The sequence below is a fragment of the Saccoglossus kowalevskii genome, chromosome 9 (assembly GCF_978046115.1).
Source record: "Saccoglossus kowalevskii chromosome 9, keSacKowa6.1, whole genome shotgun sequence".
Lineage (NCBI taxonomy): Eukaryota > Metazoa > Hemichordata > Enteropneusta > Harrimaniidae > Saccoglossus > Saccoglossus kowalevskii.
In genome coordinates this window covers 26,578,696-26,697,621 of record NC_140649.1, presented here as the reverse complement: position 1 = coordinate 26,697,621, position 118,926 = coordinate 26,578,696, and the positions used below count along the sequence as shown (strand labels likewise).

Sequence of the window (118,926 nt, the reverse complement as noted above, 5' to 3'; positions counted from 1 at the left end):
CTGTACCCTCTTACTTTTTTCAATCAATCAATCACTTTATAATCAGTATTGAGTCTGTGAGCGTGTTGTGATTTCATCATCGGAGATTGCGTTTTATGTTCAATATTATTAAAGGGCGGCGACTCATAGCGACGTATACAACGCGTGTAAAATACATTGTATATTTACATAAAATTCGAACACGCGCTGCGCGACGACCATCGCGCTTTAAGTAGCGGGACGAGTGTGCCTTGTCACAAAATCATCACCGCCGAAATGGTATCACTTCCACCACGGTTACTAAAAAAAAACACGGTTTTAGAAGTATCCGTACTTCCACGTTTCATATTGTGTTTACATGTCCCGGGGTACATTTATGTTTATTCTGGAATGCCGAGTAGCTGAATTTACTCAGTAACATAAGTATTTCAGAATTAACAGTAATATAACTCATTAAACTTTATGTCTCATTGTCGACGCATGATAAACCAAATACTTTCAGGTCAAGTGTTCTTTATGGCTCCTCGATGTGGCATTTAAAGATTGATAACAATGGTAAACAATGGTCTCTGATGTCACTTATTTTCGGTACCCCCCCAAAAAAAAAACCTTCCTCCATCCAATTTCATGATGCACAAATACCGTGAATGAATATTTATAAAATACAATACATTTTGTTGTGCTTATGTCTTAAAGACGTTGTCTTTAGGATAATAACTAATTGTAAATCAAATACATAAAAATTCTGTACATTCCACAACCCGTAGCAGCCTTGGGCAATAATTGACTAACATCCACTCAGACCTTAGGGACCTGGACGTTAATTATCCGTTTGATTTGGGAACCAAATTGTATTAGCTCGCACCTTGTATTTGTACCAGATAACGATAGATATCATGTGGGATAATTAAATTATGTTGACGGTTAACCGTCATAGGCAATACCTGCGTGAGTTGATGACATTGTTTGGTGTATGCGCTGTCATAAGATTGCGTTCAAGAAGATTCAAGCTGAATTCAAGGTTATATGCTATGTTCATTATACATTATACTATCATTATTATGAGTTTATACCATCAGATTACCGAAAAAATGGGGTCACCAGACAAAAGTCCCCAATGTCATGAAAATTGTCATTGAAAGTTTATATCCCAATAACACGTTCATATATCATTTAGAATGACAAACCCCCCAAAGGTGCCGTCATATGCTATTAATAATGTCTAATGTTTGAATATGATAAGTCATTGCCGTTTGATTGGCTAGTGTAACTTTAGAGGGCGGAGTTTATGTCAGAGTCACCTGGAAGGTATAAGGTATGAAGTTATATGTTTTTGCTGAGTAGTTGAATAAAAGAGGAAGTTTACGACGGGCGTTGCTGAGAGCTCGACTCGGAGCAGACATTGAACTGATTGTTTACCGTGTTGCATGTACAAATATATATTTATTGGAATGAATGAGACTTATCCCCGAGATATGCCCCCCCCCCGTATGATCTAAATGACGATATTCCATTTTTAGGGCGAGCGCAGTAGTATCCGCCGCTATCGCCATGGTGACTGGAATATTTTCACGTGATAATATCGTCACCACCTTCATATCCCATTGTCGACGCCATAATAAACAAACTACATTGACAGGTCAAGCGTTACTTATGTCTCCTCGATCGACGTGACATTTGAGATAAAAAAATAGATGTAAACGCAATATATGGGAATTCCGCATATTACTTTAGCACGTCAATTGGGTAACATCGACTCGGTCCTTAGAAACCTGGACGTTAGTTATCCATGTGAATTGTTCGTGACCTAAATTGTATTAGCTCTCCATTACAACCACTAAAATGTGTACCAGGTAATGACGGATTCATGATTCTGTTACGTGACGTCATAATATCGTCAACGCCCAATGAGATCTGCACTAATTATCTCTCGGGTTGATTTCGTGATAATCGGTTAAAGGGCGGTAGTCGTCGCGCCACGCATGCGCGAGATTAGCGGTTCTCATATACTAGTAAACAAACTTAGACGTTACCAAGCCCTACAGATGCAGGTTCGTGGGCACTAAGAGTTTTTTTTTTTTTTTTTTTTGCTTTTTCTTACCCAGACAGTCTTGGCTAGATGATGTTAAAATTTTGGAGCATTGTCATTGCTGGAACATACTCAAAAATCGATTTTAAAATATAGGGAACCGAGGCACGCGTATGTGATTAAAAGCCCCGAAATTTTGTTTACGTTGCTCTTTGATTGACAAGTCACTGTTGACGTTATATGTAAATGAGTTGCTGGCCTTAGTTACGGTGCGGCGATGTGTTACTTCATGTCTGCGACCCTGTTTAACTTACCTCAAGCGCTATCAACTAGTCTCGCAAACTACAAAAAACAGACAAGACGTAGACGCTTCCAGCATGCAAGCGGAATACAAAAAACATACATGTAAATGATAGGTAAACCTGTTCACGCATATCTCGCATCATGTCGACAACTTCTAGCCTGGCAACGTCCAGTGGTGTATTGTTAACTATTTTTTTTTCACGCATATTTTATTCTCCGAAGGCATTATAAAACTGACTAATTATACATTTTTCGTTTCGCTGTATTTTTAGGTGATTGGAAGGTATCGAAGGAGTCACCGGCGGTAATTAGTGCAAGTCGCCCCCAGGTCAAACCTCATACTTGTGATTCCCATTAGGAAAAGCGCATTGGATTGTGGGAAAATCAATGTTTATCAACACAAATGTCGCACATGCGCAGCGCGACGACCACCACCCTTCAAATTGTTTCTAGTAGTGCAATAGTGCAATCGTTTGTGTGTTTGGTATTTACCTGTACCATTCTACCTTTGCTAAAACGAAGAGACGCAGTACATATTTTAAAACAAAAATAATGAACGTATTGTGATAGATATTTTTGATGATAGTATCATGTTCATAGCCAGGTTGATGAACTTGACAAACGTAATTTTATTTGATACACCACGGCTTAGTTAAAACCTCGTTGTCACTGACTGTCGTATTGTTTGTGAAATCACATTCCCTCTGGCGGAACTATGTCAAACTAAAGTGTTCCCACTCAACGAACTCTGTCATGGCTATGCTTTACAAATATTGGACACTACGAAGACTCTTTTTGACGCCATTGTAAGGAATATTTATGTATACCCATTACTTTATTGAAAACCGTAATAAAAATGTTAAAGCGGGGGAGTCGTCACCTGCGCATGCGTCAGATGGCCTCGGCGTGTCATGATGAGCGTCTTCTCATGATGAGCCTTTGATTTTTAGCGTGTGTTTTTATAGTCGCTTGGGACTCAATTTCCGCGCGTGCGTAGGTGACGACCCTTCCGCTTTTAAGGCTCGGCCCACTGCACTTTAATGGATGCAAAGAGAATGTAAACCAAAAAGAAAATCTTACAATTCTTTTTTGGTGAGAAAAATTAATCAAACACAAATACAAACAAACAAAAGACATGGAATAGCTGATTCAGTTTTGAACTGTATGCTGTTTACTACAGCTGATTAAATAGTGTTTAAGTGCTAATAATATTATGATATTGCATGTTTCAATACATAGACTATCATGCTTGACTACTGACCACTCAACAATATTTGAGGAGATGTTTATATTCACACAGTTATATTAAACAGGGAACGATTTCAAACGGTTTAGTATACACAACTACTCGAAATATTATCAAAGTTCTTGGCCATAATAAAACAAATTCAATGATAATAAACGTTATCTAGTATTTTTGGCCGCTATACATTGTCTTGAAATACGCATCCGCCGAAAAAAATAGTGTTTTTTGTTTGTTTTGTTTTTGGAATAGCTCAGTAGTCACCCACATTATTGACAACTTTGGATTTGTTAGACAACAGGCGTTTTGATTAATCTACTTCCCGATTAAAACGACAGTTACCCGTGCCCCAACGACTCCCAAAGAGTATTTGGACTCCCCAGCTAATGCCTTCGAAATAATCGTCATTTGGTGGCATATGAGGGCGCTCCAGACAAGAGTCGCAATGTCTATGGATGTAGAAAAAGTTGGTACTTACGATGAACGAAACAGCAACGAGAAACCATTATTATTAATAATAATAATAATAATAATAATAATAATTTCATGTATAGCGCATTACATAAAATAGTCTGAATGTGCTTGACATCAGTACACATTCTACAAATTATAGTTACAAATCGAGCAGATATATTACATTTATAATGTCACCATTGTAATAATTTTACAATTGTGTGTAAACTTGTATAAATTGATAAAATTCGGTTTAGAATGTTTTGAAAACTTACGGCAATTCGCTTTACGGATTCGTCACAAAAACTTAACGGTAGTGCATGCATTGGAACTGAAACCACAAACACCCGCTATCCATATAGCTCCAGTTTATAACGAGGTTCAACTAAATTGTTAAAAAAAAAAAAAAAAAGTTGCTTCAACAGGCACATCAATAGTGACGTCAGACAAAAAGGCTGGTGCTTCGCCATGCAAGATATTACACGTGGACAATAATACTTTAAAAACAATACGCTGAGAGAACGGTAACCAAATGCAGATATTTAAACAGTAGTTCGTTCATTCGGAAATATTCGACTATTTTGTTGTATGCCGGACCTGTCAGTTTGCAAATTGTTTGCTTGTTGTGGTTGTGAGGCGTAGTTTTGTCCTGTAATACGGGTGTAATTCGCCAGTTGTGTAAGTTTCCGTCTGTACATTAATACACACCTTTTATCGCATTCATTGGTTCCATATGTAGTTTAGTGCAAGCGCAGTTTTGCCATTAGTTATTTATTCGCGTAAAGTGTCAGGTGCGAAAGATTTTGTTTGCACAACAAGTATTTACTTTCATCACACCCGTCGGTCGTAGTGTTGTAATAATATGCGGTTTTGTTTGTTTATTGAATCATTAATCCATTATTAGCGTATCAGGTGTTAATGTTCATACGTGTACAACAGATATTTAGGCTCACCACACTCGTGGGTTGTTGTTTAATCAACCAGGCCCATTGTATCAAGTGTGTCAAGTACAGGGAACACGCATCTCGCCTTGGTTTTTTTGTTATATATACCCCCTCGAAAAAACATCGGCATTGCATCAGCATTTATATATGAAGGATACGATATTGGGTCGTATGATGATAGTGCTCAAAATATGGACTGGCTGAGAAATAGAGCGCATTATTTCACAATGTTATAGCCTTTTTTTAGAAGTGACGCATAATCATGTTAACCAAACAGACCACCAATTGGGCGAGTTTATGCCAGGTTCGCTTGTTGGTAATGCATGCAATGTCTTCAGATAGGCAGGATATAGCCACTGCGCATGCCTTAAGCATTTAATGACTGGGGCTGTGGATTACATGGTATCCAAGGTAGGAAGACTTTGATAGGCTAGATCCAACATGTTTGCCCTCGTAATTGAATCCCGGGCGGGCAGTTGATACGTAGCTGGGTAGGGAGGTGCCCCTGAGTGCTCAAAAGTGTGACCATTTTTATACCTGGATAGTAGCAAAATCTATACCCATATTTATACCAAAGTACCATTTCTGTCATCACTGTTTATTCCAAATAAAACAGTTACCGTATTTGCTCTATTAGAAGAGCATCTCCAATAGAAGCACATGTAAGCCAACAGTTGCATTGTATATTGATTTATTAAAATATGTATTTTGACCATAGAAATACCTCTGTCACTTACATAAGAGCATATTATTAACACAATGTTCAGGTTATTTAGGTTGTTAAATGAGAAACAATAGTAAAAATCGGAAAAAAACGATATTTATACTTATCTTGACCAGAAATAAGACCGATACCTAAATTCAAAAAAAACGAGACCCATTTCGGGGGCACGTCGCCATTAGGCAAGTTATATGCATTCAATTGTCTGGCCGGATCGGTTTAGATTTAACCAGTGGGTATCTGTCCCGGGTATCTGTTTGCACCACATCGCCCTCGGACGAAAAACAACAGAATCAGTTACCGTCCCAGATTGTGCACGCAGATGGTAGAGAAACACCATACAGTTGCATGGGTGAGTGTGCAGTCGGCCCGGGCAGTCGGTCGGTGTTTGAGAAGTCGGGAATAAAAAACATATTTTATCTGCTCACTTTGCATGCATTGTTTTCTTCTCCCTGTGTCTAGCTTGCATTTTTCAAAACAACCCCCCCCATGACTTCAAACGGTCGACCCGTAACGACAATATAAATATTTCCTTTTATTTTCATTTTTTTATTATTACATGTTTTTGACTTTATTGTACTTTTTGTCAAGATCTCAAATGGGATACGATAGCAATAAAGAATTACTTACTTACTTACTTACTTATAAATCATGCGCTCCACCTCATGACCGTTTGACCTCCAACAACATTGCAAATAACATTATGGGGACGTGCCGCCCTTTCGTCTGGAATGGGGTATGGTTTTTGAGGTGAAAATGTTCTATGATGGGGTCTGGGGTTTTACTTCCCGGCCGCACACCCCTACCAAACTGAAAGGCCAGTGACCCCCGGGCATATCAGGCAGTTATTCGTAGTAACACACTTCGGTCACGACCCCGTGTATGTAGTTCTATATAGTACTTTATTTACAGTCACACTTTTCGATGCCACGTTATTCACTCTGCAGCGTAAATGCCGATCATTGGGACACGTTTTAGCGGGATTAACTTCCAGTACATGGGTAGGAAACATGTTTATCTGTAAATATTAGTATCACCGTCGCCGTATGGAAACTAAATAAACTTAAAACTTACTGGGCACAGGACTATAGCTTTGCTGTCGGTTGAACGAGAACGCACTATTCAATGAGAACGCGAATGTACCGCATCCGCTGTTGTCAAAATCCTAATAATGGTAGCTGGAATAAGATTGGTAGTTTGACATTCCAGTTTTGACAAAGAACTAGTTCAACATCCAATTTTCAGTGCAAAAGTGGTTGTTTGACAGTTCATTGTCAAAAGGTTCACGCTGCACCATGAATGATATACATGGTTAATGCTCGTAATTTTTATAGAATAGAATATTTTTTTTTATTTGACTCGAAATAATGTAAGAAATTACATAACTTATGGCCAAAAACCAACACAGTAACGCACAAATACAACAAATACAACAATAATAAAAATAAAAAATTAAAAAGATGTTTAACAATTAGCATACATTTCTAAGATTTTATGTATATAGACTCCTGGACTGCTGGCAATGAAACTATTGGTAGTTTATGTGCAGAAATTCTGAATTTAGTGATGGCAACTCTGTGTTTGACATTATTTACATATTTCAAATATGGTTCCAAAGAGTATTCAGATTTGAAATTGTTATATGTACGTAGCTTGTTATTTTCTTTTTTGTGTAAGGTAGGAGACCACAAATCTTTTATAAATGTTTGCTTTAATTTATTTTCAAAACTGTCAGCATCATGGCCAATCTCATTGGTTTTAGTATTTTCTTGTAGTTATTACGTACAAAATTAGTCCATGTGTTGCCTGTACTTTTGCTTTCATTGTTGTAGGCAGAATGCACTAACACATTACATTCATCTTTTACAATTCTGTCATGATACCTAATCATCTGTCTGCAAATATCAATGATAATGGGGTAGCTTCCAAGTTCAGCTCTTGTCGCAATGTTGCTAGATTTTTTGTGAACTCCAAGTATGGTTTTACAAAATTTAATGTGTAGTTGTTCAAAACAAGTTTTATCATCAAATAATTTTTGAATGAATTTTTCGCTTGTAATTTCAACATTGGCTCTGTGCAATTTGAATGTGAAAGCTCCCCAGATTTCAGATCCATACATTAACATAGGCAGAACAGATCTCTTAAACATGTGTATAGCATTACTCACTGATAAATAATGGTTATGTAAATTAAGTGTTTGTTTAAGGACCCCTATTGCTCGTTGTGCCTTCATCACTAAATTTTCAATTGCCAGTTTGAAATTGCCACTACATGAAAGACAATTCCAAGGTAATTGTATGAATTAACAATTTGTATTTGGTTGTTCCCCAAATAAAAATCACCGTCAATAAATTTTCCCTGCTTATTAAATATAATGACCTGTGTCTTTTTTGTATTTACTTGTAACTTCCACTTGTTACAGTAATTATTAAGACTATCTAGACTATTTTGAAGCCCATTATTAGAATTTGACACTATCACAATATCGTCAGCAAATAATAAACAGTTAAATAAATTATTCTCTAAGCTAACTGGATTAGAAACGATACTATCAGAAAGATCATTGATAAAAATGTTGAATAAAAGAGGACTTAAATTGCACCCTTGTTTCACTCCACAAGATGATGAGAATGAATTGGTGCAACCATGAGCAGTTTTGATAGCATATTTGGTTACTGAATACATGGATTTTATCAAGTTGAACACTTTTCCTGTAACTCCAGCCTTTAGTAATTTGTATAGCATGCCTTCTCGCCAGACACTATCAAAAGCTTTGCGCAGATCTACAAAGCAAGCATATAGATGAGATTTACCTGCGTTGTTGACATATTTATTTATCAGTGATTTTAAAATGAAAATACTATCTGTGGTACGATGATGTTTTTGAAAACCAAATTGTGTATTTTTCATATAATTTTGATTATCCAAAAATAGTTGTAATCTGTTATTAATTATAATATTCAGAACTTTTGATATAGAGTTTGAAAGTGCAATGCCTCTATAATTGTTGACATCTGTGATGTTTCCACTTTTATGTAATGGAACAAGGTAGCTGGTATTCCATTCAGTTGGAAACACGCCATTTGATAAAATTTGGTTGAAAAGTCTCTTCAAGCAGGTTATTAATAAAGGGTTTGAAAACTTAAGCATCTCATTGATGATGGCATCAGGACCTGGTGATTTCCCAGTTTTGATTTTCTTAAGAGCACTATTTATTTCTTGCTCACTGATGTCCTTATCAAGATCAGGATTAATAATTGAAGTATTATCATGCTTCTTGATTGTTTCTTTTACCTCTTGATTAGTAGTTGAATTGTGATTAATAGCATCTGAATTTATATTGAAAAGGGCAGAGAAATGTTTAATCCATTCTGTTGAGGAGACTGATGGTGTTTGTTGTTTATTGGAATTATTAAATTCTTTAATTTCATTAATTGCATTCCAGAAACATGTTGGATTATTGCCTTTTAAATTCATTAAATTGTTCAATAGTTTTTCTTTAAAAGAATTTTTCTTTTGCTTAATAACCATTCTGTATTGTTTATTTATCCTTTGGCGCTGCATTCTAAGAATGGGGTCAAATGGAAATTTGCTTACTTTCTTTGAAGTTTCCTTTAGGTATCTTCTAATGAACCCCAAATCATTATCAAACCATTTTTGTTTTGATTTTGTTTTGATTTTTTTAGTTGTATTTGATTTTCTATATTTGATTGTAATGGATTTTAGCGCCCTATCAGCTGCAAAATATATTATGTTATTAAATGATTTCACCATGTTCTGAATGTCATTGTTCTCCACACAATTTATCGCCAAAAAGTTTTTCATTTTTCTGTTTAACTCAGCAGAACTTAGTTTGTGACATAAAATTAGATTTTGATGAGCTATCCCAAATATATTTTTTGTATGGGATCATTGAGATGTCTGAACTCTGATCATAATTATAATTAACATTAATGGCTAAAGACAAAGCACAATGATCTGATAAATGGGTTAAATTATTAACTTTAAAATATTTAACTTGAGAATAAAATTCTTTTTGTACAATCAAATAATCAACCTGGCTGACACCATTATATTGATAACATGTCACTTTTCCATTCAGATCACCTACTACTCTACCATTAGCAATTACCATGTCTGTAGTAAGACACAGATTACATAAATATTGACCGTATTTATTACTCATGATATCCATTGATTGTCTTTTAACACTATTCAGCAGAATGTATGGAACTTGAATCTCTGATGTTCCTTTCTCATCTCCTAGAGTATCAACTTGTCCTGCAGTTCTAGAATTTAAGTCTCCAAGGATGAATATGTTTCCTTGATTTGCAAAATGCAGAGATTCTTCAGTGATAATATCAAACATATCTTCACCTGAGATGTCATTGTTTTTATAATAGGTTGACCCAACTGGTGGGACATATTGACTACATAAAAAGAGATTCCTGTTTAAACCAAAGAAATCTTTATCCATTTTCACCCATATGGCTTCTTTACATTTACTTTTAATTTTTGTTAGGCCTTTACTTAATATAGACTTGAACATAACAATTATACCACCAGAGGATTTTCTAGCATTAACACATTTTTTTTTCTGTCTAATCTAAAGTACAAATAGCCCTCTGGCACACTAACTCTCTGACTACTATCTAACCAGGTCTCTAAAAAACAAACTATATCATGTTTTTTAACAAACTCAATGAAATCACTATCATCTATACTAGAATTTAAGCCATGAATATTCCAAGAAGCAATTTTTAGTTGCTGCTTGAATCTGTTCATCGTTTAACCCCATGGAAAGTAAGGTCGGGCAGGAAGATAATTAGGTACAGCAGGCATCCAAGGCATAGGTGTGGGCACTGCTGAGAATGGTGGTGGTGAATGCATTCTCTGTTGATACCAGTTTGGCGTTGTCATATGATACATTGATGAATTCTCAGCCATGACATGGTTGTTGTTGCTGCTATCCCTGTTGTCATTTATGTTTTCAGTAGATGCATTTTCATTAATATTATTTCCTAGGATTTCTTGTGTTTTGTAATCATGTTTGTTTTTATAACCATTTAAATCATTATCATTTTTGCTCCTTAATTGTGATCTTGGTCTTTCTCGTAGATTGTTGTTTCTAATTCTTGGTTTGTTCTTAATAGCACTAATTATGTTAGCTGCCAAGACCTTGGTACCAATGTCATTGAGATGGATATTGTCACTATGATAATATTTCTTTGTGCCATACAACTTGTTATGGTCAACAAAGATCATACCATCTTGATATAATAATACATTCTAATTTCCCTCTATATGTTACATTTACATACAATCGTAACAACCTTACCTATGACCTCGTAGCGGTATTCACTTCTGTATATGTGAGTACAACAGCTGTGACCTATTTTAAATTCTATCCAAAGATTTATCAACACTGCATGGTATCTCATTCACTCGCAGCTCGTCACGGCTCTGTTGAAGTCAGTGCAAATTAAGCCACTCACAAGAGCGTGCCTTATTGGCTACCCAACATTTAACAGTCATGACCAATCAGAATATAGCTTGTTTGTTGACAGATTCTTTCAGCGTATCAAATTCGGCGTTGCACATATGCTTCGACTCAATTGCTCTGTTGCGACATATGTGAAACAGTAAGACATTTTTTTTTCTGATGCAGGGGTTTTTAATTGAAGCATAAATATAAATATGATTTGGATTTTTTTTATTTTAGTGTTCAGCAGTTTATGAATTATTTGACAATCTTCAAATATCTACAACCATTCTTTATACAGTGAACAGATATACTAATAGAAAATCACCGTCACTATTTACACTGCCAATTAGTTCGCATTTTGGGTCGAAATTTATAAATATTTATTTCGTATATTGATAACAGAACTGTGGAATTCGAAGACAAACACACACTGGTATACAAGGGAAGGTTGCCGTGGTGACGGGCTCAAGTGATAAAGGTGGCATAGGATTGGCAATTGTCAGAAATCTTGCACAGCGTGGATGTAGTATAGTGATACATGGCAGCAGAGAGGCCGACAACGTTGAAGATATAGAGAGGACTTACAGAGGTATGCTTCAGTGCTTTCTCAATGCTATGGTGTATGTAACTGAACGTTTCATTCAATCAAGGTGTGTGCAACTCAACGTTTCGTTCAATCAAGGTGTGTGCAACTGAGCGTCTCACTCAATCAAGGTGTGTGCAGCTGAACGTTTCACTCAATCAAGGTGTGTTCAGCTAAACGTTTCGTTCAATTAAGGTGTGTGCAACTGAACGTTTTGGTCAATCAAGTTGTGTGCAGCTGAACGTTTTGTTCAATCAAGGTGTGTGCAACTGAACGTTTCGTTCAATCAAGGTGTGTGCAGCTGAACGTTTTGTTCAATCAAGGTGTGTGCAGCTGAACGTTTCGCTCAATCAAATTGTGTGCAGCTGAACGTTTTTGCTCAATCAAGGTGTGTGCAGCTGAACGTTTCGTTCAATCAAGGTGTGTGCAGCTGAACGTTTCGTTCAATCAAGGTGTGTGCAGCTGAACGTTTCGTTCAATCAAGGTGTGTGCAGCTGAATGTTTCGTTCAATCAAGGTGTGTGCAGCTGAACGTTTCGTTCAATCAAGGTGTGTGCAGCTGAACGTTTTGCTCAATCAAGGTGTGTGCAGCTGAACGTTTCGTTCAATCAAGGTGTGTGCAACTGAACGTTTTGCTCAATCAAAATATAGCATTTGATCATTACGAATGATGTTTTTTTCGGTCAAGTGTATAGGTTTATAGGTTTTGAGTACAGAAGACATTAACAAAGTTGTACAAATTTTCTAAATACACAAATGGTTAGAAACTGTGGGTCATTTTGCGATTGTGGAACGTCACATGTGTGGTTTATACTCTTAAAAAAAGAATAAAATAATACTATTGTGGTATTATTGAAATCAATAATTAAACGCAAATCTGCACAAATTATTTTTCTAAAATCTTTATGGCTTCATGAAAAACAAAGTATAACCTGTGATAGCAATTTGATTTAAGGGAAACAGTAAATTGATAAAACTAATTAGCGGTTGCCAAAGTAAACGGCACCATTTCACACCTATGAATGACAATATGCTGCTTGCTGAATAATATTAGTATCTTTTTTTCCAGTCAATACGAAGTTCCTGTTCATTATTTCCGTGCTGACTTTGATAAAATGAATGAAGTAGAAGGACTCTATAATAAAATTAAAGACATTTACTCTGATGGTATTGATATCCTTGTTCACAACGTTGGTAAGTGCAAACAAAATACAGTGTGTATGTAATTAAATTAAATCTAATTGAAGTTTAATTAAACTCAATCATAGGGCCAAGGCAAGGAATAAATAGCTATGAAATTTACCAACCTAAATCATAAATCTAAAGATACGTATTTATCAATTTATGTCTTCAATTCAGAAATTCAGTTTTAATGGAGGGGTTCACTTTTATAGTATGTCTTCATTTCAAGAATTTATATTTATAGAACGGGTTCACTTTTACAGTACAGATTTACTTTTATAGTACGGATGGAATAACTTTACGGTAAAGATTCACATTCATATTTAAGGATGTAGTCTATGATTCACAGGAAGTGCTCCAGGTGGAATAACGGAAAATATTGGAATTGTGATATGGGAGAAGATGTTGCGTATTAATTTGACATCAGCATTTTACTTGACGAGTTTATCATTGCCAGGAATGAAAATAAAAGGTGATGTACTGACATGTGACAAGACTAATGCGATATGATTTGATTCTAGCTGCTAAGGACATGCCCATCTAATTTCATCAATAAAATACTTGTTCATGTCATGCACAAATATGAGGTCAAATATGTGGTCTGACATGCACCCTTCGTTTGCACTTATGTACACATTTTAGCTACTAAAAATATAGATTTAAATATATCAACACTGGGATAAGCCAAGTTAAGGGACGCTTCAATCCCAACTGACACTCTACTGTATCATTCTATTAATATGTTATGGTAGAGGTAATCTATTAGTCTATATTTAATTGTAATTTGACATTAAATACCTAGTGCTTATTAAATATATACGTTATGTGTCGGCTGTAGTAAGTAATTGGTTACTAAGTTCATTTCAAGTGTTATAAAATCAATAAAATCAATCATACGAATGAAGTTCATTATTCCTAAATCGATTTCGTTGAAGAATTATAGTCCCCGATTTTAAATAAACTTTATAGTAACTAAGTATCAATATTTATCTTAGTAATATAATAGTAATAGTAATCTTATCTTAGTAATATAAACCAATATGTTGAAATTAGTTATTCATATATTTGAATTCTGTTTCAAATTACTGGCATATTCCAATGTGTTTGATCAGCTCACAGGGGTATGGGATGTTTAAAAGGCACTGAAGAATTCGTGCATATATATATATAGTGTAGATACAATAGTCGATTATTCCAAAACAAAAGTGCTCAATACAAAGTATATGTAGAGCGGGTGAATACGGTGATAGAGGACAATTACATGAATATTGAAACTCGACAGCACTGTTTCGTAAGTTACAAGTACCTCATCAGGAGCTTTATGTTTAATCATTCACTGCACCAAAGAGCATACATTATAAGCTTCGCAAATTAACATATTAATTAAAATTAAATAGAAAGTTTGATTGTTACATATTAGAGCTTTTGATCTGTGTCGGCATGATGTGACACGAGTTCATTTCTTTTGTTTAGTGTGGAGTGGTGGGGTCTAAAAATTATGATAAATTTTTCTTTCAAACATAAAATACATCGTTTGCTGGAGCTATTATACGGGCTACCGCGAGCAAGAATTTTCCATTGTATTTTATATTCAATATCTTTTTCTTTGAGTGACCAGACGTGTTTACTTAGTTCTGTCGCATTTCTGGAGGCCTGATTGCGAAATGAGGCCGTGTGGTTTCTGTATCTTGTTTTGAACTCATTACCAGTAAGTCCGACGTACGTTTCACTGGTGTGCTTGTCTAAACGCGTAACTTCCGCTTGGTATACGACGCCGGACTGCCGGACTGCAAACACTTCCCGTCTAGTGGACATGTTGTTTTTTTCTGGCAATTACACAACTTGTTGGCTTTCGTTTCGTCAGTGGTAGTGTTATTATCGTTCGCGAGTTGGTGTTTGTTTTTCTTGTTGATGGTATCTTTGATGTTGTTCATACAGCTATATCTGACTTTGATTGTATTTCTGTTAAATATTTTCTTGAGGTTGTTGCCGGTAGGAAAGCACTTGTCGATTAGATCCAGGAATCGCTTTCCTATACTGTTGCGGACGTTGCAGCTATATGGTGGGTTGAACCAAAGGACGTTGCTACGCGGCCGTTTTTTTTACCCTTCTTTGTGGGGGGGGGGGGGCTCAAACTTTAGTTGGTGTTTGTAGCCGCTTTCGCGTAGAGCTCTTTGGTAGGGTGGTGCCGTGATGTCAAACATCTTCTTATCTGACGATATTGCGGAAAGACGCTTGTTAATCTCGGCCGGGATATTCTTTGTGATGGCGGGTGGGTGATTAATCTCCTTGTGTACATATACCAAGTTGGCATTAGGCTTTATGAAGGGACTGTACGAACTTTCAATGAGATTCAGCGTGACATCAAGGAAGTTTATGATTTTCTTGTTTGCTTCGATCGTGATCTTTAGGTGGTTGTTTTTAAACACGCGACAGATAGCTTTTTTGATTTTTTCAGACTCTGTGGGTGAGGCGTCTAAGGGGACTAAGCCATCATCTCGGTATAGACCGATGTGAACTTTCTTTTTTAACTGTGCTTTGAGCTGTGAAAGCAGGAAGCAGCCCACAAGTTCACACGTCTCTGCGCCGTCGAAACTTCCCATTGTAACATCAAACGTGTTGGAGCCCCTCTTTTGCCACGGCGATTGATTGTGGATCAACAATGTTTGTTTGGCGTGAGTGATTATGTTTATTTCTTCATCCGGGATATTATCATAAGCCGAGGCAAAACGTAACGCTTTGCTTAATAGATCCTCGTTTATGGATGGGTAGAATTCCACAACGTCAAAACAAATAAAGTTATAGCGTGCCTTATTGTCGATGTTGTCGAACCATTTTAGCACGGAGGACGTATTTTTCCACTGGTGGATATCAGTAGCTTTGATGATTTTCTTGTTAATTCTATCCAGGATTTGTTTGCTTATCTTCCCTATTTCAGATTTGCTTGGGTTGATTAGTCTGCACGATGGGTTATTTGCGAAGTTCGGTTTGTGGTCTTTTAGGGTTATGTAAGCCTCTTTCTTCGCGCTGACGTCTATTCGGTCGTCAATACTACTCAAGGGTTCAAACAATTTTGTAATTGAGTTGCATATTGACCATTAAATAGAATTATGGTATTGTTGTAGATGTTGCATGACAATATTAACATTTGAAATTGACCGAAAATAACTATGTATAAACTATACTTGGCTAAATATCGATTAACACATTCATTAAAGATGTTTAGACCTACGCAACAATCTGGCCCGAGTGTACTTTTAAATATGTTAGTCAAGAAGTACAACTCCAAGAGCGGCGGCGCCCTTTAATGAACGTATACAGACAAAGAAGGTATCACAATTCGAAACAGTTTTCAACCATGAATCTTAAAAAGTTTAATATACACTGTTCCAAATACGCTTGTTCGTCATTTGTGGAATGCCGTTTACATATACACTACCAAATACATTTTGAATCTGCTATTATATTATACTGGGTAGCCATTAGGTCAGGACATGGAAGGTACTAACGTTAGTACCTTCCAAGGTCAGCTCAAAGCTGGCATGTCTGAAATAATTAAATGTTGTTAAATGTTAAAACCCAACAAATTGTAAATACTGAAAATGAATATTTGGTCAAAAACGAGCATACAAGAATATTTCAGTCACATTCACACGCGACGATCTAGTTTAGCCGCCATTTACCAAGGATTGTACTTGATGTTGTGTTATTATTATTATCGCGGATAATTGTAATATTATTTTTATTATTATTAGAACATGGTCACAAGAAGCCTAAATCCTTCTGGAAAAGCACTGGACGTCAATAAGGTAAATTAAATATAACTGTTATTTCAATATTGTTGGGTACGAAAGACAGCTGATGACACAAGACATAAACAGTGCTTGTAAGTTTATTCATATATAATAATTGAAGATATAGAATTCCTCCATATGACATGTTTGTAATTCTATTAAATTATTAGGCCTTGTAGTCATGTATGTATATCTACTTTCTTTTCAGATAGGCGAAGTTGCAGCTTTTCTGTGTTCTTCTTCTGCTGACGAGATAACAGGAGTTATGTTACCAGTAGACTGGGCTTCAACGGCGAGATAACACAACTACTGTCGTTATAATCTGAGCACTTTTCAGAGTACAGAAGCAGAACATGCTATACAAATAATGTACTTGATAATTAAAACGTTTTTAAAAAACTTTATTAAGACAAATATGGTAATTATATTACTAAGGAGGGGATTATGTTACGCACGCACGCACGTCATGAGTTGATATGAGACATTATTCGAATGAATTAACTTATTCCAAACACTTTATTTGATCATGTATTGTACTTATTGACAATTGTCCCTGTTTTGTAATTCCTCTATATTAATTTGTATATCCATGGGTATGACTATATTTTATAAAATATGGTGGATGTTATGGTATTGTATGAAATGTTTTGATTTGAAATACCCTAATACCCTACCCTAATACAATACTTCATATCACTAAATATATTAAGTTCTTATAAATCAATCAATGGTGAAATTAGATGTCAATGTACTTACACATGTATCAAAATACTTTGGCTATGTGTTTTTTTTTTTTTTTACAAAAAATGCGAATTGACGTTGCTACCAAATCTTATCATGTATTAACAAAATGCGACTGTTAGATTTAACAAAGACGTCGAAAATGATGATTATTATAACGACACAAAATGATTAAATCAAATCGATTCTCGTCCAACTCAATAATGGTTATGTATAGCAAAATGGTTTGGGTTAGCTATTTCAAGAACAAGCCAGAACAAAAATGAGAATTGGAGTTGCCTCAAAATGATTAAATTATACGAGGTATTTAAAAATATAACCTGCTGTTCTCACGAAGAAGTAAAAAATAGCATTTGACAAAAATAGGAAATAGGAACTGATTAGAATGTTTCACTTGCTTTCCCAAACAGTACCACAATATAATTGTTAAAAATGGATTTTTTTATTTATAAATCTGAGACAACATTTTAACAATAATATTGAAACATTTCCCAGAGTTCTTCAAATATATGAGAACTATGCCAAATGGTTTCACCTTGAATAAATATTATTACCAAGGTTAATAGTACAAACAAACAAAAAACACTATGGGTTCAAACCAGTACCAACAGAATATCAGCTATTTCCTTTCAAACTATTTTATGTTCAGCAGTAGATGATGAAGTGATCGTTATGCAGATTTGAATAAATCACCCACCATTAATGTTTTCAATATGCATTTCGAAACTTTCATTAACCGTACACACGCGTTCAACATGATACAATACCCAGGGCTTATATACCGTATTCCATGTGACACAGGTTATAGCTATTTTCGCGGAATCAATTTTGCTCAAGGATGTTGACGGGACTCTCTTTGTCTTATAGTTAAACCCAGATATAACACTTACCACGTTTTATTAAGCTACATACTAGTATGATTGGGCTCGGACACACAATAGTCAAACTGACTTTATAGCATATGTTTGTTTTTCTGAAAATAGGGGCATGCTTTCCCTTCAGCATTCTATAGCCTTCGATTCTTCCATATATAGCATGGCCATTTGGCATCCAAAAGCCGCGCGACATAAGACTTACACATAGACTATAACTAACTCACCTTGTTCACTGCTAAATACAGTACGAGTTTATACAACGAATATCGACCATGCGCGGAAAGCATGCAATTTGGCACGATAGCGAGATTTACTTCTGGTACACTGGTGTGTAACATATGCCAAACGATAAGGAAACCATAACAACGCCATATTGGTCAATGGCAAGATAATGTTGGAGGCGTCTAGACCATTCATGACCATTATGACGCTCATTATTCATTATTGTTGTTATAACTCGCCACCATCTGAATTAAATAAATTTAGTTAAACATGAAAGCTTCGGTTGAAAAACAATTGACTTGCCAACAGAGGTTTGCATTATAATGTAAAGATATTACGTCATAAAATCTCTGATAGTGGTGATTTAAAATATTGTATTTAAAGTAACATGTTGCAGCAGTTATGTAATGACATGAATACAGCAATCGAATCACCAATCTTCATGATTTATGCAACTGGTATTTCCATCTATTTGCTTAGTGGTCTGAAATAGAATGTTGTCAAGTTCGAGAGTATGTTTTACGTACAGGAAGTCCATCATCGAGAGATTACAGGAGATGTTCAGTAACTTAAGTATTGTTATGTATATCAAAATCCTTTATTGGAACAGAACATGTTATATATTCACCAAAAAAACAACGTTACCATATTTCTAGGCATACAACGAATTGGAAACAAAATGAATCGTCCGATCTTTTGCCTTTCGAGCGAAAAAAGATCGAGGGCAGTAGGACAGATTATTTTTTAGAGACGCCCGGGAAACCAAAATTTGGGATGTGAATCACTCTGGCGACGAAAAATCAGTTATACCTGTAATAACCACAGTCTCTCTGTAATATGGGTTCGGCCTGGGGTGTGTCGGTGGATCAGTAGAGAGGGATTTTGCGAATAGGCGAGGTCACCCAGTTTTTGATATCATGAATGGGAGTCACCATGTTTTTGATATCATTCCAATCAAATATTCCAATCAAAACACATCTGAAATTGTTTGATGCTATGGTTAAACCAATTTTACTCTACTGTAGTGAAATCTGCACTCAACAGACTTGTTTAAACAATCCTTGCCTATGGAAAAAAATACAAAATGTGTAAGTACCTACTACAAGTAAACTGTAAAGCTACAAACTTTGCATGTTCACTTGAACTGGGAAGATATCCACTTATCATCTCAAGCATCAAACGTATGATTAACTACTGGGTAAAAATAAAACACATACACGAAAACACTCTGATTGAAGTCTATAAACTTGGCACCAATTTGGACAAAGAAAACATCAGTAATTGGACCACAGGCATCAAAAATTACAGAACCTTTTAGAAATTGGCGATGTTTGCGAAAAAAACAGTATTATCTCATTAGCTACAAAACAACTAAAAATATGTTTGAATAACACTGCACAGAAACAATGCATAACGACAATAAAGGCACTAATCACAAACGTAAACCTCGTACCTAAAGACAGCTGAAAACTGACTTTACACTTGAAAAATACCTTGAATTTATTAAAAACCCCATCCACAGATCATCTATGACTAAACTGAGGATAAGTGCCCACATACTTCAGATTGAATTTGGGCGCTATCACAGCATAATTATCTCAAATAGAACATGCCCTGTCTGTGACTCCAATGAAACTGAAGATGAAGAACACTTCCTCTTCAATTGTAACCTGTACAAATTTGAAAGAGATGCTTTGTTTGAAAACTTAAACCTATCCGGTAATCTGAAAGCATTTCTCAATAACAAAAATTCTGAAACTGTCCAAGCAATTTCCAAGTGTATCAGTGACTGTTTTACTTAAAGAGAGAACTTCATGAAAAGCAATTTACCAGCTGCCGCAAAAAACACCAAAAAAACTATTTATATAATAATATTTTCACAGTATTACTATTTATTTTACTATTTTTTTTAATTATTAGTATTTCTTATATATTTTATTGTTCCTTATATCCTTATTGTATTCTAATCTAGATCCCAGAAGGGATAAGATATCGATAAAGGTTATTATCATCATGAATAGCGTGGGGTCACCATGTTTTCCAGAATTCACACACGCATATGCATACACTTTTAAAAAAATATTTCAGAACAAAAATAATAAAGTTAATCGTACAAATGTGTTCTCAATAATAACTATTACCTATAAATTTGTTGATGAAAAAAAAGTTATAGGCTAAATATTTTGAGGTTAAAGTTGCCAAATAACTAACAGATTATGCAATGTGGCTTGAGCTCCAATTATACTGTTAAGTTTTAAACACATCCCAAGTCCATGTGCTGCTGATATCAGATTATTAAGATTATCAGATTAAGTCACCATTGTATAAGATATTTACTTGATTTATCCAATTATAACAGGAGACGGAATGACAACACGGCATTTAGTACTAAGAGCTGTGACAGTTTTTGTTCAACAAATCAAAAAAGTTAAATTTGTGAAAATGCTGATATATACCGGTAAATTGAAATAAATGATGAACAAATAAATAAATAAATAAATAAATAGTGTTTTTTTAACTTTTAAATACGCATGTTTTGCTCTGTAAAATATCAATAACAAAAATCAAAGTTTCCTTTGTTTTCATAAGCACAGACTGTGCATCGGGTGTAAATCATTCCTGGTCAATAAGATATGAAAGATATTTTAAATCCAAATTAGTTTTCAAAGTGATCAAACCACCTAGATTCAAATCTTCTTTTCTTATTTTATAAGGGCGTTTATCAAGTGAGTATTCCACATTTGTTTTTATTTACAATCTCCAGCAGCATAAATTGCCCTCCTTCCTGCAGCCTTTTTCTGAAGTCGTTAAGGTCTATTAAATGCAAACACTAAAAATTATCCCAAAATTATGGCAAACCATGATATTTTCACAGCACATATAATACATTTTGTAATCATATCAGAGCCAAAACTGTTAATGTAGTTTCTTTATTTTTAAGGGGGGGGGGTCAGCATGTTTTAATATATAATGATGTGGTGGGTCGCCCACTTTTTTTCATTGGATAGGGTGGGTCAACTGGGATTTAAAGCTGGCAAAATGGAATCTGCCGACCCCCCCCCCCCGGCTGAAGTAGCTGACCAATCCCTAACTAGGGGGTGAGAGACTATTTACCTACAGTAATTGCGATCCAATCTATATTTGCAAGATTCCTGGGAAACATGGTGACCAGCGATGACCAAAACGACCCAATGTTGTGTTGGTGTGTTATATTTGTTATTTTTAAAGCTAGTTAGGGAGTTTTAAGATTACGGGTCAAAGGCTACATGCAGTCTAATATATAACCTCGTTGACCTGTGCCGGGCTATACCCCGGGGTTATATATTGACTGGTCTCAAAATAACACTTTTGCTACCCGAACAAGAATGTCACGCTTCCCTGTTTAAAATCGCTGCACAAAACTAGGTAACGTTGACATGGCGTCGACGCATAATTGCCACTCTCTAGCAAGACTTGCGAGACGATTTATATCCAGTTCAATTGTAAGTACACGTGACTTCCTACAGCGAACACGGGCACATACACTGAATGTCCTCTATGTAGTTAAAGAGTTTGATGTAAATATTGACCGTTTCGTGTCGATAACTAAAATTAAATCAACTTTCTGTTGCCATAGTATGACATACATATACAACAGAGGTACAGAAAAACACTGGTGGTAAATAGGTCAATCGAAATACTTGCTGCACACCAAGTCAGATATAGAACAGTATGGCAGTATGCAGTTTTTAATCTATTCGTGCAAACTAGTTCTCTTTATGCTTGAATTTGAGCATTGCATTACAGTGCATGACATTGCCCTCTTTGAATGTGTCACATAATTTGCGAACAAGTATTTTTTGGAATTTAAATAACTGAAAACCAAAGCTATGTTTACTAATATACGTATAAACTGCATAAAAACATGACAGCATTATATTCCATTCTAGACCATTATTTACTGTTGCTGATCAAATTCAAGATTAATGCGTAAACACCATAGTGTATACATCTTTTTTTTAGCCTTCTGGGTAACCCGTGTTGTCATGGTTGTGTTGCTAGGGATAGCAAATGTAAAATGAATCTTCTAATGATAAGCGAGACATGAATAAGAAAACTTCATTTATTTATATTTATATTGAAAATTCCAAAAATGAGAGACAGAGAAGAGTGCACACTGGCATACAAGGAAAGGTTGCCTTGGTAACTGGATCGAGTGATAAAGAAGGCATAGGTATATCTATTGCCAGAAGTCTTGCACAGCGTGGATGCAGTATAGTGTTACATGGCAGCAGAAGCGGTGACAAAGTTGAAGATATACGGGAGGACTTACAAAGGTAATTTTAGTTGTATTGCCAGATAAAACTCTAGTTAATAATATAGTGAGTTGACATGACAACAAAAGCTACGTTTACTAATGTGAATATAAACTGCATAAAAGTATGACATCCTAATTTAAACTAAATTAGGTTTAAATGTTGAATTTGACTATAGTGTCAACACCACGGATTGTGACTTCCATCTTGAATTTCACTAATTATATGTACAGCGCCAGAATGTTTCACTGTGTGTTGTAGAATATACATTTATGTACACATGAAAAAAATGATTTTGTTACTAATTCAAATGTTTATTCCAGTCAATACGAAGTACCTGTTCATTATTTTCGTGCTGACTTTGGTAACCTAAAAGAAGTGTTGGTTCTTTTCCACAACATTAAACATCTGTACTCTGGTGGCATTGACATCCTTGTAAATAACGCCGGTAAGTTATTACAGCCACACCAAGTAACCCCACGGTTGAATTATAATTATGTGACGTTGTATCGCATAATCTTTTAATGTCTCTCTACGACAGCCGAGTTCAACGTCCTATCCTAATTAATATATGTAATTTATTGATATAAAAACCATCGATTTGTTTGTTTAGCAATCTTAGTCACTGCACCAGTGGAAAATTATGGAATTGACAGATGGGAGAAACAATTACGTGTTAATTTGACATCAGCTTTTTATTTGACAAGTTTAACATTGGCAAACATGAAACAGAAAGGTAAGACACAGCAAGTTATTATTAATAAGATATATGTTGAGAATTTGATGAAATCTGTTTCATTTTTGTTTGTCCCAGGAGAGGTCGCTAAACTGAATTCGTACTATGTAGAATATAATTTTACAATGAATCAAATAAGCTCGTAGCGTGATTTATCCGGTGTGGTGTTCCTACTACTCAATTTATACAGCTCGCTTCTTTTCGTTATTTTCCATTCATTTACATTTTATTAAGGGAAATGAAGTAATAATTAACCGAGCGTTAGTATATTGTTCTTAGTTCAATAGCCTCTCCCTCAGCAAGTTTGTGTGGAGTGTGTAGTTCATTGCTATTTTCAGAATCAAAAAATGAAAGTATTTTCATTCGATTATGCATGGCGCGGACTGTCGATTTTGGTGACATTAGAAATATTATGTAAGTTATCAAGAGATTCACTTTGTTGTTTTATCTATAATTTAATACACCTGTTATAATGCATAATCCTTCTTGTTTTCAATACATATAAGTGTTATCTTTATCTTACAGGATGGGGAAGAATTATCAATAACAGTTCTATTTGGGGTGAAAGAGGATGCCCTAATGTGAGTGGTATGATTGCATACAAGCATGGCATTAACGGTTTAACCAAGGTACGATTAGGTGATGTGAAACAAACATTACTAAATGCACGTACATTATCGTGAAAATATATTCACAAGTGTATTGCATTGATATTACAATAGTTACAATAATTTTAACGATCCATAACAGTGTTACGCCATCGGTCACTTTAAGATTACCAAATTGGAATAATCTAAGACAAACATGATTTTGTGGAGAACTGTTTTAGATTATTGCAAATGGCGTTGATTACTGAGTGATTTCTAATAGTTAGTCGTTCGATAGGACGTGGTATAAAATACGACGTGTTGTACAATATTGTTTTGGTGTGTCTGTCACCTTAACGTGCTCTCTGGATATGTTCACGTGTCAGGATAATAGTTACAAACAAAACTTGTTTTTTTGCATTTCAAACAGTGTTCATTTCCTCCGCCACGAGGATAACTGTTTCTCTAACTCGTGACACTATAATATTTGGAGCAGTTGTTCCGAAGATGGGAGAGAATAGAATATTAGTTGTGAAGCAAAAACAAGTAGCTTGTTACTGATCTGACCGTTAAACGGAGACCATTAACGTTTTAAGATCTGTAGTCAGATATGAAAAGTTTTGACTTTGTGAAACCAGTTGAGATTGCATATTGTAGACTGGAATTTATCATAATAAACTTCATATACATATGAACAATGGATTACTGATTCAAATATTAAATGCGTAATTGCCATATTACCAAATGCCAAGTTCGCATGTGTTCAAATTAGGTATATATTTTTAAATATTATTAAAATACACCATATAACGCATATTTCATATAATTGTGTTGTTTGAACCGCATAACTACCCATCAAACAGACTATGGTAGTATAGTAAATGATGATTGAAACCATGTCTTTTCAAATGTTAACAGTGAGTGTGACTTTTTAAAAATTGGTTTTACAGACAGTGGCCTTAGAAACATCTGGCACAGGGGTTACATGCAACGCCATCTGCCCTGCTATAGTGAAGACCGCAAGTAGGTAAACGCATAATAAATCACTGAGCAATTTTAACTGCAGTAATTCACTCCATAATGCTGGACCACCATCCACCATATTTCACCTAATTTTAAAGATTAGGTTTTTTACATGTTTTCAGGTTTGGAGAGATTTGTCAAAGCCGCATCAGATGAAACAGGAATACCATTAAAAAAAATAAAGGTATAACATCATCTCAGATACAAACACAATGTAACTCAGCCAGACTTTATCTCTCAAAGTGATCTGGTACCAACGCTATCCATGTCATACTAGTGTATATACACTTGTAGCCTTTATTATTAACATTTTTTATTAATTACTAGAGAAATTTCGTGAACCAAAATAATCCATCTGGTGAACTATTGGACCCTGATAAGGTACAGTGTTTTATCATTTTTTTTATAACAACTGACCTGTTAAAAATAAGGGAAAAATCGCTTATTCCACCATATTGAATAAACTGTACATTTTAAGTACAATCGCCGAATATGTCCGAGTAATGGCTAATTTGTATAATATTTTGTGAAACCTTGGTGACACAGCTCAAAATTAGTTCTATGTTTTAAAATACACTGTCGTGAGTAATTATATGAATATATACAAAACTGATGATACAGAAAAGTACATGTTACTTTACAATTGTTGGCCCCTTACAAGTCGTACATGGATCGCCAAATAATACATTGTAACACCCTCAGTGCAATATTAGTTATGATTATTAATTATCAATCGACGTTTAACCTGTATATAAATATATTTTACGTTATATTTTTCAGATTGGCGAGGTCGCCGCATTTCTCTGTTCCACCTCTGCTGATGAAATAACGGGCGCCCTCATTCATGTGGACTGGGGAGCATCAGCACAATAGAAACGTTTAGATGATCACACTATTTAATAAAGCGTGTTAATTGACCAGTGATTTTGGTGGAAATCAGGGAATTGTGCCAGAGACGCTTTCCAAATTACTAAAGATCACAAGCAGTTTCTTCTTATTTGAAGAAAATTCCGCAGAAATTGCTATAATTGTTCTCGGTATATTTAAATAAGTTTTTACTTTGACATCATTGCCCTGCTATATGTGTTATGTAAGTAGACAAGCTTAAAAATACATCATTGTGTGCGCATTGTTCGCAAAGTAACATTTTTAAAACAATAATGTACTCCATATATGGTGGCTCATAATGAACGAAAGCACATTCTGCACGACATAATGTGCAAGGCGTAGTCGAGCATTATGAGCCACCGGGGAGTACATTATTGTTATTATGTTGTTGCATTGGCAATGTCAGTGAATTTTCATACGTTAAAACTAAGATAATTTGGAAGAAACATTCAACAGAATCCCGTCTACATGATATTGGCCTTGGAATTCCCATTCACACACACAAGCACAATACAGTGTGCAGCGGCCAACACAACACGTATACAAAAAATAGACAAACTTTGAACTCCCTATCCTACGTGATGTTAATTTAGCGATGATCGGGAGGACCAGTGATGTGTCGATGGATTGAAGCTCGTAAACCAGACAGCGACGGCTTGCTGTACTGTACCCGCAGCAAGTCGGCGAGCTCAACGACAGGAAGGTCTTCAAAATATTGGTGGCGCATGCCCCCTGTATTCAAGCCTTGATGCTCAATAATGCAATACAGTATCGCGAATAATCTGTGGTAATGACGTCATAAAATTCGCTGGTATTGGCAATGCTATAATATAATATAATACTGAATAATGTATGGTACGTATGGATATACACACTTATAACAATGAAGTAAATGATTTTCACTGTGGAATTTACACGCGTATTTTAGGCGTTCATATGCATTTGATTGGTACTAATTTTTAAATTGAATCACTTTTAATCTCAATAAAAACAGGTTGTCAATTATCAACCATATTGTAATATATGTTGTGTTTTGTGTGACAAGCATGTGCCCATACACATAGTGCCAGTCTGATCTAACATTAAACACAAATATGCATACGATGTATCTGTTCTCTGCCATCTTTATGAATGGTGCTATCAGCGGGAATGTTTTTACCATGATATAATTCGAAATTACACCAATTGTGTAGAACACACAAGGTATGATTCTTATACTTTTCAATAGTCTGTTTGCAATTTCAATATCTGCATCCATAATTACATGCATTTCTTTAGTGTATGGGTCGAATTGGAATGCCTCCTTATACTGCCTATGAAACTTGCCCTCTATGTCCTTTGCAACGCACCGACAACGTTCCGGGGTGAATGTGACGTTCTGAAAATTCAATATTTTCTCAAGTCCTGCATCGGGTGTTGCGTCAGTTCTTTGTAGTATAATAATAGATTTTCCCCCGGAACTTAAGTAAAACTTAAGAGAAATTAAATCAATGAATAACGGTGTGAATGACAATGAAACGTGGACGAAATTGTGAAATTAATTTGAGTGTTATTAAACCTTCACGTCAGAGGTACCAAGTTCGGGGAATTCTCCACCTTTCTATCGAACAAAGACACACAGAGAATCTAATCGTGTCACATTTGGTCTCAGCCACGTTGTAACTCTGCCACGGCCGCCTCAAGACTCGGCCTTGTCGAGAGCTTGCCACAACTAACTGAGATCAGCTTTATTCACATTCCAACTGTTAGCCAATCATTACAGAGAAGTTTAAGAGCTCGAGGCGTGGCCTCCACACATATAACCAATCACGCAAAGTATTCAACACGCCATAATTAATTGACCCCGATGTCGGGACATAACTCTCATACTTATAGGCGTCTCGTTGACTTAACCAACTTCCATAGTCGACCATTATATCAGCCAGTTGTTCCAATCACTAATTCCCTAACATACGAATGAACCTGATCATGACAAGCTACGAGCAGGTGTGGATTATCCAGGGGTCATCAGTGAATGTCGCTATGACTACAAAAAGCGGCCTCACCGAAATACATGAAAATATAAATCATGACAAAATAATAAACTTAAAACACTTACTGTTATTAAAGCCCTCGGCATTTTGTTTTGCCATTATGCACTTTGTTTTGAATGTAAAAAACGATATGAGTGAGTCGTATGGATTTCCGATTAGTATTACTCCACTATCAAATGTTAGAGCGAACCCGTGACATTTATAAATTCGGGGTCGTCGTATTCGCCAATAAATTCTATAAAATATAATAATAAATATAGCTTCAAGTAGCGATTACCGGCTTTCGATGCAATGCCTGCATTAGCACAGAATTGCATTTATGCAACATAGTTATGACATTACACTTTCTAGGGTAATGGAGACATGTACTGTGATCAGTTTACTATATACTGTAGGCAAATTGATCACAATATATGTTGATCTAATCACAGCTTGGTGAACTGATCACACTATATGGCAAACAGGTCACAATTTTGCTAACAGGTGAGGAAAGGTACTGATATGGTAAACCATGACCAGTTCACACTATATTGGGACCAGTCTAACCGGCTTTCAAGTAAAGGGCCATAATACCATTGAATTTGAAAAAAAAAGTTTGAAAGATTTCATGTGTGCAATCTATATACATGTAGGTAACACGATGGTCTTATCCAATGCCTTCACTATAGCGTTATTTCCATGTCTCTAACTTCAATGGTGCTGTAGATATCATAGATATGCATATTTAATGAGTTGTATGACCAAAAATGGTCACTAAACATTTTAGCAATTTCTCTTGTCCAATGTCTTCAATATAGCATTGGTTTCCTGTTTGTATGTGCAATAGTGCTTGAGATATTCGAGACATGCATATTTAATCAGTTCATTGACCATATATGGTCATTGAACATGTTTGTAATTTCTTTTGTCCAATGCCTTCAATATAGCGTTGGTTCCATGTTTGTACATGCAATAGTGCTTGGATATTAGAGACATGCATATTTAATGAGTTCTATGACCATATATGGTCAACTCTAGCAATCAGTACATTTTTGTAGGCAGTCATGAAACTGTTACTCTCTACATGTATACTAAGTTTCATGTCATTCGGGCAGTAATTTTATGGCATATCTATTTTAGTGATTTTTTGACCATATGAGGATATGAGGAAAAAAATATGGCGGCAGAGGTCACATGTTCACTCAAGTTTTTTTTCATGAATATTGGTAAGCACATACCACAGGTGCTACATAAACAAATTTAGAGATCCTAGACCCTCAGAAAGTGGTGCAATCGAGCACTTCCGGGTTTTACTAAACCCAAGATGGCGGCCGAATGACGTCACATATCAAAATCGAAAAACTTTGACGTTTTAGAAAATTGCATATAGATTGTGTCTGTAAAGTTTCAGGTCAAGAGTTTTGAAAATTGTGAAAAACGGCAGAATAAGAATAATAATAAACATTACAATAACAAAAGGCTTTCGATGTTGACATAATGCTAAATATAATACAATTAACTTACAATAGCGACAAATACAAGTAAAATTATGTTATATGTGTAAGTTTTACATAATTGATTGAAACATTGCCATGTTTATTTGTGACAATTTAAAACATGTCAATGGCATTTATTGAATGTGATGATTTGTCATTTTATTTCCTGTGTGCTCTGATATAATAGCCCCACATGCATGATATAGAAAAGTTGGAACTCACCAGCTCTGTACAAACCAATAGCATTATAAAGAGATCCAGTATATATTGTTGTGACAAGTTCCAATAAATTACGGACCCATGTCTTCCCGGACCTGCCAATTGACAGTATAGTTTAGTGTACCTGTCTTGTATATTCAATTTCCTTCACTTGGCTAACGCTATTAAAAGGTTAGTGGTACCAATAAGTAACCACTGCGAACTCAAAGTTGCTACAGGATATACGTAAAATAAGACATCAGCTATTGGCTTTCAAACTATATTATGTTCAGCGGTAGATCATGAATATTCATTAAGTGATCGTTATGCAGCTTTGAATAAATCACCCACCATTCATGTTTTCAATATGCATTTCGGAACGTTCATTACTCGTACACACGCGTTCAGAATAATAAAATATCCAAGGCTGTTATAACATATTCCATGAGGGAAAAGAGTACATAGTTCTTTCCTCAGAATAACATTTGCTCAATGATATTGAAAGGACTCGTGTCTATGAAATCACCTTCGCGGTAACAACGACATAACCCCAGAAGCGACCGCGTACTCGGCCTGTATCTAATATTTGAACCCAGATGTAACACTGAACAAGTTGTATTGTGGTAACAAGAAGCCTCAATGGTTGGACTCGAACGCACAGTAGTCGAACTGACACACACGTTACCCATTCTTGAAATTATTCGTGCATTGCGTAGCAAAAGTTCGAATATTTTTATAGCATATTTCTTTTGATAAATGGAGGCATGGTTCCCTTCAGCCTTCTATAGCCTTCTATTGTTCTATATATAGCATGATTATTTGACCTCTAAAAGTCGCTGACTCACAGACAAAAACTAACTCTGGTATCACCTTGTCTACTGCTGTATACAGTACGTGTTTATGCAACCAATACCAACCATGGCGCTTCAACTTAGATACCGTGGAATTTGGCACGTTTTAGCGAGATTTACTTCTAGTACACTGGTACGTAACATATGCCAAACGATAAGGAAACCACAATAACGCCAATTGGTCAAGGGCAATATAATGTGTGAGGCGTCTAGACCATAATCGTAACCATTGTGACGCTCAGGGGATTCATTATTGTTGTTATAACCCGCCACCATCTGAATTGAATAACTTTATTTAAACTTTTGTTGAAATCAATTGACATTCCAACAGAGGTATACATTATAATGTAAAGATATGCCGTCATGAAACCTTCAGTTGTGATAGTGGTGATTTATAATATTGTATTTAAAAATACGATCAATTACAAGCGACGTCTGTTTTACACACATGGCTATTTATGCACTGTGTATGACGTCATGTATACCAATTTACAACAAAATCGGTTGTTGCGACAGCTATTTACAGGAAGTACAGAGTAGCTTGTTGCAGCAGCTATGTAATGACATGAATACTGATTTGTATTTACTGACAACAGAGTAGCTTGTTGCAGCAGCTATGTAATGACATGAATACTGATTTGTGTTTTCTGACAACAGAGTAGCTTGTTGCAGCAGCTATGTAATGGCATGAATACTGATGTGAGTTTTCTGACAACAGAGTGGCTTGTTGCAGCAGCTATGTAATGACATGAATACGGACTTGTGTATTTTGACAACAGAGTAGCTTGTTGCAGCAGCTATGTAATGACATGAATACTGATTTGTGTTTTCTGACAACAGAGTAGGTTGTTGCAGCAGCTATGTAATGACATAAATACAGATTTGTGTTTTTTGACAACAGAGTAGCTTGTTGCAGCAGCTATGTAATGACATGAATACTGATTTGTGTTTTCTGACAACAGAGTAGCTTGTTGCAGCAGCTATGTAATGACATGAATACTGATTTGTGTTTTCTGACAACAGAGTAGCTTGTTGCAGCAGCTATGTAATGACATGAATACTGATTTGTGTTTTCTGACAACAGAGTAGCTTGTTGCAGCAGCTATGTACTGACATGAATACTGATTTGTGTTTTCTGACAACAGAGTAGCTTGTTGCAGCAGCTATGTAATGACATGAATACTGATTTGTATTTACTGACAACAGAGTGGCTTGTTGCAGCAGCTATGTAATGACATGAATACGGATTTGTGTATTTTTACAACAGAGTAGCTTGTTGCAGCAGCTATGTAATGACATGAATACTGATTTGTGTTTTCTGACATCAGAGTAGCTTGTTGCAGCAGCTATGTACTGGCATGAATACTGATTTGTGTTTTCTGACAACAGAGTAGCCTGTTGCAGCAGCTATGTAATGACATGAATACTGATTTGTATTTACTGACAACAGAGTGGCTTGTTGCAGCAGCTATGTAATGACATGAATACGGATTTGTGTATTTTTACAACAGAGTAGCTTGTTGCAGCAGCTATGTAATGACATGAATACTGATTTGTGTTTTCTGACATCAGAGTAGCTTGTTGCAGCAGCTATGTAATGACATGAATACTGTATTGTGTTTTCTGTCAACATAGTAGCTTGTTGCAGCAGCTATGTGATGACATGAATACTTACTAGTGTTTACTGATAACAGAGTAACTTATTGCAGCAGGTATTTATTCACATGATTATTGATTTGTATTTGCTGGCAACAGAGTAGTATCTTGCAACAGCTATGTAATGACATGAATACAGCTTTGTATTTACTAACAACAGAGTAGCTTGTTGCGGCAGCTATGTAATGACATGAATACTGATTTGTATTTACTAACAACAGAATAGCTTGTTGCAGCAGCTATGTAATGACATGAATACTGATTTGTATTTACTAACAACAGAATAGCTTGTTGCAGCAGCTATGTAATGACATGAATACTGATTTGTGTTTTCTGACAACAGAGTAGCTTGTTGCAGCAGCTATGTAATGACATGAATACTGATTTGTGTTTTCTGACAACAGAGTAGCTTGTTGCAGCAGCTATGTAATGACATGAACACTGATTTGTGTTTTCTGACAACAGAGTAGCTTGTTGCAGCAGCTATGTAATGACATGAACACTGATTTGTATTTACTGACAACACAGTAGCTTGTTACAGCTGCTCTGTAATGACATGAATACTGATTTATATTTACTGACCACAGAATAACTTATTGCAGCAGCTATGTAATAACATGAACACTGATTTGTATTTAATGACAAGAGAGTAACTTATTGCAGCATCTATGTAATGACATGAACACTGATTTGTATTTACTGACAAGAGAGTAGCTTGTTGCAGCATCTATCTAATAACATGAACAGTGATTTATATTTACTGACAACAGAGTAACTTATTGCAGCAGCTATGTAATGACATGAATACTGATTTGTGTTTTCTGACAACAGAGTAACTTATTGCAGCAGGTATTTATTCACATGATTATTGATTTGTATATGCTGGCAACAGACTAGTATGTTGCAACAGCTATGTAATGTCATGAATACAGATTTGTGTTTACTAACAACAGAGTATATTGTTGCAGCAGCTATGTAATGACATGAATTCCGATTTGTATTTACTAACAGCAGAATAGCTTGTTACAGCAGCTATGTAATGACATGAATACTGATTTGTGTATTTTGACAACAGAGTAGCTTGTTGCAGCAGCTATGTAATTACATGAACACTGATTTGTATTTACTGACAACACAGTAGCTTGTTGCAGCATCTATGTAATAACATGAACACTGATTTATATTTACTGACAACAGAGTAACTTATTGCAGAAGCTATGTAATAACATGAACACTGATTTGTATTTACTGACAAGAGAGTAACTTATTGCAGGATCTATGTAATAACATGAACACTGATTTGTATTTACTGACAACAGAGTAACTCATTGCAGCAGCTATGTAATGACATGAATACTGATTTGTGTTTTCTGACAACAGAGTAACTTATTGCAGCAGCTATGTAATGACATGAATACTGATTTGTGTTTTTAGTATGATTATGAATATAATTTATAATCTGTGGTAATGCTCAATTATGACATGCATAGACCAAGCTGGCATCCCCCTTTCATATTTTGACACCTCCCATGCCACATTGTACTTCATGCAATATTTGCTCACATTTCGTCCTTCAGTCGGATTTACATTAAGTAACACCAGACTGTTCATTTGCTTATCTGTGCTCGCATCCTCTTCAAGCATCAGTTTGTTTTACCGCACCGTACGATACACATCGTCTCAGCAGACCTCCCACCCACCCATTCATGCAAAGGTCTCTCTATAACCACTTTCTATACCATTACCGATCTCACTCAAGTGTAACTCATGTTTATCTGCTCATGAACAACCTTAGCAATAAACAAGTAAGGGGGTTTCCACCACAGACCAAGCAGACTTTACACGGGTACCAACGCTGGCCATCCCCCTGGGGTTGTGAGTGTATCTGCAGGCTCCCGCCAGGGGGACGCCAGCCATGACGCCCGCCTGTACAGTCTCTGGTTGCAACCAGGTACCACGCGCTCAGCGTCATGATGCAATTCACAGGCGAGTCGCATCATGGAGCTGTTCGCTGCGACGCCTGCATCCGCAATTCGCTCCCCCTTCCACGTTTGCCAAAACCTTGTGTCTTGTGTCATTTATTGAATCATTAACTGACAACAGAGTAGATTGTTGCAGCAGCTATGTAATGACATGAATACTGATTTGTGTTTTCTGACAACAGAGTGGCTTGTTGCAGCAGCTATGTAATGACATGAACACTGATTTGTATTTACTGACAACAGAGTAGTATGTTGCAACAGCTATGTAATGACATGAACACTGAATTGTATTTACTGACAACAGAGTAGTATGTTGCAACAGCTATGTAATGGCATGAATACTGATTTGTGTTTTCTGACAACAGAGTAGCTTGTTGCATCAGCTATGTAATAACATGAATACTGATTTGTGTTTTCTGACAACAGAGTGGCTTGTTGCAGCAGCTATGTAATGTCATGAATACGGATTTGTGTTTTTTGACAACAGAGTAGCTTGTTGCAGCAGCTATGTAATGACATGAATACTGATTTGTGTTTTCTGACAACAGAGTACCTTGTTGCAGCAGCTATGTAATGACATGAATACTGATTTGTGTTTTCTGACAACAGAGTAGCTTGCTGCAGCTGCTATGTAATGACATGAATACTGATTTGTGTTTTCTGACAACACAGTAGCTTGTTACAGCTGCTCTGTAATGACATGAATACTGATTTATATTTACTGACCACAGAATAACTTATTGCAGCAGCTATGCAATGATTTGTATTTACTGACAACAGAGTAGCTTATTGCAGCAGCTATGTAATAACATGAACACTGATTTGTATTTACTGACAAGAGAGTAACTTATTGCAGCATCTATGTAATAACATGAACACTGATTTGTATTTACTGACAACAGAGTAACTTATTGCAGCAGCTATGTAATAACATGAACACTGATTTGTGTTTACTGACAACAGAGTAACTTATTGCAGCAGCTATGTAATGACATGAACACTGATTTGTATTTACTGACAACAGAGTAACTTATTGCAGCAGCTATGTAATGACATGAACACTGATTTGTATTTACTGACAACACAGTAGCTTGTTACAGCTGCTCTGTAATGACATGAATACTGATTTATATTTACTGACCACAGAATAACTTATTGCAGCAGCTATGCAATGATTTGTATTTACTGAAAACAGAGTAACTTATTGCAGCAGCTATGTAATAACATGAACACTGATTTGTGTTTACTGACAACAGAGTAACTTATTGCAGCAGCTATGTAATGACATGAACACTGATTTGTATTTACTGACAACAGAGTAACTTATTGCAGCAGCTATGTAATGACATGAATACTGATTTGTATTTACTGACATGAGAGTAGCTTGTTGCAGCATCTATCTAATAACATGAACATTGATTTGTATTTACTGACAACAGAGTAACTTATTGCAGCAGCTATGTAATGACATGAATACTGATTTGTGTTTTCTGACAACAGAGTAACTTATTGCAGCAGCTATGTAATGACATGAATACTGATTTGTGTTTTCTGACAACATGGTAGCTTGTTGCAGCAGCTATGTAATGACATGAACACTGATTTGTATTTACTGACAACACAGTAGTTTGTTACAGCTGCTCTGTAATGACATGAATACTGATTTATATTTACTGACCACAGAATAACTTATTGCAGCAGCTATGCAATGACATGAATACTGATTTGTGTTTTCCGACAACAGAGTACATTGTTGCAGCAGCTATGTAATGACATGAATACTGATTTGTGTTTTCTGACAACAGAGTGGATTGTTGCAGCAGCTATGTAATGACATGAATATTGATTTGTGTTTTCTGACAACAGAGTGGCTTGTTGCAGCAGCTATGTAATGGCATAAATACGGATATGTGTTTTCTGACAACAGAGTACCTTGTTGCAGCAGCTATGTAATGACATGAATACTGATTTGTGTTTTCTGACAACAGAGTAGCTTGCTGCAGCTGCTATGTAATGACATGAATACTGATTTGTGTTTTCTGACAACAGAGTAGCTTGTTGCAGCTGCTATGTAATGACATGAATACTGATTTGTGTTTTCTGTCAACATAGTAGCTTGTTGCAGCAGCTATGTGATGACATGAATACTTACTAGTGTTTACTGATAACAGAGTAACTTATTGCAGCAGGTATTTATTCACATGATTATTGATTTGTATTTGCTGGCAACAGAGTAGTATCTTGCAACAGCTATGTAATGACATGAATACAGCTTTGTATTTACTAACAACAGAGTAGCTTGTTGCGGCAGCTATGTAATGACATGAATACTGATTTGTATTTACTAACAACAGAATAGCTTGTTGCAGCAGCTATGTAATGACATGAATACTGATTTGTATTTACTAACAACAGAATAGCTTGTTGCAGCAGCTATGTAATGACATGAATACTGATTTGTGTTTTCTGACAACAGAGTAGCTTGTTGCAGCAGCTATGTAATGACATGAATACTGATTTGTGTTTTCTGACAACAGAGTAGCTTGTTGCAGCAGCTATGTAATGACATGAACACTGATTTGTGTTTTCTGACAACAGAGTAGCTTGTTGCAGCAGCTATGTAATGACATGAACACTGATTTGTATTTACTGACAACACAGTAGCTTGTTACAGCTGCTCTGTAATGACATGAATACTGATTTATATTTACTGACCACAGAATAACTTATTGCAGCAGCTATGTAATAACATGAACACTGATTTGTATTTAATGACAAGAGAGTAACTTATTGCAGCATCTATGTAATGACATGAACACTGATTTGTATTTACTGACAAGAGAGTAGCTTGTTGCAGCATCTATCTAATAACATGAACAGTGATTTATATTTACTGACAACAGAGTAACTTATTGCAGCAGCTATGTAATGACATGAATACTGATTTGTGTTTTCTGACAACAGAGTAACTTATTGCAGCAGGTATTTATTCACATGATTATTGATTTGTATATGCTGGCAACAGACTAGTATGTTGCAACAGCTATGTAATGTCATGAATACAGATTTGTGTTTACTAACAACAGAGTATATTGTTGCAGCAGCTATGTAATGACATGAATTCCGATTTGTATTTACTAACAGCAGAATAGCTTGTTACAGCAGCTATGTAATGACATGAATACTGATTTGTGTATTTTGACAACAGAGTAGCTTGTTGCAGCAGCTATGTAATTACATGAACACTGATTTGTATTTACTGACAACACAGTAGCTTGTTGCAGCATCTATGTAATAACATGAACACTGATTTATATTTACTGACAACAGAGTAACTTATTGCAGAAGCTATGTAATAACATGAACACTGATTTGTATTTACTGACAAGAGAGTAACTTATTGCAGGATCTATGTAATAACATGAACACTGATTTGTATTTACTGACAACAGAGTAACTCATTGCAGCAGCTATGTAATGACATGAATACTGATTTGTGTTTTCTGACAACAGAGTAACTTATTGCAGCAGCTATGTAATGACATGAATACTGATTTGTGTTTTTAGTATGATTATGAATATAATTTATAATCTGTGGTAATGCTCAATTATGACATGCATAGACCAAGCTGGCATCCCCCTTTCATATTTTGACACCTCCCATGCCACATTGTACTTCATGCAATATTTGCTCACATTTCGTCCTTCAGTCGGATTTACATTAAGTAACACCAGACTGTTCATTTGCTTATCTGTGCTCGCATCCTCTTCAAGCATCAGTTTGTTTTACCGCACCGTACGATACACATCGTCTCAGCAGACCTCCCACCCACCCATTCATGCAAAGGTCTCTCTATAACCACTTTCTATACCATTACCGATCTCACTCAAGTGTAACTCATGTTTATCTGCTCATGAACAACCTTAGCAATAAACAAGTAAGGGGGTTTCCACCACAGACCAAGCAGACTTTACACGGGTACCAACGCTGGCCATCCCCCTGGGGTTGTGAGTATATCTGCAGGCTCCCGCCAGGCGGACGCCAGCCATGACGCCCGCCTGTACAGTCTCTGGTTGCAACCAGGTACCACGCGCTCAGCGTCATGATGCAATTCACAGGCGAGTCGCATCATGGAGCTGTTCGCTGCGACGCCTGCATCCGCAATTCGCTCCCCCTTCCACGTTTGCCAAAACCTTGTGTCTTGTGTCATTTATTGAATCATTAACTGACAACAGAGTAGATTGTTGCAGCAGCTATGTAATGACATGAATACTGATTTGTGTTTTCTGACAACAGAGTGGCTTGTTGCAGCAGCTATGTAATGACATGAACACTGATTTGTATTTACTGACAACAGAGTAGTATGTTGCAACAGCTATGTAATGACATGAACACTGAATTGTATTTACTGACAACAGAGTAGTATGTTGCAACAGCTATGTAATGGCATGAATACTGATTTGTGTTTTCTGACAACAGAGTAGCTTGTTGCATCAGCTATGTAATAACATGAATACTGATTTGTGTTTTCTGACAACAGAGTGGCTTGTTGCAGCAGCTATGTAATGTCATGAATACGGATTTGTGTTTTTTGACAACAGAGTAGCTTGTTGCAGCAGCTATGTAATGACATGAATACTGATTTGTGTTTTCTGACAACAGAGTACCTTGTTGCAGCAGCTATGTAATGACATGAATACTGATTTGTGTTTTCTGACAACAGAGTAGCTTGCTGCAGCTGCTATGTAATGACATGAATACTGATTTGTGTTTTCTGACAACACAGTAGCTTGTTACAGCTGCTCTGTAATGACATGAATACTGATTTATATTTACTGACCACAGAATAACTTATTGCAGCAGCTATGCAATGATTTGTATTTACTGACAACAGAGTAGCTTATTGCAGCAGCTATGTAATAACATGAACACAGATTTGTATTTACTGACAAGAGAGTAACTTATTGCAGCATCTATGTAATAACATGAACACTGATTTGTATTTACTGACAACAGAGTAACTTATTGCAGCAGCTATGTAATAACATGAACACTGATTTGTGTTTACTGACAACAGAGTAACTTATTGCAGCAGCTATGTAATGACATGAACACTGATTTGTATTTACTGACAACAGAGTAACTTATTGCAGCAGCTATGTAATGACATGAACACTGATTTGTATTTACTGACAACACAGTAGCTTGTTACAGCTGCTCTGTAATGACATGAATACTGATTTATATTTACTGACCACAGAATAACTTATTGCAGCAGCTATGCAATGATTTGTATTTACTGAAAACAGAGTAACTTATTGCAGCAGCTATGTAATAACATGAACACTGATTTGTGTTTACTGACAACAGAGTAACTTATTGCAGCAGCTATGTAATGACATGAACACTGATTTGTATTTACTGACAACAGAGTAACTTATTGCAGCAGCTATGTAATGACATGAATACTGATTTGTATTTACTGACATGAGAGTAGCTTGTTGCAGCATCTATCTAATAACATGAACATTGATTTGTATTTACTGACAACAGAGTAACTTATTGCAGCAGCTATGTAATGACATGAATACTGATTTGTGTTTTCTGACAACAGAGTAACTTATTGCAGCAGCTATGTAATGACATGAATACTGATTTGTGTTTTCTGACAACAGGGTAGCTTGTTGCAGCAGCTATGTAATGACATGAACACTGATTTGTATTTACTGACAACACAGTAGTTTGTTACAGCTGCTCTGTAATGACATGAATACTGATTTATATTTACTGACCACAGAATAACTTATTGCAGCAGCTATGCAATGACATGAATACTGATTTGTGTTTTCCGACAACAGAGTACATTGTTGCAGCAGCTATGTAATGACATGAATACTGATTTGTGTTTTCTGACAACAGAGTGGATTGTTGCAGCAGCTATGTAATGACATGAATATTGATTTGTGTTTTCTGACAACAGAGTGGCTTGTTGCAGCAGCTATGTAATGGCATAAATACGGATATGTGTTTTCTGACAACAGAGTACCTTGTTGCAGCAGCTATGTAATGACATGAATACTGATTTGTGTTTTCTGACAACAGAGTAGCTTGCTGCAGCTGCTATGTAATGACATGAATACTGATTTGTGTTTTCTGACAACAGAGTAGCTTGTTGCAGCAGCTATGTAATGACATGAACACTGATTTGTGTTTTCTGACAACAGAGTAGCTGTTGCAGCAGCTATGTAATGACATGAACACTGATTTGTATTTACTGACAACACAGTAGCTTGTTACAGCTGCTCTGTAATGACATGAATACTGATTTATATTTACTGACCACAGAATAACTTATTGCAGCAGCTATGCAATGACATGAATACTGATTTGTGTTTTCCGACAACAGAGTACCTTGTTGCAGCAGCTATGTAATGACATGATTACTGATTTGTGTTTTCTGACAACAGAGTAGCTTTTTGCAGCAGCTATGTAATGACATGAATACTGATTTGTGTTTTCTGACAACAGAGTGGCTTGTTGCAGCAGCTATGTAATGACATGAATACTGATTTGTATTTTCTGACAACAGAGTGGCTTGTTGCAGCAGCTATGTAATGGCATAAATACGGATTTGTGTTTTCTGACAACAGAGTACCTTATTGCAGCAGCTATGTAATAACATGAACACTGATTTGTATTTACTGACAAGAGAGTAACTTATTGCAGCATCTATGTAATAACATGAACACTGATTTGTATTTACTGACAACAGAGTAACTTATTGCAGCAGCTATGTAATGACATGAATACGTATATGTGTTTACTGACAACAGATTAGCCTGTTCCAGCAGCTATGTAATGACATGAATACTGATTTGTGTTTTCCGACAACAGAGTAGCTTGTTGCAGCAGCTATGTAATGACATGAATACGGATTTGTGTTTTCTGACAACAGAGTACCTTGTTGCAGCAGCTATGTAATGACATGAATACTGATTTGTGTTTTCTGACAACAGAGTAGCTTGTTGCAGCAGCTATGTAATGACAGGAATACTGATTTGTGTTTTCTGACAACAGAGTAGCTTGTTGCAGCAGCTATGTAATGACATGAATACTGATTTGTGTTTTCTGACAACAGAGTAGCTTGTTGCAGCAGCTATGTAATGACATGAACACTGATTTGTATTTACTGACAACAGAGTAACTTATTTCAGCAGCTATGAAATAACATGAACACTGATTTGTATTTACTGACAAGAGAGTAACTTATTGCAGCATCTATGTAATAACATGAACACTGATTTGTATTTACTGACAACAGAGTAACTTATTGCAGCAGCTATGTAATGACATGAATACTGATTTGTGTTTTCTGACAACAGAGTAACTTCTTGCAGCAGCTATGTAATAACATGAACACTGATTTCTGTTTTCTGACAACAGAGTAGCTTTTTGCAGCATCTATGTAATAACATGAACACTGATTTGTATTTACTGACAACAGAGTAACTTATTGCAGCAGCTATGTAATAACATGAACACTGATTTGTATTTACTGACAATAGAGTAACTTATTGCAGCATCTATGTAATAACATGAACACTGATTTGTATTTACTGACAACAGAGTAACTTATTGCAGCAGCTATGTAATGACATGGATACTGATTTGTGTTTTCTGACAACAGAGTAACTTGTTGCAACAGCTATGTAATGACATGAACACTGATTTGTGTTTTCTGACAACAGAGTAGCTTGTTGCAGCAGCTATGTAATGACATGAATACGGATTTGTGTATTTTGACAACAGAGTAGCTTGTTGCAGCAGCTATGTAATGACATGAATACTGATTTGTGTTTTCTGACAACAGAGTAGCTTGTTGCAGCAGCTATGTAATGACATGAACACTGATTTGTGATTTCTGACAACAGAGTAGCTTGTTGCAGCAGCTATGTGATGACATGAATACTTATTAGTGTTTACTGATAACAGAGTAACTTATTGCAGCAGGTATTTATTCACATGATTATTGATTTGTATTTGCTGGCAACAGAGTATCATGTTGCAACAGCTATGTAATGACTTGAATACGGATTTGTGTTTTCTGACAACAGAGTAGCTTGTTGCAGGAGCTATGTAATTACGTGAATACTGATTTGTATTTACTGACAGCAGAGTAGAATGTTGCAGCATCTATGTAATGACATGAATACGGATATATGTTTACTGACAACAGAATAGCTTGTTGCAGCAGCTATGTAATGACATAAATACTGATTTGTGTTTTCTGACAACAGAGTACCTTGTTGCAGCAGCTATGTAATGACATGAATACTGATTTATGTTTTCTGACAACAGAGTAGCTTGTTGCAGCAGCTATGTAATGACATGAATACTGATTTGTGTTTTCTGACAACAGAGTACCTTGTTGCAGCAGCTATGTAATGACATGAATACGGATTTGTGTTTTCTGACAACAGAGTAGCTTGTAGCAGCAGCTATGTGATGACATGAACACTGATTTGTGTTTTCTGACAACAGAGTAACTTATTGCAGCAGCTATGTAATGACATGAATACTGATTAGTGTTTTCTGACAACAGATTAACTTATCGCAGCAGGTATGTAATGACATGAATACTGATTTGTGTTTTCTGACAACAGTGTAGCTTGTTGCAGCAGCTATGTAATGACCTGAATACGGATTTGTGTTTTCTGACAACAGAGTAGCTTGTTGCAGCAGCTATGTAATGACATGAATACTGATTTGTGTTTTCTGACAACAGAGTAGCTTGTTGCAGGAGCTATGTGATTACGTGAATACTGATTTGTATTAACTGACAACAGAGTAGAATGTTGCAGCTTATAATGACATGAATACGGATATGTGTTTACTGACCACAGAATAGCTTGTTGCAGCAGCTATGTAATGACATGAATACTGATTTGTGTTTTCTGACAACAGAGTAGCTTGTTGCAGCAGCTATGTAATGACATGAATACTGATTTGTGTTTTCTGACAACAGAGTAGCTTGTTGCAGCAGCTATGTAATGACATGAACACTGATTTGTATTTACTGACAACAGAGTAACTTATTGCAGCAGCTATGAAATAACATGAACACTGATTTGTATTTACTGACAAGAGAGTAACTTATTGCAGCATCTATGTAATAACATGAACACTAATTTGTATTTACTGACAACAGAGTAACTTATTGCAGCAGCTATGTAATGACATGAATACTGATTTGTGTTTTCTGACAACAGAGTAACTTCTTGCAGCAGCTATGTAATAACATGAACACTGATTTCTGTTTTCTGACAACAGAGTAGCTTTTTGCAGCATCTATGTAATAACATGAACACTGATTTGTATTTACTGACAACAGAGTAACTTATTGCAGCAGCTATGTAATAACATGAACACTGATTTGTATTTACTGACAATAGAGTAACTTATTGCAGCATCTATGTAATAACATGAACACTGATTTGTATTTACTGACAACAGAGTAACTTATTGCAGCAGCTATGTAATGACATGGATACTGATTTGTGTTTTCTGACAACAGAGTAACTTGTTGCAGCAACTATGTAATGACATGAACACTGATTTGTGTTTTCTGACAACAGAGTAGCTTGTTGCAGCAGCTATGTAACGACATGAATACGGATTTGTGTATTTTGACAACAGAGTAGCTTGTTGCAGCAGCTATGCAATGACATGAATACTGATTTGTGTTTTCCGACAACAGAGTAGCTTGTTGCAGCAGCTATGTAATGACATGAACACTGATTTGTGTTTTCTGACAACAGAGTAGCTTGTTGCAGCAGCTATGTGATGACATGAATACTTATTAGTGTTTACTGATAACAGAGTAACTTATTGCAGCAGGTATTTATTCACATGATTATTGATTTGTATTTGCTGGCAACAGAGTATTATGTTGCAACAACTATGTAATGACATGAATACGGATTTGTGTTTTCTGACAACAGAGGAGCTTGTTGCAGGAGCTATGTAATTACGTGAATACTGATTTGTATTTACTGACAACAGAGTAGAATGTTGCAGCAGCTATGTAATGACATGAATACGGATATATGTTTACTGACAACAGAATAGCTTGTTGCAGCAGCTATGTAATGACATGAATACTGATTTGCGTTTTCTTACAACAGAGTACCTTGTTGCAGCAGCTATGTAATGACATGAATACTGTTTTGTGTTTTCTGACAACAGAGTAGCTTGTTGCAGCAGCTATGTAATGACATGAATACTGATTTGTGTTTTCTGACAACAGAGTACCTTGTTGCAGCAGCTATGTAATGACATGAATACGGATTTGTGTTTTCTGACAACAGAGTAGCTTGTAGTAGCAGCTATGTAATGACATGAACACTGATTTGTGTTTTCTGACAACAGAGTAGCTTGTTGCAGCAGCTATGTGATGACATGAATACTTATTAGTGTTTACTGATAACAGAGTAACTTATTGCAGCAGGTATTTATTCACATGATTATTGATTTGTATTTGCTGGCAACAGAGTATTATGTTGCAACAGCTATGTAATGACATGAATACGGATTTGTGTTTTCTGACAACAGAGTAGCTTGTTGCAGGAGCTATGTAATTACGTGAATACTGATTTGTATTTACTGACAACAGAGTAGAATGTTGCAGCATATAATGACATGAATACGGATATATGTTTACTGACAACGGAATAGCTTGTTGCAGCAGCTATGTAATGACATGAACACTGATTTGTATTTACTGACTACAGAGTAGTATGTTGCAACAGCTATGTAATGACATGAATACTGATTTGTGTTTTCTGACAACAGAGTAGCTTATTGCAGGAGCTATGTGATTACGTGAATACTGATTTGTATTAACTGACAACAGAGTAGAATGTTGCAGCTTATAATGACATGAATATGGATATGTGTTTACTGACCACAGAATAGCTTGTTGCAGCAGCTATGTAATGACATGAATACTGATTTGTGTTTTCTGACAACAGAGTAGCTTGTTGCAGCATCTATGTAATAACATGAACACTGATTTGTATTTACTGACAAGAGAGTAACTTATTGCAGCATCTATGTAATAACATGAACACTGATTTGTATTTACTGACAACAGAGTAACTTATTGCAGCAGTTATGTAATGACATGCATACTGATTTGTGTTTTCTGACAACAGAGTAACTTATTGCAGCAGTTATGTAATGACATGCATACTGATTTGTATTTACTGACAACATAGTAACTTGTTGCAGCATCTATGTAATAACATGGACACTGATTTGTCTTTTCTGACAACAGAATAGCTTGTTGCAGCATCTATGTAATAACATGAACACTGATTTGTATTTACTGACAAGAGAGTAACTTATTGCAGCATCTATGTAATAACATGAACACTGATTTGTGTTTTCTGACAACAGAGTAACTTATTGCAGCAGCCATATAATGACATGAATACTGATTTGTGTTTTCTGACAACAGAGTAACTTATTGCAGCAGCTATCTAATGACATGAATACTGATTTGTGTTTTCTGACAACAGAGTAACTTATTGCAGCAGCCATGTAATGACATGAATACTGATTTGTGTTTTCTGACAACAGAGTAGCTTGTTGCAGCAGCTATGTAATGACATGAGCACTGATTTGTATTTACTGACAACAGAGTAGTATGTTGCAACAGCTATGTAATGACATGAACGCTGAATTGTATTTACTGACAACAGAGTATTATGTTGCAACAGCTATGTAATGACATGAATACGGATTTGTGTTTTCTGACAACAGAGGAGCTTGTTGCAGGAGCTATGTAATTACGTGAATACTGATTTGTATTTACTGACAACAGAGTAAAATGTTGCAGCAGCTATGTAATGACATGAATACGGATATATGTTTACTGACAACAGAATAGCTTGTTGCAGCAGCTATGTAATGACATGAATACTGATTTGCGTTTTCTGACAACAGAGTACCTTGTTGCAGCAGCTATGTAATGACATGAATACTGTTTTGTGTTTTCTGACAACAGAGTAGCTTGTTGCAGCAGCTATGTAATGACATGAATACTGATTTGTGTTTTCTGACAACAGAGTACCTTGTTGCAGCAGCTATGTAATGACATGAATACGGATTTGTGTTTTCTGACAACAGAGTAGCTTGTTGCAGCAGCTATGTGATGACATGAATACTTATTAGTGTTTACTGATAACAGAGTAACTTATTGCAGCAGGTATTTATTCACATGATTATTGATTTGTATTTGCTGGCAACAGAGTATTATGTTGCAACAGCTATGTAATGACATGAATACGGATTTGTGTTTTCTGACAACAGAGTAGCTTGTTGCAGGAGCTATGTAATTACGTGAATACTGATTTGTATTTACTGACAACAGAGTAGAATGTTGCAGCATATAATGACATGAATACGGATATATGTTTACTGACAACGGAATAGCTTGTTGCAGCAGCTATGTAATGACATGAACACTGATTTGTATTTACTGACTACAGAGTAGTATGTTGCAACAGCTATGTAATGACATGAATACTGATTTGTGTTTTCTGACAACAGAGTAGCTTATTGCAGCAGCTATGTAATAACATGGACACTGATTTGTATTTACTGACAAGAGAGTAATTTATTGCAGCATCTATGTAATAACATGAACACTGATTTGTATTTACTGACAACAGAGTAATTTATTGCAGCAGCTATGTAATGACATGGATACTGATTTGTCTTTTCTGACAACAGAGTAGCTTGTTGCAGCATCTATGTAATAACATGAACACTGATTTGTATTTACTGACAAGAGAGTAACTTATTGCAGCATCTATGTAATAACATGAACACTGATTTGTATTTACTGACAAGAGAGTAACTTATTGCAGCAGTTATGTAATGACATGCATACTGATTTGTGTTTTCTGACAACAGAGTAACTTATTGCAGCAGTTATGTAATGACATGCATACTGATTTGTATTTACTGACAACATAGTAACTTGTTGCAGCATCTATGTAATAACATGAACACTGATTTGTCTTTTCTGACAACAGAATAGCTTGTTGCAGCATCTATGTAATAACATGAACACTGATTTGTATTTACTGACAAGAGAGTAACTTGTTGCAGCAGCTATGTAATGACATGAACACTGATTTGTATTTACTGACAACAGAGTAGTATGTTGCAACAGCTATGTAATGACATGAACGCTGAATTGTATTTACTGACAACAGAGTAGTATGTTGCAACAGCTATGTAATGACATGAATACTGATTTGTGTTTTCTGACAACAGAGTAGCTTGTTGCAGCAGCTATGTAATGACATGAACACTGATTTGTATTTACTGACTACAGAGTAGTATGTTGCAACAGATATGTCATTACATAAATACTGATTTGTGTTTTCTGACAACAGAGTAGCTTGTTGCAGCAGCTATGTAATGACATGAATACGGATTTGTGTATTTTGACAACAGAGTAACTTATTGCAGCAGCTATGTAATGACATGAATACTGATTTGTGTTTTTTGACAACAGAGTAGAATGTTGCAGCATATAATGACATGAATACGGATATGTGTTTTCTGACAACAGAGTAGCTTATTGCAGCAGCTATGTAATAACATGGACACTGATTTGTATTTACTGACAAGAGAGTAACTTATTGCAGCATCTATGTAATAACATGAACACTGATTTGTATTTACTGACAAGAGAGTAACTTATTGCAGCATCTATGTAATAACATGAACACTGATTTGTATTTACTGACAACAGAGTAACTTATTGCAGCAGTTATGTAATGACATGCATACTGATTTGTGTTTTCTGACAACAGAGTAACTTATTGCAGCAGCTATCTAATGACATGAATACTGATTTGTGTTTTCTGACAACAGAGTAACTTATTGCAGCAGCCATGTAATGACATGAATACTGATTTGTGTTTTCTGACAACAGAGTAGCTTGTTGCAGCAGCTATGTAATGACATGAACACTGATTTGTATTTACTGACAACAGAGTAGTATGTTGCAACAGCTATGTAATGACATGAACGCTGAATTGTATTTACTGACAACAGAGTAGTATGTTGCAACAGCTATGTAATGACATGAATACTGATTTGTGTTTTCTGACAACAGAGTAGCTTGTTGCAGCAGCTATGTAATGACATGAACACTGATTTGTATTTACTGACTACAGAGTAGTATGTTGCAACATATATGTCATTACATAAATACTGATTTGTGTTTTCTGACAACAGAGTAGCTTGTTGCAGCAGCTATGTAATGACATGAATACGGATTTGTGTATTTTGACAACAGAGTAACTTATTGCAGCAGCTATGTAATGACATGAATACTGATTTGTGTTTTCTGACAACAGAGTAGAATGTTGCAGCATATAATGACATGAATACGGATATGTGTTTTCTGACAACAGAGTAGCTTATTGCAGCAGCTATGTAATAACATGGACACTGATTTGTATTTACTGACAAGAGAGTAACTTATTGCAGCATCTATGTAATAACATGAACACTGATTTGTATTTACTGTCAACAGAGTAACTTATTGCAGCAGCTATGTAATGACATGAATACTGATTAGTGTTTTCTGACAACAGAGTAACCTGTTGCAGCAGCTATGTAATGACCTGAATACGGATTTGTGTTTTCTGACAACAGAGTAGCTTGTTGCAGCAGCTATGTAATGACATGAATACTGATTTGTGTTTTCTGACAACAGAGTAGCTTGTTGCAGGAGCTATGTTATTACGTGAATACTGATTTGTATTAACTGACAACAGAGTAGAATGTTGCAGCTTATAATGACATGAATACGGATATGTGTTTACTGACAACAGAATAGCTTGTTGCAGCAGCTATGTAATGACATGAACACTGATTTGTATTTACTGACAACAGAGTAACTTATTGCAGCAGCTATGTAATAACATGAACACTGATTTGTATTTACTGACAACAGAGTAACTTATTGCAGCAGTTATGTAATGACATGCATACTGATTTGTGTTTTCTGACAACAGAGTAACTTATTGCAGCAGCTATCTAATGACATGAATACTGATTTGTGTTTTCTGACAACAGAGTAACTTATTGCAGCAGCCATGTAATGACATGAATACTGATTTGTGTTTTCTGACAACAGAGTAGCTTGCTGCAGCAGCTATGTAATGATATGAACACTGATTTGTATTTACTGACAACAGAGTAGTATGTTGCAACAGCTATGTAATGACATGAACACTGAATTGTATTTACTGACAACAGAGTAGCATGTTGCAACAGCTATGTAATGATATGAATACTGATTTGTGTTTTCTGACAACAGAGTAGCTTGTTGCAGCAGCTATGTAATGACATGAACACTGATTTGTATTTACTGACTACAGAGTAGTATGTTGCAACAGCTATGTCATTACATAAATACTGATTTGTGTTTTCTGACAACAGAGTAGCTTGTTGCAGCAGCTATGTAATGACATGAATACGGATTTGTGTATTTTGACAACAGAGTAACTTATTGTAGCAGCTATGTAATGACATGAATACTGATTTGTATTTACTGACAACATAGTAACTTGTTGCAGCATCTATGTAATAACATGAACACTGATTTGTCTTTTCTGACAACAGAGTACCTTGTTGCAGCAGCTATGTAATGACATGAATACTGATTTGTGTTTTCTGACAACAGAGTAGCTTGTTGCAGCAGCTATGTAATGACATGAATACTGATTTGTGTTTTCTGACAACAGAGTACCTTGTTGCAGCAGCTATGCAATGACATGAATACGGATTTGTGTTTTCTGACAACAGAGTAACTTGTTGCAGCAGCTATGTAATGACATGAATACGGATTTGTGTATTTTGACAACAGAGTAGCTTGTTGCAGCAGCTATGTAATGACATGAATATTGATTTGTGTTTTCTGACAAAAGAGTAGCTTGTTGCAGCAGCTATGTAATGACATGAACACTGATTTGTGTTTTCTGACAACAGAGTAGCTTGTTGAAGCAGCTATGTGATGACATGAATACTTATTAGTGTTTACTGATAACAGAGTAACTTATTGCAGCAGGTATTTATTCACATGATTATTGATTTGTATTTGCTGACAACAGAGTAGTATGTTGCAACAGCTGTGTAATGACATGAATACGGATTTGTGTTTTCTGACAACAGAGTAGCTTGTTGCAGCAGCTATGTAATGACATGAACACTGATTTGTATTTACTGACTACAGAGTAGTATGTTGCAACAGCTATGTAATGACATGAATACTGATTTGTGTTTTCTGACAACAGAGTAGCTTATTGCAGCAGCTATGTAATAACATGGCCACTGATTTGTATTTACTGACAAGAGAGTAACTTATTGCAGCATCTATGTAATAACATGAACACTGATTTGTATTTACTGACAACAGAGTAACTTATTGCAGCAGTAATGTAATGACATGCATACTGATTTGTATTTACTGACAACATAGTAACTTGTTGCAGCATCTATGTAATAACATGAACACTGATTTGTCTTTTCTGACAACAGAGTAGCTTGTTGCAGCATCTATGTAATAACATGAACACTGATTTGTATTTACTGACAAGAGTGTAACTTATTGCAGCATCTATGTAATAACATGAACACTGATTTGTATTTACTGACAACAGAGTAACTTATTGCAGCAGTTATGTAATGACATGCATACTGATTTGTATTTACTAACAATATAGTAACTTGTTGCAGCATCTATGTTATAACATGAACACTGATTTGTCTTTTCTGACAACAGAGTAGCTTGTTGCAGCATCTATGTAATAACATGAACACTGATTTGTATTTACTGACAAGAGAGTAACTTATTGCAGCATCTATGTAATAACATGAACACTGATTTGTATTTACTGACAACAGAGTAACTTATTGCAGCAGTTATGTAATGACATGCATACTGATTTGTGTTTTCTGACAACAGAGTAACTTATTGCAGCAGCTATCTAATGACATGAATACTGATTTGTGTTTTCTGACAACAGAGTAACTTATTGCAGCAGCCATGTAATGACATGAATACTGATTTGTGTTTTCTGTCAACAGAGGAGCTTGTTGCAGCAGCTATGTAATGACATGAATACGGATTTGTGTATTTTTACAACAGAGTAACTTATTGCAGCAGCTATGTAATGACATGAATACTAATTTGTATTTACTGACAAGAGAGTAACTTGTTGCAGCATCTATGTAATAACATGAACACTGATTTGTATTTACTGACAATAGAGTAACTTATTGTAGCAGCTATGTAATAACATGAACACTGATTTGTATTTACTGACAACAGAGTAACTTATTGCAGCAGCTATGTAATGACATGAGTACTGATTTGTGTTTTCTGACAACAGAGTAACTTATTGCAGCAGCTATGTAATGACATGAATACTGATTTGTGTTTTCTGACAACAGAGTAGAATGTTGCAGCATATAATGACATGAATACGGATATGTGTTTACTGACAACAGAATAGCTTGTTGCAGCAGCTATGTAATGACATGAATACTGATTCGTTTATTCTGACAACAGAGTAGCTTGTTGCAGCAGCTATGTAATGACATGAATACTGATTTGTATTTACTGACAAGAGAGTAGCTTGTTGCAGCATCTATGTAATAACATGAACACTGATTTGTATTTACTGACAACATAGTAACTTATTGCAGCAGCTATGTAATAACATGAACACTGATTTGTATTTACTGACAAGAGAGTAACTTATTGCAGCATCTATGTAATAACATGAACACTGATTTGTATTTACTGACAACAGAGTAACTTATTGCAGCAGCTATGTAATGACATGAATACTGATTTGTGTTTTCTAACAACAGAGTAACTTATTGCAGCAGCTATGTAATGACATGAATACTGATTTGTATTTACTGACAAGAGAGTAACTTGTTGCAGCATCTATGTAATAACATGAACACTGATTTGTGTTTTCTGACAACAGAGTAACTTATTGCAGCAGCCATGTAATGACATGAATACTGATTTGTGTTTTCTGACAACAGAGTAGCTTGTTGCAGCAGCTATGTAATGACATGAACACTGATTTGTCTTTACTGACAACAGAGTAGTATGTTGCAACAGCTATGTAATGACATGAACACTGAATTGTATTTACTGACGACAGAGTAGTATGTTGCAACAGCTATGTAATGACATGAATACTGATTTGTGTTTTCTGACAACAGAGTAGCTTGTTGCAGCAGCTATGTAATGACATGAACACTGATTTGTCTTTACTGACTACAGAGTAGTATGTTGCAACAGCTATGTCATTACATAAATACTGATTTGTGTTTTCTGACAACAGAGTAGCTTGTTGCAGCAGCTATGTAATGACATGAATACGGATTTGTGTATTTTGACAACAGAGTAACTTATTGCAGCAGCTATGTAATGACATGAATACTAATTTGTATTTACTGACAAGAGAGTAACTTGTTGAGGCAACTATGTAATAACATGAACACTGATTTGTATTTACTGACAATTGAGTAACTTATTGTAGCAGCTATGTAATAACATGAACACTGATTTGTATTTACTGACAACAGAGTAACTTATTGCAGCAGCTATGTAATGACATGAATACTGATTTGTGTTTTCTGACAACAGAGTAGAATGTTGCAGCATATAATGACATGAATACGGATATATGTTTACTGACAACAGAATAGCTTGTTGCAGCAGCTATGTAATGACATGAATACTGATTTGTGTTTTCTGACAACAGAGTAGCTTGATGCAGCAGCTATGTAATGACATGAATACTGATTTATGTTTTCTAACAACAGAGTAGCTTGTTGCAGCAGCTATGTAATGACATGAATACGGATTTGTGTACTTTGACAACAGAGTAGCTTGTTGCAGCAGCTATGTAATGACATGAAAACTGATTTGCGTTTTCTGACAACAGAGTAGCTTGTTGCAGCAGCTATGTGATGACATGAATACTTATTAGTGTTTACTGATAACAGAGTAACTTATTGCAGCAGCTATGTAATAACATGAACACTGATTTGTATTTACTGACAACAGAGTAACTTATTGTAGCAGCTATGTAATAACATGAACACTGATTTGTATTTACTGACAAGAAAGTAACTTATTGCAGCATCTGTGTAATGACATGCATACTGATTTGTATTTACTGACAACATAGTAACTTGTTGCAGCATCTATGTAATAACATGAACACTGATTTGTCTTTTCTGACAACAGAGTAGCTTGTTGCAGCATCTATGTAATAACATGAACACTGATTTGTATTTACTGACAAGAGAGTAACTTATTGCAGCATCTATGTAATAACATGAACACTGATTTGTATTTACTGACAACAGAGTAACTTATTGCAGCAGTTATGTAATGACATGCATACTGATTTGTATTTACTGACAACATAGTAACTTGTTGCAGCATCTATGTTATAACATGAACACTGATTGGTCTTTTCTGACAACAGAGTAGCTTGTTGCAGCATCTATGTAATAACATGAACACTGATTTGTATTTACTGACAAGAGAGTAACTTATTGCAGCATCTATGTAATAACATGAACACTGATTTGTATTTACTGACAACAGAGTAACTTATTGCAGCAGTTATGTAATGACATGCATACTGATTTGTGTTTTCTGACAACAGAGTAACTTATTGCAGCAGCTATCTAATGACATGAATACTGATTTGTGTTTTCTGACAACAGAGTAACTTATTGCAGCAGCCATGTAATGACATGAATACTGATTTGTGTTTTCTGTCAACAGAGGAGCTTGTTGCAGCAGCTATGTAATGACATGAACACTGATTTGTATTTACTGACAACAGAGTAGTATGTTGCAACAGCTATGTAATGACATGAACACTGAATTGTATTTACTGACTACAGAGTAGTATGTTGCAACAGCTATGTCATTACATAAATACTGATTTGTGTTTTCTGACAACAGAGTAGCTTGTTGCAGCAGCTATGTAATGACCTGAATACGGATTTGTGTATTTTTACAACAGAGTAACTTATTGCAGCAGCTATGTAATGACATGAATACTAATTTGTATTTACTGACAAGAGAGTAACTTGTTGCAGCATCTATGTAATAACATGAACACTGATTTGTATTTACTGACAATAGAGTAACTTATTGTAGCAGCTATGTAATAACATGAACACTGATTTGTATTTACTGACAACAGAGTAACTTATTGCAGCAGCTATGTAATGACATGAGTACTGATTTGTGTTTTCTGACAACAGAGTAACTTATTGCAGCAGCTATGTAATGACATGAATACTGATTTGTGTTTTCTGACAACAGTATAGAATGTTGCAGCATATAATGACATGAATACGGATATGTGTTTACTGACAACAGAATAGCTTGTTGCAGCAGCTATGTAATGACATGAATACTGATTCGTTTATTCTGACAACAGAGTAGCTTGTTGCAGCAGCTATGTAATGACATGAATACTGATTTGTATTTACTGACAAGAGAGTAGCTTGTTGCAGCATCTATGTAATAACATGAACACTGATTTGTATTTACTGACAACATAGTAACTTATTGCAGCAGCTATGTAATAACATGAACACTGATTTGTATTTACTGACAAGAGAGTAACTTATTGCAGCATCTATGTAATAACATGAACACTGATTTGTATTTACTGACAACAGAGTAACTTATTGCAGCAGTTATGTAATGACATGCATACTGATTTGTATTTACTGACAACATAGTAACTTGTTGCAGCATCTATGTTATAACATGAACACTGATTTGTCTTTTCTGACAACAGAGTAGCTTGTTGCAGCATCTATGTAATAACATGAACACTGATTTGTATTTACTGACAAGAGAGTAACTTATTGCAGCATCTATGTAATAACATGAACACTGATTTGTATTTACTGACAACAGAGTAACTTATTGCAGCAGTTATGTAATGACATGCATACTGATTTGTGTTTTCTGACAACAGAGTAACTTATTGCAGCAGCTATCTAATGACATGAATACTGATTTGTGTTTTCTGACAACAGAGTAACTTATTGCAGCAGCCATGTAATGACATGAATACTGATTTGTGTTTTCTGTCAACAGAGGAGCTTGTTGCAGCAGCTATGTAATGACATGAACACTGATTTGTATTTACTGACAACAGAGTAGTATGTTGCAACAGCTATGTAATGACATGAACACTGAATTGTATTTACTGACTACAGAGTAGTATGTTGCAACAGCTATGTCATTACATAAATACTGATTTGTGTTTTCTGACAACAGAGTAGCTTGTTGCAGCAGCTATGTAATGACATGAATACGGATTTGTGTATTTTTACAACAGAGTAACTTATTGCAGCAGCTATGTAATGACATGAATACTAATTTGTATTTACTGACAAGAGAGTAACTTGTTGCAGCATCTATGTAATAACATGAACACTGATTTTTATTTACTGACAATAGAGTAACTTATTGTAGCAGCTATGTAATAACATGAACACTGATTTGTATTTACTGACAACAGAGTAACTTATTGCAGCAGCTATGTAATGACATGAGTACTGATTTGTGTTTTCTGACAACAGAGTAACTTATTGCAGCAGCTATGTAATGACATGAATACTGATTTGTGTTTTCTGACAACAGTATAGAATGTTGCAGCATATAATGACATGAATACGGATATGTGTTTACTGACAACAGAATAGCTTGTTGCAGCAGCTATGTAATGACATGAATACTGATTTGTATTTACTGACAAGAGAGTAGCTTGTTGCAGCATCTATGTAATAACATGAACACTGATTTGTATTTACTGACAACATAGTAACTTATTGCAGCAGCTATGTAATAACATGAACACTGATTTGTATTTACTGACAAGAGAGTAACTTATTGCAGCATCTATGTAATAACATGAACACTGATTTGTATTTACTGACAAGAGAGTAGCTTGTTGCAGCATCTATGTAATAACATGAACACTGATTTGTATTTACTGACAACATAGTAACTTATTGCAGCAGCTATGTAATAACATGAACACTGATTTGTATTTACTGACAAGAGAGTAACTTATTGCAGCATCTATGTAATAACATGAACACTGATTTGTATTTACTGACAACAGAGTAACTTATTGCAGCAGCTATGTAATGACATGAATACTGATTTGTGTTTTCTAACAACAGAGTAACTTATTGCAGCAGCTATGTAATGACATGAATACTGATTTGTATTTACTGACAAGAGAGTAACTTGTTGCAGCATCTATGTAATAACATGAACACTGATTTGTGTTTTCTGACAACAGAGTAACTTATTGCAGCAGCCATGTAATGACATGAATACTGATTTGTGTTTTCTGACAACAGAGTAGCTTGTTGCAGCAGCTATGTAATGACATGAACACTGATTTGTCTTTACTGACAACAGAGTAGTATGTTGCAACAGCTATGTAATGACATGAACACTGAATTGTATTTACTGACGACAGAGTAGTATGTTGCAACAGCTATGTAATGACATGAATACTGATTTGTGTTTTCTGACAACAGAGTAGCTTGTTGCAGCAGCTATGTAATGACATGAACACTGATTTGTCTTTACTGACTACAGAGTAGTATGTTGCAACAGCTATGTCATTACATAAATACTGATTTGTGTTTTCTGACAACAGAGTAGCTTGTTGCAGCAGCTATGTAATGACATGAATACGGATTTGTGTATTTTGACAACAGAGTAACTTATTGCAGCAGCTATGTAATGACATGAATACTAATTTGTATTTACTGACAAGAGAGTAACTTGTTGAGGCAACTATGTAATAACATGAACACTGATTTGTATTTACTGACAATTGAGTAACTTATTGTAGCAGCTATGTAATAACATGAACACTGATTTGTATTTACTGACAACAGAGTAACTTATTGCAGCAGCTATGTAATGACATGAATACTGATTTGTGTTTTCTGACAACAGAGTAGAATGTTGCAGCATATAATGACATGAATACGGATATATGTTTACTGACAACAGAATAGCTTGTTGCAGCAGCTATGTAATGACATGAATACTGATTTGTGTTTTCTGACAACAGAGTACCTTGTTGCAGCAGCTATGTAATGACATGAATACTGATTTGTGTTTTCTGACAACAGAGTAGCTTGTTGCAGCAGCTATGTAATGACATGAATACTGATTTATGTTTTCTAACAACAGAGTAGCTTGTTGCAGCAGCTATGTAATGACATGAATACGGATTTGTGTACTTTGACAACAGAGTAGCTTGTTGCAGCAGCTATGTAATGACATGAAAACTGATTTGCGTTTTCTGACAACAGAGTAGCTTGTTGCAGCAGCTATGTGATGACATGAATACTTATTAGTGTTTACTGATAACAGAGTAACTTATTGCAGCAGCTATGTAATAACATGAACACTGATTTGTATTTACTGACAACAGAGTAACTTATTGTAGCAGCTATGTAATAACATGAACACTGATTTGTATTTACTGACAAGAAAGTAACTTATTGCAGCATCTATGTAATGACATGCATACTGATTTGTATTTACTGACAACATAGTAACTTGTTGCAGCATCTATGTAATAACATGAACACTGATTTGTCTTTTCTGACAACAGAGTAGCTTGTTGCAGCATCTATGTAATAACATGAACACTGATTTGTATTTACTGACAAGAGAGTAACTTATTGCAGCATCTATGTAATAACATGAACACTGATTTGTATTTACTGACAACAGAGTAACTTATTGCAGCAGTTATGTAATGACATGCATACTGATTTGTATTTACTGACAACATAGTAACTTGTTGCAGCATCTATGTTATAACATGAACACTGATTTGTCTTTTCTGACAACAGAGTAGCTTGTTGCAGCATCTATGTAATAACATGAACACTGATTTGTATTTACTGACAAGAGAGTAACTTATTGCAGCATCTATGTAATAACATGAACACTGATTTGTATTTACTGACAACAGAGTAACTTATTGCAGCAGTTATGTAATGACATGCATACTGATTTGTGTTTTCTGACAACAGAGTAACTTATTGCAGCAGCTATCTAATGACATGAATACTGATTTGTGTTTTCTGACAACAGAGTAACTTATTGCAGCAGCCATGTAATGACATGAATACTGATTTGTGTTTTCTGTCAACAGAGGAGCTTGTTGCAGCAGCTATGTAATGACATGAACACTGATTTGTATTTACTGACAACAGAGTAGTATGTTGCAACAGCTATGTAATGACATGAACACTGAATTGTATTTACTGACTACAGAGTAGTATGTTGCAACAGCTATGTCATTACATAAATACTGATTTGTGTTTTCTGACAACAGAGTAGCTTGTTGCAGCAGCTATGTAATGACATGAATACGGATTTGTGTATTTTTACAACAGAGTAACTTATTGCAGCAGCTATGTAATGACATGAATACTAATTTGTATTTACTGACAAGAGAGTAACTTGTTGCAGCATCTATGTAATAACATGAACACTGATTTGTATTTACTGACAATAGAGTAACTTATTGTAGCAGCTATGTAATAACATGAACACTGATTTGTATTTACTGACAACAGAGTAACTTATTGCAGCAGCTATGTAATGACATGAGTACTGATTTGTGTTTTCTGACAACAGAGTAACTTATTGCAGCAGCTATGTAATGACATGAATACTGATTTGTGTTTTCTGACAACAGTATAGAATGTTGCAGCATATAATGACATGAATACGGATATGTGTTTACTGACAACAGAATAGCTTGTTGCAGCAGCTATGTAATGACATGAATACTGATTCGTTTATTCTGGCAACAGAGTAGCTTGTTGCAGCAGCTATGTAATGACATGAATACTGATTTGTATTTACTGACAAGAGAGTAGCTTGTTGCAGCATCTATGTAATAACATGAACACTGATTTGTATTTACTGACAACATAGTAACTTATTGCAGCAGCTATGTAATAACATGAACACTGATTTGTATTTACTGACAAGAGAGTAACTTATTGCAGCATCTATGTAATAACATGAACACTGATTTGTATTTACTGACAACAGAGTAACTTATTGCAGCAGTTATGTAATGACATGCATACTGATTTGTATTTACTGACAACATAGTAACTTGTTGCAGCATCTATGTTATAACATGAACACTGATTTGTCTTTTCTGACAACAGAGTAGCTTGTTGCAGCATCTATGTAATAACATGAACACTGATTTGTATTTACTGACAAGAGAGTAACTTATTGCAGCATCTATGTAATAACATGAACACTGATTTGTATTTACTGACAACAGAGTAACTTATTGCAGCAGTTATGTAATGACATGCATACTGATTTGTGTTTTCTGACAACAGAGTAACTTATTGCAGCAGCTATCTAATGACATGAATACTGATTTGTGTTTTCTGACAACAGAGTAACTTATTGCAGCAGCCATGTAATGACATGAATACTGATTTGTGTTTTCTGTCAACAGAGGAGCTTGTTGCAGCAGCTATGTAATGACATGAACACTGATTTGTATTTACTGACAACAGAGTAGTATGTTGCAACAGCTATGTAATGACATGAACACTGAATTGTATTTACTGACTACAGAGTAGTATGTTGCAACAGCTATGTCATTACATAAATACTGATTTGTGTTTTCTGACAACAGAGTAGCTTGTTGCAGCAGCTATGTAATGACATGAATACGGATTTGTGTATTTTTACAACAGAGTAACTTATTGCAGCAGCTATGTAATGACATGAATACTAATTTGTATTTACTGACAAGAGAGTAACTTGTTGCAGCATCTATGTAATAACATGAACACTGATTTTTATTTACTGACAATAGAGTAACTTATTGTAGCAGCTATGTAATAACATGAACACTGATTTGTATTTACTGACAACAGAGTAACTTATTGCAGCAGCTATGTAATGACATGAGTACTGATTTGTGTTTTCTGACAACAGAGTAACTTATTGCAGCAGCTATGTAATGACATGAATACTGATTTGTGTTTTCTGACAACAGTATAGAATGTTGCAGCATATAATGACATGAATACGGATATGTGTTTACTGACAACAGAATAGCTTGTTGCAGCAGCTATGTAATGACATGAATACTGATTTGTATTTACTGACAAGAGAGTAGCTTGTTGCAGCATCTATGTAATAACATGAACACTGATTTGTATTTACTGACAACATAGTAACTTATTGCAGCAGCTATGTAATAACATGAACACTGATTTGTATTTACTGACAAGAGAGTAACTTATTGCAGCATCTATGTAATAACATGAACACTGCTTTGTATTTACTGACAAGAGAGTAGCTTGTTGCAGCATCTATGTAATAACATGAACACTGATTTGTATTTACTGACAACATAGTAACTTATTGCAGCAGCTATGTAATAACATGAACACTGATTTGTATTTACTGACAAGAGAGTAACTTATTGCAGCATCTATGTAATAACATGAACACTGATTTGTATTTACTGACAACAGAGTAACTTATTGCAGCAGCTATGTAATGACATGAATACTGATTTGTGTTTTCTAACAACAGAGTAACTTATTGCAGCAGCTATGTAATGACATGAATACTGATTTGTATTTACTGACAAGAGAGTAACTTGTTGCAGCATCTATGTAATAACATGAACACTGATTTGTGTTTTCTGACAACAGAGTAACTTATTGCAGCAGCCATGTAATGACATGAATACTGATTTGTGTTTTCTGACAACAGAGTAGCTTGTTGCAGCAGCTATGTAATGACATGAACACTGATTTGTCTTTACTGACAACAGAGTAGTATGTTGCAACAGCTATGTAATGACATGAACACTGAATTGTATTTACTGACGACAGAGTAGTATGTTGCAACAGCTATGTAATGACATGAATACTGATTTGTGTTTTCTGACAACAGAGTAGCTTGTTGCAGCAGCTATGTAATGACATGAACACTGATTTGTCTTTACTGACTACAGAGTAGTATGTTGCAACAGCTATGTCATTACATAAATACTGATTTGTGTTTTCTGACAACAGAGTAGCTTGTTGCAGCAGCTATGTAATGACATGAATACGGATTTGTGTATTTTGACAACAGAGTAACTTATTGCAGCAGCTATGTAATGACATGAATACTAATTTGTATTTACTGACAAGAGAGTAACTTGTTGAGGCAACTATGTAATAACATGAACACTGATTTGTATTTACTGACAATTGAGTAACTTATTGTAGCAGCTATGTAATAACATGAACACTGATTTGTATTTACTGACAACAGAGTAACTTATTGCAGCAGCTATGTAATGACATGAATACTGATTTGTGTTTTCTGACAACAGAGTAGAATGTTGCAGCATATAATGACATGAATACGGATATATGTTTACTGACAACAGAATAGCTTGTTGCAGCAGCTATGTAATGACATGAATACTGATTTGTGTTTTCTGACAACAGAGTACCTTGTTGCAGCAGCTATGTAATGACATGAATACTGATTTGTGTTTTCTGACAACAGAGTAGCTTGTTGCAGCAGCTATGTAATGACATGAATACTGATTTATGTTTTCTAACAACAGAGTAGCTTGTTGCAGCAGCTATGTAATGACATGAATACGGATTTGTGTACTTTGACAACAGAGTAGCTTGTTGCAGCAGCTATGTAATGACATGAAAACTGATTTGCGTTTTCTGACAACAGAGTAGCTTGTTGCAGCAGCTATGTGATGACATGAATACTTATTAGTGTTTACTGATAACAGAGTAACTTATTGCAGCAGCTATGTAATAACATGAACACTGATTTGTATTTACTGACAACAGAGTAACTTATTGTAGCAGCTATGTAATAACATGAACACTGATTTGTATTTACTGACAAGAAAGTAACTTATTGCAGCATCTATGTAATGACATGCATACTGATTTGTATTTACTGACAACATAGTAACTTGTTGCAGCATCTATGTAATAACATGAACACTGATTTGTCTTTTCTGACAACAGAGTAGCTTGTTGCAGCATCTATGTAATAACATGAACACTGATTTGTATTTACTGACAAGAGAGTAACTTATTGCAGCATCTATGTAATAACATGAACACTGATTTGTATTTACTGACAACAGAGTAACTTATTGCAGCAGTTATGTAATGACATGCATACTGATTTGTATTTACTGACAACATAGTAACTTGTTGCAGCATCTATGTTATAACATGAACACTGATTTGTCTTTTCTGACAACAGAGTAGCTTGTTGCAGCATCTATGTAATAACATGAACACTGATTTGTATTTACTGACAAGAGAGTAACTTATTGCAGCATCTATGTAATAACATGAACACTGATTTGTATTTACTGACAACAGAGTAACTTATTGCAGCAGTTATGTAATGACATGCATACTGATTTGTGTTTTCTGACAACAGAGTAACTTATTGCAGCAGCTATCTAATGACATGAATACTGATTTGTGTTTTCTGACAACAGAGTAACTTATTGCAGCAGCCATGTAATGACATGAATACTGATTTGTGTTTTCTGTCAACAGAGGAGCTTGTTGCAGCAGCTATGTAATGACATGAACACTGATTTGTATTTACTGACAACAGAGTAGTATGTTGCAACAGCTATGTAATGACATGAACACTGAATTGTATTTACTGACTACAGAGTAGTATGTTGCAACAGCTATGTCATTACATAAATACTGATTTGTGTTTTCTGACAACAGAGTAGCTTGTTGCAGCAGCTATGTAATGACATGAATACGGATTTGTGTATTTTTACAACAGAGTAACTTATTGCAGCAGCTATGTAATGACATGAATACTAATTTGTATTTACTGACAAGAGAGTAACTTGTTGCAGCATCTATGTAATAACATGAACACTGATTTGTATTTACTGACAATAGAGTAACTTATTGTAGCAGCTATGTAATAACATGAACACTGATTTGTATTTACTGACAACAGAGTAACTTATTGCAGCAGCTATGTAATGACATGAGTACTGATTTGTGTTTTCTGACAACAGAGTAACTTATTGCAGCAGCTATGTAATGACATGAATACTGATTTGTGTTTTCTGACAACAGTATAGAATGTTGCAGCATATAATGACATGAATACGGATATGTGTTTACTGACAACAGAATAGCTTGTTGCAGCAGCTATGTAATGACATGAATACTGATTTGTATTTACTGACAAGAGAGTAGCTTGTTGCAGCATCTATGTAATAACATGAACACTGATTTGTATTTACTGACAACATAGTAACTTATTGCAGCAGCTATGTAATAACATGAACACTGATTTGTATTTACTGACAAGAGAGTAACTTATTGCAGCATCTATGTAATAACATGAACACTGATTTGTATTTACTGACAACAGAGTAACTTATTGCAGCAGCTATGTAATAACATGAACACTGATTTGTATTTACTGACAAGAGAGTAACTTATTGCAGCATCTATGTAATAACATGAACACTGATTTGTATTTACTGACAACAGAGTAACTTATTGCAGCAGTTATGTAATGACATGCATACTGATTTGTATTTACTGACAACATAGTAACTTGTTGCAGCATCTATGTTATAACATGAACACTGATTTGTCTTTTCTGACAACAGAGTAGCTTGTTGCAGCATCTATGTAATAACATGAACACTGATTTGTATTTACTGACAAGAGAGTAACTTATTGCAGCATCTATGTAATAACATGAACACTGATTTGTATTTACTGACAACAGAGTAACTTATTGCAGCAGTTATGTAATGACATGCATACTGATTTGTGTTTTCTGACAACAGAGTAACTTATTGCAGCAGCTATCTAATGACATGAATACTGATTTGTGTTTTCTGACAACAGAGTAACTTATTGCAGCAGCCATGTAATGACATGAATACTGATTTGTGTTTTCTGTCAACAGAGGAGCTTGTTGCAGCAGCTATGTAATGACATGAACACTGATTTGTATTTACTGACAACAGAGTAGTATGTTGCAACAGCTATGTAATGACATGAACACTGAATTGTATTTACTGACTACAGAGTAGTATGTTGCAACAGCTATGTCATTACATAAATACTGATTTGTGTTTTCTGACAACAGAGTAGCTTGTTGCAGCAGCTATGTAATGACATGAATACGGATTTGTGTATTTTTACAACAGAGTAACTTATTGCAGCAGCTATGTAATGACATGAATACTAATTTGTATTTACTGACAAGAGAGTAACTTGTTGCAGCATCTATGTAATAACATGAACACTGATTTTTATTTACTGACAATAGAGTAACTTATTGTAGCAGCTATGTAATAACATGAACACTGATTTGTATTTACTGACAACAGAGTAACTTATTGCAGCAGCTATGTAATGACATGAATACTGATTTGTGTTTTCTGACAACAGAGTAGAATGTTGCAGCATATAATGACATGAATACGGATATGTGTTTACTGACAACAGAATAGCTTGTTGCAGCAGCTATGTAATGACATGAATACTGATTCGTTTATTCTGACAACAGAGTAGCTTGTTGCAGCAGCTATGTAATGACATGAATACTGATTTGTATTTACTGACAAGAGAGTAGCTTGTTGCAGCATCTATGTAATAACATGAACACTGATTTGTATTTACTGACAACATAGTAACTTATTGCAGCAGCTATGTAATAACATGAACACTGATTTGTATTTACTGACAAGAGAGTAACTTATTGCAGCATCTATGTAATAACATGAACACTGATTTGTATTTACTGACAACAGAGTAACTTATTGCAGCAGCTATGTAATGACATGAATACTGATTTGTGTTTTCTAACAACAGAGTAACTTATTGCAGCAGCTATGTAATGACATGAATACTGATTTGTATTTACTGACAAGAGAGTAACTTGTTGCAGCATCTATGTAATAACATGAACACTGATTTGTGTTTTCTGACAACAGTGTAACTTATTGCAGCAGCCATGTAATGACATGAATACTGATTTGTGTTTTCTGACAACAGAGTAGCTTGTTGCAGCAGCTATGTAATGACATGAACACTGATTTGTCTTTACTGACAACAGAGTAGTATGTTGCAACAGCTATGCAATGACATGAACACTGAATTGTATTTACTGACGACAGAGTAGTATGTTGCAACAGCTATGTAATGACATGAATACTGATTTGTGTTTTCTGACAACAGAGTAGCTTGTTGCAGCAGCTATGTAATGACATGAACACTGATTTGTCTTTACTGACTACAGAGTAGTATGTTGCAACAGCTATGTCATTACATAAATACTGATTTGTGTTTTCTGACAACAGAGTAGCTTGTTGCAGCAGCTATGTAATGACATGAATACGGATTTGTGTATTTTGACAACAGAGTAACTTATTGCAGCAGCTATGTAATGACATGAAAACTAATTTGTATTTACTGACAAGAGAGTAACTTGTTGAGGCAACTATGTAATAACATGAACACTGATTTGTATTTACTGACAATTGAGTAACTTATTGTAGCAGCTATGTAATAACATGAACACTGATTTGTATTTACTGACAACAGAGTAACTTATTGCAGCAGCTATGTAATGACATGAATACTGATTTGTGTTTTCTGACAACAGAGTAGAATGTTGCAGCATATAATGACATGAATACGGATATATGTTTACTGACAACAGAATAGCTTGTTGCAGCAGCTATGTAATGACATGAATACTGATTTGTGTTTTCTGACAACAGAGTACCTTGTTGCAGCAGCTATGTAATGACATGAATACTGATTTGTGTTTTCTGACAACAGAGTAGCTTGTTGCAGCAGCTATGTAATGACATGAATACTGATTTATGTTTTCTAACAACAGAGTAGCTTGTTGCAGCAGCTATGTAATGACATGAATACGGATTTGTGTACTTTGACAACAGAGTAGCTTGTTGCAGCAGCTATGTAATGACATGAAAACTGATTTGCGTTTTCTGACAACAGAGTAGCTTGTTGCAGCAGCTATGTGATGACATGAATACTTATTAGTGTTTACTGATAACAGAGTAACTTATTGCAGCAGCTATGTAATAACATGAACACTGATTTGTATTTACTGACAACAGAGTAACTTATTGTAGCAGCTATGTAATAACATGAACACTGATTTGTATTTACTGACAAGAAAGTAACTTATTGCAGCATCTATGTAATAACATGAACACTGATTTGTATTTACTGACAACAGAGTAACTTATTGCAGCAGCCATGTAATGACATGAATACTGATTTGTGTTTTCTGACAACAGAGTAACTTATTGCAGCAGCTATCTAATGACATGAATACTGATTTGTGTTTTCTGACAACAGAGTAACTTATTGCAGCAGCCATGTAATGACATGAATACTGATTTGTGTTTTCTGACAACAGAGTAGCTTGTTGCAGCAGCTATGTAATGACATGAACACTGATTTGTATTTACTGACAACAGAGTAGTATGTTGCAACAGCTATGTAATGACATGAACGCTGAATTGTATTTACTGACAACAGAGTAGTATGTTGCAACAGCTATGTAATGACATGAATACTGATTTGTGTTTTCTGACAACAGAGTAGCTTGTTGCAGCAGCTATGTAATGACATGAACACTGATTTGTATTTACTGACTACAGAGTAGTATGTTGCAACAGATATGTCATTACATAAATACTGATTTGTGTTTTCTGACAACAGAGTAGCTTGTTGCAGCAGCTATGTAATGACATGAATACGGATTTGTGTATTTTGACAACAGAGTAACTTATTGCAGCAGCTATGTAATGACATGAATACTGATTTGTGTTTTCTGACAACAGAGTAGAATGTTGCAGCATATAATGACATGAATACGGATATGTGTTTTCTGACAACAGAGTAGCTTATTGCAGCAGCTATGTAATAACATGGACACTGATTTGTATTTACTGACAAGAGAGTAACTTATTGCAGCATCTATGTAATAACATGAACACTGATTTGTATTTACTGACAAGAGAGTAACTTATTGCAGCATCTATGTAATAACATGAACACTGATTTGTATTTACTGACAACAGAGTAACTTATTGCAGCACTTATGTAATGACATGCATACTGATTTGTGTTTTCTGACAACAGAGTAACTTATTGCAGCAGCTATCTAATGACATGAATACTGATTTGTGTTTTCTGACAACAGAGTAACTTATTGCAGCAGCCATGTAATGACATGAATACTGATTTGTGTTTTCTGACAACAGAGTAGCTTGTTGCAGCAGCTATGTAATGACATGAACACTGATTTGTATTTACTGACAACAGAGTAGTATGTTGCAACAGCTATGTAATGACATGAACGCTGAATTGTATTTACTGACAACAGAGTAGTATGTTGCAACAGCTATGTAATGACATGAATACTGATTTGTGTTTTCTGACAACAGAGTAGCTTGTTGCAGCAGCTATGTAATGACATGAACACTGATTTGTATTTACTGACTACAGAGTAGTATGTTGCAACAGCTATGTCATTACATAAATACTGATTTGTGTTTTCTGACAACAGAGTAGCTTGTTGCAGCAGCTATGTAATGACATGAATACGGATTTGTGTATTTTTACAACAGAGTAACTTATTGCAGCAGCTATGTAATGACATGAATACTAATTTGTATTTACTGACAAGAGAGTAACTTGTTGCAGCATCTATGTAATAACATGAACACTGATTTGTATTTACTGACAATAGAGTAACTTATTGTAGCAGCTATGTAATAACATGAACACTGATTTGTATTTACTGACAACAGAGTAACTTATTGCAGCAGCTATGTAATGACATGAGTACTGATTTGTGTTTTCTGACAACAGAGTAACTTATTGCAGCAGCTATGTAATGACATGAATACTGATTTGTGTTTTCTGACAACAGAGTAGAATGTTGCAGCATATAATGACATGAATACGGATATGTGTTTACTGACAACAGAATAGCTTGTTGCAGCAGCTATGTAATGACATGAATACTGATTCGTTTATTCTGACAACAGAGTAGCTTGTTGCAGCAGCTATGTAATGACATGAATACTGATTTGTATTTACTGACAAGAGAGTAGCTTGTTGCAGCATCTATGTAATAACATGAACACTGATTTGTATTTACTGACAACATAGTAACTTATTGCAGCAGCTATGTAATAACATGAACACTGATTTGTATTTACTGACAAGAGAGTAACTTATTGCAGCATCTATGTAATAACATGAACACTGATTTGTATTTACTGACAACAGAGTAACTTATTGCAGCAGCTATGTAATGACATGAATACTGATTTGTGTTTTCTAACAACAGAGTAACTTATTGCAGCAGCTATGTAATGACATGAATACTGATTTGTATTTACTGACAAGAGAGTAACTTGTTGCAGCATCTATGTAATGACATGAACACTGATTTGTCTTTACTGACAACAGAGTAGTATGTTGCAACAGCTATGTAATGACATGAACACTGAATTGTATTTACTGACGACAGAGTAGTATGTTGCAACAGCTATGTAATGACATGAATACTGATTTGTGTTTTCTGACAACAGAGTAGCTTGTTGCAGCAGCTATGTAATGACATGAACACTGATTTGTATTTACTGACTACAGAGTAGTATGTTGCAACAGATATGTCATTACATAAATACTGATTTGTGTTTTCTGACAACAGAGTAGCTTGTTGCAGCAGCTATGTAATGACATGAATACGGATTTGTGTATTTTGACAACAGAGTAACTTATTGCAGCAGCTATGTAATGACATGAATACTGATTTGTGTTTTCTGACAACAGAGTAGAATGTTGCAGCATATAATGACATGAATACGGATATGTGTTTTCTGACAACAGAGTAGCTTATTGCAGCAGCTATGTAATAACATGGACACTGATTTGTATTTACTGACAAGAGAGTAACTTATTGCAGCATCTATGTAATAACATGAACACTGATTTGTATTTACTGACAAGAGAGTAACTTATTGCAGCATCTATGTAATAACATGAACACTGATTTGTATTTACTGACAACAGAGTAACTTATTGCAGCACTTATGTAATGACATGCATACTGATTTGTGTTTTCTGACAACAGAGTAACTTATTGCAGCAGCTATCTAATGACATGAATACTGATTTGTGTTTTCTGACAACAGAGTAACTTATTGCAGCAGCCATGTAATGACATGAATACTGATTTGTGTTTTCTGACAACAGAGTAGCTTGTTGCAGCAGCTATGTAATGACATGAACACTGATTTGTATTTACTGACAACAGAGTAGTATGTTGCAACAGCTATGTAATGCCATGAACGCTGAATTGTATTTACTGACAACAGAGTAGTATGTTGCAACAGCTATGTAATGACATGAATACTGATTTGTGTTTTCTGACAACAGAGTAGCTTGTTGCAGCAGCTATGTAATGACATGAACACTGATTTGTATTTACTGACTACAGAGTAGTATGTTGCAACAGCTATGTCATTACATAAATACTGATTTGTGTTTTCTGACAACAGAGTAGCTTGTTGCAGCAGCTATGTAATGACATGAATACGGATTTGTGTATTTTTACAACAGAGTAACTTATTGCAGCAGCTATGTAATGACATGAATACTAATTTGTATTTACTGACAAGAGAGTAACTTGTTGCAGCATCTATGTAATAACATGAACACTGATTTGTATTTACTGACAATAGAGTAACTTATTGTAGCAGCTATGTAATAACATGAACACTGATTTGTATTTACTGACAACAGAGTAACTTATTGCAGCAGCTATGTAATGACATGAGTACTGATTTGTGTTTTCTGACAACAGAGTAACTTATTGCAGCAGCTATGTAATGACATGAATACTGATTTGTGTTTTCTGACAACAGAGTAGAATGTTGCAGCATATAATGACATGAATACGGATATGTGTTTACTGACAACAGAATAGCTTGTTGCAGCAGCTATGTAATGACATGAATACTGATTCGTTTATTCTGACAACAGAGTAGCTTGTTGCAGCAGCTATGTAATGACATGAATACTGATTTGTATTTACTGACAAGAGAGTAGCTTGTTGCAGCATCTATGTAATAACATGAACACTGATTTGTATTTACTGACAACATAGTAACTTATTGCAGCAGCTATGTAATAACATGAACACTGATTTGTATTTACTGACAAGAGAGTAACTTATTGCAGCATCTATGTAATAACATGAACACTGATTTGTATTTACTGACAACAGAGTAACTTATTGCAGCAGCTATGTAATGACATGAATACTGATTTGTGTTTTCTAACAACAGAGTAACTTATTGCAGCAGCTATGTAATGACATGAATACTGATTTGTATTTACTGACAAGAGAGTAACTTGTTGCAGCATCTATGTAATGACATGAACACTGATTTGTCTTTACTGACAACAGAGTAGTATGTTGCAACAGCTATGTAATGACATGAACACTGAATTGTATTTACTGACGACAGAGTAGTATGTTGCAACAGCTATGTAATGACATGAATACTGATTTGTGTTTTCTGACAACAGAGTAGCTTGTTGCAGCAGCTATGTAATGACATGAACACTGATTTGTCTTTACTGACTACAGAGTAGTATGTTTCAACAGCTATGTCATTACATAAATACTGATTTGTGTTTTCTGACAACAGAGTAGCTTGTTGCAGCAGCTATGTAATGACATGAATACGGATTTGTGTATTTTGACAACAGAGTAACTTATTGCAGCAGCTATGTAATGACATGAATACTAATTTGTATTTACTGACAAGAGAGTAACTTGTTGAGGCAACTATGTAATAACATGAACACTGATTTGTATTTACTGACAATTGAGTAACTTATTGTAGCAGCAATGTAATAACATGAACACTGATTTGTATTTACTGACAACAGAGTAACTTATTGCAGCAGCTATGTAATGACATGAATACTGATTTGTGTTTTCTGACAACAGAGTAGAATGTTGCAGCATATAATGACATGAATACGGATATATGTTTACTGACAACAGAATAGCTTGTTGCAGCAGCTATGTAATGACATGAATACTGATTTGTGTTTTCTGACAACAGAGTACCTTGTTGCAGCAGCTATGTAATGACATGAATACTGATTTGTGTTTTCTGACAACAGAGTAGCTTGTTGCAGCAGCTATGTAATGACATGAATACTGATTTATGTTTTCTAACAACAGAGTAGCTTGTTGCAGCAGCTATGTAATGACATGAATACGGATTTGTGTACTTTGACAACAGAGTAGCTTGTTGCAGCAGCTATGTAATGACATGAAAACTGATTTGCGTTTTCTGACAACAGAGTAGCTTGTTGCAGCAGCTATGTGATGACATGAATACTTATTAGTGTTTACTGATAACAGAGTAACTTATTGCAGCAGCTATGTAATAACATGAACACTGATTTGTATTTACTGACAACAGAGTAACTTATTGTAGCAGCTATGTAATAACATGAACACTGATTTGTATTTACTGACAAGAGAGTAACTTATTGCAGCATCTATGTAATAACATGAACACTGATTTGTATTTACTGACAACAGAGTAACTTATTGCAGCAGCCATGTAATGACATGAATACTGATTTGTGTTTTCTGACAACAGAGTAACTTATTGCAGCAGCTATCTAATGACATGAATACTGATTTGTGTTTTCTGACAACAGAGTAACTTATTGCAGCAGCCATGTAATGACATGAATACTGATTTGTGTTTTCTGACAACAGAGTAGCTTGTTGCAGCAGCTATGTAATGACATGAACACTGATTTGTATTTACTGACAACAGAGTAGTATGTTGCAACAGCTATGTAATGACATGAACGCTGAATTGTATTTACTGACAACAGAGTAGTATGTTGCAACAGCTATGTAATGACATGAATACTGATTTGTGTTTTCTGACAACAGAGTAGCTTGTTGCAGCAGCTATGTAATGACATGAACACTGATTTGTATTTACTGACTACAGAGTAGTATGTTGCAACAGATATGTCATTACATAAATACTGATTTGTGTTTTCTGACAACAGAGTAGCTTGTTGCAGCAGCTATGTAATGACATGAATACGGATTTGTGTATTTTGACAACAGAGTAACTTATTGCAGCAGCTATGTAATGACATGAATATTGATTTGTGTTTTCTGACAACAGAGTAGAATGTTGCAGCATATAATGACATGAATACGGATATGTGTTTTCTGACAACAGAGTAGCTTATTGCAGCAGCTATGTAATAACATGGACACTGATTTGTATTTACTGACAAGAGAGTAACTTATTGCAGCATCTATGTAATAACATGAACACTGATTTGTATTTACTGTCAAGAGAGTAACTTATTGCAGCATCTATGTAATAACATGAACACTGATTTGTATTTACTGACAACAGAGTAACTTATTGCAGCAGTTATGTAATGACATGCATACTGATTTGTGTTTTCTGACAACAGAGTAACTTATTGCAGCAGCTATCTAATGACATGAATACTGATTTGTGTTTTCTGACAACAGAGTAACTTATTGCAGCAGCCATGTAATGACATGAATACTGATTTGTGTTTTCTGACAACAGAGTAGCTTGTTGCAGCAGCTATGTAATGACATGAACACTGATTTGTATTTACTGACAACAGAGTAGTATGTTGCAACAGCTATGTAATGACATGAACGCTGAATTGTATTTACTGACAACAGAGTAGTATGTTGCAACAGCTATGTAATGACATGAATACTGATTTGTGTTTTCTGACAACAGAGTAGCTTGTTGCAGCAGCTATGTAATGACATGAACACTGATTTGTATTTACTGACTACAGAGTAGTATGTTGCAACAGATATGTCATTACATAAATACTGATTTGTGTTTTCTGACAACAGAGTAGCTTGTTGCAGCAGCTATGTAATGACATGAATACGGATTTGTGTATTTTGACAACAGAGTAACTTATTGCAGCAGCTATGTAATGACATGAATACTGATTTGTGTTTTCTGACAACAGAGTAGAATGTTGCAGCATATAATGACATGAATACGGATATGTGTTTTCTGACAACAGAGTAGCTTATTGCAGCAGCTATGTAATAACATGGACACTGATTTGTATTTACTGACAAGAGAGTAACTTATTGCAGCATCTATGTAATAACATGAACACTGATTTGTATTTACTGTCAACAGAGTAACTTATTGCAGCAGCTATGTAATGACATGAATACTGATTAGTGTTTTCTGACAACAGAGTAACTTGTTGCAGCAGCTATGTAATGACCTGAATACGGATTTGTGTTTTCTGACAACAGAGTAGCTTGTTGCAGCAGCTATGTAATGACATGAATACTGATTTGTGTTTTCTGACAACAGAGTAGCTTGTTGCAGGAGCTATGTTATTACGTGAATACTGATTTGTATTAACTGACAACAGAGTAGAATGTTGCAGCTTATAATGACATGAATACGGATATGTGTTTACTGACAACAGAATAGCTTGTTGCAGCAGCTATGTAATGACATGAACACTGATTTGTATTTACTGACAACAGAGTAACTTATTGCAGCAGCTATGTAATAACATGAACACTGATTTGTATTTACTGACAACAGAGTAACTTATTGCAGCAGTTATGTAATGACATGCATACTGATTTGTGTTTTCTGACAACAGAGTAACTTATTGCAGCAGCTATCTAATGACATGAATACTGATTTGTGTTTTCTGACAACAGAGTAACTTATTGCAGCAGCCATGTAATGACATGAATACTGATTTGTGTTTTCTGACAACAGAGTAGCTTGCTGCAGCAGCTATGTAATGACATGAACACTGATTTGTATTTACTGACAACAGAGTAGTATGTTGCAACAGCTATGTAATGACATGAACACTGAATTGTATTTACTGACAACAGAGTAGCATGTTGCAACAGCTATGTAATGATATGAATACTGATTTGTGTTTTCTGACAACAGAGTAGCTTGTTGCAGCAGCTATGTAATGACATGAACACTGATTTGTATTTACTGACAACAGAGTACTATGTTGCAACAGCTATGTAATGACATGAACGCTGAATTGTATTTACTGACAACAGAGTAGTATGTTGCAACAGCTATGTAATGACATGAATACTGATTTGTGTTTTCTGACAACAGAGTAGCTTGTTGCAGCAGCTATGTAATGACATGAACACTGATTTGTATTTACTGACTACAGAGTAGTATGTTGCAACAGATATGTCATTACATAAATACTGATTTGTGTTTTCTGACAACAGAGTAGCTTGTTGCAGCAGCTATGTAATGACATGAATACGGATTTGTGTATTTTGACAACAGAGTAACTTATTGCAGCAGCTTTGTAATGACATGAATACGGATATGTGTTTTCTGACAACAGAGTAGCTTATTGCAGCAGCTATGTAATAACATGGACACTGATTTGTATTTACTGACAAGAGAGTAACTTATTGCAGCATCTATGTAATAACATGAACACTGATTTGTATTTACTGTCAACAGAGTAACTTATTGCAGCAGCTATGTAATGACCTGAATACAGATTTGTGTTTTCTGACAACAGAGTAGCTTGTTGCAGCAGCTATGTAATGACCTGAATACAGATTTGTGTTTTCTGACAACAGAGTAGCTTGCTGCAGCAGCTATGTAATGACATGAACACTGATTTGTATTTACTGACAACAGAGTAGTATGTTGCAACAGCTATGTAATGACATGAACACTGAATTGTATTTACTGACAACAGAGTAGCATGTTGCAACAGCTATGTAATGATATGAATACTGATTTGTGTTTTCTGACAACAGAGTAGCTTGTTGCAGCAGCTATGTAATGACATGAACACTGATTTGTATTTACTGACTACAGAGTAGTATGTTGCAACAGCTATGTCATTACATAAATACTGATTTGTGTTTTCTGACAACAGAGTAGCTTGTTGCAGCAGCTATGTAATGACATGAATACGGATTTGTGTATTTTGACAACAGAGTAACTTATTGTAGCAGCTATGTAATGACATGAATACTGATTTGTATTTACTGACAACATAGTAACTTGTTGCAGCATCTATGTAATAACATGAACACTGATTTGTCTTTTCTGACAACAGAGTACCTTGTTGCAGCAGCTATGTAATGACATGAATACTGATTTGTGTTTTCTGACAAAAGAGTAGCTTGTTGCAGCAGCTATGTAATGACATGAATACTGATTTGTGTTTTCTGACAACAGAGTACCTTGTTGCAGCAGCTATGCAATGACATGAATACGGATTTGTGTTTTCTGACAACAGAGTAACTTGTTGCAGCAGCTATGTAATGACATGAATACGGATTTGTGTATTTTGACAACAGAGTAGCTTGTTGCAGCAGCTATGTAATGACATGAATATTGATTTGCGTTTTCTGACAAAAGAGTAGCTTGTTGCAGCAGCTATGTAATGACATGAACACTGATTTGTGTTTTCTGACAACAGAGTAGCTTGTTGAAGCAGCTATGTGATGACATGAATACTTATTAGTGTTTACTGATAACAGAGTAACTTATTGCAGCAGGTATTTATTCACATGATTATTGATTTGTATTTGCTGACAACAGAGTAGTATGTTGCAACAGCTGTGTAATGACATGAATACGGATTTGTGTTTTCTGACAACAGAGTAGCTTGTTGCAGCAGCTATGTAATGACATGAACACTGATTTGTATTTACTGACTACAGAGTAGTATGTTGCAACAGCTATGTAATGACATGAATACTGATTTGTGTTTTCTGACAACAGAGTAGCTTATTGCAGCAGCTATGTAATAACATGGCCACTGATTTGTATTTACTGACAAGAGAGTAATTTATTGCAGCATCTATGTAATAACATGAACACTGATTTGTATTTACTGACAACAGAGTAATTTATTGCAGCAGCTATGTAATGACATGAATACTGATTTGTCTTTTCTGACAACAGAGTAGCTTGTTGCAGCATCTATGTAATAACATGAACACTGATTTGTATTTACTGACAAGAGAGTAACTTATTGCAGCATCTATGTAATAACATGAACACTGATTTGTATTTACTGACAACAGAGTAACTTATTGCAGCAGTTATGTAATGACATGCATACTGATTTGTATTTACTGACAACATAGTAACTTGTTGCAGCATCTATGTAATAACATGAACACTGATTTGTCTTTTCTGACAACAGAGTAGCTTGTTGCAGCATCTATGTAATAACATGAACACTGATTTGTATTTACTGACAAGAGAGTAACTTATTGCAGCATCTATGTAATAACATGAACACTGATTTGTATTTACTGACAACAGAGTAACTTATTGCAGCAGTTATGTAATGACATGCATACTGATTTGTATTTACTGACAACATAGTAACTTGTTGCAGCATCTATGTTATAACATGAACACTGATTTGTCTTTTCTGACAACAGAGTAGCTTGTTGCAGCATCTATGTAATAACATGAACACTGATTTGTATTTACTGACAAGAGAGTAACTTATTGCAGCATCTATGTAATAACATGAACACTGATTTGTATTTACTGACAACAGAGTAACTTATTGCAGCAGTTATGTAATGACATGCATACTGATTTGTGTTTTCTGACAACAGAGTAACTTATTGCAGCAGCTATCTAATGACATGAATACTGATTTGTGTTTTCTGACAACAGATTAACTTATTGCAGCAGCCATGTAATGACATGAATACTGATTTGTGTTTTCTGTCAACAGAGGAGCTTGTTGCAGCAGCTATGTAATGACATGAACACTGATTTGTATTTACTGACAACAGAGTAGTATGTTGCAACAGCTATGTAATGACATGAACACTGAATTGTATTTACTGACTACAGAGTAGTATGTTGCAACAGCTATGTCATTACATAAATACTGATTTGTGTTTTCTGACAACAGAGTAGCTTGTTGCAGCAGCTATGTAATGACATGAATACGGATTTGTGTATTTTTACAACAGAGTAACTTATTGCAGCAGCTATGTAATGACATGAATACTAATTTGTATTTACTGACAAGAGAGTAACTTGTTGCAGCATCTATGTAATAACATGAACACTGATTTGTATTTACTGACAATAGAGTAACTTATTGTAGCAGCTATGTAATAACATGAACACTGATTTGTATTTACTGACAACAGAGTAACTTATTGCAGCAGCTATGTAATGACATGAGTACTGATTTGTGTTTTCTGACAACAGAGTAACTTATTGCAGCAGCTATGTAATGACATGAATACTGATTTGTGTTTTCTGACAACAGAGTAGAATGTTGCAGCATATAATGACATGAATACGGATATGTGTTTACTGACAACAGAATAGCTTGTTGCAGCAGCTATGTAATGACATGAATACTGATTCGTTTATTCTGACAACAGAGTAGCTTGTTGCAGCAGCTATGTAATGACATGAACACTGATTTGTATTTACTGACAAGAGAGTAGCTTGTTGCAGCATCTATGTAATAACATGAACACTGATTTGTATTTACTGACAACATAGTAACTTATTGCAGCAGCTATGTAATAACATGAACACTGATTTGTATTTACTGACAAGAGAGTAACTTATTGCAGCATCTATGTAATAACATGAACACTGATTTGTATTTACTGACAACAGAGTAACTTATTGCAGCAGCTATGTAATGACATGAATACTGATTTGTGTTTTCTAACAACAGAGTAACTTATTGCAGCAGCTATGTAATGACATGAATACTGATTTGTATTTACTGACAAGAGAGTAACTTGTTGCAGCATCTATGTAATAACATGAACACTGATTTGTGTTTTCTGACAACAGAGTAACTTATTGCAGCAGCCATGTAATGACATGAATACTGATTTGTGTTTTCTGACAACAGAGTAGCTTGTTGCAGCAGCTATGTAATGACATGAACACTGATTTGTCTTTACTGACAACAGAGTAGTATGTTGCAACAGCTATGTAATGACATGAACACTGAATTGTATTTACTGACGACAGAGTAGTATGTTGCAACAGCTATGTAATGACATGAATACTGATTTGTGTTTTCTGACAACAGAGTAGCTTGTTGCAGCAGCTATGTAATGACATGAACACTGATTTGTCTTTACTGACTACAGAGTAGTATGTTGCAACAGCTATGTCATTACATAAATACTGATTTGTGTTTTCTGACAACAGAGTAGCTTGTTGCAGCAGCTATGTAATGACATGAATACGGATTTGTGTATTTTGACAACAGAGTAACTTATTGCAGCAGCTATGTAATGACATGAATACTAATTTGTAGTTACTGACAAGAGAGTAACTTGTTGAGGCAACTATGTAATAACATGAACACTGATTTGTATTTACTGACAATTGAGTAACTTATTGTAGCAGCTATGTAATAACATGAACACTGATTTGTATTTACTGACAAGAGAGTAACTTATTGCAGCATCTATGTAATAACATGAACACTGATTTGTATTTACTGACAACAGAGTAACTTATTGCAGCAGCTATGTAATGACATGAATACTGATTTGTGTTTTCTAACAACAGAGTAACTTATTGCAGCAGCTATGTAATGACATGAATACTGATTTGTATTTACTGACAAGAGAGTAACTTGTTGCAGCATCTATGTAATAACATGAACACTGATTTGTGTTTTCTGACAACAGAGTAACTTATTGCAGCAGCCATGTAATGACATGAATACTGATTTGTGTTTTCTGACAACAGAGTAGCTTGTTGCAGCAGCTATGTAATGACATGAACACTGATTTGTCTTTACTGACAACAGAGTAGTATGTTGCAACAGCTATGTAATGACATGAACACTGAATTGTATTTACTGACGACAGAGTAGTATGTTGCAACAGCTATGTAATGACATGAATACTGATTTGTGTTTTCTGACAACAGAGTAGCTTGTTGCAGCAGCTATGTAATGACATGAACACTGATTTGTCTTTACTGACTACAGAGTAGTATGTTGCAACAGCTATGTCATTACATAAATACTGATTTGTGTTTTCTGACAACAGAGTAGCTTGTTGCAGCAGCTATGTAATGACATGAATACGGATTTGTGTATTTTGACAACAGAGTAACTTATTGCAGCAGCTATGTAATGACATGAATACTAATTTGTATTTACTGACAAGAGAGTAACTTGTTGAGGCAACTATGTAATAACATGAACACTGATTTGTATTTACTGACAATTGAGTAACTTATTGTAGCAGCTATGTAATAACATGAACACTGATTTGTATTTACTGACAACAGAGTAACTTATTGCAGCAGCTATGTAATGACATGAATACTGATTTGTGTTTTCTGACAACAGAGTAGAATGTTGCAGCATATAATGACATGAATACGGATATATGTTTACTGACAACAGAATAGCTTGTTGCAGCAGCTATGTAATGACATGAATACTGATTTGTGTTTTCTGACAACAGAGTACCTTGTTGCAGCAGCTATGTAATGACATGAATACTGATTTGTGTTTTCTGACAACAGAGTAGCTTGTTGCAGCAGCTATGTAATGACATGAATACTGATTTATGTTTTCTGACAACAGAGTAGCTTGTTGCAGCAGCTATGTAATCACATGAATACGGATTTGTGAATTTTGACAACAGAGTAACTTATTGCAGCAGCTATGTAATGACATGAACACTGATTTGTATTTACTGACAACAGAGTAACTTATTGCAGCAGCTATGTAATAACATGAACACTGATTTGTATTTACTGACAACAGAGTAACTTATTGTAGCAGCTATGTAATAACATGAACACTGATTTGTATTTACTGACAAGAGAGTAACTTATTGCAGCATCTATGTAATAACATGAACACTGATTTGTATTTACTGACAACAGAGTAACTTATTGCAGCAGCTATGTAATGACATGATTACTGATTTGTGTTTTCTGACAACAGAGTAGCTTGTTGCAGCAGCTATGTAATGACATGAATACTGATTTATGTTTTCTGACAACAGAGTAGCTTGTTGCAGCAGCTATGTAATCACATGAATACGGATTTGTGAATTGTGACAACAGAGTAACTTATTGCAGCAGCTATGTAATGACATGAACACTGATTTGTATTTACTGACAACAGAGTAACTTATTGCAGCAGCTATGTAATAACATGAACACTGATTTGTATTTACTGACAACAGAGTAACTTATTGTAGCAGCTATGTAATAACATGAACACTGATTTGTATTTACTGACAAGAGAGTAACTTATTGCAGCATCTATGTAATAACATGAACACTGATTTGTATTTACTGACAACAGAGTAACTTATTGCAGCAGCTATGTAATGACATGAATACTGATTTGTGTTTTCTGACAACAGAGTAACTTCTTGCAGCATCTATGTAATAACATGAACACTGATTTGTATTTACTGACAACATAGTAACTTATTGCAGCAGCTTTGTAATAACATGAACACTGATTTGTATTTACTGACAAAAGAGTAACTTATTGCAGCATCTATGTAATAACATGAACACTGATTTGTATTTACTGACAACAGAGTAACTTATTGCAGCAGCTATGCAATGACATGAATACTGATTTGTGTTTTCTAACAACAGAGTAACTTATTGTAGCAGCTATGTAATGACATGAATACTGATTTGTATTTACTGACAAGAGAGTAACTTGTTGCAGCATCTATGTAATAACATGAACACTGATTTGTGTTTTCTGACAACAGAGTAGCTTGTTGCAGGAGCTATGTAATAACATGAACACTGATTTGTATTTACTGACAAGAGAGTAACTTATTGCAGCATCTATGTAATAACATGAACACTGATTTGTATTTACTGACAAGAGAGTAACTTATTGCAGCATCTATGTAATAACATGAACACTGATTTGTATTTACTGACAACAGAGTAACTTATTGCAGCAGCTATGTAATGACATGAATACTGATTTGTGTTTTCTGACAACAGAGTAACTTCTTGCAGCAGCTGTGTAATAACATGAACACTGATTTGTGTTTTCTGACAACAGAGTAGCTTGTTGCAGCATCTATGTAATAACATGAACACTGATTTGTATTTACTGACAACAGAGTAACTTATTGCAGCAGCTATGTAATAACATGAACACTGATTTGTATTTACTGACAATAGAGTAACTTATTGCAGCATCTATGTAATAACATGAACACTGATTTGTATTTACTGACAACAGAGTAACTTGTTGCAGCAGCTATGTAATGACATGAACACTGATTTATGTTTTCTGACAACAGAGTAGCTTGTTGCAGCAGCTATGTAATGACATGAATACGGATTTGTGTATTTTGACAACAGAGTAGCTTGTTGCAGCAGCTATGTAATGACATGAATACTGCTTTATGTTTTCTAACAACAGAGTAGCTTGTTGCAGCAGCTATGTAATGACATGAATACGGATTTGTGTACTTTGACAACAGAGTAGCTTGTTGCAGTAGCTATGTAATGACATGAAAACTGATTTGCGTTTTCTGACAACAGAGTAGCTTGTTGCAGCAGCTATGTGATGACATGAATACTTATTAGTGTTTACTGATAACAGAGTAACTTATTGCAGCAGGTATTTATTCACATGATTATTGATTTGTATTTGCTGGCAACAGAGTAGTATGTTGCAACAGCTATGTAATGACATGAATACGGATTTGTGTTTTCTGACAACAGAGTAGCTTGTTGCAGGAGCTATGTAATTTCGTGAATACTGATTTGTATTTACTGACAACAGAGTAGAATGTTGCAGCATATAATGACATGAATACGGATATATGTTTACTGACAACAGAATAGCTTGTTGCAGCAGCTATGTAATGACATGAATACTGATTTGTGTTTTCTGACAACAGAGTAGCTTGTTGCAGCAGCTATGTAATGACATGAATACTGATTTGTGTTTTCTGACAACAGAGTAGCTTGTTGCAGCAGCTATGTAATGACATGAATACTGATTTGTGTTTTCTGACAACAGAGTAGCTTGTTGCAGCAGCTATGTAATGACATGAATACGGATTTGTGTTTTCTGACAACAGAGTACCTTGTTGCAGCAGCTATGTAATGACATGAATACGGATTTGTGTATTTTGACAACAGAATAGCTTGTTGCAGCAGATATGTAATGACATGAATACTGATTTGTGTTTTCTGACAACAGAGTAGCTTGTTGCAGCAGCTATGTAATGACATGAATACGGATTTGTGAATTTTGACAACAGAGTAACTTATTGCAGCAGCTATGTGATGACATGAACACTGATTTGTATTTACTGACAACAGAGTTACTTATTGCAGCAGCTATGTAATAACATGAACACTGATTTGTATTTACTGACAACAGAGTAACTTATTGCAGCAGCTATGTAATGACATGAATACGGATTTGTGAATTTTGACAACAGAGTAGCTTGTTGCAGCAGCTATGTAATGACATGAATACTGATTTGTATTTGCTGGCAACAGAGTAGTATGTTGCAACAGCTATGTAATGACATGAATACGGATTTGTGAATTTTGACAACAGAGTAGCTTGTTGCAGCAGCTATGTAATGACATGAATACGGATTTGTGAATTTTTACAACAGAGTAGCTTGTTGCAGCAGCTATGTAATGACATGAATACTGTTTTGTATTTACTGACAACAGAGTAACTTATTGCAGCAGCTATGCAATGATTTGTATTTACTGACAACAGAGTAACTTATTGCAGCAGCTATGCAATGATTTGTATTTACTGACAACAGAGTAGCTTATTGCAGCATCTATGTAATAACATGAACACTGATTTGTATTTACTGACAACAGAGTAATTTATTGCAGCAGCTATGTAATGACATGAAAACTGATTGGTATATACTGAAAACAGAGTAACTTATATTATTGCAGCATCTATGTAATGACATGAACACTGATTACTGACAACAGAGTAGCTTGCTGCTGTAACATAAATGTTGATTTGTGTTTACCATCAAAGTAACTTCTTGCTGATAACACGTAGGTTTCCAAATAAAGCGACTTAATGAAGGTTGCATATCCATACAGGAAAAAAATGGTAGAATATTCCTGAAACACATTGTATAAAATGTATTGATTAAATAAACACAGCGAACATGAGTCACAATTTGAACCAAAATTCGTGATTATAAAATAAAATGATATGACTTTTGTTTGTTAGTAATCTTATTTCTAGAATTCCTATTTTACAGAACTGTGAAATTCGAAGACAAACACACACTGGTATACAAGAGAAGGTTGCCTTGGTTACGGGCTCAAGTGATAAAGTTGGCATAGGATTGGCAATTGCTAAAAATCTTGCACAGCGTGGATGTAGTATAGTGTTACATGGCAGCAGAGACGCTGACAAAGTCGAGGATATACGGGAGGACCTACAGAGGTAAATTCAACTGTTGTTTCGATGCATAATAATTTTAAAAATGTTTACAAATTTAATGTTTAACGATGTTGTTTAAATGGCGTATTCGTTTTGTGATAAGTTTACATAAATAACCTATGTAATGTCGTTTCCCTACCGTCGAAGCTCTTCTATGACGTGATTTGGTGTACGTCACAATGAACATTCAGTTTGACTATATTCTGAATAGCGAAGTCTACTCAACCAATCAGAGTTGTCGATTTGAACAACATTGCCTTTATCCATACACGGCAAGTCGACGTCACAGAGGTGCTTTGCATAGAGGGCGCCACTTATTGGAATGATGTACTTTGTTTAGTGTATATACATCACTAGTATACCCAGAAATATTAATCCCGTTGAGGTGGTCGTGTAGCAATACTAGTGAGTTATTGTGTAAAACATTATTAAGCAGGGTAAAGCAGCATGTATCGCTCTAGAAACATATTATCTAAATACAAATTTATCGTGTGTTTGGGGGAATGCATATGCCATCATTAAGATCCTATAATCAAAATATGGTCCTCAGACTGAATATCTCACTTGATGTACGTTATATATCTCTCGACTACAGTCAATACGAGGTACCTGTTCATTATTTCCGTGCTGACTTTGACAAAATGAATGAAGTAGAAGGACTCTATAATATGATTGAAGATATCTACTCAGATGGTATTGATATCCTTTTTAATAATGCTGGTAAGTGGTGGAAAACTACGGAATGTTCGCATTTATTGACCACAATTATTTATGTGGAATTGATTGGGTTGTTTTATGGTCCGTAATATTTCGCTGTCATCTTTTATATTACCAGGAATTGTTCAAAATGAATCTGTCGATGAAACTGGAATTGAAATGTGGGAGAAAACATTACGTGTTAATTTGACATCAGCGTTTTACCTGACCAATTTATCACTGCCAGGAATGAAAAGAAAAGGTGAGATACAAAAATGCTTTCGTTTCATTGGTCGTACTAGTGGTAACGAGCAATGAAATCCTATGTTAATATATTCACACCCACGTCGAGTAAAAGTAAAATAAAACACGCAAATAATTTCGTTTCACGTTTTGTTACAAAAGAAAAAGACCAATGAGATCTCTAAAATCTAGCGACTGAGAGAACAAAGAATAATACATCGTATTCGAACCCATTTCCATGGTCACAATGACTTTGCGATTCCCCCTATAAGTTGGTGGCCATTTTGGAATGGAAAAGTTACAATTACATAAACAAAAGCAAAGTTTCAGGAAATTCTGGTCCCAAAAGTGTATTAGTCATGATCATTCTTAAACAAAAAAAGTAATTTTTTGCTCGTGCTTAGGAAGAGAACTATATAATATTCATGTGTAACTTGTCTTTATTGTAGGCTGGGGCAGGGTTGTAAATATAAGTTCTGGTTTGGGAATAAAAGCAATGCCTGATATGTGTGGCCAGGTTACTAGTAAACATGGTATGAATGGTTTAACCAAGGTAAATATTTAAATAATAATACATGGTTGGGGGGCATCAACGATGTTGAAATTATAACCATCAGCTCGAGGTGTTGCCAGAGCGATTATGTATTATTTATTTCATCACATTGAACATACATCTCTATGCAGAACAACACGAAAACGTTAGCTCATTTTATTAGTAGAGTGACTATGCATCAACACATCTCGTCAATCTGGAATTCTTTGGTTCTAATCTATGATGTTGCCTTTCAAGAAATGCATCATTTTTAAATACTGAGAAGAAAGTTTGATTATCACAGTTGAACTGTTGTGGGTTCATAAGTACAAAAAATACCTATTTTATAATAAACGTAGTAATTCAACAGCAGCAGTGAGTCGTACAATTTGAATTACGCTGTCCGTTTCAGTTATTCGAGTAAAACTGACATCCACTCAGAACGATGTTTTACGCTGATGCTCGTGGTATAAGTACAATACAAAACGCTACGTAAATAATTTAAACTGGAGAAAGACGCCATTCCCACAAAACATGTATACACATTAGTTAGTGGGGCAAGATATTCTTTAACGTTATTTTGTTATTTTCAGACCGTTGCACTCGAAACATCAGGCACAGGAATCACGTGTAATGCTATTTGTCCAGCCTTAGCTATGACTGAAGGTACGTTGACATTGAATTACATAACATGAATTTGAGGTCGAAATGGAAACACACACACAAATATATTTAATTAATAGACACTCATTCACCTTGGTTGTGGGTGATGTGGATTTCCGTATCTGCAAACGAAATGCATTATGGGATGTTAAAAACTATTATTTTGATCTCATGCCACTAATCAACCAATGGCTGCTCGTAGCCAATTTAAATGCCTTGCAAGAACCAATGAAATGTTTTAAATATTTTTTTTCTCAGGTGCTCCCTGTTTGAGGGCGTGACCCCCTGGGTCAAAGGTGGGACCAACATGTGGTCTTTTGTTTACTTCTTAGCGACTGTGTACCTGTGAGTTTATTCTGTGTGTATTTGGATGTTCTAAACTTGGTGTTTTTCCAGTGATTTCTCTAGGTACAATCCAAATACAGTAGGTGTGTCTTGTTTACTAGAGATTTGCAAGAGTTTGAGCTGGCCAACATGTTAGTTTTTTCAAGTGGTTGAATACTGGCATGTTGATTTCCCATTTTTGAGCCATGTTTTCAACTTTGTTCATCATGTTCATATAGCAATCTCGTCATATGTTAACATTGTCGTCTATGGAAATTCAATTAGTGGTATGAGCCCTTTTGTACACAAGTAAAATGTACAGCCAATCATAATAAGAGACGAATTTTGAGTAATAGCGCCATCAGCCTGTTTCCGTGCGAGAATGAAGGGTTGATTGTGCGCACATTTAACGTTATTGTCCCTGGTTCCCGGTGTTCTGATGAGCTATCGAACGTTTACGCAGCGAAATCACCCCCTCCCCGCATACAATATTTGAACGTTTTAACACCAGGTCGCACATATTTTTAAGGTAACGGCGAAACTCAAAACTTGTCAATTATATAAACGTATCTCCTAATATATCGTACATATTAATCCGCAGTCCTTGTTTTATGTTGGCGACGGATGACATTTATTCTGTTAAACTGTGACCCACACGCAATTTTTAATTTATTTCAGCTTTGGCATCTTCCATCAGAAGTCTGGTGGAAAAAACTGGGATGCCGTTTGAAGAAATTAAGGTGAAGCAAAATAGAATTCGTTATGCTATGGGTGATTGGCTAATTATAGTTGCTAAAGTGTTTGTAATAAGGCCATTGTTATACATAGCGACAAGTGAGATAAACAAGTCGAGTCAGATTAATGAATTAGAATATTATTTTACACTTCAATCTGTAGTGTATGTATATTTAACAACCAAGTATATGCCTTGAATAATAATGTAATAACGAGTGAATAGTATCAATAAATACAACTATTGTTTATGTAAATTAGTTCATCAGAACTAGTCGGTTCTGTAACACTTATTTATCTAATATCACACATTTTGTTTGTGTAAATGTACGTTACCTTTCATTAAGGCAGTTTGAATAAATTTCAATGGTACATGCATGTTACTGAAATGTTTTAACAATATTAGGATTAGTATTGATAGTATTACTTGGCTTCTTTTACAATGTTATATGTTCGAATTCCTACACGACTATTGAGTTTAGATTAATGAATGGTTATGTCAGTGTTACTTATATTATTATAGATATGAAGATAATCTAACTATAGAAACCAATTCAAAATGTCATGACATTTAGGAAAATTGTGACTTTTTTCATTTTCATTATCCTCTAGTCTCAGAACACAAAAATAAGTATGACGAAGATAACATAATCTTAGTCCATCAATCCGATCGAGCCACCTTCAAGTACACATGCTTTATACATAAGTCAATAAGAATATATTCTAGTTCTTGTGTTCAGTATTCAGTATCCACAACATACTTCATGAACCATTGTAGTTTAATGAAGTTATGCAGTGAATTTAAACATTGTGGTTATTATTTTGTATTATTAGAATTCATTGGTAACTTCTGTCAATCCTTCTGGAAAATTACTGGACATCAATAAGGTAAAGTTGATGAAACTGATGCGTATATACAATACCATGGAATGGTGGGGTTGGTATGATATCACAAACCGCTGTTTTTGCATATATGTAAATAGTTAATTTGCATTTCATAGCATTGTATGTGCACGAGTAGCTTGCAACGGATGCTCGTTAATAATTTCTAGTATTGTAATATTTTCAAATATTTTCAATATCCCTGATAGGTGTAATCATATTAGTATTATCATCTTTATTTTTTTTTCAGATTGGTGAAGTTGCAGCCTTTCTGTGTTCTTCATCTGCTAATGAAATTACAGGAGTTATTTTACCTGTAGACTGGGGTTACGCAGCGAAATAATGCATAAAAACATAAATGCGCGTGTACACAGGTGTCGGTTTATCGAACAGTCTACTAATTATCTAACTATTATGATTTCACTCACAAATGATCACGCCATTTCACTGATATATTCTATGCAGAAGATACCGTATGTGCAAATGGCCGTCGAGATATATCGGGAAACATGTATACCAAATGTGTAAGGTGCTGGGTATTTTTCCCTTGTACTATTGCAAAAATAATGTGTTTTTCTTCTCTTGAAACATTTGTAATTTAGAAGAATCTGTTTTCATGTGGATCTGGCAGTACATGTATTTCCGTACCGCATTTTAAAGAGGTTACTGACATTTAAATATGAGTATTGAGTAGCTGCTAACTGGTAACCGTTTATTTCAATCGGTGCGCACCGGATTTTGCGCAGAAACATTTTGCTCACCTAAATTTACTAACCCTCCCCTCCCCTCCCCCATACATAAATAGATAGACAGACAGACGTGATGAGTGTTGTCACTGTCTTTATTTTAGGGTTATGAAGAATTATAAATATTAGCAGTAGCGGCACAAAATATGATAAAATATGTGGAGTCGTTACGATTAAATATGATATTAATGGTTTGAAAAAGTGAATTCGTGTCACATATTAATGTATAACCTGGAATGCCCTAATCATAATAGAATGGATGACATACAACTACACAACCAAACACAACTTATTCATTTGAACAACTTTCTTTAACGTCACTAGAGGGCGCTATGTTTAGGAAAGATGTGTTGATACAGTAATTATGAGAAACGGTGCTCATGTCGACTTGAGATAGACGTAGTGGTATATTGTCATATTTCATCAATTAAGATGTGTATATATTTAACACTATTTTTGGCGTGTTCATTTCATACAAAGCAATATTGATAAAATATAACAGTGTAAGACAGTTTGGACTTTTATTTTGTTTTCCTCATCTTTATATTCTGTACTTCCGGTACAGGAATCATATGCAATGCAATATGTCCATTGTTTGTGGTTTCTGCACATATGCTGCCACTTTGTGCAATCCCAAACCCCACCAGGGGCATCTGTACGTCTCATGGCGTCCCGTTCGCAATTAGAGCTGACTGTGTTAGTAAGGTAGTTTTGTCGCCACAGACAATCAGCAAGACATGTGTAATTTGCAACAAATCCGTAGACGATGTAAACATCAGGAGGGAGCTTTTGCACAAGTTTAACAAGAAAACAAAAAATTACCTTCTTATAGAATCCGTTCTTGGTGTAGAAATTGAACAACATTTAAATACTACGGTGGCCTATATATACAATTAGTCCGCTACATGAAAATCCGTCGGCTATTTGAAAATCGTTCTGCTACTTGAAAAAAAGTCGGTCGGCTACTTGAAAATTGCTCCGTTACATGAAAATCGGTCGGCTACATGAAAATCGGTCGGCTACATGAAAATCGGCCGACTATATGAAAATCGGTCGGCTACATGAAAATCGGTCGGCTACATGAAAATCGGCCGGCTATATGAAAATTGGTCGGTTACATGAAAATCGGTCGGTTACGTACGGTGGCCCATATATACAATTAGTCCGCTACTTGAAAAATATCGGTCGGCTACATGAAAATCGCTCCGCTATATGAAAATCGCTCCGCTACTTGAAAAATATCGGTCGGCTACATGAAAATCGCTCCGCTATATGAAAATCGCTCCGCTACTTGAAAAATATCGGTCGGCTACATGAAAATCGCTCCGCTATATGAAAATCGCTCCGCTACTTGAAAAATATCGGTCGGCTACTTGAAAATCGCTCCGCTATATGAAAATCGCTCCGCTACTTGAAAAATATCGGTCGGCTACATGAAAATCGCTCCGCTATATGAAAATCGCTCCGCTACTTGAAAAATATCGGTCGGCTACTTGAAAATCGCTCCGCTATATGAAAATCGCTCCGCTACTTGAAAAATATCGGTCCGCTACTTGAAAATCGCTCCGCTATATGAAAATCGCTCCGCTACTTGAAAAATATCGGTCGGCTACTTGAAAATCGCTCCGCTATATGAAAATCGCTCCGCTACTTGAAAAATAACATCGATTAGCATAAATATGACCCGGAAGTACATCGTATCGTACGATTTTCTCGTGTAGCCGTACGTGTCGTAGTGCGTTCATTTTACGTATATTTATAATTGCGGGATAATACCAACAAGTTTTACAACGTATTGCTGATATCGGTAAGTTTGAAATTAACATTTTCTATCACTTGACTTTGCAAAAATACCGGATTGTTGAGAGAATGTGATTGAATAGAAAATGCTCGTGTCATTGCACCGTCGTCGTTGTAATTTCCTTTTTCTGTTAAAATCTGACAAGTTTTTGATTTTAATTCAAACTGAGACGGTGTAAAATAAAAATAGCCAACGTTTTTCAAAAGGTTTATATACACATTATTAGTATTTAGTATATTAGCATACAAATACACTAAGTAAGGGGTGGACCAATATAGTAGCTCTGTGCGGGGGAGGGGTAATGATATTACGTGGAGATTACTAGTATTTTGACATTTCAAAATATATCTTGTCTAGCATTGCAGCATACTTTCTTTTTATTTATTTATTTACAAGAATGGCCTTCTTTCACAAGGGTGTTTGCCACGCTTTTGCAGCACAGGATTTATTTTCCAATTCACCCTTTAGTTTTAGGCGACCCCTAAGTGTTTAAGTTTTACATTTTTTTTCAGCCTGCGTAATGAACAGACCAATTTTTCTTCAAAAATTCAGCAATGGTAGGTAATGTTTCAATACATTTATTACAATGAATTTCCGTTGAGGTTAGCTTTCATTTGTCATGTATTGCCCGGTTGCTACATCATTAGTCATTTGGCGTCAATGTAATAGATAGTAGGCGCTGCAAGACATCATATAACTTATATTTGTAGCACGTTTAGTGAACAAATATTTGTTTAAGGATTCTTTAATGTAAACCTACATTTCATGCTATGTTTTGTTTCATTGCTATGTTTGGATGCAGAATATGAGGCAATTGAGGCATTATTTCATGCGGGTTACTCGCAGTTCATGATTTTGCAATTACTGGATTTACATCAAGATATTCATTTAAGGTAATTATACAGGTTTTGGTTATGTACAGTGAGTTACATTGTTTTCAGTATCAGCACGCGTGCGTGTATGTCGTCAGCCATATTAAAGAAACACATTATTTATGGATTATTATGGTTATTTGGGGATTCGACTCGGATATTTTAATATTTTAAATATATTTAAACCACTTTACAAATTTCGAAACAGGTTGTTCCAACCACATTTGCGTGGATGAGTTACGCCATTCACTCGTAGTTGGGGAAGAAAATTAATCTACATTCGTTCATTGTGGAAACTGTAATGCCGTAATGGACCATGTGCAAAATGAAAAGCAAAAATTCATTCTTGTTACGACATTCAACATTATTATTTAAAGTATAACATCAATGTCAACATAAATATTGAAAGGACTGTGTGATTTATTGATTATTCATAAATTATTTAAAATAAATGCAAATATGCTGTTTTAGTCATCAAAACAATGCGGGTTTTTAAGTATGCATGCATGATAGAGTTAAAAGAAACGACAGAACAATTAGATATAAAATATGAAATGTAAGTTCATTTTGATTGACATATGCCATAAGTACTTTACTACATTGTACATGCTGAAAATATGTTCAGAATAACACAGATATGCATATTTCATTATGAATGGGCTGTGCACATTGTATATCAGTGTTCTTGTTTTTGAAATTTTGTGACTGACTACCATATTGTTAAAGCCTTTGCGTTTTTAGCTTGTGTATCGTCACGTGAATTCAATCCCCGCGCATGCGCAGGTGACGACCCCCTCCGCTTTAACATTACACCGTGGAGCTTTTTTTAGCTCCATGATTACACAGACGCAAAGATGTGCCAGAGTATTAAATAATTTTCTTCTTGATATTGCTTTGCAGTCCCCGTCAACTGCTTTATAGAATAAAGACACTTGGTTTGAGTAGGTCCTCTCGGTGCAGCGAGGAAGAAGCTGAGGCTGCAATAATGGTATGCACATTTTTCCAAAATCGGGGACTATTAATTTGAGTTACATCCGTCTGTACGTGCCACATTCAGTTTTAACAACCATACTATGTTTGGTGACTTACATATGACCATGAGTTTTCATTACCATTTGATCAAGTATGGTTGAATGGCGACCACTTTGGTCCTCCGCCCAGGGCTGGTTTGGTGCATGGGTGTGGTCTTTCAACCGAAATATATGTTCGCCTTTTTTAACACGAACCTTGGCGTTACGTAATCCTCGTCACCTCTGCTCACATTTATAGGATATTACACTATTGGCAAGAGTCTTCTGTTTTACGTAGATTAACACTTTATAAACCAGTTTATTCTGATTGCGTATTGACTGAACGTATTCCATGTTTTCTTCGGAGCAATGCAATGTAGTAAGATAGCGTGAGCATGTAATAATGAACTCAGATCCGCTGTTTCCAAATATTTTATATCTTAATTTTCTTTGATGTTGGGGTGTCGCCGATATTTCACACATTTCCACCAAAAGCAATTACATTGTTTGCATCTTTTGGTAACTGACAGCATAGAACTGAGTTTGTTTGCATGTGTTACGTTTTTAAACTGTTCAGATATTTTTTTGAAAAATCATATAGGGAAAACATACTCTCACATAATGGAAAGTGCTCATTAGTTTCGTTATTACAAAGGACTTTAACTATTTAAAGCGAGCCTCAATGTGGCCTTAATTTATAGTTGTGTAGATTTAAAACTGTATTTGAAATACAATTACAATGGTTTAGTTTTTTATTATAACTGTAGCGTTGAGAGGCATTTGAAATGCTTAAAATTAAACCCCATGGAGGCCATTCCTGGAACCTGGTTATTGAGACTATCATGATAGGGATGTGAACGATGTGACCTGTTGGCGACCGTGAAGGTTAAACACTTCTTCCACACACAGATTACCTTTCGAAAATTGCGAATTGCCAGTTTTTAGGGAAAAATCATTTTTTTCCGTCGAAATCAGTGCTACAAATCGCATTTTAACATCGCGGTAATTAACTTCTGCATTGTGTTGAAAAAAATGATCTTCAATAATCAGAAAATTTCGTCAGTACGACACAGCATTTTGATTGGTTAATGAAAGACGTGACCTGTTAGGTCAAAGAACTTTGTTTCAGGTCAAATCGTGCTGGCAAAGAACATCATGGCGAAAATTGCTTGGTATCGAAACTTTGCGTGCGATCGAAGACATACCAAAAAGAAGATAATGACAATTAAAAGATCTTGCTTTCGACTGTTTCCCCGCAGACCCTAAGATTGCGTTGTTTACAATAGTGGTTTCTAGTCTATGGGTTACAATTAATTAGTTTGTTTAAGTGGCCATACTCTGTACATTAAGTAAGGAAATTATTCAAAAATACTGAAGACAAGGTTTTAAATCTGTGAAATATTCCCGGCCTGTATGAGCGATACACTTTAGCGTCAGATGATTAACACCAGAACAGACCCCATTTATGACGGTACATTTTTTTGATCTCTCGCGTTCGATGGTCAAGTCTGTGACAATTCACGAATAATTAGCGGAACACTTGCGTGTTCGATGATTAACACCAGGTCAGAACCATTAATAATATGAACCTATTGTGTTTTTTTCAATTGTAATAACAATGGATCCAGAATCTTTCTAACTATTTTTATTTTAAATAATGTTATAAATAATAAAATAATGTTAGTTTTGGAACATCTTTTTTCACAGTATGAACTTAATGGCTCTTCATCATGTGGCGTTTGGTGAAACAAAAATACAGCTTAAATGTATCTAGGTAATTATTATTATTATTACTTTATTATTGTTAATATACCAATATATAAGTAATAATAAGTAATTTATAAATAATGAACACAATTCCACATTATTATCACTACCAAGGAGTGTGTTTCTCCTATCCGAAAGAATTGTTATGTGACTGTTATGTCACATTACATGTATATGCTACCATAATTATACTACGTGCTACCATCATTATACTGTGTGATACCATCATTATACTACATGCTAACATCATTATACTGTATGCTAACATCATTATACTACATGCTAACATCATTGTACTGTATGCTAACATCATTATACTACATGATAACATCATTATACTACATGCTAACATCATTGTACTGTATGCTAAAATCATTATACTACATGATAACATCATTATACTGTATGCTACCACCATTATACTACATGATAACGTCATCATTATACTTTGTGTTTGTAATATATAATTAGACAGCAATATAAGGCAGCATTGGCGTTTCATATATACATAATGATACTGTGTTTCCCTAAACTCTGTAGACAAACTATTGCAAAATTAATGCGTGCTCTGGACCCAGAAGGTGTTGAGATGAGGTCAAAGAAACGATTCAAAAGAGGATTGTATCATAGTGTGGTAATTGTATAACTTTCTGTGAAATTAGACATGTATACTTGACATTTGAACTGTAGAAACAATTTTGTATGATGTACCTGAACATGACTTTGAAATATTGGTGTCATTAACATACTTTTTTCATTTTCAGGGCCCAAATCAAACATGGCATATGGATGGGTGAGTGTTACTTCATATGTTCTAGCTAAATTGATACTGAGTTTATATAATAGAGAGGGACAGTTGGCTAGGATGACTCTAAGATTATGGTTCTTATAGTACATGAGAAAGACTACAATATATTACATGACATTATACTATCTAATGTAGTTATCCTTTGTTATAGCTATGACAAGCTGATGCCATATGGCATATGTATAAGTGGATGTATAGATGGGTAAGTTTTTGTTAACAATTCTCAAACAGATATGTGCACATATCGTGTGTATCATGCCTTTTTTATAATGTATTGCATATTTTGAGTAAAATAAAATATCTTGTCAATTTCAGATATTCAAGAAAAATTTTATGGGTGAAGGCAGCCAGCACAAACAGTGACCCTAGCGTTATTGCCTATTACTACCTCAACTGTGTGGATGAAATGAAAGGTACATGTTTTATATTAAGACAACATTCTGCTCATTATTGCATGTTATTAAATCCCCACTATTTGAATTTGAGGTTTTTATGATGTTGTAGCTGTCCATTATTACAGGATAATGGAAATCTGTATTCACAAGTAAATTTATTTAAACAAAGAACATAATGACCTCCCAAAGAGTAAATTTTGATTTTATAAGGGTTAATGAGCGTGGCTTGCCCTTCTCATCAATTGTGGTTCGGTAGAGATTGTTATAGTTTTAATAAATAGGGCAAGGAGGAGGGATAACCTCAAAAATTTACAAGATTTATTCAAGCCTATATTTAAGTGAATACCCCCCCCCATGTCCGAGGCAATGACGCCATAAAATGGTGTTTTAATGCGCTATACATTACAGTATTGTGTGTTGACCTTATAGATTTGATTCTATATCACTTTATCAATGTTAGAGACTACATTTGAAACAGATTATTGCCACTATGTAATTACTGTGACATTTGTGAACAGGATGTCCTTTGCAAATCAGAGCAGACCCAGGAACAGAGAATGTAACGGTGGCAGCTTTACAAGCTTTTTTACGGCAAGATGGAAGTGACCAATTTGCTGGGGAAAATTCCTTTGTATATGGGAAGTCATCTGCGAATCAGGTAATAAATAATTTTAAATTAAAGTTGGTATAATCACCATAGAAAATAATAGGACTCTACATAGTTGTCATTGGCTATTATTATTTATTGATATATTTGCACCATACATTCAATCAACATTTGTGATTTTAAATCAATTTGTTGCTGATTTATTTAATTAGTTTATCTTCATTTATTCATTTAGAGAATAGAATGTTTTTGGTCATTCCTTTTGCGCTCTTGGACTGAATGGTGGCGTCAATATTTTGCATCAATGGTTGAAGAAAAGTTGTTTTCTTCTAGAAATCATTTACACAAGTAAATATAGTTTGATTACCATAATTTTCAACCTGTAGTTGTGTTAAACAAGTGTCCCAGTTTGAATATGTGTCAAAGAAATGATATTGTATTATGGGGTAAATAACACAAAGTATGGCTTGTTCTAAAACTTTGTATGGTTCTCAATATTCATTGCTATGACAACGGCCTTATACACTACCTTTTTGTGATATGTCAAGAACATTGTGTTAAAGTTATCCAAAACAATTAGCTAATGACACAGTACATTGTCATTTTTTTTAGGAAGATGGACATCAGAAGTCTTCTATCCATGAGGCTGATTCTTTAGCAGTCTATTGTGTAGATTGATGTTTAACTTCGAACTGGGAAATTCGCATTGCATTGTCTTGTCTTGTTTTTAGGTGTCTAATTCGCCATTGCTATTTAGAAATAGTCCAAATAGAATTAGATCAAGTGATAAAACAGTGGAACAATCATCCTATCAGGCATCAGAAGGAGCTTCATGTACCATGTGGTATTCCTAATATACTATATCACTGTCCTGAATTATCAGGTAAAGCCTAAGTTCATTTTTTTATGGATTCTAAACGTTGTTCTTAAACCTTCACTTGTTTATTTGCATGCATTGTTTAACTTAGAGTGGCCATACTTTTCAAAATGCATAGCAAATTTTGAAAAGTTTTGAAAATCATTGGTATTAACTTACACACATGCAGATACCTTAATTTGTGAATATTAATTACCTAATTTCTCTTAGCAGATATTAATTAAACTTGATACATAGCTTAGTGATTGCCAAATTTGTAAATAGTAGTAAATAAGTGTAATGCATGAAGCACTGCTGCAGATGACATGCAGATATATGACTAACATACCACATGTCTACCTCATTAATATGCACATGCATCTGCGACGAGGAAAAAATAGTGGAAAAAATAAGACACAAAGATTTTGTATGCAATAAACATAATGTGCTTCTAATATAGTAAATACAGTATTTCTTATTTGTACTTAAAGCTTCTAATACCCTTAGTACACACACACACGTTCTTTCTGAACATTCTTTGATTTTTATTTAGTCTGCATATTATAGATGCAGGTTTTTAAAGATATTTGTTGAATTTCAGTAAAACTTTTCTTCGTTGTGTGGTTACAATAACTCAAACATTTTTTTTTTATGTTTATCTACAAATATGGAAATCTTATCAATCACTGTCAATCAACCACGTGTCTCATGACAAGTTTAACTTTATTTTATTTAATTTTTTATAGGTTGGAGAGATATGATTCAACCGGTAACCACAGAGGACGTTCGCCATCATGCACATACACCTAATTATGTAGGGGATGAGCAGATTGATAAATACATTGACCATGCACTGAAGCGCTACAAACTTTTACCACCAAAAACAACAGAACAGGCAAAGCATTTATATTGCCAGTTAAAGGCAATGGTAGAAGCAGATTCACAGTGATTGTATAAATTTTATTTCGAACTAATAAAAATATCTTGCATAACAGTTTTGTGGTTTATAACAAACATTAAAAATTCAGTTTCTAGTCCAACTCATAAAGATCAAGTAGGTCAGAAACCAAACCACCGATTAGAAAGCTGCATATTATAATATTATTATACATCTGTCACCGTAACACCATACTAAGTTACAGAGTGTCATAATTTTGCGGTATTTTACGGGGTATTTTAATCCTACCATATAAGGAAATGCGATTTCCAAATATGGAATCTAATAATAAAAACAAACATTGCTGCCACCAGGGTTTGACCGACTCCACACAAAAAGGTTTGATGATTTTGTTCTAAACTTTTTTGGAATTCGGCATTCCCATGATGTATCCTTGGAAGGAAAAGATGTATAATAATAAGGTTATTACGAGGATACCTCAAAGTATGAACTCATACAGTATGCTGTCGCATCAACCTTTGCTGTGCACCGGTTGATACTCCCGCTGTCTGCATGCATACTTTGAGCTATCCTTGTAATAACCTCATATTACTACCTAACATGACTAATATGTCAAACGAAATTGTACATGTAGTGGTGTATGCAGAGATTAAAATTGTACAATTTTTACCACACTTATTAAAATGAGAAATGATTAATATATAACTGCTATTTGACTTTTCTCTATTGTTCAAAAAGTTGTTTTGTTCAGCATCCTTTGTCACCCCTTAAATAGGTACATAGGTTCAAATTGTCCCTGTCAAAGTAAAAAATCACCGCCTAAAACTTTGAAGTATCAATTTGAGATACAACGTATCGTACCTCTACTTGCACATACATGGCAATTAACAGCTATTTTTGAAGCCATCAGATGAAAGTCTTAGACGCTTGACAGGTTGGACTTTTACCAGACCTTGGCTTCAAAAGTAGTCGTTGATTTCCGTCATTATCAAAGTATAGGTACGATACCTGACAAATAATGGGCCTGTTTAATAGAACCTTGACTGCCATTAGCCACTTGATATCTATTTTTAACTATCAGATAATGGAATACATTATTTAATATACAAATGTGAGTTTCTAATGTACGAATACCAGAGTGCAGGTTATTGGCAATAAAAACGTGTCATGTTCAACAAACATGTTTACTATTATCTTACTATATTGGAATAGTTTGCAGATTATTTTAAATTTGTAATACATTCAGTCATACCTTACTAAAATCTAATGTATAGAATATTGCATAAACTAGTGGGCTAACTATGCGAGTTAGGCCTGAAGTTGTAAATGTACTGAGTAGCACCAACATGTGCAAATACAATTGGCCCACTAGTCTATCCAAAGATAAATATTGGATTTTAGTAAGATAAGTAAGGATTTTAGTAAGGTAAAATTTCAAATTATCCAGAGGTGGAATTTGCGCAATTATGCATTACAATCCATGGAGTGTACACAGTAAATTATTCATGGAAGGATGAAAATTAAATTTTTCCAAAACCATGTGATTCAAGTAAGGCTCTATTCATTAATGAACTAAAACTGTCTATGTCAACACCACGAGGAAGCCAAAGTCTTAAATCACATGTGGATGAAGATGGGAATCTTTTTTCATTTTCACATGTTGAGGAGAACTGTATAGTGATTGGTTTTGCAAATCCAAGTGGAGGTACTCTGTTGGACCCTGTTGCAAAAACTAGGATGTCTTCAAGAGACACAGGATGCTCTCCATCTAGAAATAGTACAAAATGTAAGAAAAGATAGTAAGCAATAATTTCCAAAAATAATTCCCAAATTAGAGATTGATCACTTCATTTAAATATTAAGTAGGATGTATATACCATTAATAATTTAAAATGTCTTACTTTCAACAGCTTGCAAATATAGCTCCAGACTATAAATTGTATCTTCCTCTTCATTGAGTCTGTTACTGCCGTTTTCACTGAAGTCAATTTGGTACAGGCTCTTTATGTCCTTTCGGCAAAGTCGTTTTCCCCGATCAATGAACAGGTCCCTGAACTGATCAGGGTTTTCTTTTATAATCTGACCCAGGCCTCCAACATCATTCAGGCCACAGAAAAACTGATCCATTTCAGCTTTAGATCTGAAATAACAGTGGTAAGTGTGCAAGATGAAATATCGGTAAAATATGAGATACAATGGTCATTTAATATCTTTACAACACAAAATATGTCAACACAAAAATATGCACATTTTATTAAAACAAACATTGATAATGCATAGTCCCCATTAAGTATTAGCTGTAGTCGATGTAAATTTTCAGTACATGAGACATGTAGAAATGAAAGATCAATGTTTTTTTAACACTAACACAGATTATAGATTGTGTTACTGTCAGTCTAGTACCTACGTGAAAACTTTGAACTGAATTGGACTATATCTTACAGAGGAAATAGCATGAAAGAAAAATGCAGCTAGTCGGGTATTTTTGTTCAAGTATCTCAAAAAGAAATATGGCTTGCACACCAACCTAATATGTAAGGTCATAATACAAAGTTTGATTGAAAATGCCCTATTCAACTTTGAACTGAATCAGGCCGAATCTCGGGGAAAAAAAGTGATGTGCACTAAAAATATCAACAATGTATCTGAAGTCATAATGTAGATTGATCAGGGTCTGTGGGGAAAACAGTAAAGATATTCATAATTATATATTCTAGAACTAACCGCAGAGTGACTATATCCCTACTTAGGTGGGAAAGGGTCATGCTAATAACCTTGCATATGTGTACATGAAACAGTAATTCAACAAACCTGAACAAAATAGTTGTAACAGAAGAAAATGGCAAATTTTCTGGTATCAGGATATCCATTATCCGAAATCCAGTCACCATTTTGCTCAATAAACTTATTTAATTCAATTGAAGTGGAACATTTCTGAAGCTTGAAAAAAAGAGGGTGGGTATATCAAAACAAAATTACCACGAAATTGTGGCTAATTCATGATAATATAGTCAGGTCATTAGATATATGCTGCATGAAAAAAAGTAGTTAATTGAGAATGTATCATTTTAATTCTATTTTTTTTTGAGTCATTATTATGAAAATAGCTAAATAAAATGTATTATTATTATAAACTATGATTTATATAATGTCATTTATCTAAATAAGACATGAATGTCACAATGTTCATCTTTGAATAAGAAATACACAGCCTTAGATAACATATATAATAAGAATAACTGAATGTGCATACTTTGACTGTATTGTACAAAGGGTCACTGAAAATAATATTCATAAATATCGCTCTGAAGATCGGATTTTGTGTAGAAACTGGTTGAAGACTATAAAACTATACTAGTCATCTTCAATACAATTGATGTTTTACCTCTTGTACCCTAACTCTCATATCACTATCTGGAATCAAGTCAATTGTGAGATTTCCCGGTTCAATACCAATCATGTAGTTGTAAACCAAATCAGCCATACACTGAAGACCAGGACCACCATTTAGCAATGACATGGCAACAAGTTGTCCAGCCTTGAAATACATCATATCACTGATTAGGCGTACATTGTGGCTGAAAACTCTGGTTAACTGGTCCCCTTCAAAAATCCCCATACTAGCACCAACTTCCTGCATTAACAACCTGTTAGCAAGAACAAATTTGTTAAACTATTTTATATTTTAATGCAGCTTAAGTTCTACATTGTTGATGTTGATGACATTTTTGTAATTACTCAAATAATTCAAAGAACAATAATAAATAACTTTTCAACACATAAATGTATGTTTCAAGAACATGTATTGCTACATGCATAATATATATGCAATCAAATTGGATATGCAAATCGATGGTCATGTGACCAGATACATAGTTTCTGAATGAATTTTTGGTGTACGGTCTGTATTTGAGAGTACATTTTGTAATAAAACTAAACTAATCTAGTATCAACAAAAATCATATTTATTAAATGAAATGATTTATAATCTACTGGTAATTTATGGACACAAACTATTTGCTATTTCTCATATTTATGCAATTTTACATCCAAACTCAAGTAAAATGCCTCCAGTATTATGGATATCAAATACAGTTGTATGACCAGATAGGAAGATAACCAGCAATAGACCATCTTTTATATGATTATGAAACAAACTGACATGGACATGTATTCCAACATGTATGATGTGCCAAATATGAATGCAAATGGTCCATAAGCCTTGGAGATATAGTTTTGGGACCAAAAGGCAAGATGACTGCCAGTCGGCCATCTTTGATTGAATTGCTAAACCACTGCATGTGCATATGTCACAAATAAAGTACTAAGGACGTGCACAGAATAAACAAATTTGTTCCAGAGGTTTTTGAAATACAACTATGGATAGACAGAAAGCGAGACAGATTGAAAATGATTATAAGTCACTTAAGTTTTCAAAATTTTTGAACTGAGAATAAAAATGCTTGTAATTAAAACAATGATCATGTTCAAGGTACATAGTTTCTGAATAACTGTGATACATGTAAGCTATTAACAAACATGCATATGTCTAAGTCGACTCCCTTTTTGGGGATTTCAAATTTGATTTGTATTCATACCTTAGAAATTCTCTCCGTGGTCCACCGTCATCATGAGCATCCTCCCCACTGAACTCCACAAAAAGCTTTCCTCTTATATTAAACCCATTCTTACTAATGGCTTTTAGAGTAGTTCTCAGGATTTTAGATCTTCGAATGATAACAGTGCTGACATCATCAACCTGAACACTCTGAATAAACTCACTCAACAATTCTTGTAAACTTCTTTAATGCATAAACATACAAAAAAAAATTATAGAAAAATGTCTATATGAGATACACCGATAACATGATCTTTCAAAATATATTTTGATTACCAAATAAATCTATCATGTTTGATATAAGACCCATAGGCTGGTACGCGCCTACAATACAATATTTACACAGAATTCAAACTCTTGCTAATGAAAGTACTGCCACAGCATATGCAGTACAAGTGAAAATTCTTATTTAACAAGTCATTGAAAATGACACAGTCCCCGTTAAGTTCTCTTTGTGCTCGTCATATTAAAGCGGAGGGGTTGTCGCGAGCGTGTCTTTGAAACTTGAGTTCCAAGTGGCGTATACAACAGATTGTTTATTTACATCAAAACACGTGTTTCGTGTCATAGTAATATGGCCAAAATAAAAACAGCCGTTATTCAGCCATCTTTGATCTGATTATGCAACACACTGATATGTATGATGTATGTGGCAAATACGAATGAAAATGGTACATAAATTGTGGAAATATAGTAGTAAGGCCAAAAAGTCAGATGGCTGTCAATCGGCCATCCTTGACCAGATTTTGAAACAAATTGTTATGGACATGTATCCTAACATGTATGAAGTACATGTATGTGCCAAATTTGAATGAAAAATGACAGAGCACGTCCAAGATACCGCATAAAAAAACAAAAACAAGATGCCAGCCAGTCGACCATTTTTGATCCAATTGCGAAATAAATCGTCATGGACATGTATCCTAACATGTATAATCTATGTACCAAGTTTGAATGACAACTGACAAAGCATGTCCAAAATACAACATTTTCAAAAAACAAGATGACTGCCGAACGACCATTTTGAATCGAATCGCTAAAGCAATGCATGTGCATATATACCACATAAGGTACTAGGCACATGCAAAGAATGAACGGAATCGGTCCACAGGATTCTGAAATATGACGTTGGATAGACTGACGCACGTACAGACGGACACACAGACAGACAGACTCAGGAACTCAAAGACGGTCGGGGACATGTATCCTAACATGTATGATCTATGTACAAAATTTGAATGAAAACTGACAAAGCATGTCCAAAATACGACATTTTCAAAAAACAAGATGGCTGCCAGTCGGCCATTTTAAATCGAATCGCTAAACCACTGCATGTGCATATGTCCCACATAAAGTACTAGGCACATGCAAAGAATGAACGGAATCGGTCCACAGGATTCTGAAATATGACGTTGGATAGACTGACGCACGGACAGACAGACACACGGACGGTCGGACGGACTTCCTCAGGAACTCACGGACGGTCGGGGACATGTATCCTAACGTGTATGATCTATGTACTAAATTTGAATGAAAACTGACAAAGCATGGCTAAAATACGACATTTTCAAAAAACAAGATGGCTGCCAGTCGGCCATCTTTGATCCAATTGTGAAATAAATCACCATGGACATGTATCCCAACATGTATAATCTATGTACCAAGTTTGAATGAAAATTGACAAAGCATGTCCAAAATACAACATTTTCAAAAAACAAGATGGCTGCCAGTTGGCCATTTTAAATCGAATCGCTAAACCACTGCATGTGCATATGTCCCACATAAAGTACTAGGCACATGCAAAGAATGAACGGAATCGGTACAAGGGATTCTGAGATATGACTCCGGACAGACGCACAGACACACGGACGGACGGAGACTGAATTATAAGTCCTCGACTTCGTCCGAACGGGAACGAATAAAAACTTTCAGCTAACCAGTCAGTTGAAGTACTTTACAAGACAGAAAATGAAAAAAAAAACAAGATAAAATTGATTTTTGCATTTAAGCAATCACCTTTGACTCTGAATTGTTGGTATGATTACTTGTTCATGATCCATAATATTCTGATCAGATTCTTCATTATCTTCATCAGAAATATTCATCACCTGGCAATAGTTTCCATATGGGGTTCTGAAATGAAAATTTATGATAAATATGTATTTACCGGTATAATGCTTATTATACATTCTTTGTGATAACTTTGTATGCAATAATATTATACAAAATCCTGTTATTACTGAGGATATGTTATGAGCTAAAAAGCTTTGATTTGGGCAAGGTCAATTTTGTAACAAAAATTTTACTGGATATTCAATTTCAAAAACCAGATTTAAATAAAGTAGTTTTAAAAACTGTCAAAAGTGTTGAAAACAAAATTACAAGGAACTTTTGACAGATTGAATTTGTATGTACAAGATTCAAAATTGTATTGCCATTGATATGTGTATTAAGGTAGCAGAATAGTTTTTTGGGCACTTTTCACATTTTTTTTTGAAAATCACACCAATAGCTCCCGAAGGCATGCTACATACATGGGTGTATTTATTTTATTGAAAAAAAAATATCTTGTACAAGTAAACTGATTTTTTTCTAGTGTGCAAAAAAATGGCCAAGTTTTTGTTTATCCAGTGTACACCCATCTAGTGCATCTCATTAATATGCATGGTTTACAAACATAACTGAACTGAGGGTAAATAGTTTTAAGTTGGGCCACTTTCTTTATTTGCTATTTAGGAAAATACAAGTCAAGAGCTTTCCAAACATATATAGATTGTATGGTTTCTTGTAAAATTTATTCCGATTATAGGTGTTTACATTTTTCATGCAAAAAAACTATCCTGCTACCTTAATACAGAAATATGCTTGTATCATCGAGTGAACCAGTACAATCAATATTTGGATTGTTTCCAAAAGCCACTTCAGTATCTATATCTGGGTTACCATCTTCTATGGTTTCAATTTCATTCTCATGTTCCTGTAATTTAAAAAAAAATTCAAATTCAGTAATTTGAAAGGTAAAATGCCACTCATGTTGTTTTGATTGATACACTTCTTTGTGTACCCATCACTATAATACATGTAGGTATAATTATTTATTAAAGACAAACACACTCATATACCTTCATCCACCTTGCAAGCAAGGCAAGGAGAACCATTTTAATCATGTTTACAAGTCTATCATCATTTCCTAGAGAAGCATTTGCTAATCCCTCCAAAAATCTACACTTGAATATCAACTTAGGTATGCCAAGATTTATCTCATTTAAACTTGGTATTGACATCACTCAAAGTGTTATATACTTATATACCAGTAATCCAAAACTGTAGTAGTAAAACTTACATTTTCTATTTCTTCTCCTTTAATATCATGATGGCATTGTTCAAATGTTCATTTGTTCATCAACAGTATCACTATTATCATCTGTGTCAACATAGTGATAATCTTTATCAGTGCTCATTCGGTTGTACTCTTGAGATGGACGACAAATATAAAATTGTATCAGTATTAAAAAAACAAAAAACTTTGCAAGTATTGAAACAAATTTACTGTGAATGTGACAAGTCTGAACATATTAAATAATCAAAAAAAACTTAGAAAGAACGCCCGTGTGCTGAGAGTATTAGAGACACATTAGAATTAATTCAAAATTTAAGATTTGATTTTCAAACGAGAAGCTTGGCAACTAATTTTTGTCTGCTATTTGAGATGCATAACATGAAAAAAATGTGATTTACATCATCAAAATTTAATACATGCAGAAAATACATTTGATTTTTCATCCATGGTTTTTAGTATAATTTATTCGAAAGCACCTCTGCGATGAATTCAATTTAAATCTGATTTTTTTTATTCAACAATGTAGAACTTAAACTATTTTATATTTTTTAGGGTTTACCTCAGTGAACCAAATGAATTATTATACAAATTAAGCAATTATTATACATGGATTTAGGTCTGTAAATTTTCTCAGGGTGCACATGTACAAAGTTTCATTATAATGTGATGATTAATCCTAACTAAATTAGTGGAAAGCAGAAATGTAAATTATTGTGCAAATTGGGTAATTATTATACATGTATATGAACCTAAAATTAATTTGATCATCACATTGTGTTAGAGTATATATGTACCAAAAATCATTGAATTAAGATAAGTACTGTCACAGACCATCTATGTACGAAGTTTCATTGGAATGTGATTAGAACCAAAAATTTTGATTTATAATGCTAATTTGGTAATTAATATGATCTGATTTTAATTAAAAACTGAGCAGGTTTGTGCATTGTTCTGGAGCATCAATGTACCAAGTTTCATCAGAAATGAAATAATTGCCATTACATCAGTGTAAAAGCCAAAAATTAACTAATTTTGAAAATTAGTTGATTAAATATTCACTGATTTTATCTCAAAACTAATCCGCTCAGTGCATTGTCCTAGAACATCACCAAGTTTGTACCAAGTTTCATTGAAAAGTAATAGTACTTGAAATATCAAAAGCTGAAAATTTATCAATTATGCAATTTGGGTAATTAATATTTCGCATATGTATCTGTGCATCTTCCTATGTATCTATGTAAGTTTCATTGAAATGTGATGATTTGTACTTGAGATATCAGTGGAAAAGCGAAAATTGATTAATCATTATGCAAATTAGGTTAATTATATGCATGGATTTTTACCCAAAACTAATCATCTATGTACCAAGTTTCATCAAAATTTAATGAATGGCTCTTTAGATATCAGCGAAACAGTCAAGGAACAGCTAAAAATTAGCTAATTATCATGCAAATCAGGTAATTAATATGCATGGGTTTCAACCAAAACATAGATATCAAATCTGCGCATTAGCCCAGAGCATCTATACACAAAGTTTCATTAGAAACCAACATACGGTTCTTGAGATATCAGCGGAACGGACAGACACACACACATAAACACAGACAGGTTAACTGCAGAGGACTCCCATTGTGTGCTTAGCACACGGGAGTCACAAATATTATTTCAGGCACAGACATGATCACATACAGTTGCATTTTCTTTTGATATTTTATATTTGTATATCATATTCACAGTGATTGCTACTTTACAAGGCCTCAAGTAGCAAGAGGGTTATTAGTCACTGTATAACATGAACATTGTGCATATCGTTCACAGTTTTGGCGTTTAGTGTTAAATATCACTTAAAAAAATTACCTGCATATGCAGTTTCGAGACATAAATAAAAACACAACTTGGTATACGGTTGCTTCATTTTAATCTTGTATTTTTTTAGCATGAATGTTTCAGTTGACCCCGGAATATATTTTACAAGACTTCGATCCTTGTATAGCAATACATATTTGGCTTCTGTTGACAATAATCTATTTTGTTCTAATTGTTCAGCAACAGCCAATTTTAAGAGTTCATCTGCAGTTGCTGCAAAGAGAAAATTAATTAATTAAAGGCAACACATTAAAAACAAGTTAAGTTCATACTGTAGTGAATCAATCTGTAAGTATTTCTCAAAGCATGGTATGTCAGACTTATGTTGATATTTCAATCTGATCTACATAACAAAGTAACATGCATAACATAACTGAGATTTGATTCTGAATTGACAGAAATGCATGATTTGGGAGAATTTTGGCAATAAAATGGCTTCCCTTTCTGGAAGTTTTGAATGCATAAATCCATGTGCATACGTATCCCAACATGTATGATATGTGTATGATCTTAAACAGAACAGGCTGATAGCACAAAACCATTGAATGGTTATCAATCCAGTACAATAGTGGTCCAGGACTTATAGCTCCAAATGTATTTGCAAAGAACATAAATAAACATGTACTTATTTATTTAAAGTTCAGTACCTGTAATCGGCACAGATACAACAACACAAAATCCTGTTTCAACTTTTCTTGAAACAACTAAATTTCTACCATTGAGTGATAACATGCTCACTTGCACCTTCAGATGGAAAAAATAAAGTTAAAGCCATAAGTTTTTTTGTGTGAAGTGCTAGATTTCATTTTATATAACAAATATGAATTAATGACACAAAAATAATTAAAAGTACATAAAATGCTCAACAAACTTTTTAAAATCTATTTTTAACTACTAGTATTTGTATTTATCTGTTGTAACAAAACATGCTGAAAACTGTTAGAGAACTAAAACGTGAATCTAGCCAAACATAATGTTCCCAGATGAAAGAGCTCTACAAATGTAGCAGAATGCAATTAACAGTTTTTATACATTTTATTCTTTAGATAATGAGCTTTTCATCGGTGTGTCCATCTTGATTCTCCAGCATAGAATTGTGGGTAAAGTAAAACATCATTAGACACTGGTGTGAACAATTAAGAAAATTATTTCATTATTATTATTTAATTGGTCATCATGGCAACAGAACTGAAAATATTTATTTTTGAATTTTTACATGTTTCTACCAATTGCTTAATTCTTAGTATACTAATATATTTTATAATTTATTGATGACAGTAGCTTATACAAGTTACAACAATATATATTAATATGATCACTGAAAATTTGACCTAATTTGCATTATATTCAAGTTATGAAAGAAAGTATTTTGTCATTGTAATGAAATGTAATTTTACCCATAGTTCCTTGCTGAAAATTCAAAATGGAATACTAATTAAAAAACTTAATATTTATGACATGATAAATTGCATGATGTAAATTGCACTGTTATAGGCCCTGTTTGTCTTATAGATGTACGAGTATGTGTAAAGTTTAAACTTGATTGGTCCATCCAGGCATATATGAGATGAGGCTTGTGGAGCTGCATTCTTTAAAAGAAAATGGACACTAGTTGGCCATTTTAAACTTGATCCAAAAAATGCCTGATTATGTTTAATCTATGTACCAAATTTAAATCGTCCACACACAACTGAGATACTGTTCCGGAATGACAATGTGTGACACATACACACATCAGTACATCACCATCAACCAGTTGAGCTGGGCACACACAGAACCCCCCCCCAAAAAAAAAACATTTTTTTTTCATTCAGACAGTATGAGGGTGCTATAACGATATGAGCATTGAACATCAAATTTGCTACAGACCATCTTAGCTGTAATAACAAAAATAAAAGACAGAATAAAACTATTTTCATTCAATTTGATCAATTATTAGATCACTGCAAAATAAATTGTTAAATTGCAAAGTACATGTATATCAATCAATTTTATTGACATCCAGTACAAAATTGTTTTGCGATTTTGGCGGAACAAAACATTGATTACTTTTATGTATTATTATAGTATATTTAAATACAATACATTTTACTCAATTATGTAAGGTAAACTATACTGCTATCGCCAAAAATGTCAGTTGCTTAGCTCAATTATTGAAACAAATGAATAAAGAAATTAAATTGCCTACATCCTGATTTTTTTTTCTCTTACTCTCATAGAGGACGTTCTCATCTTCATCTCCTTGAAAGAGCCTGTAGCAGATAAAATTAGACTAATTCTTCTTAAGCTTGGGTGAAAAAACATTTCTGGTAAAATATTTCTTTAAGTACCATGGATTTTTTCAATATTGTATGATAACTATTTTATTAAATTTTATTTTATCATATTGTAATAAAAATACTTGATGCATACAAAGATAATATTCATGCTACACAATTCCGTCTACAAATAATAACTGACGTGAACAACATACAGTAGTGAAGTTATCACCATTCCCTTTAACCAATTAAATAAATAAAATGTGTATGGTACAGTTTCAGAGTAAAATATTGCAAAAGTAGAAATAAACACAGAATATCATATTGTACCTGTAAATGTAGATTTACTGCTGCAAAATGTTAAAAATAGATAAATAACTGTCCTTGGAAATTATTAAAAACAAACAGAAACATGTTTATAGCATTTTATGTGTCATAAGTAGAAAATTAAAGGTTTGTAAGGACATCATAATCCATTATTTTAAATATGATGTTGAGATTAATTTTAATTAAGATGTAAATTCAATGTATCTACTAAGCAGTACTGCCCTGGTAGGTGAGGTGTTAATTGACAAATTAAGCCATATTTCGTCCATTGTATAACGCAATTCTAGTCGTTAACGCATGAAATTACGAAATATTTAAAACATATACTTTGGAGACCCTAACATTCTATTCAAATTCAGTGTAAACACTTTTATTGGCTTAGTAGTCATTAGGTAATGCTCACTAGCCACACGTCTTTCCAGGATTGCCATACATTTATAAAAGTTTAAATTTATATATTCATGCCTTCATGACATGCACATACATACATAAATAAATAAATAAAATTAACATTGTTAATTCTTAAGATACTTACGTATAGGTTTCTTTTTTCTATTGCATTTATTTGAAACTAATGAAGATAATGGTGGAATCGGGGGTCGTGGTGATAACCTCTGCCCAAAAAAATCCACAAAAGAGGGGAATTTACCCTCCACATCATTAAATTTTCCTAAAATCCATCCACGAGGCTCTTTTGGGTTGCCTTGAAACTGCCATGGCAATCCTTCAACTTCAATTATATCGTTGACCTTAATGGTCAACTCTCCATCATCGGTTGCCTTATAGGCATGAACTGCCTTATATAGGTATACCATTAGTATTTCTATAAATAAATTAACTTGCAAAAAAGATTAGGTTGATATAACAATTAATGCACCAGTCTTCATTGAAACATGTGTACTTCACCTGACTTTTGATGGACTAAGTCCAAAAAAAAAAAACTCATGTTGCCCTCAAATCGGGAAATTGAAAAATTGGGTCGGTCGGTTGATTTTTTTTTTCAAACTTGTGAAAACTAAGGGTATTATCGTAAATAGACAAGGTATATGGACTTCATAGTATTCAGATCATGTCAGAAAAATACAGATTAACCCGATGTTCAAAGTCGCCACTTATCGCCCGGGGACTCTGGGGATAAAACAACAGTTTGGGATCGTTAATTTTTAGAAGAAACACTTTTTTACTGCCTAAAATGGTGAGTTTTTAATATTTGGGCCTATTCTAAGTCAATGCTCCACCCGAGTTATTGGTGTAAATATTCTGTAATTTTTTATGTGCAATAGAAACAGAAATAGTCCTTTTGACTGACAATTACAATGATGTATGAAAAAAGTGCCTGAATTTGGAAAGAGCATTTGACTAGTATTATGTGGACAAGCATAAAGCTTATATGTCTTATATTCAGCTTTAGATTAATAATCTTGTCTCAGATTAAGGACTCAGATTAAAATACTAGTAATATTATTGTCAAATTGTTATGGTAATTGTGTATAATTAAGTATCTACAATTCATCTGATAATAAACCAAGATTTTAAATATTTTTTTTAAATATGTATTTAATTTCAATTTCAATTTATATTGTAACCACAAAAATGCAAGCTGTACAATACACCTGGTTTTAACCAAATTTGATGAAATAGAAATTTAATGCTTACTGCAGGTTAGCTCCAAATCTAAACTAAAAGTAGAATATTTCTAGAAAAAAAATCTATTGTATAAAAACTTGATAAATGCTGAAAATTATTTTTTTACATCGCTTAATATAATAATAATAATACTTATTCAAACAAACTACAGTGAGTTGTTCTATGGTCGTATAAAAAATAAAATAGAATAAAATAAAATAAACAGAATGCTAAATAAAGCTAAATAATATTACAAACACATAAAGAATCACAATATACGTGTACGGTACGGTACAGTACAATACACTAACTACTATTGCTAAGTGAAAAAATCACATTAAAATCATAACTATGGTGGAAGGGATAATTTTAATTTTGATTGAACTGCTCATACATAACAGCATTGGGGCAGTGGTAAGTTGGCCCAAAATTATCTGAGGTCATTTCGCCCGACAAGGTCCAGGATCATACATTTGGATCACCGACGGTGTCATGAATTTTCACTCAATCACAGTCTCTCAATAATACGGTATTTTTGGCATAGTAAAGCGATAGAAATTGTTTAAACTTACCAATATCAGTGATACGTTGTAAACCTTGCCGACATGGAATCGTAAAAGATTTACTTCCGGGTCATACATGTGCGGGTCGAATGTTTTTGGAAAATAGAGGGGCGATTTTGAAGTAGCCAACCGATTATAGACAGCAGACCATTTTTTTTTCAAATAACGAAACTATTTTCAAGTAGCGGAAACATTTCCAAGTAGACGACAAATTTCAAGTAGCTGAACGATTTATTTTCAAATAGCGGAGCAATTTTCATGTAGCGGCGCAATTTTCAAGTAGCGGAGCAATTTTCAAGTAGCCGACCGATTTTTTTTCAAGTAGCGGAGCGATTTTCATGTAGCGGCGCAATTTTCAAGTAGCCGACAAATTTTCAACTTGCCGACCGAATTTTTTTTCAAGTAGCCGACAGATTTTCATATAGCGGACCAATTGAAAATCGGTCGGCTACATGAAAATCAGTCGGCTATATGAAAATCGGTCGGCTACATGAAAATCGGTCGGCTACATGAAAATCGGTCAGCTACATGAAAATCGGTCGGTTACTTGAAAATCACGGTAACACAAATTATTAATTTTTTAAAGAAAACAAGCGGGAAACTATATGCACCCCAATGAGCTGAAGATGATGCATTTGTGTCTCGTATTGTTTAATTATTTTTAAATCTATATAACGGCATAGTGTAAAACTCGTATGTATATTTACTAAAAGCTTGCTACACGTGACGTACAATGAAGAGTTTAAATTTAAATCGAAAACAATGAATTGACATAAACGCGTAGCTCTTTAATCGAACTTTGAGAAGAAATACTACGCGTGATAATTTACGCATGTTTTGCAATAACTTGCATACTTGTATATATTTTTCGCTGTTATTGTAATTAACATTATTGTTGTTTAGGAGTTAAAATGGTATAGAAATCTATTTATGTATTATTATCACCACCGGAGGAGGGATACACGTGTTCACGTGGTTTTGAATCGTCACCTGGTTTGTTTCTACTATTATAATACTACGTCGTACAACTTCATCTATCTAGTACTCAAATACCAATTTGATCTACGCATATATCCGTTTTGGCAATTGAGATTCTGTCATCGTTTTTAATATCCAAAGTACATTAGTTTTCGTCCATTCTTGAGTATTACAAATCATTAGTATAGTTCATATAGAAATATTTTGTTTATACACATAGTGTTTATTGGAAAATATTGCGTCATGTAACTACGACTCGTCTCAATTGGGCATGTTGTACCGGAGCACCGAGTTACTGACGTTATAGGACATATTTTTATAGCTCCATTGATAAGGCTGTTTTAAACAAATCTATACCTCGTCATAGATCATTTGAAGGTGATCAAATTATGATTGAGTGTACCTCATTATAGACCAAACATTAGCCATGATATGTGCATGGGCTTTATGAGCGAGATTTTTTCTTGTCGTTTTTCGCTTTCTTTTAAATTTTAGAGATCATGTGTGCACGATATATTCACAACATGATGGTAGACCAAATTGACAATCACACCGACTTTTTAAATAAGTCATAAACATTAGTGTGCCCGATTTACAACCCGTAGTTGCGAATCATGTGATATGACGGTCGGCAAGGGGTATTTTCGTAAGCTGTAATCAATTGTTTTTATTTTTTGTAATAATGTAATTTAAAAAATAAAAAAACGTAATTTCGTAGACATGAGCAAGGTGTAAAACGTAATCAGCTATCCTATTCTTCCGTAATTCGTACACAAATCTTATTTTTTGTAAGTGTATAAACCATTTTCCACATTAAATGTTGTAATTCGTACGAAATTACAAACTTGTAATTCCTCATTTGAAGCCCGGTATCATGCGAAGAATTTTCCGTGCGCTAAAACTTCCGGGTGAGGTCGTCGCACAAGCGCAATGCAGTTCTTGAATTTTCTTCGCGGTGTAGTGGATTCTCGTAAATAATGTGCATTGTTCAATGAAAATAAACGTTCTGCTGTTGATGCATCGACGGCAGATGGCTAAGTTGTTACGTATATCTCGAACTTAGGAAGTTTCGACCACACACATGTTTTATATCTTGTTGATTGAATCTATGCAGTTCTATATATTAAGTAATCCAAAATCTAAATAAATGTATATAACAGCAAAGACTGTGTTTGAAACTATTTCCGTAAAACTATCAGTAAATACAAATAGTACAGTTATAAACAAAATACAACAACCTAGCGAGCACCTCTGCTTGTGTAAACACCAGATGTGTTATTTACTTAAGGATTATAAATGATTAATATTATTTTGCCTGGCGTTGTACATAATACGTGTCGCATTGTTTTTGTAATTCAACTATTCTATTGTTTTACTAAAATAAAATGTGAAAAAGTTTTCTCTTCTAGTTTCCTTTTATTGATGATTCCACATACATGTCAAGCATGCTCATGTATAATTTTATTTTTCCAAACATGGAAAAATAATTGCTAAGAATTGAGAATAGTTGATATCGTCACAAAAAGAACAAATCTAATAGAGATTAACACAAGATACCTACATAACATGTATCAAATGAATTGAGCTGGTAGTTTTCAAGAAGTCGTCGGAAATAGCAGTTTTGACATAAATGACCCAAAATATTAAAAAAAATACCATATTGACACAAAATCTGAGAGAGACCCATTCAAGGTAGTAGTATATTATTATTAGTATTCAGTAAAAATTATTAGTATTCAAGTCGCAAATACAAAACTTGTTATAATTTATAGTTATTTCGTCAATAACATAATGAAATTAAACAATTGTTAAGTTTAAAAGCTAATCCTTACAACAGACAATGATGATCATTGTTTCGCCTCGTATATTATATTTCTCATGTTTTGTCTGGCATCAGATTTTTATTTGTCACTATAATATTATTTTAATAACTTGTCAAAAGATCCATTTCTTACCTCTATATCTGAACAGATTATATCATGATTATATATTTTATACTCACTGTAGTTTGTTTAGTGAATTATTATAATTATTATAATTATTATTATTATTATTATTATTATATGCATATTTAATTTGTATGCTCATTTGCTAAAACAATGAGCGATTTAGCGTGACGTTCGAAGTTAACACGATGTTCTAAATATTTTGACTTTTACAATGACATGTACGCAATGTTATCTACACTTTATTTAATGCGGTGTGCAAGTGTCCTCGTCAAGCACTGTTCTTAGTAGAACACCGGAAAATATATCAAACCGGAACTAATATCGCACGTTAACGTTCGACATTAATTCCTGGCCTGATTCGCGCATATGCGTCACACAAACCCATGAGATTTGTCACAGCGGAACGCATTCACCGGAGGTCATTCTATGTGTGATATTCTTTGGCTCTTAAATCAAATTTATGAAAATAACTGTAAAATGTAATTATTAATTTGTTTTATCTTCGTAAAGTGTAAAAACCCATTTTCACTATACATGAAATTTTCATTTTATTTCTTTTTAATTTTCTGTAACCTGTATCAGGTATCTCCCTCGCCCACCCTCTGATATATGTTGACAGCAAGACGCTCGTTTTATAGGTGAATAAAAGCTAAACTTAGTAGTAGTAAAGCCATGAAACTGATTTGTAGTGATGTAAACGTGATACACGGTACAGTAGATTTTGGTAACGAGTCGGAACAATTTGTGGTTGTATAGGGTTAGAATGGCGCACTGACTTGTAACCTGTTTACATTCAAAGCCTAGAGTCAGCATGCCAATACAATCAACACATGCAAATATGATGTTTCAAGTATACAGGTTGGTTGACTTCATTTTATTTAACAAACAGATGAATACGTTGTTTACCCGACTTCCTAAGCATACACAAGCAATGGTATACATTGCATGTTGTACTTCCGGGTCATATCTGCAGGTCGAAGGTTATCTCGCAACATACACGCGATTTTCTAGATAGAGGAGCAATTTTCATATAGCGGCGCGATTTTCAAGTAGCCGACCGATTTTTTCAAGTAGCGGAGCGATTTTCATGTAGCGGAGCAGTTTTCAAGTAGCCGAGCAATTTTCAAGTAGCCGACCGATTTTGTTCAAGTAGCGGAGCGATTTTCATGTACGGGCACGATTTTCATGTAGCGGAGCAGTTTTCAAGTAGCCGAGCAATTTTCAAGTAGCCGACCGATTTTCATGTAGCGGAGCAATTTTCAAATAGCCGACTGACTTTCATGTAGCGGACCAATTGTATATATGGGCCACGTAAAGACGCCACGAAATATACAAGATCAATAAATCAAGTTGAATCTTATAAACGTTGTACACGTGACGACAACCCTATAAAAAGAGTGTTATTTGAGTTGACAACTGTGCAATCCCCTGCTAGAGATTTTCCGCTCCCTGCGGGCAACGCAACGAAAACATGGCGGTGGAAATATACCCTAATGCTACTATATCCAAGACGTGATAATGTTTCATTTAAACACGTTTCACCTTCTAAATTTCGCTTCGTTGTGGGAATAATTCAACTATCACATCGTCTGCTTGCGGTATTGTTGAGTGCATAGGTCAACTTGGTACTTTCGCCACACGACCGCAAATCATACAGGCCTCTGATTGGTTTAAAGATTACTACCCACCAACCTCATTAGCATAACTACACGCTAAAAAAACACCCTGTTATTATGATGCCGATAGAGGGCGCAGCGGACGCCACTAGTCGGGGTGATTTCGCGGCGAGTGGGGAACATATTTTATTTGAATTAAAAATTACACCTATGTTTGAAAAAACGCCCCGACAGTGGCCAGTCGACCTATTCTTGTAATCTTGTAATTGTTCAACTGATGTGATATAGGTATATATCAACCTAAACCTACAAAGAACACCATTGGATCTGTTCAGTCGTCCTCTCAAGTTTTTGTCGCATAATTTAGTACGTCATTTTCCTGTTTCTCGTTGAGCTATCAATCTATCGCAGTATGTCTTTACTGTGCCAAATATAAATTAGAGGACGTACCTCTTCGTCAAGCCAGAAATTGCCTGAACAACGTTGTCTCCGCCAACAATTGAAAGCGTGATTTCGGCTCGGATAGTTGAGTCCAATGCGTATACACGGTAGGAGCCATGCCCAACCTCCGAGGGTTTATTTGGTCATTTTTTTCTGGCTCGAGCCGGCTCAAGCCATAGGGGTCTGATAAAATGTAACGTAGTAAATGTCTATCCTAAACATGGAAGTTGTTTATTCTAAACAATAGTGCAACGACGTGTGCACGGATTGTGCGTGCGTGATGTCGCCATGGTAACACAATCAATCCCATGGTTGACTTACCATTATATGAGTTTTATTACATAATCAGTTCACTACCTACCTCAGACAACTGGGTTCAACGTACTATTTAGCGATAAAAAAAATGACCAAAATTGTTTTCTAGCAATTGTATTCAGTGCACCAGTGGAAAACTATGGGCTTGATATATGGGAGAAACAAACACGTATTAATTGGTTTAACATTGACAGCAGTGAAACAGAAAGGTAAAAAAAAGTTTTCCATTAGTTAGATATAGATTAATAACTGATGATTTTTGTTTGTCCTGAGAGAGGTCGCTACAATAAAACTCAGTTTACACTTAATAGAATATGATTATACAATGAAGCAAATACACGTTGCAACGCGGTTCAATTGAAATTATTTATCCGGTTTGGTGCATTGCGAGAAATGAAGTAATAAATTCCCGTTAGTATGTTTTTCCTAGTTCATTATGCCCCCAGAATATATGTTTTGAGCGCGTATTTCATTGTTATTTTAAAAATATAAGTGATACGAGAAACAAACACACAAATGTTGAAATGCACATATATTTTCGTGAAACGTATGTATTTATATGACAGTGTAAATGCTAAGTATACTACAGTATTCCTAATTTGATCCGATTTTAACGACCCATAATAGTCCTTTGGTTAATATAATGACTTTTAGTTTAGACATACATAAATTAGTGGAGAAGGGCACTTATAGAATATTACGACAATCGATGAAAAGTACAAAACCCAATTATCTGAAATGAGATATTATGGTTGGTGTATGTGTTGCTTTTTTCTAATCCATTTCAAACTTTGTACATCGGATCTGCTTAAGGTAGAGATGCAGTTTATTCGGCTTGCTTTTTAATTGAGTAATTAGACAATGAAGATGGTATTATATATCCAACATGTTATATATTTTCTGAAAGCTTATTATACAAACTTTGTAAAACTTGTCTTTATTTTAAATATCCAGAATGCGTTTTTGATTTTGGGTCAAAAATATGCTTTTTTGGACAAAAGTGGTTTAAAAAAAATTAGCTTAAAAACTTCAAGTCCGTTTGTGGGTAAAATTACATCACTG

General features: G+C 34.8%; 5 protein-coding genes across 6 annotated transcripts; 4 read left to right on the top strand and 1 right to left on the bottom strand.

Moving 5' to 3' along the window:
- Positions 1-6,589: 6,589 nt before the first annotated feature.
- On the top strand, positions 6,590-17,129 carry LOC102805985 (uncharacterized). The gene is made up of 6 exons (XM_078012717.2): positions 6,590-6,673; positions 11,560-11,746; positions 12,809-12,933; positions 13,271-13,393; positions 16,677-16,730; positions 16,924-17,129. The coding sequence occupies exons 3-5, from the start codon at positions 12,855-12,857 to the stop codon at positions 16,727-16,729; spliced, it is 255 nt and encodes an 84-aa protein (XP_077868843.1). The 5' UTR covers positions 6,590-6,673; positions 11,560-11,746; positions 12,809-12,854; the 3' UTR covers position 16,730; positions 16,924-17,129.
- Positions 17,130-22,796: 5,667 nt separating this feature from the next.
- LOC102806062 (uncharacterized) lies at positions 22,797-26,305 on the top strand. Its single transcript, XM_006821546.2, has 8 exons — positions 22,797-22,869; positions 23,172-23,296; positions 23,462-23,584; positions 24,110-24,213; positions 25,122-25,194; positions 25,317-25,378; positions 25,522-25,575; positions 25,975-26,305. Exons 3-8 carry the CDS (start codon positions 23,572-23,574, stop codon positions 26,065-26,067), a joined length of 399 nt encoding a protein of 132 aa, XP_006821609.2. The 5' UTR covers positions 22,797-22,869; positions 23,172-23,296; positions 23,462-23,571; the 3' UTR covers positions 26,068-26,305.
- A 4,324-nt stretch (positions 26,306-30,629) lies between these two features.
- On the top strand, positions 30,630-89,159 carry LOC146739120 (uncharacterized). Its single transcript, XM_085503800.1, has 9 exons — positions 30,630-30,772; positions 83,951-84,138; positions 84,731-84,855; positions 84,971-85,093; positions 85,524-85,627; positions 86,200-86,272; positions 87,272-87,333; positions 88,160-88,213; positions 88,458-89,159. Exons 1-9 carry the CDS (start codon positions 30,689-30,691, stop codon positions 88,548-88,550), a joined length of 906 nt encoding a protein of 301 aa, XP_085359926.1. The 5' UTR covers positions 30,630-30,688; the 3' UTR covers positions 88,551-89,159.
- Positions 89,160-90,453: 1,294 nt separating this feature from the next.
- LOC146739119 (uncharacterized) lies at positions 90,454-98,063 on the top strand. 2 transcript variants are annotated; one of them, XM_085503798.1, is made up of 12 exons: positions 90,454-91,311; positions 91,557-91,647; positions 92,527-92,614; positions 94,344-94,410; positions 94,944-95,037; positions 95,168-95,196; positions 95,363-95,413; positions 95,527-95,624; positions 96,125-96,264; positions 96,449-96,561; positions 96,945-97,096; positions 97,816-98,063. In XM_085503798.1, the coding sequence occupies exons 4-12, from the start codon at positions 94,367-94,369 to the stop codon at positions 98,016-98,018; spliced, it is 924 nt and encodes a 307-aa protein (XP_085359924.1). In that variant the 5' UTR covers positions 90,454-91,311; positions 91,557-91,647; positions 92,527-92,614; positions 94,344-94,366; the 3' UTR covers positions 98,019-98,063. The 2 variants fall into 2 exon arrangements, with proteins under 2 accessions (XP_085359924.1, XP_085359925.1); XM_085503799.1 differs by lacking the exons at positions 96,945-97,096; positions 97,816-98,063 and adding an exon at positions 96,826-96,912.
- A 9,784-nt stretch (positions 98,064-107,847) lies between these two features.
- Positions 107,848-112,598, bottom strand: LOC100367875 (uncharacterized). The gene is made up of 4 exons (XM_085503797.1): positions 112,575-112,598; positions 110,912-111,199; positions 108,439-108,535; positions 107,848-108,004 (listed from the first exon to the last, which is right to left on the bottom strand). Exons 2-3 carry the CDS (start codon positions 111,189-111,191, stop codon positions 108,504-108,506), a joined length of 312 nt encoding a protein of 103 aa, XP_085359923.1. The 5' UTR covers positions 111,192-111,199; positions 112,575-112,598; the 3' UTR covers positions 107,848-108,004; positions 108,439-108,503.
- Positions 112,599-118,926: the final 6,328 nt, after the last annotated feature.

Coding starts and splice junctions, on each gene's coding strand:
- LOC102805985 (XM_078012717.2), top strand. CDS start 12,855: ATGAATGAAGTAGAAGGACTCTATAATAAAATTAAAGACATTTACTCT. Junction 12,934..13,270: donor TATCCTTGTTCACAACGTTG/GTAAGTGCAAAC, acceptor TATGATTCACAG/GAAGTGCTCCAGGTGGAATA. Junction 13,394..16,676: donor GCCAGGAATGAAAATAAAAG/GTGATGTACTGA, acceptor TATTATTATTAG/AACATGGTCACAAGAAGCCT.
- LOC102806062 (XM_006821546.2), top strand. Junction 24,214..25,121: donor GCATTAACGGTTTAACCAAG/GTACGATTAGGT, acceptor TTGGTTTTACAG/ACAGTGGCCTTAGAAACATC. Junction 25,195..25,316: donor TGCTATAGTGAAGACCGCAA/GTAGGTAAACGC, acceptor ACATGTTTTCAG/GTTTGGAGAGATTTGTCAAA.
- LOC146739120 (XM_085503800.1), top strand. CDS start 30,689: ATGCAACCAATACCAACCATGGCGCTTCAACTTAGATACCGTGGAATT. Junction 30,773..83,950: donor GATTTACTTCTAGTACACTG/GTACGTAACATA, acceptor CCTATTTTACAG/AACTGTGAAATTCGAAGACA. Junction 85,628..86,199: donor GTATGAATGGTTTAACCAAG/GTAAATATTTAA, acceptor TGTTATTTTCAG/ACCGTTGCACTCGAAACATC.
- LOC146739119 (XM_085503798.1), top strand. CDS start 94,367: ATGTGGCGTTTGGTGAAACAAAAATACAGCTTAAATGTATCTAG. Junction 94,411..94,943: donor TACAGCTTAAATGTATCTAG/GTAATTATTATT, acceptor TAAACTCTGTAG/ACAAACTATTGCAAAATTAA. Junction 95,197..95,362: donor CAAACATGGCATATGGATGG/GTGAGTGTTACT, acceptor CCTTTGTTATAG/CTATGACAAGCTGATGCCAT.
- LOC100367875 (XM_085503797.1), bottom strand. CDS start 111,191: ATGGTATACCTATATAAGGCAGTTCATGCCTATAAGGCAACCGATGAT. Junction 108,536..110,911: donor TAGAAAAAAGAAACCTATAC/GTAAGTATCTTA, acceptor TTCCATCTGAAG/GTGCAAGTGAGCATGTTATC.